The 144,179-nt window shown below is 41.9% G+C and overlaps 1 protein-coding gene and 1 long non-coding RNA gene across 2 annotated transcripts; both read left to right on the forward strand.

Moving 5' to 3' along the window:
* Positions 1-37,622: 37,622 nt before the first annotated feature.
* RH36 (RNA helicase 36) lies at positions 37,623-105,951 on the forward strand. The gene is made up of 6 exons (XM_087693847.1): positions 37,623-38,345; positions 38,930-39,252; positions 39,451-39,654; positions 105,187-105,268; positions 105,522-105,620; positions 105,723-105,951. The coding sequence occupies exons 1-6, from the start codon at positions 37,755-37,757 to the stop codon at positions 105,876-105,878; spliced, it is 1,455 nt and encodes a 484-aa protein (XP_087549973.1). The 5' UTR covers positions 37,623-37,754; the 3' UTR covers positions 105,879-105,951.
* Positions 105,952-132,872: 26,921 nt separating this feature from the next.
* LOC148024243 (uncharacterized) lies at positions 132,873-133,617 on the forward strand. Its single transcript, XR_015693240.1, has 3 exons — positions 132,873-133,009; positions 133,263-133,361; positions 133,464-133,617. It is a non-coding gene; the product is annotated as an uncharacterized LOC148024243 (long non-coding RNA).
* The last annotated feature ends 10,562 nt before the right edge of the window (positions 133,618-144,179 follow it).

The following is a 144,179-nucleotide window of genomic DNA, read 5'->3' on the forward strand; positions in this document are numbered from 1 at the left end:
CACCCTTATCTCTTGGGTGATTTTGGGTATGGGGCATGTGCACACCTCATCGATCCCTTCGGGGAGGGGCACCCTCAACACAAATAGGTTGCACAACAGGTGTGCTTATTTCCACCCTAAGGTGTGTCCTCTATCTACTCATGTTGATCACTTGATGTGGATGGATGACAAGGAGCCAGGAGTTCTGCCATCTTAAGCTGCATCTCCAACCTTTTCTCCTCCAATTCAATGCGTCGAAACTCGGCTCGCTCTAAAGCCAATGCCAAAGCACCAATAGAACACTCCATGGACATTCCCAAACCATCCAATGCTAGTGCCGTCTTTCGCTTCTTTGTCTTTTGGCCCCTTAGATTGTGTCACTGTAATGAACAAGTTGATATTTAAAGAATTATTTGGTGCATATCTATACATGAGTATTTAGAAAGGGGTTTCATGTTACACTTGACTTTTATATGTCATTTGATTATATCTATATTTATATATTTACAATGTCAAAGAAAATTGAATTTTGCATTAATTACACTATCGAAATGAGTATTTATATTTATTTGGAAAGCTTAGTGGTGAAGTGAATTTTGATGATACTCTCAAATAATGATATAATTGGAATTTAATGAAGTATCTCTATCACATATCGAAAAGATATTCATAGTGAATGCTTACTTGTTATTTCTCATTGACACAACAAAGTCAAACAATAGATGTGATTAGTGCGCACATTAGTGGGCATGTTTGCTTATGTAATAGAAATTGGATCTTACATCCATTGTAAAGTATCTCATGCACAATTAGGCACACCTCCAAACACATTGAAAAGTTTCATTGTTAATACACATTCAACCACAATTGTAGATGCATGCATTTCGTAGGTGTTTATATTCACATTAAATACCGTGTCTACAATTATATCTATAAGTGTGTTTATGAGAGCTGCCATAAGTGGTGCTATAAGTGCATTTGTAAATGTGTTTATAAGCATGGTTTTGTTTAAAATTATATTATGGGGATGTTTATATTCAAGTTTCATGGTGCTTATAAAAGTGTATTTGGTGATACGACATTCAAAATCTTGAACTCCTTATGGGTGAAAACTAGTTCAAGGAGGAAAGAGAGGGAAGAGTACCTATATGGCAAATATGCAAGCACAAGAGAGAACATCGATAACGATGGTTATGGTTAGGTCTTAAACTAATGCTTAGCACATTAGTTTGTATTAATAGGTTTGAAAATCATCAAGATTCAGATTTACAAACAACAAATGACAAAAGAGGAGGCATTATTTTATATATCTAAGTATTGAAGCACTACATGCATCAAGAAGAAAGTGGGGGAGATTCTTTAACAAAAAAAGAAAAGTTGTTAATCTATTTTTCTCTTATTTTTACTTTTCAAATCTCCAGTTATTGTTTCTTAAGTTTCTTGAAGAATATAAATGCCATTATATTGTTTCCCTATGTTCTTTCATAGTTTGGTAGTTTTGCTCGCTATTGTGTTTTGTTTTATTGTGTGCTACATAAGCTAGTACATAGACTTCATAAATATAGAAGTTAGTCTAAAGCTTGGGTTGCGTTAAACTATAGTAAGCTACAGAAAACCTCTCATTCCATAATACTCTGTAGTTTGATTTATATTTATATTTTAAGTCTGACGTATGATATGAATGTAATAGCTATGTAATCAACATTCCATAATATAGGGTGGCAAACCATGGCTTTTGTCATGGAGGAGGTTAGACCCTATCATGTGTTTTTTCTTATTCTTTCTAAATTTATTACCTTATCCCATTGTTTTATGTTTGATGCCATTGTCTATATTTATTCCATTCTTTAATGTTTGATGACTTTGTTTGTATTTAATATTTAGGATGCTAGACTCGCCACGTGCACAATAGAAGTTACTTGTCATTTTGAGTGTTTTTTCTGGGACATAAGGTTAAGAATGTGATATATGTTAGATACTATAGAAAATACTATAATAATAAGATGATTTTAGATTTATTGATTTATAGATTTTCATTGTCCATTTGTTGTATAATTGTGACTTGTTACACGTAATCGTTGTGTATGACACTGGTTGCATTATGCTTGGTAGATAGATGGTAGGGGACTAATATAGTTGGTGTTATGGTGAGTAAATTATTAGATGGAATTTTTAAAAATAATATATTAAAAAATATTTAGTATAAATAATCGCTAGGTAAATCTACATGGTAAGCATAATGTATAAGAATATGTATTTAAATAATAATAATAATAGTTCATTTTTTAACTACATGTTTAAGCTTTTTTTGTGGTAATTTTTACTAAATTGTTGATATTTTAATCTTACTAATTTTTTAATTTATTTTTTAGTATAATAATATTAAAGTAGTAGATGTAAGATATGCTTTTATCAAAATAAGCTTTCTTTATGAAATTCTTTTCTATTTACTTTATATGTTTCACAGGTTTCTAATTTTCTTTACAAAGGTAGCATGACCACATGCAAAATAGGAGAATAGGGTAAAGACTGAGTTTTCTTATTTCTCCCTCAATTGGAGTTAAATTTTAGAGCTTTCAAAGTCATTTTGGGGGTTATGCCACATTCCACAGGTGATGGTGATGTCAAAACATCATGTTTTGGTACACAATTTTTTTTTACATAAACTACGACACTCTATAAGATTGTAGACTTGCCACGTGGTCAGCTTCCTAACAAAAACAATGTCCAAACTACCATCATTCATGTGCCTCCCATGGCCAAACCCATATTGATTCCCATGAATCAATCTACTAGTGATATGTTATGTATGTAGGTTAAAGGCTGAAGGACCTTTGGAGGTTCTATCTACTCATATAGGCCTATATGTGATTATTAGAAAAACAGAGTCTCTCCATGATATCAAGCAATGAAATTAGCCAAAAAATAGTACTTAATGTCCAAAGGGGCCCAAGAAGCTTCATTAGAAAAGTAAAACTTGTCAAGTCAGGTGCCTCTCCAAGAATCGTAAGTATGTCTTTTGTGCTAGGTAATGCTTTCTCATGCATCATGGAGGCTACATTATTCAACTTCAAAGTATTAGTAAGGACATTCCATGCATATCTATCATGCACTCAATCATATTTTTAAAACCGTGAGAGGGATCTTTGGGATCTAGAGTCATATTCCAAATGGTGTCTTCATATAACACTTATGACCTTAGCTAATGGTATATATGAGTCCACAATATGTATGACATACTCAAAGCACAAATGGTGAATCATCCAATATATTAACCACTCATAATAAAAAATTTCATAGAATTTCATTTACATAGATTAATTTGGATAAGATTTTTATAAGTGATGATTGCTTTCTCTCCCCCATCCACTTACACATACTCTCTTACTTCCTCTTTGCATTTTCCCTTTTCTATTATCTTTATAGTGGGGTTTGATGCTAGTTCTAACTTTTGGATCAATTGTTGTTGCAATACTTAACACAAGAGGTAGAACAAAGAATATGGAGCTCTAGGTTCTAATCAACAACAATTCAATATTATCTTCAAGAGATAAGCTTATATGTAAATTTATCTAGTTTTGTATTACTTTTATTCATGCAACTGTCTAGATATTTTTTATTAAAAGGGATTCATAAATTGAATAATCTAGTCATAGTTTTCTTACGGCTATGATTTCAATAGGTTTTGATGATCTATAAGTTTCAAATCTATTATTTTACTACAATCAACCTAATAATGTAGATATTCGATCTTATAGATAAATTCTCTCTTTTACATTGCAAGAACTCATGAATGCTTAGTTATTTTGGTTGTTATTGGAGTGCTATGTTTCTGTGACATGTAGATATTGTACAAGGTTTAGGTAAAGCACAAAACTCCTCCTATCAAGGGTTGTGAAGTACAGGAAAATAATGAGGAGTTGGATGATAGGGGTTGCAAATTGTTTATTGCTAACAATGTGATGCCTTGAAATTGAATCCTTACTTTGTGTCAAGGTACATACATGTATGCGTTTTGATATCAATGTTTGTGTCTATTTACAAAAGTTTAAACATATTTTAATAACATATTGATTTGTACAATATATTGGTGATTATTGATTGGATCTAAGATGCTTATTGTTTAGGGCTTAACACATACTTCTTTAAATCTATTCCCTAGGTTATAATGCCTGAGAGAAGAATAAGCACTCTCTCGATAGAAGTACAGAGCAAGAAAGATGAAGAAGGAAATTGCATCATGAATACATGTCACTTCTTATCTTGGGTATATATGCATCCAAGTATGAAGGGAGCTTTTAGGGTGAAAGAATCTACAATTGCATATATATCAAAGTACTAGAAGGGTAAAGCTTTAGCTCTCAAACAAAGGGAAATTAATTCTCACCTTGTAATAGAGATGTTGATACAACACGTATTCATGCAAAAGAAAATGCATATTGTACATACGGTAATAATTCAACAAAACATTACAAACAATAATTCTTTATAGCACATTGAGAATAAGTAATTTCATAAAATCTATGTAATCAATTGTCTTGTATTTGCAAAACTATACCCTTTGGATTACTGTGAATGGCAAAATATTGAGAGTTTCACAAGTTATTCTAAGTGTTATCACCTTGAAATTGGTAGTAGATGATGGAGGCCTCCAAAGTTGGTGGTTTGCAGTATCTTGTTGTACCTGAAAGGAGAAAGTGCTTTACCTAAGGGGAGTGTCTACCTCACTGTGCAATGCTCTGTGCTAGTGGAATGGGGAGCTGGATCTAACCACAGCCTGGGTGATGTCCCACACTTGAGAACCCTGTTCATGCGAAGGGAGATGTGGTGTGTGTAGCTTAGGGTGACAGGTCTAACCATAGGCGAGTATTACCTCCCTAGGTATGTCCTGCCCTTGAGGTGCCATAAGTGTGAAGTGGGGAGTCAAAAAGGGCTAGGAGGTTATGAACGGAGCCGGTCAACCGAGGCCACCGGATGTGCCTAACTTGAGGACCCCTAGGTGCAGTGACTGTGAGCTATGTGCTGTGAATTGTGTTTGGGTGTGTCATGTGCTCGTTTCATTGTTGTTTGTTTGTTGTCATTGTGTTTGGCCTTCTCTTTTCTTTTCTTTGCTTTTCTCTTCTTCCTTTTTTGCTTGTTGAGTTACATGATTCTATCATCATTAGAATGTGGTGGGGAAGGGGATTTAATGGAGTGACTCAAAAATTCCCAGCTCTACATGTAACCCTTAAGGTTCAAGCAGACATGGAGAGAGGTGATGGAAAGGAATGGGTGGTTATAGTGGGTGAATTGGCCGTCACTCATATCCTTGAGAATAGCTAGGCAAAAGGAAGGTAGAAGGCTAGTTTCCATCATTAGACATGTCATTGCACAGCTATCTATGGCATTAGAATTAAAAAAGAGTGGGGGGAGACCACGTTCTGCCGGGGTGGGATCCTGCTTAAGTAAGATTTTTAATAGCCTAAGGTAGTTTCATGTAGTAATGAAGGCGGGATTGGGACAAGAGGAGAAGTCAACAATGAAGCAAGTCATGGTAGCATCTAGGCTGTCTGAGGTGAAAGTGAGGGCTTGTGCTAAGGTAGTAGTACAGGGTTTATATATGATGGAGAAGTCGTAGAGTGACCATGGGTGTTTGTATCAAAATCTACTCCTACCCTACGAGGATATGCCATGAAGGTGGGGTTGTTTCTCTCAGAGGGGAGGGTATTACAAAAAGCCATCCAGGAGAACACATTGTCGTTGCAAATGTGTCTCCACCACAGTGCCTGGCACTCCTATCCCGGCACAGACCGGGGAACTTCAAAAACCTTATTTTGCCAATACTCCGCATTTTCAGTGCCCTAGAGTGTGGGATTCTTCTCTCTTTCTTCTAGCCATTGTTGGCCTAGCCGACTTCCAATGCCGATCACCTCTTCTACTACTTTAAGGGGAAGGACTCTACGCATGCCATTGGAAAGGAGGAAGCTAAAGTTAAAAGGCTATTTCTCTTTTTCTTGTCTCTCCCAGACTACAAGTTCTGCATGGAAGCTGGTCGTCACGGCAGGTCACCTGGGCATGGTGAAAGAGGTGCGGATGGCTATGCCATAGGTTTGGCCCTCAATCTCTGTCTGGCTTTTTCCACCATTTTCTTTCTCTTTTTCCTCAGGGCAGTTTTTCTTTCCACGGATGTGTCTGTTGACTGTTGTTATTCTTCAAAGTGGGGTGAAGGGGGTTGTGGAATCACTTCTTCTTCAAATCTGCCCCTGTCAAATTGCAGTTCAGCTTCACCCCTTTGGTGATCTTCTTGTTGTACCTCCTCTACAAACCTCAGTGCATCAGTCTCCTTGGGGGTTAGGGTGGCCAATAACAAGTACTTGCATTGTTCATCAAGGCTCAACCCAACTGCAACGGGTTGTAGTGGCATGTGTAGCCATGCCTGTAGAGCTCTACATGCTATGCTCAGCTTCTTCTTTACCACCTCAAGGAACTCCCCTCCTCCGTGTGAGTGGCATCCATCAGAGTATTCAGGAAAGCTTGTTGTTGAGTATTGAAGCCCACTTGGGTTGCCTCTGCTTTGCTTTCTGCTAAGAATTCCTCTTTTTCCACGAGAGCCAGGCAACGTGCCAAGGTCTTGACTCTTCGTTCATTTTGGCCTACCCACTCTTCGACTCTCTTTTTCATATCCTCCATACTTTCTCTGTGTCTTTGTACCGAGGCCATGAGTCTCTGCTCCTAGTCTTTCAATTCCCTGCTCATTCTCCTCCCTGCTCTTTTCTTTCAAGGATCAACTTTTCGGTCATGGTTTCCATCTCTTTGTGTGGTGTTGCTCCTCTTCTTACTTCCTTTCTTCTTCCCTTGCGGTGAACTCTTCCATGCCTCGTTCAATCCGATCTATTTTTGCTACCAAATCCTCATATTGCATGATTAAAAGTTTATATCCTCTCTGTATTTTCACTAGCTCTTGATTTTCATCTTCAAGCCGTTGCCGCCAGCTTTCATCCTTGTCATCTTTGGCCTTTAGTTCCTGTTTTAGATCAAAGATCTCCTTTTGTTGCATAGCTATTTGCCTCATCTTTTCAAGCTGGAAGGTTGCCACCGACTCCTTTTCCGATTCCAACTCATCCACTGATATCTTTCTTTCCTCCTTTGCCTTCTCTAGCTGAGAGAGCAGTTCAGCAACATATTCATCATAATTTGATGGTGGCATCATAGTAGTAGGGATTGAAGTGGTCGAAGCTTCTACCTTTTGGCGTTTCGAATCCTGCATAGACTCGGCATCTATGGCCGGTCTTTTCTGCCCAATGGGCCATAGTCTCCACACTCTTTCCTTGGGCCAGTTCCTTATTAATGAAGTACTACATCTAGGCCACAAAATTGTTTACATCGGCGCTGGCCGAGATGCTTGGAGTGAGAGTGGGTGCTTCGCTGGTGAGCACCAAGAGGGGCGGGATGGGATGAATGGGAGTCTTGCCCTTACCTTCGATGACCACAGGCGGTATGACTTCGGGTACATGAGTGCTTGAGCCAAGTCCCTCATCCCTGGGCAGACTTAAAGCCCCTAGGTCATCGAGTCGCGGCTTTGATGTTCTATGGGGGCCAGTGAGTTGCTTCGACCATGTCTTCCTCCTCCTTTCTCCTCAACTTCGCCTCCTTTTCTATAGCTCTTCTCTCTCTCTTCCTCTGTTTTCCTTGATTCTTCTGTCAGCTTTTCAGCTTCTTCCTTCTCTTTCTTCTTGCTCTCTTCGGCTTTGATGTTCTATAGGGGCCGGTGAGTTGTCTTCCTCCTCCTTTCTCCTCAACTTTGCCTCCTTTTTTATAGCTCTTCTCTCTCTCTCTTCCTCTGTTTTCCTTGATTTTTCTGTCAGCTTTTCAACTTCTTCCTTCTCTTTCTTCTTCCTCTCTTCGGCCTCTTTTTCCGAATCCTTCTTGACTTTTCTGGCTTCCTCTTTCAACTCCTCTGCCTCTTGCTTTTTCTTCTTCTCCCTCTCTTCAGCCTCTCTTAGGGATTCCCTTTTGGCTCTCTCTAGATCTTCTTTTTTCTTCTTCCTGCCCTCATCATGTTTTTTCTTTTGAGCTGTCTTTTTAGTGGGCTTCTTTGCTTTTTTCCTTTTGGATTGAACCTCCTAATCCCCCTTCTCTGTCTCAATTTTTTTCCTGCTCCTCGATGGCTCTTTCTCCTGATGGATTGATGACCTATCTGGAGTCTCATCCTCTCTTTCTTCTCCTTGCTGAGCTTCTTTTATAGCCTCCTGGATGATGGCTATCAGCACACTTCCATGTCCAAGGAAAGAGGCTTTCGAGGAAGGTTCCTTTCTCTCGGTACTTTTAGAGACTGGGGACTCTCCGCTTGTCGGGTCTGTTGCCCAAGGCTAGTGCTTTGGCTACTTGATCTATAGGCTTATGCACGTAGTCATTCCAATATACCTCATCCAAGGTGTGGGCTGCCACATTCTCCAACACAGGCACACTGATTCAGTGCATGAGGGAGTTATAGCATTGGCTGGAGAAGAGTGAGTGCACCAATTTTGCCTGCATGTGGACCTCAACATCAGGGATATCCTGTATGCTGATGCCATTGTTTGTCAAAACATCCTCCCTCTTCATCTTTAGCATACCATACACATCTCTCTTATGTTTCTTCTCCACCTTAGGTTCCAACCCCAGTGCCTTCTCCACCAAGGCCTGGTTCAATGGCACCTGCACCTATTTAGCATTCTCCCCTCTTTCCACAATCACCATTCCACGTTCTTGATTGGGGTTGTAGGTTCTCATAAATTCCACACACTTTGTATGGTCAGGCTCCTGCACAAACTTCTCTAGGTACTTCGAGAGGTTACACTGTTCCACCACTCTCCTTGCAGCCTCCTCCTTGGCTACCACCTCCTCGAGGTTGTGGATACTACAGAATTTCAGCTGATTATAAGCATGGTTTTCTAAGTTGATGCTGTACTGCATCCTCTACTCCTCCGTGAAAGGGAGTTAGTGAGCATGATCTTGCTGCGACACCTTTTGTTCATGTCATCAACCATAATTCCCATTAGTGCTTTCAAAACAATTATTTGCTGAAAAGAAAGACTTCATGTTTGTTGAATGAAAATATTTAAGCTCCAAAATAAACTTTCCTTATAGACTTTTCACCCTTTAGTTCAAATTTTTTGTGACATTTTTCTTCAATCACAAGTTAACATTTCTCTTTCCTTTCTGCATTTAAGTATAGACTAAGGTTTTAACGACGGTGTGTTTTTTCTTATGTGTTTATGCATTTGCTTGATTTTGATTGGTTCTGATTTGACTCACCTTACCCCCTCCCCTTCCAAATTTGAGAAGAATCCTTCCTAGGATTGAAGGTTAGCGGGCCAAGGGAATTCAGTGTATGGGTGGAGTGTTTACCTTCGCATGAGCCAAGCATAAAAATCTGGCAGCTGAGCTTCGTGGTCCAGATCGAAGGGTCCGCTGCCTACATGTGTGATGTAAGTAAGGACTTCCGTTAGGAAGTCGACGGAATCGACACGACTAGCAATATGTAGCTCTTCCTCGGTCAGGAGGTGATCAAGGTAAGGGTGTCCTTTGATGTGCTCTTCCATGGGTTAGCCACAAATAGTTGTTAATACCCTATACGAGGTTGGAGCAACATAAGTTGGGTCATACTCCCATGTCTTGATTACACGTCGCTACTCAACATTGGTCATTATTTGGCATCCTTCAAGTTCCCATTGCAATCGAAGAGCGTACCAGTTCCGTAAGAATGGGGATTTGGTTTTAGCAAGCTATTTCAACTCCTCGATTTCTTGGTCAGTGATAGCAGGACTAGCTCACTTATCATATGACGTAACGAGACATTGTTTGATGGCTTGCTCTAGATAACTTAGTACTGAGAAACTCTGCAAAGCTGAGTGGGGTGCTTTGACAAATGCGAATTCAAATGTGTCCCATGAACAAGGCATTGTAAGAACTTCAGTTTTACTAAGGGCTCTTGCAATAGGTCCAAGTCTAAGCGGTCTTAGCTTAGAGCCAGTGACATGAATGTGGCATCTAAGCATCTAAGGCAAGCAATCACATCATCCCCTGTGTCTTTGGCTAGATCTGCAACAACCAGTGTCAAGAATGATTTCTACTCATAGGAGGGTCTAAGGCCTACAGGTGGTTGGGGTTTGACAGAACTAGAGAGTTTGGCAGTAGATGGTTGCAATTTCGATTGTTCTTGAGATTGCAATTGGGTCCCTTATACAATAGGCTGGGGGACTGGACTACTAATGGGGCACTTTTACTTGCGGATGCAGCTTCCTAAGTCATGATAGAGTTACATGGTACTGGTTTGGAAGTAGCAGGCTGAGATTTAGGCTGATAGACTTGGTCTATCTTCATGGGCATAATCAGTTGTGAGTCTATGGGCTTGGTGTCTCGAGACTTATGCGAATTTAGGCCTTGACACGTTGTATGGCTAGGTATGGTTAAGCATGAGTGCCGCATTTGACCAATGCCTTAGGCTATTTTAGCCTTAGGGATCCATATCCATGCGTTACCCTCATAATAGCCTTGCACTTGCAATAGGGTCTTAGGAACCCATCACGGCTTGACCGTACGTCGTTGTTTGTAGCTTTGTCTTGGCCTCTTAGGTTTTGAGGTTGTGTTCTTAGCCTTGCAAAGGCATGGCCAATTGCTCCTCGATGTGGCAGGCTCTGATGTTTAGGTACCCATATGAACTGGGGTTCATGGGCATTGGCTTTGACCTTAGCGGGTTGCTAGCGTAGAGGCTTGGCAGGTTGTAACAAGTCACAACCCCTCCTTAGACTTGGCTGCAGGTGTTTCTACCGGTGGCTTTGCAAATATCATAGGAGTCATGTAGCCCTTGTTGAAAGCTGCTATTATGTGGACATTGCCAATGCCTAGGTGGATACGCTGCGACTCATAATCGACATTGTAGTGATCTTTCTTTTTAAAGGTTTGACCTAGCAGCGACTCCATGCCTATATCTTTAGTGTTTGGCAACACATAAAAGTATGCTCTCAGACTCGATAGAAACTGCGGCCTGGCACTTCCCTAGGAGTGCGTATGATCGGCCCCCATATGGGCTTAGTTTGGTGATAATAGGCTGTAATTGTGGTTTGCTAATGTGGGTCCAATAATCGTGGGTTAAGACATTGAAGTTCGCTCCCTCATCGATCAAGGCATTGAAAATGCATGTCTGCTTGGCAATGACCGTTATGCAGAGGTAAGCAGGTTCTATGGCTTCCTCATTTTCATCATCAATCTCCGTGATTGTGGCTACTCGTACCTTGACAAGGGGTTCTAACATTGGTGGTTTATGCAGAGGATGCGTGGGAGGGTAGTACTTCTTGATTCAACTACCATTGAAGAAGCCTATGCCCTTGCCTTTCAGAGTCTTGAGCTCAACATTACTAGTTCGACTAATGGCACAAACCTTGAAAGGCCCTAGATCTTTAAACTTCGTTTTTTGTTTATCCCCCTTAACAGAGTACAAGAGCACTAAGTCTCCCTGTTCAAAGTTGCACTGCTTTTGACATGCTTTTCAAACCAACTTTTGTGCCATGCTTTCTCACATATGAGCACATGGGTAGCTAGAGGTCGAGTTTCCGAGAGGCGTTCGAGTTCAATTAGATATTCCGTCCATGTCTCCTTCCCTTCCCATCGTTCATGAGGTGCGATCCTCAAGCTAGGAATGAAGAACTCTACAGGCGGAATTGCTTCAATTCCATAGGTCAACCTAAAAGGCGTCTGGCCTACAGTCGTTTTATAAGCTGTGTGATAAACCCACAAGGCTGCCATCAACTTGTTATCCCAATCACTGCGCAAAGTAGAGACTACCTTGGTTAGGGCGTTTACTAGAATTTTATTTGTGGATTCCACCTGGCCATTTGCCTGAGGGTAGTATGGCGAGGATTTTCGATGGATAATTAGAAAGATGGATAGAAGATGCACAATCACTTCATTAATGAAGTGTGTGCCCTTGTCGCTAACCAATTCGATGGGGTACCCGAATCGCGACATTATCTGCTCCCATCAGAACTTGGTAGTTGTACTAGCGTCATTCTTTCTCCTACCTCTTGCTTTTGCCCATTTTGTTAGATAGTCGATGGCTACAATGATGTACTTGGCTTGCGAGTATTGTGCCGTAGGACTAATGGATCCTATGAAGTCAATTTTCCATTTTTCGAAGGGTTTTCGTGCAATTATCAGGTTTAGCTCCATCTAATCCTTACGAATCGAGACCTTTGTCCGCTAACACTCGTCACAGTACTTAACAAATCGTGCTACATCACGAAAAAGTGTAGGCCACCACAGTTTGAGACTGCAGCACCTTGCGGGTTGTCGTATCTCCGCTAAAGTGTCCTCCATCAATTCCATTGTGAGCCTCTAAGAGCGCATCGTGCATCTCATGCTTGCATATGCATCTACGCAACAATCTGTCTTGCCCTAGCCTATATAGCTGGCCTACTATCAACTAATAGGGTTGGATCTTGAGGATAAGTCGCCTAAGTCGAGCTTTCTCCATCGGTCATTCAGATAGTCCATGCTCAAGCACTTGGAATATGTCGTCTACCCAATATGGCATGAAGTTGGCTCGAAATAAATATCTCTCGCTGGATAGGCTAAAGAAGTGCGCGTTTGGAAACTCATTGATGATGCCTTCTCCTACGACCTCTCCCGTGGGGATGCATGACATGTGATCGGCCAAGTAGTGCTGCTTTCCCTAACCATGAAGAAGTCGAACTCTAAAAGCAGAAGGAGCCATCAAGCTATGCGTCCTGTAGCACAAGGTTTGTTTACTAAATATAGCAAGGCTTGATGGTCCACAAAGAACGTGAAAGGCATGGCTAATCTTTACGCGGTAAATACTATGGCTAGACCTTCTCTTTTTATCATTGAGTAGTTCATCTCGGTCTCAGTGAGCTGTCTGGTAGCAAAGCTCACTGGATAGTCAAGATTGTGTTCACCAAGTTGGCACAATACTGCCCCCCACAGCGAATTTCAAAGCATCAATATGCCCATGGAAGTTAATGGTCCAATCTAGGGCTCATAGAATCAGTGTTGTGGTCAGAGCCTTTTTCAATTCCCCATATGCATGTTGGCATTCTTTAGTCCATTCGAATATAATAAATAGTTTGTACAGAGGTCTAGCCATCAATGCATAATTCAACACAAACCACCGATAATACCCAGTATGACCTAAGAATCATTGAACTCCCTTATAATTGGTTGGGGGTGGAAGATCAACAATGACCCTAACTTTCAAAAAGTCAGTGGTGGCAATGCCGTTCTTCGACACCACCTGCCCTAGGATACATATGTGCTTTACCCAGAACTAGCACTTTAAGGGATTTAGAGAGAGATGATATAGGTGACACCGTTCAAAGACTGCTCGGAGTTTGTCTAAGTGTTCTCTCCAGGTGGAGTGAACACACAAGTCATTACAAAGACTTCTAACTCTTTCTTGAGCATGTCTTTAAATATAGTGCACATAAGGCATTGAAAGGTGGTTAGAGTGTTAGTCAACCCGACGGACATGACTATGTAGGCAAAGACACCCCACTTACTGGCGAGTGTAGTCTTATGCCTATCGTCAGGATACACCTACACTTAATTGTATCCAACGAAGCCATCTAGAAAACTATAGGCCTCTTTGCCTGCCACTCTCTCGAGCATGTGCTTGGTGTATAGCAAGGTGTACAACAATGGGTAGTTTTCCCTCTTAGTGGTAGCGTTCACCTTCTTATAATTGATACATACTCTAATCTTTCTGTTTTTCTTCATTATAATGACTATGGGTTACACCCAGTCTGTGTGCTCAATTTCTAGATGAATCCCGCTCTCATCAGCTTGTCAATCTCTTTGTTGACCGCATGAGCGTATTTTGGATTCATAGTGTATTTTGGATTCATAGGATCTACCCCCTTAAGCTCTTCTAAGGACCAAGTAAATACATCTATATACTCTGGCAAGAGAGCAACGAGACTTGTCTCCTCTTCCTCCATCAAGTCATTGGCAATAAAGACAGGCCGGGGTGTCTCTCCTTCCTAGGCTAGGTTCACCTCCTTAACTTGGGCATGTCCCTTGATGGGTTCACTTGCCTGCCCTTGACGTTTGGCACCTAGTAGGATCACTACACTATCACTCTTTTTGAACTTCATAAATCTCTTAGGGAGGTCCTGTGGTTTTCATTGTTCGTCTACTCGTGTGTCCTTAGGCTATTTTTCCCTTTCTTCCTTTAACTATCTACACCTCAGATGGATGGGTAGGTCCCCCTTGGTACATCTAGTCTTGGAAGGCCTAGGTATTTCTGGGTCACTCTCTGAACTCACTTCCGACTCAGAATCGACTAGTCTTAGAAGGCCTAGGTACATCTAGTCTTAGAAGGCCTAGGTATTTCTGGGTCACTCTCTCTGAACTCACTTACGACTCAGAATTGAACTCCTCGTCTTTGCTAGAAGAGGTAGTCTCTCCCGTGGGGGTCGCAGCTCAAAGGGTGACTCTGTTCTAAGCACTGGCGTGGCACCTGGTTAGGTTAGGCCTGCCTGTTCAAAATCTATGGCTTCTATATGTTCCAACCAAGTGCGATCACAATCCACGCGCATGACCCCTCACTCTATCTTGAAGGTGTTCTTTCTCTATGGCTTGGAGTCTACTCATATCTATTCTATCTCTCATCCTTCAGTGTCGTATTCCATAGTATCTATCTCACCCTCACTCTCGTCACTAAAGGAGTGGCAGTCTTCGTATTCGTCATCGGAAGCATCTTGGTCTGACTTCTCGTCGTCTCCTAGGTCTTGGTATGTCTCATGTCTTTGATCGGGGACTAGGGCCCAATTGTACATGAGGTTTAGGTCATGGACCCTGGTCCATTGCCACCTTGGTTCATCTAAGAGATCTTGGAGTGGCTTGAAATTTACTGTTGGATTGCCAGCTATCTTACCGATCAAGTACTCTAAAATCTCATGGAGTTCCCTCTTGTTGTTTGGCACTTGGAAAGTGACAAGGTTGGGTCTTCTACAAAGATTTCCTGCCATCATGCACACCGGTACCGAGGGTGTATCCTTGGGCTTGCCAATCATTTTAATGGCATATTCGTACTCCTCATTGTTCAAGAACGGTAGGTCGATGGTAGCAATTACATGCATCCAATCTCGCTCGTCTTCAGGACATGGGATATACTTAGTCATGGGTCTGTAGGATTTCTTGATCTGAGCATCACCCTTAAGCATCGTGGAAATGGCATCAAGGTTGACTGGTGTTGTCTTCTAGGAGTCCATTTCTACCCTTACGGCTTCTATTCTATTTCCTAGAAAGATGAGACTATTCCCCCAATCTTCGATCACTCTAGCATTGCGCATCTAGGGTCAGCCCAATAGGATATCGTAGTCCACTCCCTTCATGACTATAAAGTCAATTGAGAATTGGACTCTTGCAATTTTTACTGGTCAGTTTTTTAGCACCCCAAATGGCTTCACTTTCATTCCATTAGCTAACATGACATTGAACCTGGCAGTCTCGACAGGTGGGTTCCCCCAAGTCTGGAGCACTGCATGGCTTAGTGCACTAATTGCTGCCTATTGAGATGGATAGCTCAACACATGCAGACATTGATGATGGACCACTTGGCTAGATGGGTCCGCACGTACACACTTAGCACATTGGTGGTCATTATGATACTCACATGGCCAGTGACTTATCACTTATTATATTTAGTTTGTTACACCTACCTACAACTGGCAAAGATATAGCGTCAGTTGATTAGTGTGGTATATTATGTACTATTTGACTTAATGTGCCACTTTCCTTTATGTTATATCTTATCTATACTTTGTGTACATTGTATAGCGCGTGAAAGAAGAAGAAGAAATTAGCAAGAAAACGTTTTGGCCTCCATCTCTCTTGTGTTCTTGAATGAGCTTCCTCTTATGCATACAGTGTGTGTTTGGCACAACAACTCAAGCAAATCCCCCAATCATATGATTCTTGACATGGTATCAGAACCGCACTACTAAGAAAGGCTCATTTTGAAGGCTGAAGTGAAGGAAAAGAAGCAAGGTTCGAGCAAGCAAGCAACTGGTAAGAAGCTCTCTCATTCTTCCACTCTTTCTCTTGGATAGTGCCTATGGAGGCACCGAAAGCAAGGTAGAGTGAAAATCTCAGATCGCTATGAGATTAGGTGTGCGAGCAGAGCATTGTATATTTTGCAAATAAGCCCTTTCAGGCTTGTGCCGCAATTTTTTTGGGCATCAGAGGCCATTTCAGGCCCTGTTTTAGAGCTGCAAGGTTGTGAACACCAGTTTCAAGGTACACTGTGATTTTAGCTTTATTGATCGAAAGTGGGGGCACAAGTTATAGATTTTGAATTTGTAATTTTTGAGGTGTTTGCCAGGAAGAAAATATAAGGTTTATCTACAAACAGGGTGCAGATTGCATGTACTATTGAGCAATCAGTGAAAAAGGTTGCTTAGTGTATTGTTGTGCACTTGTTCTAAAAGGTTGCCAAATACTAGCTTGATGTGTTGTATCCTTTTTTGTGATAATGGCAAAGAACAATGGAAATCCCATCATTGAGAAGCTTGACAAGAACAACTATCCTTCATGGAAGTTCCATGTGATGAACTTTCTCATTGGAAAGGGCCTTTGTGAGTTTGTTTCAAGTGAAGAAAAGGAGCTAGAGTTGGGTATCCCTCCAATAGAAAGAATGGAATGCAAAAGACAAAAATGTGATGTATTGGTTATGTGCAGTCATTGTTGATAATACGATGTTGGGACATATCAGGAATGCAGAAACTTCACATGCAGCTTAGACAATTTTTAAAAACATATTTTCACTAAATACAAAGGCATGAAAGATTCAACTCAAGCAAGAGTTGAATACCTTGAAGAAAGGGAAAATGTTTATCAATGAGTATGTTTTGAAGGTGAGAAGCATTGCAGATGCTTTAGCAACAATTGATGCAATGCCTAATGATGATGATTTGGTTTCATCCACTTTGAGTGGCCTTAATAATGAGAAGGCATGGAAATCATTTTTTACTTCAGTATGCGTACAGAAGCCATTTCTAGATTTTGATGAGCTGATCTCTCTCATGATTACCGAAGAGATCAATATGCAGGGTGACTCATATGAAAGAAATGGTGAACATGTCCAAGCATTTTACTCAAGTTCAGGAAGGGGACATGGTAGATCCTCTTCAAGAGGTCGTGGTATGGGACGTGCTGGCGATAACTAACAAAATGGTGAAATGCAAGTTTCACGAGGATGAGGAAACTTTAGAGGCATGGGGAGCTCTAGAGGAAGAGTTGGATGGCATAATAAAGCTTCTAGAAATTCTACTATTGTTTGCCCTTTTTGTGGCAAGACAGGTCATATTGCAGCCCATTGTTATGCTAAGAAGGATAATATTCATAGTGGTAAATTGCAGCAAGGAAACTATGAATCGTCTTCATGATAGAATGAAGAAAAAATTGAGCGTCTATTTTTTATGCAGCATATGATGAATGCAGTTACAAGAAAGGGGACACATGATGATGTATGGTATGTCAATTCAGGTGCATTTAATCATATGACCAGTCATGTATGCCTTTGATATCTTGATTGTTGAAGGAGTTGACTGCAATGTATTGACTCATGCTCATTGGACCCTCATTGGTCAGCTGCCACAGTTACAACCCACCAATGCTAAACTTAGCCCATTTGAGGGCAAGTCATACGCACTCCTAGTGCAAGATCGCAATCTCTATTGAGTCTAAAAGTCTATCACTCATCTTCTATGTATTGCCACATACAAAGGATGCAAGTCAAGGATCGTTGTTAGGACGCACTTTTACAACACAAGCACAGTGCAGAGTAGATTATGATCTACCGTGCATTCACCTTGCCATTGGCAACATTTGAATCGTGACAACTTTGAGCAAGGGCAGTGAGGCTCCACCCAAGGCTACCATGCCACCAATAGAGCTACCTAGGACCAAGCCTAGGGAGGGGGGTCGTGAGTCATCACAACCCCCCTAGACTACAAAACCAATGCCAACTAAGACCATCCCCAACGCTATAGAGCCCACGCTTAAATGGGTGCCAAAGCACCAAAAATGACTTGCTTGTAGCCAACAAACACATCCTCGCAAGGCTAACAACTATCATTCAAAACCTAAGCGACCAAACTAATGTTATCAACATAAGCGCAAAACCAAGCTGCAATGGGTCCCCAAATATCTGTTGTGCGCCCAAGGATTCTATGAAGGCAACACCTGGATATGGGTGCCCAAGAAAAAATTTCCAAGGAGCATAGTCCAACCACGACCATCCCTTGCCACCCCATCTCCAGGGAGCCACACTCCTGCTAGGGTAGTGAACACCCAGAAAACCCAAACGGCCAAGAATACAGAACCCGTGATAGTTGTAGTCAAAGAACCCCAACCAATCAATCAACCCAAATAGCCACGTGATATCCCAAAATCATCTAAGTCTGGAGAGCTTGGCACCCCAGTGGTGGCTGCGCAAGAAGAAAGCCATGCACCATCTGTGCCACTGAAGCCACCATCAGTGTCCCAAAGCAGCACTGGACACACAGATCAGACTATGGATCTGCCCTTAGAAAAACCACTTCCAAGTGCGCCACCTCTCAAACCATTAACATCTAGCTCAATGGAGCTGCCCTTAGAAAAACCACTTCCAAGTGGGCCACCTCTCGAACCATTAACATCTAGCTCAATTCCACCCCAACCACCAGCAGGTCTTAGGCCTTCCTACGAGCGACTTTCATTTCTATCAGTTCATCAAGGACCTTGCTCGGAATATGGGAGATGACCTGGTGACTTGCATCAAGCTCTTGGATAACATCTTTACCACATTCACTAGGAGCTACAAACGGCTTGACCTCGGGTTGCTGACAAAAACCCCTTGCCACTAAGGTTTGTTCCTTATCCTGCACATGGAAAGAATACGAGTTTATAACCGTAACATCCCCCAAAGTCTCAAAGGATTTGATTGATAATGGTGAAATCTCAAAAGAGCACGTGTTCATCAGATGCCTAATAACATCATACTGCAAGCCCCAAAGGCCTGTGTCAACCATTGAGCTTTAACAACTCACTCGCCCTGCCAACTCTAACTCCCCCTTCTACAAAAATGGTGTACCCTATGTCTCCAATGGGAGAAACAGGGTTTCCAAATAATGACTAATTTGGAACAACGTCGTTCCATCAAAACAACCGAGTCTGACCTGACTTACATAGCACCAACCTCTTTCAGGGTCTTGGCTATCTCTCGAAACAAACACCTAGATGACCTAGGTCTTGGCTCATCCTTATGAAAGAGGAGCTACATGTGGCTAGCCGCATCAACTCAGGTGATTTTTTGAATGATGTCCTAACTTACATTACCCAAGTATGCATTAGTCCTCGTAATCTTGATCATCATGCCCACTTGGAATACAACCCTGATTTCTACAATTGGCTTCTACCGAAGTAGATAGCACCATATTGTACTCAAATGTCTAATCCTAGGAAGGATTCTCCTCGTCCCCAAGGGGGGAGAAGGTAAGGTGAAGTAAAGTGAAATCAAGGAAAAGTGTCATAAAATCCTAGAAATGAATAAAACTACTCAAAGAAAAAAATTTATGCTTAAAGCATGTTTTTCTCTCCATAAAAGCATGTTCAATCCTTGTTTACCTTCCAGCAAGAAAATGCTTTAAGAATACTAATGGTGAACCATGATATATGACAAGAACCTAAAATGGTAGGGCAAGATAAAGGTAGCAAGCTTCCATTCACGGAGGAAGAGCAAGCTAAGTATGGCTTGGCTGTAGAAACAAGGGGCTACAACCAATTCACATTCAAGCATGCCATTAACCTAGAAGATGCCATCATGGAAGAGTCACCCATAAAACAACTCGTGGACTAGTGCAGCCTACAAAAATACGCAGGGAAGGTCAGGCAGGCAGTCAACTACGAAAAGTGCGCAGATTTTTGGAGGAGCTTCAATGCCGAAAGGAACTATGGCATGGTGACAATCAAGAAAGGGGAACAAGTCCACCAAGTGAAGGTGGAATTGAGCCATGTGGTGGTGGAGAAGGCCCTAGGGTTGACTAGCAAAATGGAGCAACACCCAAAGAGGGACATGTATAACATGCTAGGGATGAATAAGGCTGTTGTACACATAGTGGATGGGATAAGCTTAGCGGATATCCCAAATCCTGAGATCAAGCTGCAAGCAAAGATGGTCCATGCTCTCTTTTCCAGTCAAAGGTACAATGCCCTTATGAATAGAATTGGGGTGCCGTTGTTGGAGAGCATCGCAATAGGATCCCCAAATGAAATAGATCGGAACACCTTCATGCGAAAAACTATTGAAAGCTTAGCAAAATCTCTTACCACTGGTAGAGCAGTGGCAAGAGGGGAATCCCCAACCTCCACAGTAAGATCAACTCAAAAGAACTCCTCCTCCAAGGCATCCACAATCAGGTTCGGGGAAATCCTAATGGCCATCATCTAGGAGGCCTTGAAGGACATAGAGAAAGGTGGAGAGGAAGTAGGGGAAACCCCTAACCGATTGCCTCACCACGAACAGATGCAATCAAGTGAAAGGACTATAAGTGATAAGGAAGAGTAGGAGACGCAATCCGCCGGCCAAGGAGAGCCAAAGGTGCAGATGAAGAGAACCCCAACAAAGCTATAGAAGGAGACAAAAGAAACAATAATAAGGGAGGAATGGGCCGAGTTGAGGAAGGCCCAAAAAGAATCCGAGACGGTCGAAGTTGAGAGAAAGAGAAGAGCCAAGAAAGAGGTAGAAGAGCTGAGGAAAAAAGAGGATGAAGACATGGTAGAGGCCATACACAGGTCTATACAGGAGACCTGCGGCACTAGAGAATGGCCACCTTTAGCCCGCAATACGAAGACGAACCAAGCGGCAGCACTAAAGTGGCCCCAGTTGTTGCGGGGAAGGGCAAGGCTCCATTGCATCTCCTCCCTTCAACTTTCACACCTCAGACCGCCGTCACCACCTCCACACGCATGAGCTAGCATCTACCATGGACACCATCTAGCTCATGTCCATGATGCAATTCCTAGTCATGAAAGTACAAGAAATGGCACCAAGGGCAAAAGCCAAGACGTTGGCTACAGCGGACACCGAGTCCAAACAAGACCCAAAGCAACAAAGGTTGGAAGCATCCACCACCACAACACCACCAACGATACCCCCGGTTGCGGACTACGATGCATGTGTGGCTAAACTCCTAGCCCAGCTAGAAAAGGCTAAGCAAGAGAAGAGGGCCGCAGCTGCAGAACTAGAGACTAAAAGAAAAGCTGCTGCGGCCCTACAGTTCGAGATGACATGGCAAGCTACTGAGCATCAGAAAGAAATTCAAAACCTGAAAGAGCAACTCAGTGCCAAGGAAAAGGAGGCTCAAGAGAATGAAGATCGCCTAAGGCAAAGACTAGAGGATGAAGCCCAAGACGACCTGGTGGTGGGTGGCAGAGCAGCAGGACCATAAGTTGTCATCCAACAACATGCTAAGCTCCAGCAACGAATGGCACGGGTGGAAGCTATGCATGCAGCACTATAAGAGAGCCCACAAGAAGGAGACCAGGCATCAGGAAAACGACCCTAAGAACAAGAGGATGCCCTGGTATTCCAGCTGTGGTCAGCAATGGAAGAGCAAGGAAGACTAGAGAGGAAAATAGGAGCCATTTCGAAAATGAAGGAAGAGGCCATAGACAAAGCCACACAAAGCCTACAAGATGACCTAGAGAATTCTCGGGAGGAGGTGGAGGCACTAATGGCCATGGCCATGACCAAAAGAAAGCTGCACTGGGCAGAGCTCGAAAGTTGAGCGCAAACTACTGAAGATATATCAAAAAGGATCACAGAAGCCTACCAGTAGTGCTCCATTGGTTGAGCAAGGAAGGAGGATAGCAAAAGAGCAACTGAGCCGCTGGGATAAAGAGAAGACCCAAATGATGGAAGTGTGGAATGAGCAATAATAAGTCGTAATGATGTTGTCTTAGGAGATGGAGAGGGGTAAGGAAATTCTGGAAGAAAAGGCACAGTACTGGGAGAGGCACAACTTTGGAAGAACATGAGGACTGACAGAGCACCTGGCAATATCGAAGTGTGAGAGGGTGCTCAAAGAATCCAGAGCTAAGGTCGTTGAAGTGTGCTCCAACACGCAGAGGCAAGGCTTTTTAAGCATTGTGTTTCATGTCACACAAGTTGAAGGCAAGGATTCGGTGGAGAGAATGAAGAGAAAGTTAGAATTGACAACCAGAGCTTTAAGGCTTGGCCTACAAGAGCGCACACTCCCAACCAACACGGGCATAACTAAGGAGTAGCAACATAGCTATTTGCAACAAGATGCCCTCTCCACCGATGAGCTCAAGGAACTTGGATTCGAGAAACAAGAGCAGCCCCTTCCACCCCAAATCCAACTCACTATGGAACAAGATACCGAGGCAAGGCTGGACTTCGAGCATGCATTCGAAGAAGAACTGCAAATCAGAGAGCCCAGTCCGCCCTTACATGATCTATTCCCAGAAGAGCTAGAGGGTGCCCAAGTTCTCAAGTGTATTATTACTACAAGAGGAAGAAGACGGGAACTTGTTGAGCAAGCCCAATAGATGGTGCAAGCACGGCCATAGCAACTTCCCATGAGCCCATGCCACTACACGAGGACCACCATCCCATCAACTAGTTACAGGAGCTGACTATCTGGTAATAACAAGAGCTCCAATCCCGACCCTTCGAGTTCTCCTTCCTCTACCCACAGGCCTTGGACCGAGTCTTTCTCCTGGAGGTAGTGGAAAGAATCATTCATTTGAGCCATACTCTAGAGAACCGATGGGTCAAGGAGCAGAGCATTATAATCACACAATGGAGGTGGGATCCCATGGACTATTGGCAAGACAAGGTCCATTAGGTCCCCAAAATCGTCCAAGGCTACGAGGCACAGTCGAAGTGGCTGAGGAGGATTTGTGACACAAATTTTAATGCATGGATGGCTTTTTGTGGCACACTACAGGAAGAACGGAATGATCCCATCTACATGCCCTACCCTCGCAAACATAGAGTGGATTACAATAGGGGGTGCATGGCAGGTACAACTTTCAAAAGATCTATAATGTTAATGCAACAACTCCTGAGGAATGCATGACCTTAAGAGCTCCTTTAGAGCAAGAGACTTGCACCCTTCCATTAACTGCTTTCTCAAAAATTTCTCTTCATGTCCAAACATGTCCTTCATAACCACTTGTAATTACCTTAGGGTCATTAGGTTTTTGCTTAAACAAAAGCCAACAACAACTGAGGAAGCCCACCTCCCTCCACTCTTATTTGACATTAACCGAGGAATAGATAGTTGCGCTATGGCTAGGCATGATGAGGGCAGCCCTGCTTCCCTCATTTTTTATGAGGATCCTTGAAGACATGAATGATAGCCACTTTAGGAGGTGCAATCATCCTTTCTTGTCAACCACACCTCTCAATGTGAAGGCTAACATCAAGGGATACATGTAGAGCCACACTTTTTTGACCAAATCCCTAAGACCACCTCGCGACTTGTCCGAGAAAGATCAAGGTGGAGCCAAAGAGCACCCCTTGCATCCAAATGTTGGCTATAATCATTTATACACCCGCTCTCTTTTTTTAAGAGAGAAAAAATAAAAAAAGAAAACAAAATAAGAAAAAGGGGTGGCAACACCGAGCCCCCATAGAAGCACCTTGCACGCCACAATCACTGCACCTAGGATTTCCATACCTAGCCCTGTCCCCCACCAGACGTGCTTAGGGCACAGTAAGGGCAGGACACACCTAGGGAGGTAACACTCACCTATGGTTAGACCTGTCACCCTAAGCTCCATGCACCGCACCTCCCTTATGCACCAACTGGTTCCTCAAGTGTTAGATACCACTGAGGGCTTGCCCAAGGTAGACCCATCTCCTAATTCCACAAGCATCGGTACCATGCACTCCACGGTCAAGCAGATACACCCCAGGTAGTGCACCTTTTTTCCTTTTATTTTCAGGTACAAACAAACATCCCAACCACCAACTCCAAAGACCCCATCTTATGCAATGTACTCCCCATCTCATGCGGCATGTCACCATGCCAGCACAATAGCCCCAGTCAAAAAGTGAATGAAGAAGCTCATTTAGAACAGCACTGGAGGCCCAGCAACACTGTTCGACTCACCACCAAACCAGTGCCATGGAACTGACACTCAGCTCTACGAGAAGGGTAATGTTAAACCCTCAGACGAACATGGTGGAAAATCCAAAAAATCTAAAGCAGAGGATGAAGGCACGCCAAGCAAAATATGGAAACACAAGAAGTGTAGAAAAATCCTAAATCAAGGAGAAAGGCACACAAGAAAAAGCGCAAGACAATACTTTTGTAATAGAGCGCAAGTTGCACCGTGATGATTTTAAGAGCGCCAGGGCTCTCACTCGCCATGCAAACTGTAAAAGTAGATGGGCGGTAAGAAGGAAGCTAACAAGATAGGAGGACAATGGGAAAAAGGGCCTAGGCCACTGCCAGCTATGTAAAAAAGGGGATAAGGGGATGATCGCCCAAAAGGGATTTAGGGCTTTGTATAACAAGTTCAAAAATTAAATGAGAGCTCATTCTTTGGTGTGTGGAAAAGTGGACTCTTCTTTTTCTCTCCTTCTCTTCTCTTTGCTTGCTTGTGTATGCTTGAGGAAGGGAGTGTGAGAGTGTGAGGGAGTGAGTGTGTGAGGGTGAGGGATTAAGGAGGTGAAGCTCTCCACCATCTCCTCTCTTCTTCTTCTCTCCTCTCCTCTTCTCCTCTTGTCTCGCATGCGGCTATGGAGGATGGAGCTTGGAGATGGAGATTTGAGGATGCTTGAGCTTGTATCAAGAATTATGGAGCTATTGGAGTTCTTGAGAGAGGAAGCAACTCAATCGAGCATCAAGGTAAGCTCACTGCACTCATAGAGAGGGATGGCACGTCAGCTATGTGTGAGAGGTAGCCAATAGTGCTCACTTGAAACACTTGAACAATAAGCGGTCCGTGGGTCTTGGAGATAGAGCTTATGCTCGCCTCTATATGGTAATAGTAGACATGCTAACAAAGGTTGCTTGTCTTATTCCAATAAAAACCAATTACAAAGATTCAAATATTGTAAGAATTTTTGTAAAATAGATTTTTAGGTTACATGGGTTACCTAAAAGGATCATCGATGATCGTGATTCTCTTTTCACATCACATTTCTAGAAGAGTTTATTTGAAGCCATTGGAACCCAACTTTGTTTTAGCATTGCTTATCATCCACAAATTGATGGGCAGACAAAACGAGTTAATTAAGTGATCGAGGATATTCTGCACGCATATTGCAGCAAGGAACCTAAAAGGTGGATTCGATATCTACCCTCACTGGAATTTTCTTATAATGTATCCTATCATTGAAGTATTCAGATGACTCCATTTCAGGCACTACATGGTCAAGATTGCCGTATGCCACTTAATTTTTCCAATCCTACTCTGAGGGTAGAAGCTTGGAGAAAAATGTTAGAAGAAATGGATGATCTAATCAAGATTATCAGACAATACATTCAAGATGCCAAGGACCAACAAAAGGCGTGATCACCCGATTCACATCTTTGGTCAATTAAGAGCAAGTGTCGGGCGGTTAGGGTTGTAGCCATAAGGTGAAAGGCAGATTAATATCCAAACCATGTAGGCTCATCCAAATAGTCATCTATGAAAACCAATAGTTCTTCTCACCTCTTGCTGCTAGTTATTTAGATGAAACTAGTACCACTTTGGAGAATCTATGGTGTGGAAGGTCCCATAATCTATGCCAAAAGGTCATTTCCCTAAAGACTGCCTCTTTAACTATAGGTGTTGCCTATGGCTTTGCTCTGACAATGGGATGTGAGGTGGAGGGCTTACTCCTAATCATGTGTGCTATCATGATGAATAATTGCATTTCCATGCTATAATCTCTTTCTGCTCTAGTATGATCAGTGAGTGGGCTAAGATGCCTATGGTACAAGTTGCCACCCCATATCTGTGCTCCATATAGTAGTGTAGGTGTGACTAGGGTGTCAAACAACCATAGCTTTGTGCTAGGATCTTGAATTGTATGTGAACACATTGACTCTTGAGTGCCCCTAGTGTTGCATAGCCTCATGTTAGACATGTCTCTAATGCCCTTCTCAATGAAAATCATGGGCCAGAGAAGGTGACTCCCAGATAGACATATTCCCCCACATGCTCCATTATGTCTCCCCTAGAGAGAGGGTGATTGTTTTTATTTTGAGATTGTGTGCAAAATTGGATTTTGGAAAATAAGATCATAGTTCTCTCTCAAAGTTCTTGGAGAGTGTGCCATATAATATTTTGTTAAGTTTGATAATAGGTTTGAAACTGGTGCGCAGATCGGTCGCAGTATGCTCACGTAGTGAATCCTGGAAGGTCCCCAAGAACAATGAACTCTACCTTTTTGCACAAAAAGCAATGTAAAAGCATGAACGACAAGAAGCAAGAGACCAATTGGGTTCAATCTCCCCCCATGCCTTGTGTGAGCGCTTCACAAAGCATGTATTTTATGTATATTTCCATCTTCATGCTCAATAATAGCCCAATTTACAAAAATATGACAAGCTTTTAGCTTTTGAGTTTGCTTTCTACAAAAAATAGGAAATAAAGCTAATGGACGGTGCCCATGGAATCTGGCACGCCCAATCTCAATGTCCAAAATAGAAATAACATATCCGTGCGCATAGGCGCATACAAAGTAATAATCAATAATCGATGTCTCAATAGACATAACAAAATATAGGCGTGGCGCCTATCAAAATATAAACCAAAGGTCGAATACTCGCTAGACTCCAATGCTTTCCTCCGCCACTGCTGCTATCTCTACACATCAACTGAAGCATTCACAATCGTTAGTAAAATAATACAATTAAACCGACAAAAGTGAATACCTAGCAGTCTTCAGCTACATAAATAAATCAACTGGTTAGAAATAAATCCTAACCTTAATTTATTACGAGTGCGCACTCTAAACTCATAAACGTTTATTAATTTAATATGCATTTTGCGGAATCACCCGCTATGGAATCACCCATGTACACACTAAATTAATGAAACGCCCGAAAAGGACAGGCGTCCCCATCAACTTCTCGCACAAAGAATCCTCTTTGTGTATGAGCCCCGGTCATCTAAGTTTATGGAATCCACCGTAAAACTTCACGAAATCCACCGTGGAATATGCCTCCTGGCATCATACCCCCAGGGTGGGATAGCAATTGACCTCAATTGCTATTAGCTCAATGTGGAGCTAACAGAGTGGGGAAAGCATTTAAGTCTCTAGCGTGCATCCATTGTGCTTCCTCTACAGGATGGTTCTTAAATTTTACTAAATATCTAGAATATCTTCGGCCAGTTCTAGTTGTCATGTAGTCAGTGTCTATGATGGCTTCTGGTTCAAGTATTTCAGTCTCTTCCTCTAATAAAGGTGGGTTTTCATAAACAGGGTGGATAGGTAATTGGCCTCTAAATGGTCTCAATAAACTAATGTGAAATGTATTGTGAATTTTCCAATGAGATGGTAATTCTAACTTGAATGCATTATCATTAATCTTATGAATGATTCTAAATGGTCCATAGAATCTAGGAGCTAATTTGACAACTGGATGTCTATCTACACTTTGCAGTCTACGCTTTTCTATTCTCAGCCAAACATAATCATCAACTTTGAAATTCATGGCTTGTCTTTTCTTGTTAGCTTGTTTGGTATATGATTGTTGGGCTTTAGCAATCATATCCTTAACCTCATCAAAAATACTATTATGCATAGTAGCAATATCATCAGCACTCTGAATTCTATTAGACAAAGATGCAACAGGTGTAGATAATCTATATCCATAAATGACTTCAAAAGGTGCTTTCTTTGTTGATGTGTGCGGTGTATTGTTATAACTGTAATAAATGCAAGTGAGTGTCCCATGTCTGAGGTTTGGAGATAGTATATGCACGTAAGAGATCTAAAATGGTCCTGTTTGTGGCTTCTGTTTGTCCATTTGTTTCTGGATGAAATGCAGATGAGAAATCAATCTTTGTGCCCAGATTTGCAAACAGTGTAATCCAAAAATTGTTACAAAATCTAGAATCACGATCTGAAATGATCACTTTTGGTAATCCATGGTTAGTAAAAACAGTTTTCAAAAATAACTGTGCTGCTTGTGATGCTGTTAAAGTTTTCTTACATGGAATGAAATATGCTTGCTTACTAAATCTATCTACAACTGTCCAAATCATATCATGGTTAGATTTAGTATTTGGTAAACCAGTAATGAAATCCATAGAAATATGTTCCCAAGGTTTAGATGGAATAGACAAAGGCATTAATAATCCATACTGTTTACCATGATGTCTCTTTATTCTTTGACAAATCAAACATTCAGAAACGAAATTAGATACATCTGCATCCATATGCGGCCAATAAAAATCTTCAGTTAACATGCGTAATGTAGATATGATACCTCTATGACCTTGATATGGGGGACAATGAATTTCATTCAAAACAAAAGATCGGAATGGAATAGTAACACACAGTCTCTTTTCAAAAAACATAAATCCATCAATATATGACAATGAATCAACAGGAATGAAATTATTTTGAACTAATTTATGCCAATCAGAATGAAAAGTAATATCCTGGTGATATGTATCTTTCATAGCAATCAAAGAATCAAAAGATATGATAGAAATATTATGAATTGCAGGTCTTCTACTCAATGCATCAGCAACTACATTTTCTTTTCCAGGTTGGTATTGAATGATAGGATGAAAACTTTGAATGAAGGAAGCCCATTTGATATGACGGTCAGAAATTTGGGGTTGACTAAGTAAATGTCTAATGCTTTGATGGTCGGTCTTTATCATGAATTCTGAACCCATTAAGTAGTGTTTCCACTGTTTTAATGCTTGTACAACTGCTAATAGTTCTTTGTCATAAGTGGAATATTTCAGCTCAGAGGGTTTCAGCTTAGAACTAGAATATGCTATTGGATGATTGTCTTGCATTAGTACAGCTCCTATTCCTGATCCGCTAGCATCGGTCACAACTAGAAAGAATGGTCTATTAAAGTCAGGCAATTGTAGAACAGGGGCATTGGTTAATGCACGTTTTAGTAAGTCAAAGGATTTCTGCTGAGTTTCAGTCCATTGATAAACAATTCCTTTCTTAAGAAGTTTGGTTAATGGTAAAGCAAGTAATGAAAAATTACGTACAAACTTCCTATAGAAACTAGCAAGACCAAGGAATGAGCGTAATTCATGCACGTTTTTAGGAACAGGCCAATGCAATATTGCATCAATTTTCTTAGGATCAACTTTAATTCCTTCTTTTGATACAATATGACCTAAATACTCAATTTCTGTCTTAAAGAATTCACTCTTTTCAGGATTTGCAAACAATTGATTTTCTTTCAGTAATTGAAAAACTAATGATAAATGCTCATAATGCTCTTTTTCACTTTGACTAAACACCAAAATATCATCAAAGAAAACAATCACACAATATTGATATTTCAGAAAGATACGGTTCATCATTCTACTGAAAGTGGCAGGTGCATTAGTCAATCCGAATGGCATGACTAAGAATTCGTAATGGCCAAACTGTGTTCTGAATGCAGTCTTAAATATGTCAGATCTATCTAGCCTCACCTAATGATATCCAGACTTAAGGTCAATTTTACTAAATATAGAAGATCCTTGCAGTTTGTCCATAAGGTCATCAACTCTAGGTATAGGATACCTATTCTTTACAGTGATCTTATTTAAAGCTCGGTAGTCAATACACATACGATAGGTATTATTCTTTTTCTTAACTAAGAGTACAGGTGCACCGAATGGAGAACTGCTAGGTCGAATTAAGCCTCTATTTAGTAATTCTTCAACTTGGTTCTGGATTTCTTTTTGCTCTATTTGATTGTGCCTATATGGTGCTTTGCAAGGTGGTTGTGTGCCAGGGATTAAATCAATCTTATGGTCTTCTGGTCGTGAAGGTGGTAAACCTGGTGGTAGGTCTTCTGCAAAACAGTCCTTAAAATATGCAAGAAATTCCTTATGCCTAGGGTTCATATGATTTTCCTTTGCTTGCAATTCATTCACCCAAATGAGATATGATTTAGTACTCTTGCGTAATGCACGTTTTGCTTGAGTATGCGAAAGCAGTGGAAAAATATTAGATGCATGCATACCATATAATGTAATAGATTTTCCTTGAAAATTAATGTTCATTGTGTGTGTGGAATAATCTATATTTGGGTTATGCTGGTGTCTCCAAGGCATTCCTAAAATAATGTCGCTTGACTGTAATGGAACAACTAAGAAATTTCTTATTTCAATGTATGAACCAATTTGAATCTCTAAATCTTGTACTTCTTGTGTGCCATTGTACCTAGTGCCTAAAAATGCAGCTTTTATGCGATAATGCGTAGGTACAGTCTGTAATTTCAATTCCTTTACCAATTTTGCTGAAATAAAGTCATGAGTACTACCGACATCATGCAAGATAGTTCTTTCATTTCCATGCACCAAACATTTCATAGTCAATAATGAATGTGGAGTAGGCATACCTGGTAAAGTGTCGGAAGTAGTAGTAGTATCATCCTCATCTTCAGTGAAATCAGGCATATCCTCATGCTCGTCTTCGTCCATGGCTCCAAGATAGTTGACATGTGCTGGTGGCTTCTTTGAATGACAATTTACTGCGAGATGCCCAGGCTGGTGACACTTATAGCATACTATTGGCTTGGCTTTGGTTACATTATTTGCAATGGCTGGAAGTCTGGGTACATTTGGATTTGCTTGTGGAATAGGCTTAGGATTTGGATTGACATTGGATGGTAATGCAGGTGGTTTAGCCCAATTCTTGAGGAAAGATGGTGATGAGAAACGACCTGGATTAAACCTTCTAAAATTGGAATTGAATTGTTTAGATCCATAATTACCATTGGCTTGGAATTGCTGTGGTCGTCTGTCTCTTCCGCGTAACTTATCTTCAGTGTCATGAGCTAGTGAGATGGCGTCTTCAAGGGTAGCAGGCTTGAACATGTTCACTTCAGCGTAGTAATGTCCAAGGAGTCCAGACATATACTTCCGCTTATGTGTCGTCTCTGGTACGTCTTCAAGCATGCGTAGCTGTAGGAGTGCATTCCAAAAACGCTCTGTATACTGTGGAATAGGCTCACGATCCCATTGTTGAAGTAAATCCCATTGCTTGATAGCCTTCTCATGAAATTGCGGTGGAAGGAAATTCTGCATGAACTTCTTCTTGAAATCTTCCTAAGTAGCAGGACATTCTATGCTCTTGCGTACTACAGTCCACCAAAGTGATGCTCTGTCTACCAAATGATTAGTAACACACTTGATTTTATCTTTTTCTGGATAGGTTTCCTCATGGAAATAGTCATCAAACTGGCTAATGAAAGATAAAACAGTCTTTCCTTCTCGTATGCCATTGAAAGTGCGAAATTTGAAACTTCGTTTACTTATCTTTGATTCCTTGCAAATGGTTTGTGCTTCAAGAGTGGCGTCGATGGTATGTCGAATCAAATCTTCAGCTTGAGGTTCTTCTTTGTCGGTAGATGCTCTTTGTAATTTTGTCAATTGCACTTGCAATGCTTGCCTAGCCCTTCGTTCTTCTTCCAATTGCAGCATGATTAGATCCAGCTTTTGTTCCATGGTAGGCTCAGGTAGGTCGTCTTCAGCCATAGGGTCATCCATATGTGGGGTCGTCATCCTGTAAAACTCAATAAACCTTTCTCACTCAAAATCAGGTTAGCGGGATGAGCGTAGCTCAAATTCGGGGTTACAAGGCTATGTATTTTTGGGTATTTCTTTCTCAATTTTCAGAAAATCTGCAATATTTCCTTCTTCATTTGCTGAAAATACTTCAGCGGACCTGTGGATAGGTAGAACACTTTGTCATGAACAACTTTCCAGTTCAGAGTTTTTGCGTAGGAACAAGCCTTCTAGGAGTTTTGAGCACTAGTCAGTTCTGACTCCAGTTGACTAGTCTGACTTGCAAAGTTGCAAACTTAGCCGACTTGCAGACTTGCAGAACTTAGGCCGACTTGATGAACTTGCAGGACTTGATTCCAGTCGACTTGCAGAACTTGACTTTTGGTGCGCAGGACCCGGAGTTTGGTGACTTTGATTATCCTGTGTGACTTGCAGAAGCTTAGAGTCTTAAGCTTAAGGGACTTATGGCTTACCAAGCCAAATTTGATTTTCGTGTATCGGAGTATGTTGGCGATGGATTCGATCGTGGTGAGTTTATACTGACGCCGCCGAAACGATTTTTTTGTGGTTAAGCTTTATTAAAGCTTAACTAAGCTTTAAGACTTTTGATTGTTTAAAGCTTTTAAGCTTGTAATTGAAACTTGGCTCTGGTTTTTGACGACTTAATGAAGGAGATGGATGCGTGGTCCTCCGCCTGCACAGCCTGATCCTTCGCGATCTGAGAGTATAAACAGGTGTTCTTGATCGCCAGAAGTCTGCCTGTATCGACGGTTCGCGATGAGATTGACTGTAGAGCCCGATCGCTCCTGGAGCTCCGCCTTCGCTCGAAATGAGTAGCGATTGGAAGCTCTTGATCTCAGCTCCGCTCTGATACCACTGGTGCGCAGATCGGTCACAGTATGCTCACGTAGTGAATCCCGGAAGGTCCCCAAGAACAACGAACTCTACCTTTTTGCACAAAAAACAATGTAAAAGCATGAACGACAAGAAGCAAGAGACCAATTGGGTTCAATCTCCCTCCATGCCTTGTGTGAGCGCTTCACAAAGCATGTATTTTATGTATATTTCCATCTTCATGCTCAATAATAGCCCAATTTACAAAAATATGACAAGCTTTTAGCTTTTGAGTTTGCTTTCTACAAAAAATAGGAAATAAAGCTAATGGACGGTGCCCATGGAATCTGGCACGCCCAATCTCAATGTCCAAAATAGAAATAACATATCCGTGCGCATAGGCGCATACAAAGTAATAATCAATAATCGATGTCTCAATAGACATAACAAAATATAGGCGTGGCGCCTATCAAAATATAAACCAAAGGTTGAATACTCGCTAGACTCCAATGCTTTCCTCCGCCACTGCTGCTATCTCTACACATCAACTGAAGCATTCACAATCGTTAGTAAAATAATACAATTAAACCGACAAAAGTGAATACCTAGCAGTCTTCAGCTACATAAATAAATCAACTGGTTAGAAATAAATCCTAACCTTAATTTATTACGAGTGCGCACTCTAAACTCATAAACGTTTATTAATTTAATATGCATTTTGCGGAATCACCCGCTATGGAATCACCCATGTACACACTAAATTAATGAAACGCCCGAAAAGGACAGGCGTCCCCATCAACTTCTCGCACAAAGAATCCTCTTTGTGTATGAGCCCCGGTCATCTAAGTTTACGGAATCCACCGTAAAACCTCACGGAATCCACCGTGGAATATGCCTCTTGGCATCAGAAAGAATGTAAAATAAGAGATAGTATAGGTAGTCTGCTTGTATATTCATTTCTCTATATTTGTCCATAACTTCAAACCAATAGTCTTGAATGTTAGTAGACATCCAGTAACTCGTCCCCTTTGCCCTCCTTTATGGAGAAATTTTCTCCATTGTCCAAATAACTGTTTTAGGGATTCATTGGCACGAGGTACATAAATTTCTTCATATGACATTTCTCCCCAATTGTTGATTGAGATCACAATCCCTATCTCTGTAGTTCACATTCATATACATTTTTGTCAATATGTCAAGTTGCCAGCAAGGGCATTGGAATGAAAGTGATCATTTATTTTTAGAAGCTTTGCTTACATGCCCTGCCATGCCAGGCATGGCTCCATTTTGAGCTCTGATCATAAGCATAGCCACTCCTTTGTTGTTGAATTCCATGGCCTTGCTTGGCTAGCAGCGAAAGCCATTCAAGACAATGAAAGTTTGGTGTACAAATAGATCCTCACTACCATCATTGAGGGTGATGCATTTGAAGCCCTTGGTATTGAATCATTGACCTTGTCAATCTTCTTTGGGATGCCACCTTGCGGGAATTGGCCATGGTGAGGGATGCAAGAGTTGGTGCTATGGGTAGGAGGGGGAGAGGGCATAGGAGGCTCAATGCGAAAATGCATGTGTGTGTGCAAAACTCAATGTTAGCGGGAGTTTGGAGAGAGAGAGAGAGAGAGAGAGAGAGAGGGAGAGAGGGAGGGAGGGCTAATTGTTTGTACTAGCGTTTCGCAGCAGCTCCGCTACCTCGAAGCGGCAAGCGAAGTTGCGTGCGATACTTCGCTCAACAATCCATTTCTCATCTTTCTCTCTTCTCTTTTTCCTCTCTCTCTCTCTCTCTCCCCCAAATTCCCTATGTCTAATTTTTTTTTCTCACTCTCACTCTCTTTCTTTGCCTTCTATTTTAGTTTATTTTTTATTTTCTCCTGGTTCTCTCTCTCTCTCTTTTTTCTCACCCTGCTTTTCTTCTTTCTCTCTCTCTCCTTTTATTCTCCCCCCTCTCTCCTTTTATTCTCCTTTTTTTTCTCACTCACTCTCACTCTCTTTCTTTGCCTTCTATTTTAGTTTATTTTTTATTTTCTCTTGGTTCTCTCTCTCTCTCTCTCTCTCTCTCTTTTCTCACCCCGCTTTTCTTCTTTCTCTCTCTCCTTTTATTCTCCCCCTCTCTCCTCTCTTTTCCTTCTCTCCCTCTCTTTTTTTTTCTCTCTCTCCTCTCTTTTCCTTCTCTTTCTACTTTATTTTTTATTCTCTTTCCCTTTTTAAATTTTATCTTTTCTCTCTCTACATATTCTCTCTCTCTTCTTCTTCTTTCACTTTCTTTCCCCTCCCTTCCCCCTTAGTCTCTCTTAGAGTATGTAAATTTTATCTTTTTCCTATATATAATTCTCTCTTTATGTTTATATTCTCTCTCCTCTTCTCCTCTCTCTCCACCCCCTTTTCTTCTTCTCCCCTTTTTCCTAATTTTTCTTTTTTTCTTCTCTCCCTCTCTCCCTTTTAAAATTTATCTTTTTCTTCTTTCGTTCTCTCTCTATTAATTTTATCTTCCCCTCTCTCCTTCTCTCTCCCTTCCTCTCTCTCTCAAAAAATATTTAAATTTTAAAAAGAATTTTCTCTTTTCTCTTTTTTCCCATCTCTCTTCCTCTTTTCTCTTTCTTCTTATTCTTATTCTTCTCTCTCTCTCTCTCTCCCCTCCCTCTCCTTTCCTTCTCTCTCCCCTTTTTTCCTTTTTTTCTTCTCTCTTTAAATTTTTTTATTTTCTCTTTCTTTTAAAATTTATCTTTGCTCTCTCTATAATTCTCTTTATGTTCAAATTCTCTCTCTTCTTCTTATTTTCTCTCTCATTTTCTTCTCTCTGTCTCTGTCCCCCTCTCCCCTCTCTTTTCATTTTTTCTTTTTCTCTTTTTCTCTCTCTCTCTTAAATTGTATATTTCCTCTCTTTATAATTCTCTCTCTCTGTTCCCCCTCTCTCTCCCTCCCTCCCTTCTTCTTTCTTTTTTGCTATTTGTATATTTCTCTCTCTCTCTCTCTCTCTCTCTCTCCTTATTTCAAGTAAAAAGAAAATTTCTCTTTTTTTCTCTTTCTTTTAAATTTTATATTTCCTTTCTCTATAATTCTCTCTCTCTATGTTCAAATTCTTTCCCTATAATTCTTCTTCTTATATTCTCTCTCATTTGCTTCTCTCTGTCTCTTTCTCTTTCTCCCTCTCTCTCCTCTCTTTTTCTTTTTTCTTTTCTTCTCTCTCTCTCTCTTAAATTTTATATTTCCTCTCTCTATAATTCTCTTTCTTTCTTTTAAATTTTATCTTTACTCTCTCTAGTATAATTCTCTCACTTTGTTCAAATTCTTTCTCTTCTTCTTCTTTTTCTTATTTTCTCTCTCTCATTTTCTTTTCTTTGTCTCTCCTCCCCTCTCCCCTCTCTTTTCCTTTTTTCTTTTCCTCTCTTTCTCTCTCTCTTAAATTTTATAATTTTTCTCTCTATAATCCTCTTTTTCTATTCTCCCCCCCCTCTCTCTCTCTCCCTCCCTCTCCTTTTTTTGCTCTCTCTCTCTCTCTCCTTATTTTAATTAAACAAAACTTTTACATTAAAAATTTTAATTTAAGAGAGAGAGAGAGAGAGAGAGAGAGAGAGAGAGAGAGAGAGCCTAGGCCCTACGCATGAGAGAGAGGGGGGAGGGGGAGAAGAAAAATGTTTAATTATAAAAGACTATTCTCTTTCCTCTTTCTCTCTCAGTCTTCTTCTTTTTATCATTCTTCTTCTTCTTCTTCTTCTCTCTCTCTCTCTCTCTCTTTCTCTTTTATTCTGTCTCATTCTCAAAGTGTGTGAAAAACTATGTTCGAAAATCTTTAAATTAAAAAAGTTTAATTTAAAAAAAATTTAATTAGAGAGAAAGAGAGAGAGAGAGAGAGAGAGAGAGAGAGAGAGAGAAAGAGAACCTAGGCCCTACACATGAGAGGGGGGGGGGGGGGGGGGGGGGAGGGAAGAATCTATACTATTAGTTAAGGAGAGGTGGGGGGCGGATGCCACGTGGCAACGCCCACCTCCCCCATTAAAAAGAAAGAGAACGCGGGGGCGGGTGCCACGCGTCCAGCACTCGCCCCCGACAAAAATCGCGCCCGCCCCGACGCGAGTCTAGGCGCGGAGCGCCTAGTTTAATTAAAAAGGGCATGGGAAAAAAAAGAGAGAGATTATAAGTGAGAGAGAGGGGAAGGGGTTTTAATTTAAAAAAGGGAGATTTGGGGAGGGGGGGAGGGGGAAGGCTTTAATGAAAAAAGGGAAGGGGAAGAGAAAATGAGATATTGCAAAGAGAGAGAGAGGAAGGGAGGGGGTTTTGATTGAAAAAGGGAGGTTTGGAAAAGAGGATAAGTTTAGGAAGCCCTCTAAGGTTCGAGGCTTTTCGAACCTATAGCTAAACTAATATAGCAATAATATTTAATTAAAAAGGGGATGGGGAAAAGAAAGAGAGAGATTATAAGTGAGAGAGAGAGGAATGTGTTTTAATTTAAAAAAGGGAGGTGGAGGGGGGAAAGGCTTTAATCAAAAAAAAAGAAGGGGAAGAGAAAATAAGATATTGCAAAGAGAAAGAGAGGAGGGAGGGAGGGGGTTTTGATTGAAAAAGGGAGGTTTGGAAAAGGGGGTAGGTTTGGGAAACCCTCCGAAAGGCTTTTCGAACCTAAAGCTAAAACTAGGCGCTCCGCGCCTAGACTTGCCCTTCGTGCCGGGGCGAGCACGATTTCTGCGGGCGGGGACGGGTGCTAGACGCGTGGCACCCGCCCCCGCATTCTCTTTTTTTTCTTGTGGGGAAGGTGGGGGCTACCACGTGGTACCTGCCCCCCACCTCTCCTTAACTAATAGTATAGATAATATAGTAATAAGAAGTAAGATTTTAAAATTGTGTACAAATTTAGATTTTAAAAAATAAAATTGTAGTTCTTTCTTAAAGTTTTAAGAGATGTGCCACATCAGACTTTGTGAGGTTCGATATTTGGTTTGAAAGTGTAAAATTGGTACACAATAAGAGGTAGAATAGATATAGATATCGAAAGACAGAGTATAGATAAGATATAGTGTAGGAGTATATAGATGTGCCCAAGGGTTTAGTACAAAACTTTCTAACTTCTTTTCCTGCATCTATCGCGGTAATACAAAAAATCATTGTTTTGCGTTCTCTCTCTCTCTCTCTCTCTCCTTCCCTCCGAGTCTGTCTGTCTGTGTCTGTGTCTATGGGGTGACTTTGTAAGCAAGGAGATGGAGGAGAACGGAGAAGAAGAGGAGCCAGCTCTTTTCTCGAAGCGGGCTAAGCTCCAGCACCCGACCCTCACCACTGCTTCCAAGTCAAAGCGACAGGCCTTGAGGTCCGATAAGGCCTCCGAGCCCGATCATTCCCCTTCCGCCCTACGCTTCAACGACCTCGGCCTCCCCGAATGGCTCGTCAAGACCTGCCTCGAGCTCGGCCTCAAGAAGCCTACCCCTGTCCAGCAGAACTGCATCCCTAACATTCTCAAGGGCATGGATGTCCTCGGCCTCGCACAGACTGGCAGTGGCAAGACCGCTGCCTTTGCCTTGCCCATCCTCCAGCGGCTCGCCGAAAGTCTTTACGGTGTTTTTGCCATTGTCCTTACGCCCACACGAGAGTTGGCTTTCCAGCTTTGTGACCAGTTCAAGGCCCTCGGCTCTGGTCTTCACCTGCGTTGCTCTGTCATTGTCGGTGGGCTTGACATGATCGAACAGGCAAAGTCTCTCATGCAGAGGCCTCATGTAGTGATTGCGACACCCGGGAGGATAGCAGGCCTTCTCAAGAATGACCCTGACATTGCATCAGTCTTCAAAAGCATCAAGGTGGGGGATTGGTTCCTTGTTGTTGCTGCTCTGCATTCACTTCATTAGCACAAGTATACTATTGTACATTCTCAGGCACATGCAAATTGCATGGCACTGCACATTCTTGCACGATCAAATAGCCTTAACTTTCACTGCTTCTTGAGGTTAGACAAATTATTGGCACAACTCCAAATACTGGATACTGTGCCAGCTAAACAAACACTGTAGATAAACTAGAGACATGCAAATGCACAGGACTTTACATTCTCAGGATTGCAGTGATGTTACTTTTTGAACATGATATTCTGCAATGTATCCAGTCTTACCTGTCCACTGCCTCTTGAAGTTAAGACAGATTACTGGCACAACTCTAATGTCAACTGTGAGAACAAAAATGTGCCAAGTAGTTAGCACACGATTTAGGACAACACCTGAACGCAGAAAGCGGACAAAAACTAGTTCCAATTTTCTTGTGAAGTTTCCTTTGCTGACATATCAGTTCAGTACCTTTTGGCATGCTAGAAGTTTCTTTTGCTGTCATATCAGTTCGGTAGCTGTTTGCATGCTATGTTTCGCCAAATTTTTACTAATAGACTTTGCAGTTCCTTGTTCTTGATGAAGCAGATCGCATTTTAGATGTTGGATTTGAAGAGGAATTGCGGACTATTTTGGTAACACTGCCAGCGCAGCGGCAGACACTCTTATTTTCAGCTACCATGACCCCAGAGCTCAAGGCCTTACATGAGTTATCAGGAGAAAAGGCCTATTATTTTGAGGCATACCAAGGACTTAAGACTGTTGAACAACTGCAACAGGAATATATTTTTACACCACTAGATGTCAAAGATGTATATCTTGCACATGTCTTGTCCAGCCTGGAGGAAAAAAATATTCGTTCTGTAATCATCTTTGCTTCTACTTGCAGGCAGGTTCATCTTTTCTTTCATGCCTGAACAACCTTTTTGTTTTTCCTTGGTCAAAGAAGGGAAATTCGATTGGCGTATTAAATTTTGTGAGCAGTGTGGTATACCAAACAGAAGGGCTCTTTTGAAAACAGAAGAACACCTTTTACACTATGTCTCTACTGTGATGTTGCTTGCTTCTGTGTTTGTGTATTCTGCAGGACATGTCATCTTTTAAGTCTGATGCTGTCTGAGCTTGGGATCAAGACAGTTGCATTGCATTCTATGAAGTCACAGCCTCAGAGGTTGGCTTCCTTGAATAGCTTCAAATCTGGGAAGGTTATGGTGTTAATCGCCACTGATGTTGCAAGTCGTGGCTTGGATATTCCGACAGTTGATTTAGTGATCAATTATGACATTCCCAGGTTTGAATCAGTTGTCCATGCTGTTTCTCATTTTAACCTGTTGTAAGGTGTTAGTTGTTTTTTGTTCCCCAATAAACATTAAGAGACAGTGGTCTAATATTAGAAAAACAGTATGAGCTACAAGTGTGTGCCAGACCATTCCTCTCTTCTTGTTCCCAGTCTGTTTCCAGGAGTATTATCTTTTTCTGTATGAAATTGAAAGCGTTTGTGCAACACACAAGATACCAGGCTTCTGTTCTAAAGGATGATAATTGATTATTGCATGCCTACTGACATGACAGCTGAGTGGGTAACTGTCTATCACATCTGTGACTTGAATAAGTTGGTATTGACAGATAAATTGTGACTGTTTTAAGAAAAACACATGTGAATCCAGATGTCAAGCACAATGCAAGCTGTTTGAGTGGTGTACCTATAAGCACCATTTTGCAGTGAGCTTTGTGAACACACAAAGCTAAAAACTGCTTTGTTCACTGGGTTGTAAGATTGTCAGGGTTTGTATTGTGAATACAGATTTATTATTATTTACAAGGGAAATGGATTATTTAAGGATGTACAACGGACAAAGTTTTGCGAATCCACGAGTTACTGTCTTGTGTTTGTACTCTCCTCTCCATTCTCTTCTTTCTTTAGTTTTTCTCCTTTTTACCCTCTCTTCTCTAGACCCCTTATATTCTCTCTATTCTCTATTCTCTCCTCTCTCTACTATCTCTACTCTCTTTCTTCTCTCTACTCGCTCTCTCTCTACTCTTGCATCTCCCTAATCTCTTCTCTGTCTACTTTACTCTCCTCTCTTTCATCTCTACAAAGGAGAGCGGGGCAGATGCACACAAAGCTAAAAACTGCTTTGTTCATTGGGTTGTAAGGTGGCTAGGGTTTGTATTGCAAATACAATTTTATTATTATTTACAAGGGAAATGGATTATTTAAGGATGTACAACGGTCGAAGGTTTGCGAATCCATGAGTTACTTTCTTCTCTCTAGTATCTTCTCTCTTTAGTCTCTTCTCTAGATCCGTTGTATACTCTACTCTCTCTTCTCTCTACTATCTCTACTCTCTCTCTCTCCTCTTACTTCTCTCGCTCTCTCTCTACTCTCTCTTTTATCCCCCTATCTGTTCTCAGTCTACCTTACTTTCTTCTTTTTTCCCTCGACAAAGGAGAGAGAGGTGGGTGCATCACAATGATGATGGGACACTAGGTTTGATTCATAGAAGTCATTATACTTGAAATCATCGGGCTTGAGCAATGACAGAGATAGTTGTGAAGATTGGAAAGCTTGAGATTCCATGTATTACACTTAGTGTATCATGCTGATTTTAGAAGTGGATGTAGCAATGGAAGCATAAACCGATGCTATAATAAACTGTTGAACATAAGGACAAAAGAGAAAAACACTAAAGAACATTGCAAAGAAGAGAACTTAGAAGAATGCTTGGGGAATGGAATTCGTATACCAAGCACGAGAATGACGCGTACAACAATGAGTCATTGACTCATAGGCAAAAACACCGGCTCTCTCTCTCCACACTACCTATAGGTGGTGATGTGTCTAAATGAGGAGGGAGCGTGATATACAAAGGAGAAAACAATGTGTAAAGAGGAGCAGGTTGGCCAACATAAAATACTCTAGATAGGTATCATAAATGCTATAGTAAAATGCCTAATATGCCCACTCGTAGTCATCATAACTCAGGCTCATACATGAGCTATCTAGACTGACTAATCTGCTAATACCCTCTCTTAAATCATGGGTAATCTGATACAATACAATATATAATGATAATGTCGCATCATAGTACATACAACAATGTCCATCATAGAACCATGGATACCCAAGTAGTTGGTTCGTAAGCCACCACCAAGGAGCCTCGGATAGAATCTGATGTCGATGTCGATCGTATCAGCTCCTGAAGATAAAGAAGATTATAGCAGCTTTCAATGTCTGTCAACGATGCCTCTGTTGTAGCATACGTGACCAGCTGGTTACTAATGCAACAGTGCATAAATGACCATGGATTCCCCTTCTTTGGTCATACTTCCAAAGTGTCCCCTCATGTGAGCTCCGAATGAAAGCTACTCGCTCTCACTCGCTCTGTGTCATGTAACCAGCCCATCATGAACTTGGATATCAAGCCCAACGCCAGGATTTGTACGTGCTAGACTTTGGTCGATGCGTCAAGGACGTTCCTCTTTGGGTCCCATGCATCTGTATAGAATTGCCCCATCTCACCACTCTCTCACACTCCCTCTCTGGTATTGGAGAGTTGTGAGGAATGACCTCATCACCACCACTAGAAAGCAGCTGAGGAAGGGGCCACCAAGCTCTTTCCACGATCCAAAGAAGAGGATCCCTTCTGCGCCTTGGACTTTGCCTTGGCCAGAGGATCTGAGTTGGAATCTAAGGCAGATGATGACTCGTCGGAGGAGTCCGCATCCCGTGTCGTCTTCTGATCATTTTTCTTCCTAGAAGCTGCTAACTCTTTGCAGTCCTTTTGTAAACGACCCTTCTTGCCATAGTGGTAACACTGGGCCTTCGACTTCTTTGTCTTCAAACCCCTCTCTGAAGCAGCAAGAGTCTCACCTGAACCTCCATAATGTGACGGAAGCCTCCCTTGTAGTCGCAAAGTAGCCTTATGCTCAAGTAGCGTCGAGGACATATGAAGAAATCTGATAGGAGTCATAGATGTCTGCGCTTGTAAAGCATTCGCCACTCCATCAAACTCTTGAGGAAGCTTGTAGAGTATTGTACCAACAAGATGTGCCTTTGATAGGGCAGATTGCATAGTGCGAAGCTGGTTCTGGAGTTGGGTAACACGAAGTAGGAATGATTGAATTGTTCTTTGGGTTCAAACTTCAGTTGCTGGAGCTGGCCATAGAGAGTAACGGCCCTCATGGTGGAAGGAACCTCGTACATCAACTGCAACTTTGACCAGACATCGGAAGCTGTTCTACAAGAGGTGACCGTCTGGAGGACTTCTTTGGAAATACACCGAAGTAATGCCGAATAAGCATGGGTATCATCCGAATCCCATGTAAGCACTGCCTCCTCATGGTTGCCTTCATCAAAATCAGATGGAACAGGAAAAGGTTGTTGAGGATGTGCCATAGCTCTGCCAATCATGTACCATAACCGCTTCTGGATAAACCAGGCCTTCATTATTGCACTCCATGTGTAATATCAAGGCCATGGAGCTTGTCATCAGTGGATGTGCAGGGAGGAGCCATTTGTAGAGGATTTAGAAAAGTAGAGAAAAGAAGAGATTTAGAGAGGGAACATAGCCAAATCATGAGCATAGACTGCAAAAAACAAGAGTTCACATATGGTATAACCCAAAATCTAACCAAAATAAGACAAAGCTGCTGTAAAATATCGAAAAAATCAGTCAAAAACTGTCAGAAACAGCAAAAACGGCTTGATAATGCAAGCGCCCAGCCAGGAGGAGATGTTGAGACACCAAAATGCAGGCTGAAACAGATGCACAGGCTGTATGGATGCTGAGGTCAGTAAAAAACGCAGGTAAAACATGTTGCCTGGTAGAAGCAACAGCCACTTGATTAGCAAGGGTGAAAACAGTCCTGAAATCAGCAAGAAAACACAGCAGAATCACAAATCCTGAAATTTGATATCATGTCAAAAGTGGTGCAGCAATGGAAGCGTAAACACAAGCTGTAATAAACTACTGAAACACAAGACGAAAGAGAAAAGGGAAAGAAAGAACACAATATAGATGAGAACTCAAATGTATGCTCGGGAAATGGAATCCATATACCAAGACATGAGACAATACAGAAGCAATGTGAGTCACCGGTTGTGGAAGCACGAGGAAATTATAGGGTGTCAAAGGCAAAAGTTGCTATAAGTTATGTCGCAGAGGTACTTGATGGTATTTGGTGCCAGTTGTTGGCCTAGGTCATTCATTTGGCCATAAGTGTTAGTTGGTGACACTAGACAAGTGGTGTTTAATGGTATCTAAACACCAATTTGATGGTCAAGATCGTGCAGAGGCACTTGGGATGGAAATTGCCTAGCCAATTCAATTATTGGTCAATTAGATTATTTTTTTGGGCACCAAAATAATTATTAGATTAAATTTATAGTATTTAAAGATTGAAAATTAATTAATATTTAATTATGGATAATGTTGAAAAAACCATTTGGGAAGGCAGCTTGTTAAAAATGCCCATACAAGATTGAAAAGCATCGTTAGAGGTTGGAGAGAGGTATTTTTAGTATATTTAGCTTGCAAGAGAGAGCGAGGAGATATTATTAGTTTGATTTGCAGCCATTGGAGGATCTTTTGAGATAGCCAAAGTTAAGAGAAGAACAATCAACAGCAGGTGACAGCATCTACAAGCTGTTGAGATAGGCTAGCACCTGTAAATGATTGATTTTTTTCAGTTTTTCACGTAGAAAGTTGAATTTTCTCTCTCCTCAGCATTCTCTCTCATCTCCGAGTCTTGTTTGGAAGATTACAGCATTAAGATCACGAGAGGCGGAGAAACTTTTGATTTCTCTTCTATAAACCCTAATCTGCAGCAGAAATTATTGTTTAGTAGCAGCCTTGAGAAGGATGCAAGAAATTGGAAAATCCAAGACTTGGATTTAACAGGGTTGAAGTTGTTTTCAATCAAATTCAAGTGGAGGGACTAGCAAATTAATGAAGTTGGGGCATTTTTCCATCTCTATCAAAGTGGGTGAAGGCCAATTGATTGCTTGAATCAAGGGGTAAATCAGATTGAAGAGTTGTTGGTCATTTTGGATAATAAGGGGAGTTGGAAGATCGAAAAGGATTGGGAAAATTCCATTGTACATCAACTTCTTCAATTAAGTTAAAGAAATATCGAAAAGGAGCGCTAGTTTTGGAGCCAACAGGGTGTCTATTGGCCAAGATTGTGAGTTATTTTGCATTTCTATGTTTTGTAATAAATATTGCTATTGTAACTAAGTTGCCCCAATGTTGTTACCATATGCATCACACTGAACCGCAAATGACTTTCTTAGATCAGACAACATAAGCACATGATCTATAGGTTGTTGGGAATAAAGGGCCATCGTGCCTTTTATATGTGCACGGGTGTGAACACACCCTTAGCACATTGTACTTTCATACATATATCTACCTAAAAACCTAAAGTGATACACTCGTCATTGTACCGAAAAACGTGTTTACTCTCTACTATGCTCTCTCGTACTCTCTTTGTCTCTCTCATTGCGTGTAACGACTGTCTGTCTCGATCTCCGTGCCTAATCGATTCCTACAAATTGGTATCAGAGTGTAAGGTGCTGCAGACGATCGTCAAGTTGAGGTAGAAGACCAGAGCTGGCAAGAGATGGCTCAAAGGCGAGCAGGAGAGTCGTAGGCAGGCCTATGTGTTGGAGAGACAGTCGACTGGTGCAGCAGTTAACGACTGTAGGTGACGATTGACCAGCATGGTCTAGTGGACGACTGGCAGGAGAGGGGCTCACGAAGAAGACCAGCGGGCAGCGACCAGAACATGGAGCAGGCGCGGTAACGACTGTGGTTGCTGACGATGACGACGATTGCAGCGCTGACGAGCTGCGACCAGGCCGTGACGGACAGACGACGCGCGTCAGATGGCAACCGGCGGGGTTCCAGGCTCACGGCGACGCTTGGCGGGTCAACGGACCCGTTAGAACTTTTCAAAAAAATTCATTTTTTTTTGAAATTGCTTATACCCATTGACGGGGTTTTGCGCGTGTAAGCACAAAATTCAAATTTGTGCAATTTTGGCCTAGAAAATTGGGGCTTTGCCAGATTGAGCACTGTTTGTGAAAAATTGAGGCATTTGCGTTGGAATTGCAAACATTGTGCGCATTTGAATTGGGGATTTCGCCAAAATTGTTGAAATTTTTCTCATTTGAGTGAAATTTCTCAACATTTGGCCCAGAACTTTGGGCTTTTCCCAGATTTGGGAAATTTGATGCTGGACAAGCAAATTTGTCTTAGAAATTGCAGGAATTTGTGACATTTTGTCCCCGACATTTGGGGCTTTTCATGTACATGCACAAATTGGGCTGAAATTAACCCAATTTCTCGACATTGAGGCACATTGGACCCCGTGCAATTTGGGGATTTTGCGATTTGGGCAAAATTTGTGCAGCATTTGGTCACTTTATGTACATGCAGGTTGAATTCCGCGCAATCTGGACATCAACACTTGGTAAAATTTGGGGGTTTTACTGAAATTGCTTTATTTTGGCAAAATTGGACAGTCCTATGCATGTCAGAGGAAATGCAGATGTGTGTTTGACGCTTTTGAGCACAAAATTTTGGGGCTTTTGACCGTTCGTGTCAAATTTAATGCTCGTAGGTACATGTACAACAGAAATTGCAGCTGAAATTTTGGGATTTCTCATGTAATGTGATGCACATGCCCATGCCCTTGGAACAGCTGTAATCTGTTGGATAATGCTGTAGCACTTGGTTTTGCGCTTCTGAAAATTTAATTACAGATCTGAAATCTGTACTTCTGCGTGGTCATTTATTGCTGATTGGTACTTGTTTGTACCTTGGTCACTTGGGTGACAGTTTGGGCCTACATTTGCTGGTTTTTTGGTCACATTTGGATTGAAAATCATGTCTGGCAGCAATGACAGTAGTAATCTGATGCACATAAAGAAGCTTTAAGGCGCACACAATTTTGCAGTTTGGCAAAAGCAGTGCTACAATATCCTGTTACAAAAGAAGCAAGCAAAGCCGATCAAAACTAAAGGGGCAAAGCCCGTAGACATGGATCAGGATGATTGGGATGAGTTGAATGAGCTTGCATGCTCAACCATAGAGCTATCGATTTCTAATGCCTTGCTGTTTAACATTGAAGGTTTGGATTTTGCATATGCTATATGGACTAGACTAGAAGAATTGTATGCACAGAAGAGTGCTGCAAGCAAAGTGTATTGGTTGAAAAAGCTTATGGATTTGCGTATGAAAGAAGGTACAGCAATGTCTACTCACTTGAGTGAGTTTAACTCCATTTTCAGCCAGTTGGTTGCCTTGAAGTTCATGATTGATGAGGAATTTAAGACTACTTTCTTGCTTTGCACTCTACTAGAGAGTTGGGATACATTCAGGACTGCTATGAGCAATTCTAATGTGATCCTTTTGTATGCTGATGTAGAGAGTGCTCTACTTATGGAAGAGATGAATCGGCAGAACAATGCATCCAATAAGTCTTCTAGTGCTTTGCATACTAGGGGCAGATCATAGCAAAAGGGCAAATATGATGGCAAGGGACGTAGTAAATCACGTGGCAAAGATGTTGAATGCCATCATTGTGGCAAGAAGGGTCACTTTAAACGTGACTGCTACAAATGGAAGAAAGAGAAAGGAAAAGGCAAGAAGATAGATGATTGCAAGGAAGAAAAGGACACTAGCCTAAGAAGAGCAATGTAAAAATTAAAGAGGTGAATGTACTCACTCATGACAGTGACAGTGGGAGTGTTGTACTCTGTCTCTTCACATTTTGGTGCACATGCTTTACTTGCAGATACAGATGATGACATGCATACCTGGATTCTTGATTCAAGTGCTTTCTTTCATGTCACCCCTCATCGTGAGTGGTTTTCCGCCTATACAAGGGGTCGACATGGTGTTGTCCATCTTGGGGATAACTATGCATGTGAGATTGTAGGTATTGGCAGTGTGCAGTTACGGTTTCAGCATGGCTCTGTCTTTACACTTTAACATGTACGGCATGTACCTCAGCTCAAGAAGAGCTTGATTAGCACAGGGCAGCTAGATGATGATGGTTTTCATACCACCTTTGGTGATGGAAAATGGAAGATCTGTAAGGGATCTAGGGTTATTGCCAGAGGTTGCAAGAGTGATACTTTCTATCTACTTCATGTATCTAGTGTGCGTGACCATGTTGTTGCCGTGACCGAGCAGCCAAGCGTTTCTTTGTGGCATGGCCGGTTGGGACACATGAGTTAAATAGGAATGAAAGTGCTTTCTCGTTTGGGTTACTTGCTTTGTCTTTGTTATGTTGATTTTGAGCATTGTGATCATTGCATTTATGGCAAACATGCATAGACGTCACATAAAAAGTCTCTTTCTTTGAAATCTTCTTCTCTAGAGTTAGTGCATTTGGATATATGTCAAATGCCAGGATTATGTTTAGGGGGAAATAAATATTTTGTCACCTTTGTCGATGATGCTACACGGGAGGTATGGGTTTATCCTATTCGTAGAGCAAGGATGAAATGCTTGACAAGTTTAGAAAATTCTTAGCATTGGTTGAAAATCAGATTGATAAGACACTTAAGTGTCTTTGCTCTGACAATGGTGGGGAATATGTGTCGAAGGCCTTTCAGGCATTTTGTGATAGCAAAGGGATAAAGAGGGAGCTCACTGCCCCTCATAATCCACCCCAAAATGGAGTTGCAGAGCATATGAATCGGACCATATGATGCTGTCTCATGCTGCATTACCCCATGGTTTTTGGGCAGAGGCTGTTATGACAGCTGTTCACTTGATTGATCGGTCACCAAACAGGTCCCCAAGAAGCGTGGTTGGGCAAGCCACCTTTATAGGCTCACTTGAAAGTGTTTGGTTGCGAGGCTTTTGTGCATATTTGTAAAGAAAAATGCAGCAAACTTGAGCCAAAGTCTTGTAAATGCATTTTCCTAGGATATGGTGACGAGGGTGAAATGGGGTATAAATTGTGGGATCCCAAGAAAAGGAAAGTAGTACGCAGCAATGACGTTATTTTCCGGGAAGATCACATGTACAAACAACCTGAAAAGACTGAGGAGGTCTGTAGGGTTGTATTCCGGGAAGAAATACATTTTGGACAGCAAAATGTGCCCAATGTACAGCAGCAAATACCTGCTGTAAATGAACCTGTGAATGCAGGAAATGATGTTGGAAATGATTAGCCAGCTATTGCCCATGAAAATGAGCCATTCCATGTGCAAGAACAGCCAAGATAGCAAGCTGTTAATACTGATTTGCAGGCTGAAATGCCAGGACAGCACGCTGAAAATGGAAATTTGTAGGAACAGCCAGCAAACATTGACCATTGGGTTAGGAGATCGTCTAGGGCTACTAGACAACCCGACAGGTTTGTTCTTGGTGCAATTAATGTGGCTGAGTATGTCATGTTGACAGACTGTGGTGAACCGTCTTGCTTCAAAGAAGCAATGGACAGACAGGACAGCAAGAAATGGTATAAAGCCATGCTGTCAAAAATGGAATCTCTTGAAAAAAATGGCACTTGGGACTCCGTGCATTTGCCTAAAGGGTAGAAAACCCTTCCATGCAAATGGGTTTACAAGATGAAGGTCACTTTTGGTTCCTCACCAAAGTACAAAGTAAGATTGGTTGCAAAAGGGTACAAGCAGGAGCATGGAATTGACTTTGATGAGATTTTCTCTGCTGTAGTCAAGATGACTACATTGAGAACCATTTTGGGCTTGGTTGTAGTTGAAGATATGGAACTCGTACAAATGGATGTAAAGACTGCGTTTTTACATGGTGATCTGCATGAAAACATATATATGTAGCAGCCTGAAGGGTTTGTTGAACAAGGGAAAGAAAAAATGGTATCTAAACTCGAAAAGAGTTTGTATGGGCTGAAACAAGCACCAAGAGAATGATATCATAAGTTTGATACATTCATGCAGTCCCAAGGCTTTCATAGAAGAGTCCCAAGGCTTTCATAGAAGTCAAGTGGATCATTGCTTGTACACCAAGAAGGCAGCAGATGGCAGTCTGATTATCTTGGTTTTGTATGTTAATGACATGCTGATTGCTGGCAGGGATACTCATGCCTTGGATTCATTGAAGCAAAGTCTTCATGGCAGCTTTGACATGAAGGATCTGGGTGATGTAAATCACATTTTTGGCATGCGAATACTTAGAGATAGATCGAAAGGCTCACTCTATCTATCTCAGTAGGAGTATATCTCCAAAGTTTTGCAGCATTTCAGGGAGAGGGGGGGAACAATTGGGGTCCCATTGCCTCCATATGTGAAACTCAGTGCAGAGAACAACCCTACATTTGATGATGAGAAGGCTGAAATGGCCAAGATACCATATGCTTCAGCTGTTGGCAGTTTGATGTATGCTATGGTTGCTACACATCTTGACATTGCCTTTATATTGGGAGTGGTTAGCAGATACATGGCAACCCCTGGCAAGAAGCATTGGGATGCATTGAAAGGTATTATGAGATACCTCAAAGGCACAAAGGAGTTGTGCCTTTGCTTTGGAAAGCAGAAGGCATCTGTTGTTGGCTTTACGGATGTAGACTATGCTGGTCATGCGGACTACAGGAAGTCCACTTCTGAGTATGTGTTTACTTTTACAGCAGGAGCAGTCTCTTGGATCTCCAGGCTACAAAAGTGTGTTGCATTTTCTACTACAAACGCAGAGTATGTGGCTGCCACTAAGGCATGCAAGGAGGCTTTATGGCTTTCATGTCTGGTGGCAGAACTTGGGATCTCAGAGTTACCTGTTCTCCATTGTAATAGTCAGAGTGCTATCATGCTAGCACTGAATCTTGACTTTCATGCAAAGACAAAGCACATACAGGTGAAGTATCACTTCATTAGAGATGTACGTGACAGTATGGAATCTTGTAGACCTTCTTACGAAGGGTCTTTCAGCAAAGCGGTTTGCCCATTGCCGACAAATGATGGGAGTTGGATAGATATATGTATTTCAGCTTTGTACATACCTAGACTTAGCTGATTCTTTTCTCCTCTTAAGGCACATTGTCTTTAGGTGGGAGGTTGTTGGGGATAAAGGGCCATCGTGCCTTTTATATGTGCACGGGTATGAATACACCCTTAGCACATTGTACTTTCATACATATATCTATCTAAAAACCTAAAGTGGTACACTTGTCATTGTACCGAAAAACGTGTTCACTCTCTACTCTACTCTCTCGCACTCTCTGTCTCTCACTGCGCGTAATGACTGTCTGCCTCGATCTCCGTGCCTAATCGATTCCTACATAGACATCCATCCTTCCACTCAGAGAATCATATCATCAAAGAAAGGATCCATAAATCCGCTCTGTGGCTAGAAGATATGATCTATCGTCCGATTGAAAGTGGTAGGAGCATTTGTAAGTCCCTATCCTTCGGTCTAATGCATATTTGTTCATACCCACTTTTCAAATCTATATAGCTGAATATAGTTGACTCTTGCAATCTATCTATAATATTATTGATTTGAGGAATCGAAAATCCATTTTTTATCATAACCTTGTTCAAAGTACGATAATCAATATATATATGCCATGAACCATTCTTTTTCAACACCAAAAGCACTAGAGAAGAAAAGAGAGATGAACTAGGATGAATCAGCCCTTTTTTCTAACAACTCATTCATCTGACTTATAATCTCCTTCTGTTGGGCTGCATTGACTCTTTACAATGGCTTATTAGGTGGGCTATTTCCAAGGATAAGGTCTATGCCATGATCTTAGGTCATTTAGGCGGTAGCTACCTGAAAGTAGCAGAGAGAAGCAATCAACATACATTTTTAGAAATGACATGTGATCCTTCTTTAACTTAGATACGTTCCCAATATTCACACTATCATCTTTATCTTTACTAAAGACCAAGTATGCTAAAATGTAACATGTCCACCTGTTCTCTTTTTGAACACGTCTTAGCAGTCCATCGGGAAGAGAGTTTAGAAAGCTCCGCTTGGCACTTCCATGGAATGTTACGGGGTTTGCAATCTAGGACTTCCCGCGTCTGCCACGTAGCGGAAGTATTCCGGCCGTTCCCACTTAGGATCGACCTGAATCACGGTTTTCCCTAATGGTCACTTTCTTAAACGGCAGCTAGCATCGACTCTAATCGAACTACTTTACGTGGAAACGCCAGGGACGAAGCGGATTTATGCTGCACTTGGTTCAAGGAGAATGGGAAACAAGAGGGATGCAAGGCTCAACCTCTCTGTCCATAAGGCATAGTCCCATTCCGTTCCCCTAAAACAACATAAATCGGGATTTTAGTAACCTAAACTCTAGGTCAGTGTCCTTGCTGTTCATTTCCTTCGAGAAGAGCTCCTTGCTGTCCATTACGATTGAGAAAAAATCCCGGTCAACCGGGACCACCCATCCGTAGGACGGACCCATGGCCACATCCACCGCACTTTCCTCAGGGTTGCTTTAGTTGTCTAATTACCTATCACATTTAGTTAGATACGCATCAAACAACTTCATTAATTAGTCAGTTCATACTGATGAATTCCCATTTCATTTGGGGAATGTCAAGTGGTTGCAACTTTCCTGGCATTTTGACATGTTTGGCTTTGATACGTTGATAAGACAAACACTCAGTGAAATATTTGAGAATGTCACCTTTAAGCCTCTTCCAATAGTAGCTCTTTCTAACTGCATTGAGGGTCTTGGCATAGCCAGGATGTCCTGAGAAAGGGGAATCATGAGCTTCCCAAAGTATCTTCTGCTTGAGCGACTGGCTTGCCGGTATACATAATCTCGTTCTATAGTAGATAAGTCCACTATTGATAGAGAATTCATGATACTTAGCTTGTAGCTTTTGGTCCTGATCCTTGATAGGGATCTCCCTTAGCATCTTTTGATAGGTTGGATGATGGCATGCTTCTTCTTTAGCTAGCTCAAGTATTGGGTTGTTTGGCATGGATACTTTTGTGGCTAGAGATCTAGCTGTTGATGGATTTTGCAAGATTAGAGAATTAAGGAATGCCTTGCGACTAAGTGCATTGGCAACTACATTCTCCTTTCCAGGTCGGTATTTGATTTTAAAATCATATTCCAGCACTTCAATCCACTGACATTGCCTCATGTTGAGCTCGTTCAGGGTAAAGATCCACTTGAGACTTTTATGATCCGTCACTAGAGTAAACTTGTTACCCAATAGGTAGTGTCTCCAAAGCTTTAGAGCATGGATGACAGCTAACAGTTCTAGATCATGGGTAGCATAATTCTTCTCATGGCTCTTCAATTTCCTTGAAGAGTATGCTACAGGATGACCTTCTTGCATGAGCACACATCCTAAGGCAAGCGTGCTAGCATCAATTACTACTTCGTACTCCTTACTGAGGTCCGGAAGTTTCAGGATAGGTGCTGATATCAAACTTTGCTTTAATCTATCAAAGCTAGATTATTCGGCAGTTGACCATGTAATCGATGTTTGCTTCTTTAGTACATCCGTCAGAGATGCTGCAATCAAAGCATAGTTTTTGATGAAGACCCTATATCCTGTCAATCCAAGAAAACTGCGTAATTCTTTGACAGTTGTTGGTATTGGCCATTCTAGAACATCTCTGACTTTGATTGGATCCACTGAGATTCCTTCCGCTGATACGATGAATCCCAGATATTCAATCTGACGTTTGAAGAATGCACACTTCTTCATCTTAGCATAAAGCTTGTGTGCTCTCATTGTCTCAAGGACAATCCGAAGATGGGATTCATGGTTTTCTTCCTGTTTAGAATAGACTAGGGTATCGTCGAAGAAGACGAGTACGAAGTCATCAAGATATGATCTAAAGATATCTTGCATTAATCTGTTGAAGGTGGCAGGTGCATTCGTAGCCCGAATGACATGACTAGGAACTCAAAGTGTCCATATTTTGTGTTGAAGGCCGTCTTTGGAATATCTTCTTCCTTGATCCTTATCTGATAGTATCCAGACCTGAGATCAATCTGGGAGAAGATCTTCGCACTTTGAAGACGATCAATAAGTTCGTCTATTTTAGGAATAGGGTACTTGTTCTTAACAGTTGATTGATTCAACCCTTTGTAATCAATTCACAGTCGAAGCATTCAATATTTCTTCTTCTGGAACAACACTGGAGCTCCCCATGATGAACTGCTGGGACGGATGTAGCCCTGATCTAACAGTTGCTTGAGTTGCTCCTTCAGCTCAATTGCTTCTGGAATGGACATTCTATAAGGCCTCTTTGCAATTGGTGCAGCTCCTGGCACTAGCTTGATCTCATGATCCACTTTCCTTTGAGGCGGGAGTTCTGTCAGCTCTTCAGGAAATATGTCCGCGTACTCCTTTAGCCACGAAGATTCTTCACTAGACTCCTGCTTCTGATCTAGCTTATTAAGCTTAATCAAGTAGACATGTAGTCTCTTTCTAACTCCCTTTATAATTCGAGATGCTTTGGCCAATTGAATTTTCGGCTTTCCAGTCTCTTTTTGAGTTGTGACCAATTCCCCTTTAGAGTTTCGAAAGGAAACTTGGTCCTTTCCACAATGAATGTGGGCATCATTAGGTTTAAGCCAATCCATTCCGAGCAAACACTCATGGATACCTAGGTTCATGACCCTGAAATTGATCGAAGTCGACTTTCCTCCCAGAAAGAATTCTACCTTAGCAATTTTCTTGGTACAAGTGACCTCACGACCATTTGCTAATTTCGCAAGCAAGGTAGGTGGTTCTACTGTGGTTATTCCTAATCTTCTTGCATGAGCTGGTGAGATAAAGGAATGTGTACTGCCATAATCAATCAAGGTTTTGAAACCTTTACCTCAATAGTCCAATGGTGTTTGAATCACCGAAAACTGGCGATTCGGGCCTTTCTTGTGAAGGGCGGCATGGACTGTTGCCCTCTCAAACTCTGCTTCGATGGTCGGGTCTTCTTCTTCGTACATTTCCCTGTTGGCAACACAGGCAATTCTTCCTGTACCTTGGGTGGCGGCTCCTTGGCCACGGGCGGTTCCTTGGAAAGGTCCTTGACGTTGTCCTCCACCAAGTTTGGGACCTTGCCTTTTGAAATGACCGGGCTCGTTGTAGTGGAAACAACGGAGATTGCGGCCATTACTTTGGGTAGAGACAAAGTTATTGACATTATTGGTCCTTGCTTTCTTTCTTTGTCTCGGATTTTGACCTTGAACTCTCTTCGCTTGCGGCCTATATGCTCTGTTCTGATCATTATAAGACCAAGTCTTGTTACTTCTTGGCCTAGCATGCACCTCCTGAATTATGGGCGTAGCTCGAATGAGTGCGTCTTATAGATCTGTTGGGCATATAGATTCGAGGCGGATATTCACTTATGGGTTTAAACCGGCACAAAATTTCGACACTTGCTGTGTCATATCCATTTGTGGTGCATACTTCAGAAGTGAGACAAACTTTGAGTAGTATGCGTCAAGAGTCAGACCCAGTTGTTTTAGCTCATAGAACTCATTCATTTTTTGTGTGCGATACGCAGGTGGTAAGTATCTCCCTTGCATAGCTTTCTTTATCTTTTCCCAGGTAACGTATCCTTCGGAGATCCCTTGATCTCTGCACCATTGCTTTCACCGAAGCTTAGCTTCGTCGGTGAGTTTGAGCTTGGCGAGCATTGCCTGGTTGGCGGGTGCAGTACCGGCCGCTTCAAAGTAATCTTCCATGGACTCTATCCAAATCTCAGCATCAGCTTGGATAGTCCTTCCTTTCCCGTCAAATTCTGGCGGCTTGATTTGCTTGAGAAGAAACTTCTTCTCCTAGATCACGACCGTACTTGATGTAGGGGACGGACTGGGAATCTGTACCTGGGGTTGTGCCTGGATAGAGGATTCTTAACGTTACAACTCGCTAATTGTTATGATTATATTTCATACCCAATTTAGCTTTTAACAAGAAACCTAGCCACTTAACTTTTTATCAATTCTCATAGACAAGACAAACATTGATAAAAAGAAGTCTTATTTCATTTATATGGGCATAGCCCTTTCGAAGTACACAATATTTCTTATGATGGTAGAGCAACTGGTACATTAGTTCGGGGAGAATAATGTTGTTTTACATTTAGCTACGGGAACTTGATAATAGTATGGTTTCGGGTTATGGATCTTCAGGAATCGATAAGTCATCGGAAGATTAGGGCATCCTTTCCTTTGGTACCCATTCTTCTCGTAGCGTCCCAACACCTTGATCCTGTCGGCGGGGATTATGCGGGTCACTTCCTCGTATACATATGAGTTCAACTCGACCCTCCGACCTTCGATATGTAAAGTTGTGTTTACGTGAGCCTTAACAAAAATGAACAGCTTCAGGATCTTCAAGTTCTCCAACCACTTGATTCTCTTTAGGTTGGTTCGAAGGTACGCAAACCGGTGGGCAGCTATGTAGTAGATTCCTGAGTCACCCGTCCATCTCCGTTCCACGTACAAAGGCGATGGATTATTAATACGGTCTAGGATGTTCATCATATCGATCCTTCATCGATAATCCGAGGAATGCATTGCGGTCATAAACATGACTTGGAACACTAAGAATCTGTTCCATGCTTTATAATTCTGCAAGACAGCATCGAAAGGAAGGAAATGTTTTTAACAGCAACATTTGCTTTTCTTCTTATTATTAAGATTTCTTATAAAAACAGATCCTTCGTTGGTTCGCTGTGATACCAACTGTAACATGTCCACCTGTTCTCTTTCCAGATATGTCTTAGCAGTCCATCGGGAAGAGAGCCTAGAAAGCTCCGTCCGGCACTCCTATGGAATGTTACGGGGTTTGCAATCTAGGACTTCCCGCGTCTGCCACGTAGCAGAAGTATTCTGGCCGTTCCCACTTGGGACTGACTTGAATCAGGGTTTCCCCTAATGGTCACTTTCCTAAACAGCAGCTAGCGTTGACCCCATGCGAACTACTTTACGCAGAATTGCCAGGAACGAAGCGGATTCATGTTGCACTTGGTTCAAGGAGAATGGGAAACGAGAGGGATGCAAGGCTCAATCTCTCTGCCCATAAGGCATAGTCTCATTCCGTTCCCCTAAAACAACATAAATCGGGATTTTAGTAACCTAAACTCTAGGTCAGCGCCCTTGCTATTCATTTCCTTTGAGAAGAGCTCCTTGCTGTCCATTACGATTGAGAAAAGTTTTCAGCCAACCGGGACCACCCATCCATAGGACGGACCCATGGCTACATCCACTGCACTTTCCTCAGGGTTGCTTTAGTTGTCTAATTACCTACCACATTTAGTTGGACACGCATCAAACAACTTCATTAATTAGTCAGTTAGACAGTGGTTCCTCCACGTAATCTTAGCACTTGACATAGAAAAGCAGTGTCAAACAAGTTCCTTTACAGTAGGTTATCTTATTTATCTTTGAAATACATCCATAAAATCCAGCCCGCAGGCTAATCGATAATCCGCCCGAAGGCTATCCAGCAATCCACAGGGATTACTAATCCAAGATTCTGCCCGTAGACTAGTATGTGGGCCTCGAGATCCAATGCCGAGTCACGTTGGCCTCTTGTGCAGGGCCCGGAAGGCAAGGGATTTACGGCCAGAGCCTCCCCCTGGCACCCAAGTGTCCTCCTGCTCCAAGTAGCGCTCAACGGAGAGACCTCACGCGGCGGGTTTGGTCCACGTTCCCAACGCGGCTAACAACCCCCTTGGTTAGGGTCAGGAAGACAGTCGAGGGTAACTGAAGCTGCCTCTCCCTTCAGGCCTTCAACTTGAAGCATTAAATAACTTTCCATCCTTTAGTTCCTTGAGGAAACAATGCAAACAGTGCTCCTAAACTATTACAAGCACAATCAATTCCAGTGGTCGTTTATTTGGCCAACTGCTAAGGAGTGAATCCTTCTCTCCGAATGCGTCCAACATTCGATCCGGGATCAATTGCCACATGGCAAGATTGCCAAGGGTTGGTTTGTTTACCCTTTTGTCCTTGGGTTAGGGCCGTACCCTATTAACCCAACTTAACCAATACCTTAGGTTTTTTTAACCGTAAATCCTGGCGACCATGTCGCTCCCAAATTATTGATTGATCCTTTGCTTCCAAGCAAATACCTAATTTCCCTTAACTTGGCAATTTTTCCCAAGAAAGGTGATATACTAGGATGACTACTCATCCTCTTGCAAGTTAAACTTGCGCAAGAACCTGCCAACCTCATTCCAAGGAACGACAACTTTCTTGTGATCAAACCACAAGGCCATGCGACGTTGCAACTTGTTGCACAAGTGCCGCATCTATTTTAAGGGATCGTTTCTCCCATTGAACGACGTTTTTTGGTCAAGGAATTATGATTAGACAAGAAGCATGGTTTATGGTGTCTTCTTACCCAACCCTTTCCTAATTGCACTAGGCCGAACAACGATCGGTCCTAGGGATTCCAACTCAATCCGAGTTTTAGCATTTGAACGAATGATCCTTAGGGTAGAAACCCTAGATCGTTTCTTGCATGCGTGTCCAATTGTCCCTACATTCCGTGAATGTGGGTAGGACCTTTGGGTATGAGGGTTTTGACTTGGCAACAAGTGCGAAACTAGGTCGAGTCCTTAACGTGCTAAACCCTAGTTAGCACTTGGGGTATTTATCGTATTGATTGAACCATCCTATGCGAAATCCTTTGCGGGTTAGGTGAGTTAGATAATTCGTTCTACTTATCTTGCGACAAGGACGAACCAATCCTAGAGATGCTAACTTCATCTAAAGGAGAAAGCTAGTTGTAACATCTCACAATTCATGTAAACATGCGATTCATTGTTTCTACGTATCGCTAAAATTTGCTATAACCCTAACTTTTCTTGTAAAAATCAAATCGCATGATAAATTGCAGAATAACTTCCATTGAACCTACTAGGACTTACATTCAAGCATCATGCCCACAATTCTTTTTCTAAGCTTTTAAGATTTCATGCTTTTAATGAGCCATGCAACCTTTCCCTAAATACACTCTTGATGAATGAATTTTTTCGTACGACGAATGTGCTACATGCAATCTTTTCCTAACTACCACGTAGTTAAATGAAATTCACGCCAATTAAAGCTAGAGTTAACCTATTCCAATTTACAATCACATGCCACACGCAAGCTCATAGAATCATTTCCGCGCTCTTCTATTTCCTACGGGGTTAATGACTTTCCCTAATGAATCATTACAATGAGGATTTGCCTAAAATGCGACATGTGATTAATCTTTCCATGCCTAGTCAAAGGTGCACTTTAATAATTTCAACCTTATAATGATAGGCAATAGGTGTTCTAGGCCGTCACTTTGACATGCACAACAAGGCAACATACGATTAAGGACGTTAAATAAATAGACAATTTCTTTATATGGAAAATACCAATGACCCAATTTCATGTCACGAACTATTTCTAATCATTGATCAAATAGTCGATTTATTTCCAGTTGCATTTAACTTGACTAGGTGAATTTGAGCATGCATGGGTGCTTCCTAATCCATGAAGTTATCGTGATTAATGCAATACTTTTGCGTGGAACCAAAATTAGTAAGAACCTGGACTTGTGGGCTCGGGGAGATATCCACGTGAATACTAGGAGATGAACCTCCTGCAGGCGCGTCTTGTGACTTTTTAGGGGCCATCGTAGGCATGATTTCGGCTTCTGGTTTGCCTTCGCAGTCTACGAATTTACTCGCCTTGGTATGCAGCCTCAAGATCTTGTCCTTCTCCCTCGTACGCAGAAGATACCTTCATGGAACTTCGGATCTTTTAAAGGCCGGGCCTGTGAGACTTGGGCCTATGGGATTTGGGTGTATGGGATTTGGAGCTTTGCGAGGGGGTTTGTGGAAAGGCTCTTACGAATGGTGCTTGCGGAAAAAGAAGCTTTATGAGCTTCTTTAGGAAAAACTGGGGTGGCTAGGAATGGGCTTACGGATGGCTTGTGGGATTTAAAGCCTATTTGCGGAAAAGGGCTCTTGCAAACGAAGATGCGGGAAATAAGCCTATTGAAAATGGGCTTTAAGGGAAGGCTTGTGTGAAAGGGGCTTATAGAAGCCCCCTTAGAAGCTTCTGTTTGGGACAGATCTGTCGTGGAAGAGGGATGATGGCGTGAGGGATGACGTTTATGGCGGCGGCTGTCAATGCTACAGCCGACGGTGTCCCCCAGTCCGGTGGCTAATGGCTTCCACGGCAATGGCTTCTCCAACACGGCGACGACTGCAGCTTCCTTCCTCACTCTCTACGCAGCACGGCAGCTCACTACTTCCTCCTTTTTACCTCCCCACAAGGCTAAGGGGGGGTTTATATAGTCCAAGGGGGGGAGAGGGGAGCTCCACACGTGGGCCCCCGGCGCCCCCCCCCCCCCCCCCCCCCCTTATGCAGCTACCACTCCACTAAGACCTTTCCCCCACACTCCCTCTCCTCCAATCGTGCATCAGCTGGGGGAAAGGGATAATCATAAAAAAATTTGCTTTAATAATATCCTTTTTGCCCCTCCCAAGAGGGTGTTTACCCGCGGTTTGCGGATTTGAACCCCCGGGCTCGCTTTGCCAATGCGGAGGTCTCGATTTCTCGCGTGCGGGTTACAGATTACACTGTCGGCAATTCCAATACGGAAGATAACCTTTGCATGAGATTCACGCGGTGTGCGGGAAGCCAAGTTGGGTAACATTTTTCGAACGGGAATATTACGTAAATGATGATTTTTCATTACTTTAGAAATAGCAGCTGCAAATACAATAGAGACAAATTTCCCTTTCAACTATGCATCAAGTACGAGTGCCTTTTCCTTATGTTGAATAGTGACATCTTTTGTATGTGAATCAATTGTTGCATGCATATGGTGACACCATGGCATACCAAGCAACATATCACAACCCTCATGTGGAGGAATGAAAAACTCTTTCCTGTCCACGTATCCTTGTATATGCAACCAAAGCTTTCCAATGAGCAGTTTGATAGGCTCTGCATGGCTTTTACTTGCCATTCCAACGTCCCCCATGGGTCCCATCTCATTCTATGTGATGCCTAGATGGGCTGCCATGTCTACAGAGATGAAGTTGGCTCATGTACCATTATAAAAAAATATTCTGTCCCATGCTTTGCACAACTCAGTAGCATCATCATCGGGCTGATCATTAACAACATCGGCACCAATCCCACTAATGTTTTGGACTTCTTTCTCTTAGAATTTCCTTGAATTTTTGATTTTCCAGCTTGCTGTCTATTAGAACAATCCCTCGCAATGTGACCCTCTTATTCACAAAGGAAACATTTGGTTGTAGTCATCAATTTCCTATGTTGTGCCGATGTTTTTGATCCCTTTGCTTGTTGTTTTGGCCTCTTGTCAAACTAATTTTAAAATTTGCCCCTTTTCTCAGCCTTAAACAACGTTTTATTCGGGTTCTCCCCACTCTCTAGGAAGCCCAAATCCTTTCGATGCAACAAAGTATTTGCTGTAGTAGCAAGCTCAATGAGCTAAGACATGTTAGAGATACTGGATATAATGCAGAAATCCTTGATTCCTTTAGGTAGCCCACAAACACATTTTCCATGTGTTCATGAAGGGCTACGGGGAGATTGTTAGAGAGTCATTTCTTGGACAGTAGTGTGCCGAGCAGTACGACCAGAGTGCCATGTCAGCAGCGCAAGATGCCATGTCAGCAGGCAGTACGGACAGACGAGTTGGACATGTGCCATGTCAGCACAGTCGGTTAGGACAGCAGAAATCGGAGTGTTTTATGTAGTCGACCTGTTTTTTAGTCATTTTTGTGGCATTTTTCCATTGCTATTTATAGTAGTTTCAGGCCAGCACTTTGATCATCTTGGATCTTGAGATCTGGCAGAGACAACTTGTTGTGACTGACGGCACGTGGGTTGACGGAGATCAAGGTCCTCAAGGTGGAGACACACGTAGATATTTTCTCTACACCCGTGTATATTTCTGCACTCCTATACAACATATTACATTGCAGATTTTCTGCCTTTCATTGTCTCCTCTCTCTCTCCTCTCTGTGTTCACTGTCTCTCAGTCTTGGTCCTACGTTTCTGTATCGCTGCACTTTGACATGGTATCAGAGCGGTGAAATCGGATTGATTGATTGAAGAACCTACTTGAAGAGGAGATTTTAGTGCGACACAAGGCTGCGTTTTCAGTATTTGAGGGCAAGTCGGAGGGCTACATATCGGAACAAGGCAGAAGCGAGTGTGGGCGTAGGAAAGGAGTCGAGCTAGTGAATTTGCCGCAAGTTATTGCTGTTTGAAGGGAAGGAAGGCTGTGTTTTAGGCCTTCCATTGCAGATTTTACCTTTTCATGGCCTCCGGCAGCTGAAGAAGGTTTGGAAAGCGGTGGAAAGAGCCCTAATAGGCTGTGTTAACATAGTCAGAGGGGGCTGATTTTGCGTTTGTGCAGGCATTATAGCTGAACATGTCTATAGAGGTGCCTATCCTACCAGCTCTTCCATTAGATCAGAAGCTTGATGGTGATAATTACTGCATCTGGTGGGTGATGATGTTGGCCATTCTGGAGTCTTATGATTTGGCAGAGCTTGTGATGGAAGAGATCAACATGTCCTCGATAAGAGATGAGTCCAAACTCTCTTCCAGTGCTCGTGCGGAGTTGACCAAGGCCCAGCCTCATCGGGACAAACTGAATGCTAGGATTCGTTTTTTTCTTTTTGTGTCTTATACTACAGCCGTGATAACTCACATCGAGCACTTGACGGTGGCTTGAGAGATGTGGTTGGAGCTTGACTAGATGTATAACTGGATGATCCTGATGAAGAGGGTTTCTTTGGAGGTGCAGATGCGGACCTTGTCGTGAATAAGTCTTCTTTGCTTTGGGAACACATCAACAAGCTTCGGCAGCTTTAGACACAGGTTCAAAATGTGGGAAAGCATATTTCCTTCGAAGATATGGCGATCACTTTATTGTCCCAATTATCGCCACAATTTGGTATCTTTTATTCCGCTCTTATTGCATCGGAGTTGACTCTTCGGTGGGAAGAGCTGGTTCTTATGGTCTTGGACCAAGAGAAACAGTTGAAGGGATAGAATGCTTCCAAATCGGAGACTTTGGTTGGTTAAGCCTCTCAAAAGAAGGGGAAGGACCAAAGGAAAAAGAAGGAGAACAACAAATCCAAGAAGGACAAGGAGAAGGAATTGACATGCTATATTTGTGGTAAGACCGGTCATTGGAAGAAGAATTTCCCTGACAAGGATAAGAAGGATACCAAGAAGAAGGACCCGAAGGATTCTGGAGCGGTGGCTGCACCCTCATCAACTGCTTTTCTACACTTGCGGTCATTGAGAACTCTACATCGAAGACTTCTGATGCTGCGACGAGAGCTCCCCAGGCTCGAGAGTGTATCATGGACAGTGGTGCCTCCTGGCACATGACGACTCCTCCTGTTGGTGTTGCCCATTTGTGACCTTCACGTGGGTAGATTCTCATTGGAGACAACTCTTCTATGTCTATTGCTGGGTGGGGTGAGATGCAGCTGATTCTAGATGGACGTGGTGGTACTTCCACTTCCGAGGTATTGCATGTGCCAAGCTTGGGGTATCATTTGCTTTCAGTCCATAAGATTTGTTCTCGTGGCCTCTTGGTGGAGTTTAACAGTGATGCTGTTGGAGTCCTTGATTGTGGATAGAGGAAGGTTCTCTCTACAGGGTATGAGGAGAATGATATCTACAAATTGAAGTCTTCTACAGCTCTTACCTCTCTTCTTTTTACCTCTCAGACACAGTCCGAGCTATGGCATGCTCGGTTTGGCCACCTAAACCATGAGTACATTGGGAAGGCGTTGTGAGGATTGTTTGTCCGAGGTTTGCTGGACATAGTGGTGAGCCAACAGCCATGTGTCTCTTGCATTCGTGGGAAACTGTATCAGGATACGATCCCCAATAAAGCTTCGCGATGGTCTACTTCACATAGGTGAGCTTGTATCTATGGATCTTTGTGGCCCAATAAGGACCGAGTCCCTGAAGGGGAGCTTGTACTTCATATTGATCACAGATGACTACAGTAGAATGACATGGGCCTATTTCTTGACGTTGAAGTCGGAGGCTTTCTCCCACTTCAAGGATTGGCTTGTCTTTGAGGAGAACCAATCTGGCCGGCGTCTGAAGATCTTGCGCTTAGACAAGGGTGGTGAATTTGTGTCTAATGAGTTTGCTTGTTTTTGTGCAGATAGGGGCATTCACCAGGAGTTTGCTAACACCGACACTCCTCAAGAGAATGGCATTTTGGAGCGGAAGAACCGAAGTATGATCGAGATGGCGTGAATCATGATGGAGCACCGATAGACACCTCAGTTTCTGTGGGCCGAGGCAGTGGCTACCGCAATACACATCCTCAATCGATCTACCACTTCGACCGTTGACAGGATGACACCTTTTGAGGCTTACTTTGAGACTAAGCCTGATGTCTCTTATCTCGGGATCTTTGGGTGTGATGCCTATCTGCACATTTTGAAGAGGTATTGGGATAAGTTCGAGACGGCTTCTCGACGACAGGCTTTTGTTGGCTATAGTTTCCAATCCCAAGGTTATCGTTTGTTTGATCGTGTGAAGTGGGATGCCTACACGACCTGAGATGTGGTTCGTGCAAATTTCGACTACATGTTGGGTGAGGAGCACCCTGTCCTTGGAGATCCAAGGGAGAGTTGGGCTCCCAAGACAGCTCCTTTGGAGCCAGAGCTTCTTGATGGAGATTCTTCTTTGAGTCTTCCTTTCCACCGACCATCTAGTGGAGCTTTCGCCGGTGGATGTACCCGAGTCTTCAGCAGATGGAGAGCGACAGGGAGAGGTTTGGCCTCCTCGTTGGGCCCGTGACACACTTCGAGATTCAGGGATCGAGGGGGTCCTTGAGGAGTGGGAACCGCAAGATGGACCATGGAGGTCACAGAGGAATCAGACACATTCTATGGAGCTTGTTTGCTCTAACTACTGTTTGATGACTTGTGTGATGTAGGATCAAGAGCCTACTTCAGTGAAGGAGGATTTGCAGTTTGACCATTGGCCGAAGGCTATGGGAGTCGAGTTGGAGGCTATTGAGAGGAATAGCACTTGGTCCCTTGTGCCTCGTTTCTCTCGGAAGAAGGTGATTGACGTCAAGTAGGTCTTTGAGACCAAGTACCTTAGCGATGGTTCTTTAGACAAGCACAAGGCTCGCCTTGTTGCTAAAGGTTTTACTCAGCGCCCAAGCATTGACTTCCATGATACTTTTGCCCCCACTACTCGTATGGCGACTATTCAAGCTGTTCTTGCCTTGGTTGGCCATAGGAGATGGCTTGTCTCTCAGTTAGATGTAAAGTTAGCTTTTCTTAATGGTGACTTACAGGAGGATATCTATGTAGAGTAGCCTCTTGGCTTTGGATTCCGGATGGGGAAGTTTACAAGTTGAAGGAGATCTATGTAGAGCAGCCTCTTGGCTTTGGATTCCGAATGGGAAAGTTTACAAGTTGGAGAAGGCCTTGTATGGCCTCAAGCAGGCTCTGCGTGCATGGAACGAGAAGATTAACTCGTTTCTTCAGTCCAAGTTGGAATATTGACGCTCCAAGGCCGATCCACAGCTTTATGTGCACACTTCCAAGGCTGGTCGTGTGTTGTTTGTGTTGTATGTTGATGATTTGATTCTGATAGGGAATCATGCACAAAAGGTCCAAGAGACCAAGACAGCTTTACGTTAGACGTTCGAGATAACGGATTTGGGGCTTCTTCATTTCTTATTGGGTCACGAGATTTATCAGTCTCAGAGGGGGATTTTCATCTCTCAGCAGTGATACATCTTGGTGTCTTTTGAGATGGAGACTTGTTGGACCGTTTCTACTCCTATGGATCTGAATTGGAAGGCTATTTTACACATAGATTCTCCCTTGACGGATGCTTCTTGCTGCCGTCAGTTGATTGGATCCTTGATTTGGCTACTCAACACTCGTGCTGATCTTCGTTTTGCTGTGGGTCTTTTGGCAGGGTTCACGAGTGAAGCCAAACAGGTGCATTGGTAAGCTGCCTTGAGGATTCTTCGGTATTTGAGGGGGACCTCTGACTTAGGGATTTCTTATCTAGCTAGTACATATGCTTCTTGTTCTTGCAGGTTGGAGTGATTTGGATTGGGCTAGTGATGTGGACCACCAGCGGTCTACTACAGGCTATTGTTTTACCTTGGGTACAGGTGTTATCTCTTGGAGTAGCAAGAAGCAGCCCACATTAGCCCTTTCTTCTACTGAGGCGGAGTATCGGGCCGTGCCTTCCACCACATGTGATGTTGTGTGGCTTTGGAGATTGTTGGAAGAGCTTGGTTGGTCCCAAACTCGTCCTACTCTTCAGTGGTGCGACAATGAGAGTTGCATTGCCTTGGTACGGAATCTTGTATTCCATGCCCGGATGAAGCACATTGAGATCCAATATCACTTCATTCGGGAGAAGCTTTTGGATGGGACCATTGATGTGGAGTACTGCAAGATGGAGGATAATCTTGCAAATTTGTTCATGAAGGCCCTTCCCCAAGCTCTTCTTCAGCGAGATGCCAGATCCCTCAATCTTTTGCCTTGTCTAGGATCTGAGAAGGGGTGTTAGAGAGTCTTTTCCTGGACAGCAGTGGCGGAGTAGTACAGCTAGAGTGCCATGTCAACAGGCAGTACGGGACATGCCAATTAGATAGGTGCCACGTTAGCATAGTCGGTCAGGGACAACAGCAGTTGGACTGTTTTATGCAGTCGACCTGTTTTTTGGTCATTTTTGTGGAATTTTTCCATTGCTATTTATAGCAGTTCCAGTCCAACACTTTGATAATTTTGGATCTTGAGATCTGATAGGGACAGCTTGCTGTGACTGATGGCTCGTGGGCTGATGGAGATCAAGGTCCTCAAGGTGGAGACACGCAGATATTTTCTCTTCACCCATGTATATTTCTTGACTCCTATACAACATATTACACTGTAGGTTTTTTGTGTTTCACTATCTCCTCTCTCTCTCTCTCTCTGTTCTATCTGTGACCACTCTCTCTTAGTCTTGGTCCTATGCTTCCGCATCGTTGCACTCCGACAGAGATAAGAAGTGATGGTGGGCAGCAATGTATCCCAAAATTTCTTGTTGTATTGCTCCAAATTTTTGCATTCCTTAGCATCTAGTTTGATCTAGGTTGTTATGATGTTCATCTCAAAGGTACTTGTCAACCAATTCGATGGAAACATTTGCTTGAATTATATCCAGGTCGATGGTGCTCTTCCTTGCATTAAGACCGTGGACCACCAATGCAATGCATTTCTTTGTAAGAAAGTGGTTGCCTTACGAATCTTTGAGGATTCGGTGAAGTTTCTTCCTAAATAGGCTGCATCAATCTGCTGAATGAAAGTCTAAGCTTTTTGCCTATCTTGTGCACTGCTGAAGGACTTAAACTTTATTACCTCTCTACCCTCATCATAGTCTTTTGCTGCCCGTTTGGGTGTCAAGTTTGTTGGGAATAAAGGGCCCTCGTGCCTTTTAAATGTGCTCAGGTGTGAACACACCCTTAGCACTTGTACTCTCATAAATATATCTATCTAAAAACCTAAAAAGGTACACTCTTGATTGTATCCACAAGTCGTGCTTACTCTCTATCTCAACTCTGCTCGCTCTCTCTTTCAGTCTCTTTGCTAGTAGCAAGCAATGTGTGTCTCGATCCTTGGGCCACCTCTGAGCTCAACAAATTGGTATCAGAGCTCGTAGGTCGTGCATGCTTTCCGGAGCTGGCATTAGTCGTCAGCATTTGGCAGGTGCAAGAGAGGTGTCGCTGGTGAGGAGGAAGTGTTGCAGGGATGCAAGCGGGCAGGTGCAAGCAGGGGTCGCTGGCGGGCAGCAGTTGGCATATTCGACGGGCTGTAGACGACCAGTCGACAAGTAGGCGTGTCTAATGGGTGACAGCACACAGGCGGCATGCGGCAGGCGATGTGTAGTTGCGTGACCGGGGGGGGGGGCGACAGGAGTAGATGGCGGGCGATAGGAATTAGACGACACATTGATGGCAGGACCAGCTAGCGATGGCCAGCAGAGCAGCTGATGACAAATGCGTCAGCTGACAGGATCCGCGTGGTGTGAATAGGCGTTGTCAGCCCTGACGGGTCAACAGACCCGTCATCCAACATTTTTTTTTTCCTTCAAATTTTTTTGAAACTCCTCCCTCTAACCGGGATTCGCATGCATAACACAGTGCAAATTTGTGCAATCCTGGCTCGAAAATTTGGGGCTTTTTCCAGATTTGGGGATTGTGATGCAGGACAAGACAATTTGTCTCAGAAATTGCAGGAATCTGTGATATTTTTCCTTCGACATTTGGGGTTTTTTATGTACATGCAAAATTAGGCTGAAATTTATCCAATGTCTCGACATTGATGCACATTGAACCCTGTGCAATTTCGGGCTTTTGCTGTTTGGGCAAAATTTGTACGCCATTTAGTCATTTTATGTACATGCGGGTTTAATTCCATGCAATTTGGACACCGAGCACTTGGAAAATTTGGGTTTTTTGCTGAAATTGCTCTATTTTGGCAAAAATTGGCCTGTTCTATGCATGTTAGAGACAATGCAGATGTATGGTTGATGCTTTTGAGCAATTCTAATGCGATTCTTTTGTATGTTGATATAGAGAGTGCTCTACTCATGGAAGAAATGAATCGGCAGAACAATGCATCGAGTAAGTCTTCCAGTGCTTTGCATGCTAGAGGTAGATCACAACAGAATGGCAAGCCGCAAATTTGATAGCAAGGGATGTAGTAAATCACGTGGCAAAGATGTTGAATGCGATCATTGTGGCAAGAAGGGTCACTTTAAAACGTGACTGCTACAAATGGAAGAAAGAGAAAGGAAAGGGCAAGAAGATAGATGATAGCAAGGAAGAGAAGAAAGAGAGTCAGCCTAAGAAGAACAGTGTCAAAATTGAAGAGGTGAATGTTGTCACTGATGACAGTGACAGTGGAAATGACCTACTCTTTGTCTCTTCACACTTTGGTGCACATGCTTTACTTGTAGATACAGATGATGACATGCATACTTGGATTCTCGATTCAGGTGCTTCCTTTCATGTCACCCCTCATCGTGAGTGGTTCTCTGTCTATATAGGGGCTCGACATGGTGTTGTTCATCTTGGGGACAACTACGCATGTGACATTGTAGGTATTGGCAATGTGCAGTTGCAGTTTCAGCATGGTTTTGTCTTCACACTTCAGCATGTACGGCATGTACCTTAGCTCAAGAAGAACTTGATTAGCACAGGGCAACTAGATGACGATGGATTTTAGACCACCTTTGGTGATGAGAAATGGAAGATCTGTAAGGGATCTAGAGTGATTGCCAGAGGTTGTAAATGTGATACCTTGTATCCTCTCCATGTATCTAGTGCGAGTAATGATGTTGTTGTTGTGATTGAACAGCCACGTGTTTCTTTGTGGCATGGTCGGTTGGGACACATGAGTCAAATTGAAATGAAAGTGCTCTTTGGTTTGGGTTACTTGCCTTGTCTTCGTTATGTTGATTTTGAGCATTGTGATCATTGTGTTTATGGTAAACATGCATAGACGTCTCATAAAAAGTCTCTTTCGTTGAAATCTTCTCCTCTAGAGTTAGTACATTTCGATGTATGTCAGATGCCAGGATTATCTTTAGGGAAAAATAAATATTTTGTCACCTTTGTCGATGATGCTACACGGGAGGTATGGTTTTATCCTATTCGTAGAGCAAGGATGAAATGCTTGACAAGTTTAGAAAATTCTTGGCATTGGTTGAAAATTAGATTGATAAGACATTTAAGTGTCTTCGCTCTGACAATGGTGGGGAATATGTGTCCAAGGCCTTTCAGGCATTTTGTGACAGCAAAGGGATAAAGAGAGAGCTCACTGTTCCTCATAATCCAACCCAAAATGGCCTTGCAGAGCGTATGGATCGGACTATACAGGATAAGATCCGTACAATGCTGTCTCATATTGCATTACCCCATGGTTTTTGGGCAGAGGTTGTTATGATTGCCGTACACTTCACTAATTGGTCACCGAACAGGTCTTTGGGGGGGAGGGGAGTTTCCCAAGAAGCGTGGTTGGGCAAGCCACCTTCATAGGCTCACTTGAAAGTGTTTGGTTGCGCGGCTTTTATGCATATTTGTAAAGAAAAATGCAGCAAACTTGAGCCAAAGTCTTATTAATGCATTTTCCTAGGATATGGTGACAAGGGTGAAATGGGGTATAAATTATGGGATCTCGAAAAAAGGAAAGTAGTACGCAGCAATGACGTTATCTTTTGGGAAGATCGCATGCATAAACAGCTCGAAAAGACCGAGGAGATCCGTAGGGTTGTATTCCGGAAAGAAATACCTTGTGGACAGAAAAATGTGCCCGTTGTACAGCAGCAAATACTTGCTGTAAATGAACCTGTAAATGCAGAAAATAATGCTGGAAATGATCAGCCAGCTATTGCCTATGATAATGAGCCACTATATGTCCAGGAACAGCCAAGACAACAAGCTGTTAATGCTGATTTGCAGGCTGAAATGCCAGGACAACAAGCTGAAAATGCTCAATAGCAAACAAAGAATGATCGTTGGGTTAGGAGATCGTCTAGGGCTACCAGACAACTCGTTAGATTCATTCCTAGTGCAAACAATGTGGCTGATTATGTCATGTTGACAAACTGTGGTGAACCGTCTTGCTTCAAGGAAGCAATGGACAAATAGGACAGCAAGAAATAGTATAGAGCCATGTTGTCAAAAATGGAATCTCTTGAGAAAAATGACACTTGGGACTTGGCGCAGTTGCCTATAGGGCAGAAAACACTTCCATGCAAATGGGTTTATAAGATGGTCACTTCTGGTCCCTCACCAAAGTACAAAGCAAGATTGGTTGCGAAGGGGTACAAGCACGAACATAGAATTGACTTTGATGAGATCTTCTTTCCTGTAGTCAAAATGACTACATTGATAACCATTTTGAGCTTGGTTGTAGCTGAAGATATGGAGCTCATATAGATGGATGTAAAGAGTGCATTCTTACATGGTGATTTGCATGAAGACATATATATGCAGTAACTTGAAGGGTTTGTGGAAAAAGGGAAAGAGAAGATAGTATCTAAACTCAAAAGGAGTTTGTATGGGTTGAAACAAGCACCAAGAGAATGGTATCATAAGTTTGATACATTTATGCAATCTCAAGGTTTCCATAGAAGTCAAGTGGATCACCACTTGTACACCAAGAAGTCAGCAAGTTGGCAACTTGATTATCTTGGTTCTGCATGTTGATGACATGCTGATTGTTTGCAGGGATACTCATGCCTTGGACTCATTGAAGCAAAGTCTTCATGGTAGCTTTGACATGAAGGATCTTGGTGATGCAAATCACATTCCTCTGATGATGAGATGGTTGAAATGGCTAAGATATCATATGACGATGAGACGGCTGAAATGGTCAAGATACCATATGCTTTAGTTGTTGGCAGTTTGATGTATGCTATGGTGGCTATATGTCCTGACATTGCCTTTGCAGTGGGAGTGGTTAGCAGATACATGGCAAACCCTAAAAAAAACATTGGAAAGCAATGAAAGGAATTATGAGATATTTCAAAGGCACAAAGGAGTTGTGCATTTGCTTTGGAAAGCAGAAGGCATCTCTTGTTGGCTTTACGGATGCAGACTATGCTGGTCATGCAGAATGCAGAAAGTCCACTTCTGGGTATGTGTTTACCTTCACAAGAGGAGTAGTCTCTTGGATCTCCAGGCTACAAAAGTGTGTTGCATTGTCTACTACAGAGGCAGAGTATGTGGTTGCCATTGAGGCATGCAAGAAGGCTTTATGGCTTTCACGTCTAGTGGGAGAGCTTGGCATTATAGAGTTACTTGTTCTCCATTGTGATAGTCAGAGTGCTATCATGCTAGCACGGAATTCTGTCTTTCATTCAAAGACGAAGCATATACAGGTGAAGTACCACTTCATTAGAGATCTACTTGACAGCAAAAGCATTGAGCTTGTCAAAGTGCATACATATGATAATCTTGCAGACCTTCTCACGAAGGGTCTTCGGATAGAGTAGTTTGCTCATTGCCGATAGCTGATGGGAGTTGGATAGATATATGTATTTCAGCTTTGTACATACCTAGACTTAGCTGATTTTTTTCTCCTCTCAAGGCACATTGCCTTTAGGTGGGAGGTTGTTGAAAGTAAATGGCCATTGTGCCTTTTAAATGTGCTCAGGTGTAAACACATCCTTAACACCTGTACTTTCATAAATATGTCTATCTAAGAACCTAAAGAGATACACTCTCGATTGTACCCACAAGTCGTGCTCACTCTCTATCTCAACTTTGTACTCTCTCTTTGTCTCTCTACTAGTAGCAAGCATTGTGTGTCTTGATCCTCGCGCCACCTCTGAGCTCAACAAAGTTGTTATATATTGCTATTGCAAAAAGAGTGCATTTGCTGAATTTACATCAAAGCCAACACCAAGCGGAGCATTTGTACGATATGTAACTTCGTGCTTGAGGCATCGAGAAAATGTTGCGATATATAGAGTTCTATACATTTTCAGCCATACGTGAATACATTGGGTCTTGCAGACCATGCATTGGCTGCTGCATGCATATCATATGGATTTGTGCCATACATTCTTATATGCAGTCCTTGTCCAATCATAGCATGAAAATCGTGCTACAACCAAAGTGTTGTGGCTGTCCCGTCATAGCATGCATGCTTGATTGTCCAAAATCCATTGGATTGGCGCTTTCATGATGGCCTTGCATTTGCACTCCTTACCTCGTAGGTACCAAAAAACTGTTTTGCTTCATTAGCATCTTTGGGAGCTCTAAGTGAAGACTTTGGCATTACCTTCAGTGCACCTTGCTGTTGTGAGAGTGCATAACGGAGAAAGGGACACGAATACAGAGAGAGAAAGAGAGGAAGCAAAAAATGAAGAAAGAAATATTGCACTGGCTAAAGATGTTAGAAGTGACGCAACAATGGAATCATAGACAAGCGCTGAAGTAAGCTGTTGAACGCAAGACAGAATAGAAAAAAAAACAAAAGAATATTGCAAAGGAAAAGAACTCAGAGATGTGCTTGGAAAATGTAATCCATTAACTAAACATGAGAATGATGCGTTGTCGGAGCGTTTGGGGTCGAAAGTCTACCATGGGGGTAAGAGATAGTAGGGTGAAAGAAGATTCAGGGAGAGGAGTAGACGGAAGAGAAGGGTTTTAAAGAAATAGAAGATGTAGAAGAATACTCACAGAGGTGAAGCCTATCAATTTATTTCTGCATTTTGAGAATACAATTCTCTTGTAGACAAAAACGTGGATAAACAATAACTTCCTCTTTGTTGCTCAAACTACCAATGTGATGCTTTCGTTGGTTTCGAAAGGGGGGTAAAATACTAGGTCACCTGGGTAGAATTTTCCCAGATCACTCCTCCCTATTCAGAGTGTTGTTCATTGGCTTAAAATTGCGATCACGCATTGCGCGATTTCGCCAATCCTTCTTTTTGCATAAAATTCCTCAAAAATGGCTTAAAGCCACTTGCTTTTTTTACATGTCATCTTGTTCCAAAAGTTGTTTACATTTTTTGGATATTTACAATAGATAATATTGAAAATATCAAAAATTGGCTAAACTTGTCCAAAATCTAGTATTTTTGAACCATCCACACTACGGACACTGACATTACAATAAGAAAGCTGAATGACGATGCAGTCTAGAGTTTTTCACACTGTGTGCGCGTAGCGGCACGACATCGAACAACAATCAGTTATCTGGCTACATGGGCCCATACTCACACATGAGCTGTCTAGATTGCTAGCACCCTTTCTCAGATCATGTGTTATCTGATATAATGATAATCATATACAATAAAGAACCACTAGAGTAGAACCATGGATACCCAAATAGCGGATGATCAAGCCACCACCAAGGTGCCTCGGAGAGAACTTGAGGTCAATGTCGATTGTAGTAGCTCTTGAAAATAAAGAAGAGTCATAACAAATCTCAGTTTCTCTCAACAATGTCTTGCAGTAGCATACAAGACCATCCTCTCAAAAATGCCTTTGAATATAGGTGACCATGGATTCCCCGCCTTTGGCCAAGACCGCCAAAGTGTTTCCTCATGTGAGCTCAAGACTAGAAGCCAATCTTGCTCTGTCAAATAAATAGCCCATCATGAACTTGGATGTCAATCCCAGCCTTGGGAATTGATCTGCGAGACTTTGGTCAATGTGTCAGGAACGTCTGTCTCTGGAACCTGTGCACCCGTATACTTGCATAGATGAGGCGTGGCTGCCCTATCTCACTACCCTCTTACACTCTCTCTCTAACATCGAAGAGTTGTGAGGGATGACATCATCACTTGGACTAGAAAGCAACTGAGGAAGGGGCAATCAAGCCCTTTCCATGGTCTGAAGAAGTGGATCCCTTCTGCGCCGTGGACTTCTCCTTGGTTGAAGAATTGGGATTGAAGTTTGAGAAAGAGGATGACACATCAAAGGAGTCGGCATTCTGCTTCTTCTTCTTCTTCTTTCGTGAGGCGGCTAACTCATTGCAATCTTTCCACAAGTGGCCCTTCTTGCCCTAACAATAACATTGGGCTATTGACTTCTTCCTGTCATCCCTCTTTGAAGCTATAAAGCCCTCATTTGAACCTCCATAATGAGATGAGAGCCTCCCCTATAAATGCAAAGATGTCTCATGCTCAAGCAACATCAAGTTCACAGGTGTAGAGGATGTTTATGCCCTCAAAGCATTTGCTACTCCATCAAACTTTGGGGGGAGCTTGTAGAGTACCATGCCTACTAGATGTTCCTCTGGAAGGGTAGATTGCATTTGTCGAAGTTGGTCCTATACTTGTGTAACACGGAGCAAAAATGACTGAATGGTGTCCTTGGACTTAAACTTCATTTGTTGAAGTTGTCCATAAAGAGTGGTCATAGCATGCATGGGAAAAGGTGCCTCGTACAACATCTGAAGCTTCGACCATATTTTTGGTGACCTCCTACAGGAGGTAACTGTCAATAGAATTTTAGAAATATATTGAAGCAATGCAGAATACGCATGGGCATTGTCTAGATTGCATGTAAGCACAACTTTCTTATGGTTGTTCTTATCAAAATCGTTGGGAAGAGAAAAAGGATGCTAAGACCAAGGAATAGCTCCACATACAATGTACCAAAGCCGCTTTTGTTGGAGCGCGCGGGTAGCGGAAGCGTGAAGATTTGTAGCAAAGGAAGTGAATAGGTGAGTGAGAGTGAGAGTAAGAGTGACGAATAGATTTGGGTGTACCAACAATGTGTTGGTACACAAAGAATAAAATGTATTTAAACTTAGGGCCCGTAAGGGTGCATTCACATGTACAACATAACAATACACGTGTAAAATACATGGAGGTGAATAAAGGACCTTTACATTCCAACAACCTCCCACTTAAAGGTCCGGAGTGAACCTTTAACCAACTCCCACTAGTCGTATGCAATGCTCATGCTGAGCCTTGCCTAGACTTTTAGTGAGAACATCTGCAAGGTTGTCCTGTGTTTTGATCTTGGTCAATGTGATTAGACCATCCTCCAGAATCTGTCTGATAAAGTGATATCGCACATCAATATGCTTTGTGCGTGAATGATACATGGCATTTTTAGCCAGATACACAGCACTCTGGCTATCACATCCCAACACTGGAGTACTCATAGACATGCGGAGATCCTCTGTGAGTCTGCTCAACCATATAGCTTCCTTAGAAGCTTCAGTAGCTGATATGTATTCAGCTTCAGCAATACTCAGTGCGACGATGTTCTGCAACCTGGAGCACCAAGAGACAGCCCCTCCAGCAACTGTAAAGACATACCCGCTAGTGGACCTGCGAGTGTCTAAGTCACCTGCCATGTCTGCATCACAATAACCCTGCAAATTAAGTGCACCCTGCCCATAGCAAATACACTTTCTTTGTGTACCCTTCAGGTATCTAAGAATACTCTTGACAGCCTCACAATGTGGTTTGCCAGGATTTGACATAAACCTGCTAACAACTCCCACTGCATGAGCAATGTTTGGACGAGTAGCTACCATAGCATACATAAGAGAGCCACAAGCTGATGCATAAGGGATTCCCTTCATAGCATTGGCTTCCATGTCATCTTTTGGGCTGTTGGCTTTACTAAGCTTAAGGTATGGAGGTAAGGGTACTCCGAGAGGCTTAGCTTCAGCCATGTTAAATTTGTCCAGTACCTTTTCAATGTACTTTTCTTGAGATAAGAACAGCAATTTCTGCGTTCTATCCCTACGAATCTTCATGCCCAATATATGCTTTGCATTCCCCAAATCTTTCATGGAAAAAGCTGATTTCAGCTGATCTTTGAGAGCATCCAAGCTAGTCTTTCTCTTCCCAGCTAACAACATATCATCCACATACAAAACAAGTATGATAGGGCTGCATCTGTATCCTTTTTCATATACAAACAATGATCTGCATGGCTGCGCGTAAACCCATGAGAGAGCATAAAAGTGTCAAACTTTTTGTACCACTGCCGTGGTGCTTGTTTCAGCCCATATAAGCTGCGTTTTAGTTTACACACCAACTGCTCTTTTCCAGGAACTACAAAACCCTCGGGTTGTTTCATGTAGATCTCCTCATCAATGTCACCATGCAGAAAAGCTGTTTTCACATCCATTTGGTACAGCTCTAAATCCAATACAGCAGTAAGAGCAAAAAGCACACGTAGTGTGGTCATCTTCACGACAGGTGAGAAGACCTCCTGGAAGTCAATCCCTTCCTTCTGTGCATACCCTTTGGCAACCAATCTTGCCTTGTACTTGGGTTTCCCATCAACTGTCTTTACTTTGTAAACCCATTTGTTTGGAAGAGGCTTTCTTCCTTTAGGCAACGACACAAGATCCCAAGTATCATTAGCATACATAGATTTAATCTCTTCCTGCATAGCTAGCTCCCACTTATTGCTGAATTTGCATGACTTAGCCTCTTTATATGTCAGAGGCTCACCCTCATCAGTAAGCATCACATAATGCAAAGAGGGGTCATACCTATGTGGCTGCCTTCTTAGGCATGTAGACCTGCGTACCCAATGATCTACATTCTCAGGAATCGGATCTACATCTGGAGGCATGTTATTTTCAGCATTTATTGGCTGCTGTATGCCATTTTCAGCATGCTGTTCATGCTGTACAGCACCTTCATTTTCATCTCCAGCACCTGCATTTTCATAATCAGGAAGTCTATCTTGCTGTCCATGACCTCCCTGTGCTTCTATTTGCTGTCCATCATCATCTGGCTCAAAGATAACCGGCTGATCATCAGTTTCAGCCTGTGGTACAGCACCATGAGGCTCATCATTTGAAGTAATAGGTGGCTGCAAATTCTGAAATTTGATCTTTTTCATGTCTTCATCAGAGGCTAAAGTACCTTTCAGCAACTTTGCCTCATTAAACACAACATTACGGCTGCGAACAATTTTCTTGGACTGAGGTAGCCACACTCTATAGCCAAATTCACCCTCATCACCATAGCCCATGAAAATGCCTTTGGTTGATTTCAGGTCAAGTTTATTCCTCAGTTCACTTCTAACATGCACAAAAGCATCACAACCAAATATTCGTAAATGGTCATATGAGGCCGGTTTGCCAGACCAAACCTCCTCAGGAATGCCATTATTTAGGGACCTGTTTGGAGAGCGGTTGCAAATGTGAACCGCGGTTTTAAGTGCCTCTCCCCAAAATTCATGAGGGAGATTAGCAGTGGACAGCATGCACCGCACTCTCTCACATAGAGTCCTACTGTATCTTTCAGCCACACCATTTGAAGAAGGGCTGTAAGGGGTTGTAAGCTCCCTCTTGATCCCATGCAAGTCACAAAAGGACTTAAATTCATTAGACGTGAACTCACCCCCATTATCAGTTCTCAAGCATTTCAACTTTCTACCTGTCTGAGTGGTCACGAATGCATGAAATGTTTTAAAAACAGCAAACACTTCACTTTTCTTTTTCAACAAATAAACCCAAATCTTCTTGGAACAATCATCAATAAAAGAGGCAAAGTATGCAGTACCACCCAATGATTTCAAAGGCATGCTACATACATCAGAATGCACCAAGTCCAATACATTTGACTTACGGGAGACACCAGAGTAAAAGGAATTTTTCATTTGCTTTCCAAACTGATAGTCATTACAAAAATCAAGTTTAGAGCCTTTTCCATCAACCCTCTTCAAAGAGGTAAGAACATCAAGTCCTTTCTGGCTCATATGGCCTAATCTCTTGTGCCATAACTCCAAATGACAGCCAATTTCAGCAACTGCAAGAAACTTGCCATTCAAAGCTTTATAGTGCAGACAATACAATGTGCCCTTCTTGGTTCCTTTAGCAATCAGCATGGAACCCCTTTTTAATTTCCATAAACCACCACCAAACAGTGTGGTGTAACCATGCAAGTCAAGCTGTCCAACAGATAGTAAACTCTTCTTGATGCCAGGCATATATCTGACATCTTTAAACTCAAGTTCTTGCCCATTATCCAAAGACAAGTGTATGGTGCCAATCCCATCAATGCTGCAAGCATGATTATTTCCAAGGTAAACCTTGCCATAACAGCCTGCATCAAAAGTAGCAAAACACTCCAAGCATGGAGTCACATGGAAAGAGGCACAAGAGTCTACAATCCAAGTCTGAGTGATACAATCATCAATTGACAAAAGTGCATCAATCACATCATCCTTGGTGATCTGCATATCCTGCATGTGACACAGAAGGGCATCATAATCCATTGCACATAATACATCAGCCTCTGCATCTGAGAGCTCCTCTATGACAACACTAGAGGCCACATTGGCCTTTTCCTTGCCTTTACCTGCCTCAGATGCATCTGTCTTTTCCTCTTTCTTCTTTTTGTCTCCTGCATTCTTCTTTTTCTCTTGTTCCTTCTTGTAATACTTGCAATCAGGCTTCTTGTGGTCCTTCCGACCGCACTGATAGCATGTAACATCACTCTTTTCTTTTCCTTTGCTCTTGCTCCTGCTTCTCTGTCCAGCATTTGCATTTTTCTTTTCAGCCCTGCCTCTAACATTATAAGTTGAGTTGCTGCCTTCTCCACTAGATTTACGTCTAATTTCTTCATTCAAGATGGAACCCCTCACACCATCCTATGTGAGATTGGGGTTATTGCTGAGAGAAACAACCAAAGTCTCCCAAGAGTCAAGCAATGTCATGATCAAAAAGATCGCCCTCAACTTATCATCAAAATCTAAACTTGCATCCTTGAGCTGATTTAAAATGCCAGTAAATGCACTCAAGTGCTCAGCTGTAGGCTTGGACTCATCCAGCCGCATATTCACCAACTTGCGCATTAAATGCACCTGATTAACAGGTGTGGTGATCTCATAGGTAGTCTTCAACTTCTCCCATATTGCATGCCACAACCCTTTTATTGACTTTGGCCCAATCCGCCTCAGACATTTGTACGGGTTTATCCATTTGCAAGGCATCCTCACAATCCTTTAAGAACAGTATGCCCTGCATACGATCTTTCCAAAGATGAAAGACCTGACCATCAAATCGCTTGATTTCCATCAAACTTTTAATGTCAGAACTGGAAGAAGTTGCAGCCATTTTTCACAAGTACAAGTGTAAAAAACACTGAACTGCAAGAGCACAAGCTAAATCAGTAAATACACTGCTGTTCTTGCATAACCAACAATAATCCTCTGCTGTTTTGACATAAACCAGCCACTGCACGGGCAAATAATGCAGAAATTTATCAAATTTTCCTCCGGATCTCCTGTCGGTGTGGCTGTGGGGTCCGAAACCCACGGATCCTCGTGCGGCGTCGGGTACGCTGGTCCTCAGCCTACTGTAGTGTGAGCCCGGAGGTCTGGCTGGAGGCTGGTACAGTAGCTCTCACTATGTCTGTCTGAAAGAACTGTGTAATAGTCGTCTGGGTGGGCCCCTCTCTGATTGGGACCCGCTGTGTGCTCTGCTCTCTGATGTGCCATGCCTCTCCCAGAAAACGGCCAAATGATCTTTGATCCATATCAGTCATACATCCCTGAAGCGAGCTGCTCAATGTGTATCTAGATCTCAACTCTGAGTATGCCGGGCATCTAAGAACAATGCCAAGAAATTTTACTTGGATGAGCAAAATTCCAACAAATTTTGAAAAATCCCCAAATTAATTGAGGTCAATGCGCACAATGTCTGCAATTTCTGACACAGATGTCACTGTCAAGCATAAACAACATCAAATTTGGGAAAAGCCCCAAATTTTCAGGTTTAAATTTGACCAAATCTGAGAATTGTGCTTGCGCGCGCGAACTCCCGTCAGTGGCAAAAGGGTTGCTTGCAGTAAACCTTCGAGAAATTTAAAAAATTTCTAGAAGAAAAAATGTGTTGAATCACCCCGTCACCAGCCGTTGACTGTCACGCTGCCCGTCAGATGCCACGCACCCTGCGTGAGCTGTCGCCTGCAGTCGTTGACCTGCGCCTGATGCCACGTAGCCTGTCCAGCCTGCGCCTGATGAAAAAACGACCTGTCCTGGCTGCTCGTGACCTGTTTGACTGTCGCCTGATCAAAAAACGACCTGTCCTGGCTGCTCGCGACCTGTTTGATTGTCGCCTGATCAAAAAACGACCTGTCCTGGCTGCTCGTGACCTGTTTGACTGTCGCCTGATCAAAAAACGATCTGTCCTGCCTGCCAGGTCAAAAACGACCTGTCCCTGCCTGCTAGGTCAAAAACGACCTGTCCTGTCTGCCAGGTCAAAAACGGCCTGTCGCCTGTCTATTAGGCTGTCGCTTGCACAAAACGTGACCTGCAACATTGTCGCCTGACTGTCCAGCACATACACGTGCCTGGAAACAGTGACGACCTGACCTGTATGAGTGACGACTTACTGATTTCTCGCAAGCGAAGAGCTGGTGTTGTCTCACACGGACTTCGAGGAGCGCGAGCACCTTAACCTCAGCTCTGATACCAGTTGTTGGAGCGCGCGGGTAGCGGAAGCGTGAAGATTTGCAGCAGAGGAAGTGAACATGTGAGTGAGAGTGAGAGTAAGAGTGACGAACAGATTTGGGTGTACCAACAATGTGTTGGTACACAAAGAATAAAATGTATTTATACTTAGGGCCCGTAAGGGTGCATTCACATGTACAACATAACAATACACGTGTAAAATACACGGAGATGAATAAAGGACCTTTACATCCCAACAGCTTTTGCACAAACCAAGCTTTCATCATAACACTCCATGTAAGATAGTCAGGTCCGTGTAACTTATTGTCTGTAGAAGTGCATGGAGGAGCCATTTGGCAAGGAGAAGAAGAGAAGATAGAAGATAGAGGGTATACGGAGAGGAAATGTAGATATACAAACAACAAAGACTTCACAAAATGAGAGTTCACATGCAATGTAACCAATTCGATAAAAAACAAAGCCTAATTGCTGCAAAATGAAGAAAAACTAGTAAAAACTGCCAAAAACAGCAAAAATAGCTTGAACAAGCAATCTTCTACCCATGGTTAGGGGCAGAAAGCCAAAAACGCAAGCTGGTAGAGCATTAAATGTAGCAAACTGATGATTGCAGGCTTAAATCCAGGTGTAGGCTGAAAACATAGGTTGCTGGTCTGAAAAACGCAGGCCTGATTAGTGGGGGGAAGAAAAACCTGTAATCAACGGAAAAATTGAAGTAGGAACTGAGATCTTGCAATTTGATACCATGTCAGAAGTGGAGCAGCAATTGGAAGCATAGACAAGTGCTGAAGTAAATTGCTGAACACAAGACAGAAGAGAAAGAAAACAAAAGAACACTACAAAGAAAGAGAACTCAGAGATGTGCTTGAGAAATGGAATCCATGTACCAACACAAGAATGACACATACAACAGTGAGTCACTGGCTGCATGGATACTAGCATTGGGTCCTCTCTGCAATAGGAAGACCACTTGAAGAATGATGATAATCGAATGAGAGGAGGAGGAGCCATTGAATAAATAGGTCCAATGTATTCCAAATATAACAGCTAGTTGGCCAGTAATATTTGCCTAAATAATCACTAATATGACCATTATAGAACGCCTAAAATACCTAGTAATATCAAGCATAGCCCAGACTCACACATGAGTTGCCTAGGTTGCTAATAGATGAATGTTGAATACAATGATGTGGACTATAAGTTCCTGCACGTAGCCATGTGTTAGTGAGGGCACCAAATTAAGATGAGATGATGGTAGCACCAAGTCTGAGAGTGTTTGGGAGCCAAAGTGTGTTGAAATCTGCAAGAAGTGATCAACCAAGTGTGGGTTGTGACTATATATAGCCAAACTCCTCTAAAATTGGTTGATTGCTTAAAAGACTTCTAAATTTGATAGACGTGCTGAAATAGGTGATATGACAGCAATAAATGCTGTCCAATTTCACATAAAAAATGGGAAAGTAATGAAAAAATATCCAAGACAATCGTGGAGCATGTGGACATTGTCAAGGGGTGGAATCCTATTGACAGACATAGGAGATGCACTAGAAATGTGTTTGAAATGGAGGAAATGCATAGAAATGCACATTAAACTGTTAGAACTTCAATGTCTTTGCTAGAGTTTGACAAGAGCTTACAACCAAGAGATGACAGACTAACATGGCTAAATAGGGCAGGCTAACAACTATCTCGAAGGTTTGGAAGATGACTTTTTCTTCTTGTCCTTGTCACCAGGTGGTGATACTTTTTACAGTTGCTTTTCGTATTTACTTATATAAATATTTTATTTTTCTTTTCTTTTGTTGCTGTTGCTTCTTACCCCCAGAGTTCTCTTGGAATAAGCCGAGATCTTTGCATGGCCAGAAGAGGCAGCCATTGAGATAAATTGGACTAATAGTTTGCTTGAGCCTGAGGACCAGTTCCATATTGAATGGGCATTGAAGAATAGAATGCCAGTGGTTTGGGATTGTGTGCTTAGCCATTGGAGATGGTGCAAGAGAATGAGCTTGGCCAAGACAGAAGATGCACATGTGAGAATGCTCACGGAATAAAAGTCACCGTAACTGAGCCACATTACACTTTTTGATGTGGTCACAATGATAAAAGTTGCTCAGAACAACTTGAGGAATGCAAGGGTCACCATCCCTAAAATTTAGGGAGTTACTATTTTCGGACCCCAGAATTTGTTGGTGTCATTATCTTCGTTTTTGCACGAGGATTAATTCTCTGGTCTGTGTCGAGGTCAAATTTTGTACCGATTATGGAGAATTTTAGATCAGAAGGTTTAAATGGGAAAATTGTTACATGTATGCCATGTGGCACAAATTCCCAAAAAAGAGAGAGAGCATTAAAAAAAAACGTAATAGACATAAGGGGCAGATGGGAGAATGAAGTTTTGAGGAGCTGAGGGTAGATTGTTGCAAGAAAATCAGCCACGGAGAGTACTTCTATGTCTCTGACACAAGTACAGAGGTAGAGCTTGCTCCCTCTGATAAACTCTCTCTCTATTCTTAGAGGAAGTGCTTCGCATGATGGGCTGATTCGATCGAAGGTACAATTCTATGTTTTCTCTGAAATTTTGCACATGAATCATTGAGTATTGGTTACAGAAAATGTAGGACATGCCGAACAGTAAGAATAGTGAATTTAGAGATTTACAGATTGTAATTCTGCACAGTGAATTTAGAGATCTGCAGATTGTAATTATGCACACGAATCATTGAGTTTTGGTTACATGCTAAACAATAAGAACAGTGAATTCTACACATGCTAGATAGTAAGAACAGTGAATTCAAGACATGTTGGACAGTAAGAACAATGAATTCAGAGATCTGCAGATTGGAATTCTGCACAGGAATCATTGAGTTTTGGTCACAGAAAATGCTTTTCCAAAAGGGATGTTGATTTGGACATGCTGTACTATTCTTATGCAGTTGGGATTTACTTAGAAGAGATGAAAACCAACTGTTCATAGGTTATGTATTTTGAAACATTATCATTTTTGTAATTTTTCATCTTTTAATTGATAAAGAAATATCGAGAGGGGTGCCAGTCTTCAGGGCCAATCTGGTGTTGAGCGAGGGAGTGAGGTCTCTGCTTATGTGTGTGTAAAGACCAGGTGTTAATTGAAGGAACTACCGCTTTATGTGAGTCATAGACCGGTTTCATGGTTGCATCCTCGGGATTTGAATTCTTTTTTATAAGAATTTATGCTAGGACAGTTTTGGGTGAAAAGGCCATACACACTTTACAGAGATTACAAGACTAGAGAGATGGCAGACATGGATAAAGGCAAAAGAAAACTCCCTCATGAAGAAGAGAGTTCTTCTTCTGCCCGTAGACACCGAAGAGAGAGTATTGGTCTACATGTGTCAACACCTTGTAGAACCGACATTGAACCACAGGATGAGGAGGAAGAATAGGAGGACTTGTTTATGGCACAGCTCCTTAGTATGGTTGGCTCTTTCGAACAGCTTGTAAAGAATCCTTGGATGCAAAAATTTTTGAAGTCACATAATGAGGATTCTCAGGCTGAGTCATCACATTATACCATGGAGCGCTAAAAAAGGCAAACTTCTAATGTGCGTGAGCATGTGGAAAAGACACCAAACATGGAGACAGGTCCAGTGCAACAAGAAGCACGAGCACAGGACCAGGGAGTGAATGGTCAAGGCAGTAATGCACAAGTTGCACAACAGACTATTCCTCCTCAGTTTGCTATCTATCTTGGTTACTTTGGTGGTGGGTCAGTTTTTCAAGCAATGGATGGATTACCCACTGGTTATCAGGGATACTTGCCTAGAGGGCCACCAGGAATGATGCCTATTGAGGTAGTGAATCCACTTTATGCTAATATTGGTCTATAGTCCGGTTATCAGACTTTGCAGAGTCCTTATTTGATGCATGGAGTACAAAATGCAGCCGCTGGTTTTTCTTAGCCTAGTGGACATATGGCAGCTAAGACAGGTGAAATGAATGCTGATAATGCGTGTAAGGGACTCCCCTTTTTACAGCCAGCTGTCTATGACAACCTGACTTTGCAGAGTCCTTATTTGATGCCTGGAGTACAAAATGCAGCCGCTCGTTTTTTTCAGCCTGGTGGACATATGGCATCTAAGACAGGTGAAATGAATGCTGATAATACGCGTAAGGGACTTCTCTTTTTAGAGTCACCTGTCTATGACAACCTGACATCAAAAAGTGCAAAGCTTAAAGACTATAAAGAGGGTGGTCAGACAATAAAGTTTGAAACCTTCAGTGGTATGCAAGATAAGCTGAAAGCTTTGACATTTATACAGTAGTTTGATGCAGCTTACACAGGAGGGAATTTTACTGAGACTTCTAAGTTGCGGAAGGCTGCAACTTTTTTGAAAGGTAATGCTTTGCAGTGGTGGAACATATTGTTGATGCAAGGATATGCACCTGCCACTTGGGTCTATTTTTAACAGTTGTTTGCAGCCTCATGGTTAACTAACACGTTTGAAGTAGATGTCATGACTGCATGGCATAAATTGGACGCGGCAAATTGTACGGATTTAGAAGAGTATAATAAGAAATTTTGGGAAGCACTTTTGCCCGTGAGTTCTTATAGGACAGTGCCCTTGTCTGAACAAATTGAAAAGTACTATTGGGGCTTGCCCGAAGCCATCAGGGGTTATTGTACCAAGACTAGGGTTACAATTTAAGAATTCTCAGTTTAAGCAGGATCCTGGAAAGAATAAGAAACAATTTCTAGAAAAGACCAGCTTTACAAAGAAGTTTTTTTGGAAGAAAACATTTTAGCAGCAACCTCAGGCTTCTTTTAAACAGGGTAAAGGATAGAAGAGGCCACTTTTTGGCAAATCATTTGAAGAAAGAAAGGCTTTAATGATGGCTGGTAAGTGCTTTATATGTGAACAGAAAGGCCATATTGCTTCTAAGTTGCCACAGCAATCTTCTAAAGATGCGGAGGATAAAGATGCGCAAGGTAAAAGGAAGCCCAGCATTGGCTTAGTGCCTGATATGGTGGGAAATCAATCAACTGATGATGCTACAAAATTGTGTAGAGCTTGGGGAAAGATCAGAGATTCCACAATGCTTATTTTCTTTGATCTTGGAGCTCGTGGAAACTTTATCTTACTGGCATTAGCAGCTAAGTTGGGTATATGTCCCGAGGAAATGGGACCAATTGGACAGGCTAATTTGGCATGCTCAAGAGATATTGAACCTGTCACCCCCATTCTTGGCAAACTTCATATGCAGATTTAGAGCTATGTGGACATAGAGGAGTTCCATATTATGCCTTTAAAGCGTTGTGATGTTCTATTTGGTATCCCATGGTGCCACAGAAAGCACACTATCTTGGATACTTACAATAGAATGAATACTCTTGTACATAGGGGCAAGACTCATGTGTTAGATGTGAAGCTTAAAGGAGAGTTTGTCCCAATTGTTTCTGCTTATGTAATGAAAAATCATATTTCTGCGTACTTGGTTTTTGCAAAGCAAGTTAATGAAGTTGACAGTAATGTGTCTGTACTAGATGAAAGTAGAAGGGCTTTCTTGGATAAATTCAGTGACTATTTCTCAGATTCGTTACCGAGAGAGTTACCCCTTGAGAGGCCTGAAGATCATACCATAGATCTTATTCCAGGGACTAGTCCGCCCAATAGGCCACTGTACAGGGTCAATGCGGTGCAGCAGAAAGAGATTATGACACGGGTTAATGAGCTTTTAGAGAAGGGACTAATTCAACCCAGTAGTTCTCTGTTTTGTTCACTTGTGTTATTAGTTTAGAAAAGGACGGCTCTTTGCGAATGTGTATTGACTACAAAGTCTTGAATAAGAACACAATTAAGAATAGGTTTCTGATTCCGAGGATAGATGATATTCTTGATCGACTATGGGGTGCAATAATGTTTAGCAGCATAGATTTGAAAAGTGGGTACTATCAAATCAGAATCAAGCCAGAGGATATCCATAAGACTGCTTTTAGAATGACATTTGGTCTCTATGAATTTTTAGTCATGCCATTTGGATTGACCAATGCTCTGTTATGTTTACTAGGATGATGGATAGAATTTTCCGCCCTTATCAAAGTTTCGTTGGCACATTCTTTGATGATATGATTATCTTTTGAAAGAATGAAGAGGAGCATAGAAAACACCTAGTTGCAGCCTTTAATGAGCTTAAGTGTAACAGATTGCTCATTAATAGTAAGAAGAGTGAATTCTTCTCGGAAGAGATTCACTTCCTTGGGCACATAGTTTCTAAAGACGGTGTGAAGATGGATGTTGCAAAGATAGAAGCAATTGTCTCTTGGCCAGACTTGAAAACTGTTCATGATGTGCGCAATTTTCTTGGCCTATGCTCTTACTAAAGAAGATTTGTAAGACACTTTGCAGAGATTGCTTCTCCTTTACATGCGCTTGAAAAGAAGGATGTCAAATGATAATGGACTGACAAAGAGAAATCAACATTTAGATGTTGGAAGGGAAAAATGACTACAGATCCAATACTTATTTTGCCAGATTTGTCTAAGCCATTCGCAGTGCAGTGTGATGCATGTGGAAACAACATTGGTGCTGTATTAATGTGGAATGGTCGAGTTGTGGCATACGAGAGTAGAGTACTTTCTGTCATTGAAAGGACTTACCAAATTTATGAGAAAGAATTATTGATTGTGATCCATGCACTCTCTAGTTGGAAGCACTATTTGCTTGGTGCTGATTTTATAGTGCAAACGGATCATCAAACACTTAGATACTTTTTCACACAGGCTAAATTGTCAGAGAAATACATGCATTGGGCAAATTTTCTATCTATGTTTCATTTTCAAATAGTGCATGTGGAAGGCAAGAAGAATGTAGTTGCAAATGCTTTATCTCGCAAACCACAGGTGTGAGCTGTTTCAATTCCTTATCACCATGAGTTGGATAATATGAAAGAGTAGTATGCTGATGATGAAGATTTCTTTGAAATCTATGATTAGTTGATCAATGCCCAATATCATGATCATTATGTGTTCAAAGAAGGCTTTATCATGATGCATGGAAGACTATGTGTTACAAAACAGTTAAGGCTAAAAGTTTTATTGGAAAATCATGCTCCAACGTATGCAGGACATCATGGTATTGTTGCTACAGTCAAAGCGGTAGAGACTTTGTTCTATTAGCCAGCCTTGAGATCTAATGTTGATGCATATGTCAGATCTTGCCTTGTATGCCGAAATGTCAAATTTGATAGACAGAAGACACTAGGGTTATTGCAACTACTGTCTATTCCTGAAAGGCCATGGGAAAGTATTGCCATGGATTTCATTTTTGATCTTCCAAGAACTTCTTCAGGGAATGATGGAATTTGGACTATCATTTGCAGATTTAGCAAACATGCACATTTCCTTCCTGTAAGGAAAAAGATCAAGTCAGACACATGGTAAAGATATTTATGCAAAATATCTTCGAGTACCATGGAATGCCACGGTCAATTGTGAGTGATAGAGACCCAAGAATGACTAGCTTGTTTTGGAAAGCATTGTTTGAAAACATGGACACTATGTTGAAATTTTCATTTTCTTTTCATCCACAAACTGATGGATAGTCTGAAGAAGCAAAGTCGACTGTTTTAGATCTACCGAAGTGTTATGTTTCAGATCATAAGACTTCTTGGGAACGCTACTTGCCATTGCTCGAGTATGCATACAATAATACAATGCATCATCAACTGGCAAAGCACCTTTTGAGATTGTGGAATGTGGAAAGAAATTGCCTCCCATTTTGCAGACAAAAGATAACATCTTTGAAGTAGATCGTTATGTAAAAGATTAGGAAGAAGCATATGAAAAGGTCAAGTATGCCCTAGAAAAGTCACAAGCTAAATAGAAAAGAGATGTTGATAGTCATCGTCGGGAGCTCCTTTCAAAAAGGATGAGTGGGTCTTATTGCGTTTTGAAAAGGCACGTTTGAGAAAACAGAATGGCAAGGAACGTTTGTTTCCAAAGCTGAGTATGCGTTACTATGGCTCTTCTCAAGTCTTAGAGAAGATCAATGACGTAGCATATAGTTTCAAATTGCCAGAGAATTGGAAAATTCATAATGCATTTCATGTGAGTCTATTGAGGCCTTTTATTGGTGAAGTGTTAGAAGATATGGTTCAAGGGGAATAGCTTGAAGTAAAGGAATTATATGAGATTCTAGTTCGAGCAGAACTTGGCACATAAGGATACGAAAGTGAAAGGTAGAGTTATAAAAAGATTTTTGGTGAAGTTCAAGAACTATTCATCAATGGATGCCAAATGGATGGAAGAGGTTGAATTGGCAGATTCGCCTTAGTTATTGCAACTTTACCGAGAAGCTTTCTTACTAGAATCTACAGTGACTTAGAATACTTTCTGAAGCAATGTACATTCTCTATTGTACAGTTGAATACTGTATCTCATTGAATAATGCACAATGTATGGTTTACATTTAGCATTTACATGTGTATCATTGAATGAATCTCAGTGCTTTGAAGTTGTATTTGTTACACTTCAATTGAATGAATATGCATATTGTGACATTAATAGTTCGTGCATACGTGCTATCGCCTTGTGTTGCATCTGGAAACATGTATATTAGAAAGGCTCCTAGTAATCATAGTTGGATACAGGATGTAATCCTCCATCTATGTGAGACTTGAACTTGCAATGACACAAATGGTAGTGGGGAAACTCATACCATTGCCCTGTGTCATCTGTTAGCAAGTGATACATGCGATGGCACTAATAACATGGAGAATCTTGTTATGGCCCTGTGTCATCCATTAGCATGTGTGGCATGCAATCGATGTGGCTTGCTTCTTTCAAGAGGAGAGTATGCCACCAGGTGGTGATACTCTTTACAGTTGCTTTTGTTATTTACTTATATAAATATTTTATTTTTCTTTTCTTTTATTGATGTTGCTTCTTACCCTGAGAGTTCTCTTGGAATAAGCCAGGATCTTTGCATGGCTAGAAGAGGCAGCCATTGGGACAAATTGGAGTAATGGTTTGTGTGAGCCTTAGGACCGGTTTCATATTGAATGGGCACTGAAGAATAGAATGCTAGTGGTTTGGGACGTTGTGCTTAGCCACTGGAGATGGTGCATGACAATTAGCTTGGTCACTATCCCTAAAATTTAGGGAGTTACTATTTTTGGACCCCATAATCTGTTCACGTCATTATCTTCGTTTTTGCACGAGGATTAATTCTCTGGTCTGTGCTGAGGCCAAATTTTGCACCGATTATGGAGAATTTTAGATCAGAAGGTGTAAATGGGAAAATTGTTACATGCATGCCATGTGGCATAAATTCCCAAAAGAGAGAGAGAGAGAGAGAGAGAGAGAGAGAGAGAGAGCATTAAAAAAAAACGTAATAGGCATAAGGGGCAGATGAGAGAATGAAGTTTTGAGGAGTTGAGGGCAGATTGCTTTTGCGCCATAAGATGTTCACGTCATTATCTTCGTTTTTGCACGAGTATTAATTCTCTGGTCTGTGCCGAGGCCAAATTTTGCACCGATTATGGAGAATTTTAGATCAGAAGGTGTAAACGGAAAAATTGTTACATGCATGCCATGTGGCATAAATTCCCGAGAGAGAGAGAGAGAGAGAGAGAGAGAGAGAGAGAGAGAGAGAGAGAGCATTAAAAAAAAACGTAATAGGCATAAGGGGCAGATGGGAGAATGAAGTTTCGAGGAGCTGAGGGCAGATTACTGCAAGAAAATCAGCCATGGAGAGTACTTCCACGTCTTTGACTCAAGTACGGAGGTAGAGCTTGCTCCCTCTGATCAACTCTCTCTCTATTCTTAGAGGAAATGCTTCTTATGATGGGCTGATTCCATCGAAGGTGCAATTCTATGTTTTCTTTGAAATTTTGTACATGAATCATTTAGTATTGGTCACAGAAAATGTAGGACATGCTGGATAGGAAGAACAGTGAATTCAGAGATCTGCAGACTGTAATTGTGCACACAAATCATTGAGTTTTGGTCACATGTTGAACAATAAGAACAGTGAATTCTGCACATGCTGGATAATAAGAACAATGAATTCAGGACATGCTGGACAATAAGAACAATGTGCTGGACAGTAAGAACAGTGAATTTAGGACATGCTGGATAGGAAGAACAGTGAATTCAGAGATCTGTAGACTGCAATTCTGCACAGGAATCGGAACATGCTAGACAGGAAGAACAGTGAATTCAGAGATCTGCAGATTGCAATTCCGCATAGGAATCATTGAGTTTTGGTCACAGAAAATGCTTTTCTAAAAGGGATGTCGATCTGGACATGCTGTACTGTTCTTATGCAGCTGGGATTTACTCAAAAGAGATGAAAACCAATTGTTCACAAGTTATATATTTTGGAACATTATCATTTTTGTAAATTTCCATCTTTTAATTGATAAAGAAATATCGAGAGGGGTGTCGGTCTCTGGGGCCAATTTGGTGTTGAGCGAGGGAGTAAGGTCTCTGCTTGTGTGTGTGTGTGTGTAAAGACCAAGTGTTAATTGAAGGAACTACCGCTTTATGTGAGTCATAGACCGGTTTCAGCCCTTGTTGTCCTTCCTTCTTTGAAGTATTCAAAAATCGGGTGAATAGAGTATCCTTTGCCAATTTAACAAAGAGATTTGGTGCTGTATTCATTTGATTCTTGAACTGGTCATCAAATTCCTTCACTTATGTTGTCAGTCCCATTATGCCTTGAAGGCCTTGCATCTTGCCCTACAACAACATTTTCAGATTGCTGTCCATGGTTCGAGCCTTGATCAAGATCAAACATTGCATTTCCTTTTTTCCCATGTGAGTGTCCATACTGAGAGGCATTATCATTGCTTGATTCCATCTTACTATATGAAGACATATTGCTGTAATTTCTTAGTTGAGACAAAAAATCAGCACTGACACAAAGATTTGGCTTGTAATGGAGTGCCCTAGGTCCACCACATCAAGGGATTGAGTAGTATCTTGGCAATGGAACCTTGAAACTAGCCTTCCTTTTCAGATAGGGTGGTAATTCCTTGATCAAGCACTTAATTACAACAATAAGCAAATTAACATAAATAAAAAATACACACTTTACCTTAATAATCTTGGACAATAGACATTGAAACCAGCCTTCATCTTCGGATAGTGGTAAAAGCTAATCAAGCACTTAATTACAACAATTAATAACTGAGCATAAAGTGAAATGTACACACTATCTTAACAATCTGGGACAATAGACAACCGGTTGGTCCCAAAATTGGCACCCCTTTCGGTATTTGTTTAACTTTGATCGGTAATGGACAATGTACATTGACATTCCACAATCTACTTTGCTAATCCAAAAGCTCTTTATTGTACATATAATCTGCAAGCAAATCGGGTCAATTGGCCCTTGATTTTCATCCAAGACTTGTACAAATGGAACCACCAATTGGCCAAACGCTACCCCGGTTTACAATGGATGGGTTGACATGTGAAATCCCTTTTAATTTCACGAATTGTAGGCGCTGATTTCAATGTATGATGCTTTCTCCTGTTGGTACGAGTCCTAAGGTAATTGTTAATTTTTATAGAAATTTAGGGTTTATAACAAAAATTCTCTTGCTGTCCACCAAACCTGGCTAAGATTTGTTGAGAATGGTTGAGAAGTGTTGAGATCTTTTGAGAAATTATTGAAGAAGGTGAGAGAAAGCCAAGATGAGAGAGAAATCTAAATTTCTTTGCTAGAAAACCCCAAAATCTACCTATTGCATGCTCTAGCTTGCATTTAATGTAGTCACCTACTACTACCACACACCTTCTAAATGCTGTCACTTGATCAACAATGCTGTTGCCAGCCCTTAGAAGGTATCTCCTTGTTGTTCCTTGCTTTTTGAGGCCCCCAGATGACCGTCTTTTGCAGCAAATTGGTGTTCTCTGATTAGAAAACAAACCAACAGCTGTCTCTATCTCTGTCTTTGTCTTTGTCTCTGTCTCTGTCTCTTTCGTTCCCCCTCCTCCTCGAGGCTATAAACTAATTGAATGGTTAAGACCTAGCTCCCAAAAACGTTCAGTTTGCATGGGCATTTTTGCCAAGTGGCAGCTTTCGAAATTCATTTTTCAACATTATCCAGGAGTCGTCTAATGCCGTTGGTTCGGTTAATTTTTAGGATTAAGTAACCTTCAAAATTAATTTCAGTTCTTTTGACATTTTCCAAAATTGAATTTGTCCATCCATAACTAAATCGACTGGGCCATTTGCAACCTGGAGTGGTTCTCAACCTCTGTTGACTCTCAGATTGCATTAATTAATTAATTAATACTAGTTCCTAGTGTCACCATTGACACTTATTGGCTAAACAATTGTCCTAGGGTCAAAATTGATACCAATCGACTCTCAAAGCGCAGTTGGCATAACTTATCACAACTTTTGCCTTTGACACCCATTGCATCCTCGGGGTCCTTGACCTATTACCTTGAAATGGTAATTGGCATGTGTGTTACATATGCTAAACCACCTTTTGCACATTTGATTAATAACTTAATCAAATGTTATCGACAAGATTAAAGCATATCAAAATTTCAGGTCTTCGTGACATAGTAGACACCTTATTGGCCCCCAAAAACTAGCTCCCCTTTCATTCAATTCTTTAACTTTAATTACCAATGGATTGATTATGAGCCGAGATTTCACCATCTCCTTGGCTGATCCAAAAGCGCCTCATTGGTCCAACAATCAGTAAACAAATTGGGCAATTTGCCCCTTCAATTTCACCAAGGACTTTGCTCTAATTGGACTTCAAGTAGGCAAATGTTGCCTCAAATTTACAATGGATAGTTGGGCATCTAAAACCAATATCGCAAATTGTAGGTGTTGGTCTCAATGTACAATGCCTTCTACTCATGGCATGAGTCTCTAGGTGGTTGCTAAACCCTAATTTTTGTAGAAATTTAGGGTTTAGAGCAGAATTTTCTCTGCTATTTTCCAAATGTGGTTAAGATTTGCTCCAATTGGTTGAGATAAGTTGAGTTCTCTTGAGAATGGATTGGAGAAGGTGAGTGTAACCAGCCTTCCTCCTCGGATAGGGTAGTAAATATTTGATTACAACATAATTACAGCAGTAAACAATTAATGTAAATCTGAAAATACAAATTTACCTACTGATCTTGGGCAATGCACACCCGATTGGCGCCCCTTTCGGTATTTCTTTAGCTTTATTGAAGAAAAATTCATTTACAATGGGATTCTCCCAATCCCCTTTCCAATCCAAACTCCCCTGGCTGTCCAAAGTGACCCGCAAGTCTTCAATCAGATTTGCCCCTTGATTCGGGCACTTAATTGGCCTTCACCCACTTTAGAGACGATGGAAATGCCCCAAAGTCATTGGCTGGCTAGTCCTCTACTTGAATTTAGCTGAAATTCACCTTGAGCCTTGTTGAATCCAAGTCTTGGAGCTTTCAATTTTTGGCATGCTTCCCACGGTTGTTTCTAAACGGTAATTTTTGTTGTAAATTAGGGTTTATAACAGAGAAATTTGCAATTTCTCAGTCTTCAACAAATGTTGAGATCTTCGGAGTAAGGTTGTGAAATGCCTGGGAGACGAGAGAGAAAGTTATAGAGAGAGAATTCAGAGTTTTGTCATGAAGAATGATTGAAAATCAGTGAAATGCAGCCATCGCTGCCATGCCACAATAGCTTGTAGATGCAAAGAACTGAAGAAAATCAGTCATTTACTGTTGCTGCCATGCCTCAATAGCTTGTAGATGCTGTCACCTACTGTTGATTGGTCTTCTCTTGCCCTTGGTTGCCTTAGAAGGTCCCCCAATGGCTGCAAATCAGACCAACAGCATTTCCTCCCTCTCTCTTGCCCGCTGAATACACTAAAAATGCCTCTCTCTAGCCTCTAGAGACGTTTTTCAGTCTTGCATGGGCATTTTTGACAAGTAGTAGCCTTTGCAAATGGTTTTTCCAGCATTAGCCATAATTAAATATTAATTTTCAGTGTTCAAATAGTAAAAATTAATCTAATAAATATTTTAGTGCCCTAAAAAATGATTTGATTGGCCAATAATGGAATTGGGTAGGAAACTTCCATTCTCGAGTGTCTTTGCGCCATCTTTGACTATGAGATTGGTGTTAGGTACCATTAAACGCGACTTCTCTAATTTCACCAACTGACTCTTATGGCCAAATGAATGACCTAGGCCAACAATTGGCACCGGATACCGCCAATTACCTATGCAACATAACTTATAGCAACTTTTTCCTTGACGTTTCATGATTTCCTCGAGTCCCAGGCTCGTAAATTTACTCTGACCCCAATTGCACCTCATATGTGCAACATTTACTTAATCATGTGATTAAAAGTTAATCCATATGTTAAGTGAGGTTTCAAAAGTACATGTCCTCATGACAATGAGAGATAGCCAAGATGAGAGAAAAATTTGATTTTCTTTGAGAGAAAACCCTAGAATATTTTTGTTTCTTGCTCCAGTATTGCATTCGATGCAATCACCTATTTGTTGTTTCCATGCTTAAAAAATGATTAGTAGCCTCTAGAGACGTTTTTTAGTCTTGCATGGGCATTTTTGACAAGTGGTAGCCTTCCCAAATGGTTTTTCCAGCATTAGCCATAATTAAATATTAATTTTCATTCTTTAAATAGTGAAAATTAATCTAATAAATATTTCGGTTTGAAAAATGATCTGATTGGCCAATAATTGAACTGGCTAGGCAACTTCCATTCCCGAGTGTCTTTGCGCCACCTTTGACTATCAGATTGGCGTTAGGTACCATTAAACGCTACTTCTCTAGTGTCACCAACTGACTCTTATGGCCGAATGAATGACCTAGGCCAACAACTGGCACCGGATATCACTAAGTACCTATGCAACATAACTTATAGCAACTTTTGCCTTGCCGTCTTGTGATTTTCTGGAGTCCCAGGCTCTTAAATTTACTCTGACCCCTATTGCACCTCATATGTGCAACATTTACTTAATCATGTGATTAAAAGTTAATCCACATGTTAAGTGAGGTTTCAAAAGTACATGTCCTCATGACAATGAGAGATAGCCAAGATGAGAGGAAAATCTGATTTTCTTTGAGAGAAAACCCTAGAATATGTTTGTTTCTTGCTCTAGCATTGCATTCGATGCAATCACCTATTTGTTGTTTCCATGCTTAAAAAATGATTAGTAGCCTTCTCTCTCTCTCTCTCTCTCTCTCTCTCTCTCTCTCTCTCTCTTTCCTCCACCAATTGAAAACTATACGAATCGCTAAGACCCAGACCCCAGAAACGTCTCTCAGTTTGCATGGGCATTTTTGCCAATTGGTAGCCTTCTAAATCAAATTTGAAGTCATTAAATTAATTTTCAGAAATAAATAATTTTAAAAATTGATTACAATCCTTTTGACCTTGCCAAAAATTAAATGTACCAACCTATAATTAAACCAAGCCATTTGCAACCTAGAGTGGTTCCCAATCTCTATTGACCCATAGACTGTTAGTAATAACTTACTTAATATTAGTCCCTAGTATCACCACTGACACTTTTTGACCAAACAATTGTCCTAGGGTTAAAATTGACACCGTGATCATCAAAACCCAATTGGCATAACTTATCACAACTTTTACATTTGACACCCATTGCATCCTTGGGATTCTTGGCATGTTCCCATGAAATAATTGATGTGTGCATCACATGTTGTAAACAACCTTGTACATTTGATTAGTAACTTAATCAAATATTCTTGGCAAGGTTAAAGCATCTCAAAATTTCACATCTGCGCGACAAATGATAGATTGACATGACTAAATAGGCAGGCTAACATGCCTCTTAGATCTTGGGAGTGTCACATCTATCATACTTACCATGTGAGTGCGCTGCGAAAGAGGAAATACGAACACGGAGGGAGAGAGAGAGAGAAAGCAGAAAATAGGGAAGAGAAATCTGCACTGACTGAAATGAATGCTGAATACACTGAAATGGACTGATCAGTCCTTGCACGCAGCCCACAGCGTCAGTGAGGGCACCAGATCAGGTTGATGATGATGGCAGCACCACCACGGGGGAGAAGGAGTGTCGGAGTATGCAAGAAGACAAGTGATCAAGTGGGGAGGGGGGCTGCCCATAAATAGGAGTTTTGCAGATTGGAAGATGTCTTCTCATCAGTTTACAGGCTTTGATGACTCAGATGACGAGCTTTTGTCTCGACACTCATCTCAACGGAGGCGTGATTTTTATCACGAGGACCGTCGTCCGGAGTCTATTCCTCTTTCCCGTCCCCCTTCTATTCATGTATCTCGGCGATCCCCTTTCAGTGAGCCGAAGATGCAGCCTTTGGTATCCCCTGTACAGGTACCCGTACTTCCGCAGCTGCCGAAAGAGGACCGGTTGGATGGTTCCAACTTTTCTCTATGGTCCTGCAAGGTGGAGTGTATCTTGGACTCCTTCGATCTTTGGGAGCTTGTTTCTGTTCCTATTCCCCGGCCTAAGGTGGATCCCGCAGATGGGACATCGATGGATCGTGCAGCCTTATGGGATCGGCTCAATTCTAGAGCCTGATCTTTCCTCTTTCTGAGTTTGCAGGATTCTGTCCTTGTTCATGTTCACAGGTTGAAGACTGCAGCAGACGTGTGGAGAAAGCTCGCGTCTCTCTATCAACAAAAGACGTTTGCCCACCGCATATCTCTCGAAAAGAAGTTGCGGATGCTCGCTATTGATGATAGTCCTTCCATGAAGGACCACATCAACAGATTACAGGATGTGAGGGATGAGCTTGCATCCCTCGGTCGGACGATATCTTCTGAAGACATGGCTATGATTCTCTTGACTCAGCTGCCATCGCCTCGGTTTGATGTCTTTTACACCAGCCTTCTTACATCGAGGACCCGTGAGAAGCTTCTATGGGAGGAGCTATCCCCGCTTGTTTTGGAGCATGACGAGCGACTCAGAGAGGTCAGTGCTAGTGGATCCGACTCCACTAGAGCCGTTGTTGCAGGTTCGGGAGGACAAAAGAAGAAGAAGAAGAAGTCAAAGGCTAAGAAGAAGGACCTTAGGCCGGGGAATAGGAACAGAAACAAGCTCCCAAAGATCGAAGGAGTCCAAGATACACTCCACCTTGCAGGACCATAGAGAAAAGTTGGAGCCATCCAACCGGTCCTCTTTGGGTAGCTGAGGAAGTACGGGTACCTGTATAGGGGATACCAAAGGCTGCATCTTCGGCTCACTGAAAGGGGATCGCCGAGATACATGAATAGAAGGGGGACGGGAAAGAGGAATAGACTCCGGACGACGGTCCTCGTGATAAAAATCACGCCTCCGTTGAGATGAGTGTCGAGACAAAAGCTCGTCATCTGAGTCATCAAAGCCTGTAAACTGATGAGAAGACATCTTCCAATCTGCAAAACTCCTATTTATAGGCAGCCCCCCTCCCCACTTGATCACTTGTCTTCTTGCAGATTCGGACACTCCTTCTCCCCCGTGGTGGTGCTGCCATCATCATCAGCCTGATCTGGTGCCCTCACTGACGCTGTGGGCTACGTGCAGGGACTGATCAGTCCATTTCAGTGTATTCAGCATTCATTTCAGTCAGTGCAGATTTCTCTTCCTTATTTTTTCTGCTTTCTCTCTCTCTTCCTCCGTGTTCGTATTCCCTCTTCCGCAGCGCGCACTCACATGGTATCAGCGCCGAAGGAGAATACACGGAGCTGAGATTTACGCGGGAAAACACCCACAAATTTGTGTTTGCTGGTCAAGACGTCTCCAACAGCTGAGGCGTCACCTTCTGCACCATCTTCTTAATCAAGGCGGCCTGTTTTGGTGTCACATCTTTGCGTTTGCTGCTGGCGTCATCCCCAACAGCCAAGGCGGCCCTTCCAAGAGCTCCCAAATATTTGCATTTGCTGCTGGCGCCTTCTCCAGTGGCTGCCACGTCATCAACAACCTCTTCCTGCTTGCGTTTTCAGCCAGGTGGCCTCCCCAACAGCTGGGCGACATCTTCCTTCTTGGCGTTTTGAGGCAGGAGGCTGTTTTTCTGTGGTGATTGCATCGTTAGCACTTGCGTTTGACATCATCCTTGCGTTCTGTGCAAGGCGGCCAGCTCAGGAGCTTCTGGTGTTTGTGTTTCGGCACCGGCAACCTTCTTTTGTTGTGTTTTGGTGTTTGCAGATATCGAAGATGTCTTCTCATAAGTTTACGGGCGTTGATGACTCAGATGACGAGCTTTTGTCTCGACACTCATCTAAACGGAGGCGTGATTTTTATCACGAGGACCGTCGTCTGGAGTCTATTCCTCTTTCCCGTGCCCCTTCTATTCATGTATCTCGGTGAGCCCCTTCCAGTGGGCCGACGATGCAGCCTTTGGTACCCCCTGTACAGGTACCCGTACTTCCTCAGCTGCCCAAAGAGGACCGGTTGGATGGCTCTAACTTTTCTCTATGGTCCTGCAAGCTGGAGTGTATCTTGGACTCCTTCGATCTTTGGGAGCTTGTTTCTGTTCCTATTCCCCGGCCTAAGGTGGATCCCGCAGATGGGACATCGATGGATCGTGCAGCCTTATGGGATCGGCTCAATTCTAGAGCCTGATCTTTCCTCTTTCTGAGTTTGCAGGATTCTGTCCTTGTTCATGTTCACAGGTTGAAGACTGCAGCGGATGTGTGGAGAAAGCTCGCGTCTCTCTATCAACAGAAGACGTTTGCCCACCGGATATCTCTCGAAAAGAAGTTGCGGATGCTCGCTATTGATGATAGTCCTTCCATGAAGGACCACATCAACAGATTACAGGATGTGAGGGATGAGTTTGCATCCCTCGGTCGGACGATATCTTCTGAAGACATGGCTATGATTCTCTTGACTCAGCTGCCATCGCCTCGGTTTGATGTCTTCTACACCAACCTTCTTACATCGAGGACTCGTGAGAAGCTTCTATGGGAGGAGCTCTCCCTGCTTGTCTTGGAGCATGACGAGCGAATCAGAGAGGTCAGTGCTAGTGGATCCGACTCCACTAGAGCCTTTGTTGCAGGTTCGGGAGGACAGAAAGAAGAAGTCAAAGGCTAAGAAGAAGGACAATTCTTCAGGCTCTGACACAGATTCAAAGAGCCCGAAGTGCCCACACTGTGGGAAAGGGACACATCCAGAGGAGAAATGTTGGAAGCAGTACCCTCACCTTCGTCCGGGAGCGAAGGGTGGATCTACATCGGAGCCTTCTTCTACCTCTACACTAGCTGTTATCCATGAGTCAGTGTTCCTTCATATCCATGCTTTGGAGGAGCATCCTTCTTCCGTGGCTGCAGTGTCTTCTGCGCAGCCTTGGTTAGTGGACAGTGGTGCTTCGAGTCATATGACTCACCGAGGTGATTTGTTACAGGTTCTCCGTCCATCAGAGGGTTGAGTCACTGTTGGTGACATTTTATCGGTGCCTATTAGTGGTGTTGGCACATTGCCTTTGTTTACCGACTGAACTTCGAGCTCCTTTTCACAGGCCCTACATGTTCCGGATTTGGGCCTTCCCCTGCTCTCAGTTTATGGCCTTACGAGGCTTGGCACACGAGTGATCTTCACCGAGCATGCCGTTGTTATTGAGGATTCTTTTACAGGAGCTGTCTTATCTACAGGTTTAGCAGGAGAGGGGGCTTTACAGGCTCCATTCCCTTTCTTTGATGCAGGGTCCTCCGCGGCAGTCTATTGCTACACCCGTTCTCGCTTGTGCACCTTCTATTCCACAGGTTCCTTCCCATCCCCCACATTCTCCTCCGGTGGTTCCCTCGTACCCCCCATCCCTTTTAGTGGGGGACGATCTCGGTGATGCGGCTGTGGATTTCTTGGCCCCTAGTGTTTTAGAGGGGGATTCCCAGGATCGTGAGGAGCTCCTTCAGCTCAGTCTACATCGACGGACTTCATCGACATTGGCATTCCTCTTGCCACCCCAGGATCTATTTCCTCTTCAGCTTTCAGCCACATCGAGGATCTGAGAGGGGGTGTTAGCAATCATGTTTGTCATGCCTTGTCATCTCCTGCCTGTGAGCCTCAGTCTGAGTCAGACGAGGACATTAGGAGCTCTGACATGTTTGTCATGCGTTATCATGGGGGAGGCTAGTCACTCTTGATTGGCTGTCTTAGGATGTGTATTTCTTTTTGGCCTCTTTTAGTGGGCAGCCACTGGCTGCCCGGCCACTTTTTGGTCACTGTATTGGGGCGGCTATTTTAGGGCATTTTTAGGGTGTGCGCCCATTTTAGGGTTAGGGTTAGGGTTTGTCCTTTGCCTATTTATAGGCAGCCCCCCTCCCCACTTGATCACTTGTCTTCTTGCATACTCCGACACTCCTTCTCCCCCGTGGTGGTGCTGCCATCATCATCAGCCTGATCTGGTGCCCTCACTGACGCTGTGGGCTGCGTGCAAGGACTGATCAGTCCATTTCAGTGTATTCAGCATTCATTTCAGTCAGTGCAGATTTCTCTTCCTTATTTTCTGCTTTCTCTCTCTCTCTCCCTCCGTGTTCGTAATCCCTCTTCCGCAGCGCACTCGGGCCATCTCCACCATGGTCCGATTCGCACGCTCCACCACACCATTCTCAGATGGTGTGTTCGGATGGGAATACTCCACCCAAATACCATGATCATTGCAAAACTGAGAGAAAAGGTGAGAAGTGAACTTGCCACCGTGATCAGCTCGAACGCCACGAACCTTGGAAGTTGTTTGGGTCTCCACAAACACCTGCCACTCACAGAAACAGGAGTACGCCTCGCTCTTGTACTCCAAGAAATAAGGCCACACATAACGACTAAAGTCGTCCACAATCAGCATCAAATACATGGGCTTCCCAAGGGAGGCCGTGCCCATAGGTCCGCAAAGGTCGGTGTGAACCAACTCAAGCGGAGAAGTAGCCCTCCTAGAAGCAACCAGAGGGCGAGGCTGTCTATGTTGCTTGCCCCTCATGCAGCTAGGGCACAAAGTGTGAAGAGGAGGGAAATCTGGAAGTCCCTCCACCATCTTCCTCTTAGAAGCCCGCCGAAGAGAATCGAGGTTCAAATGATCATACCGAGCATGCCAAAGCAGCCCAAGCTCATGGGAAGTCCTTGCAGCCAAGGCTGTGAGCGTATAAAGCCCACCCTCCTGTGTACCTGTCCAAAGAGCATCACATGTAGAAGCATCCTCCACTGTGATTGCATCCTGTGTAAAAATGACTCGGGTACCGAGCTGAGTAAGGCCATGCACAGATAATAGGTTAAAACCCAAATCAGGAACATAGAGAACTTTTGCGGAGGAAGACCGCCTGTCAGAAAACATAGGTAAAGTCCCCACGCCTCGAACAAGGACTATAGAATTGTCATCAATGGTGACTGTACCCCCTCTGGAAGGAAGATCCTGAAGCCAATCCTAGCGGAAGGTCATATGTGAAGATGCTTCTTTGTCGATGAGCCAAGGCTTCTCCAGTGTGGTAGAAGCTAGGGCTGTATCCTCCTCAACAAAGACATACACAAACGCAGATTCTGTTGTGGTTGGGGCCGCCTTCGAGTCCTTCTCCTTAGGCTTCAAATGGGGATACTTCTGCCAACACTTCTCCTCGGGATGAGTGCCCTTCCCACAATGGGGACATTTGGGCGTCTTCTCCTTCGCATCCTTCTTGTCCTCCTCCTTGTCCTTGGCCTTCTCCTTCTTTTGTTTCTTCTTCTTGCCGCCACCTGTGCCGGCCGTAAATGCCTTGGTGGAGCCACTGGCTCCCACCTCTTTGAGTCGCTCGTCATGCTCCAAGACAAGTGGGGAAAGCTCCTCCCATAGGAGTGTCTCACGGGTCCTCGAGGTGATGAGGCTGGTATAGAAGACATCATAACGGGGTGATGGCAGTTGAGTCAACAGAATCATCGCCATATCCTCAGACGATATCATACGACCAAGAGAGGCTAACTCGCCTCGCATATCCTCCATCTTCGTGATGTGCTCCTTCATGGAAGGAGAAGCATCAAGACTGAGCAACTTCTTCTCCAGGGAAATCTTGTGGGCAAACGTCTTGTGTTGGTACAAAGATGCAAGCTTCTTCCATACTTCCGCCGCGGTTTGTAACGTGTGAACATGTAGAAGAACGGAATCATGTAGACTCATAAAAAGAAAGAAACGGGCTCGAGAGTTGAGCCTATCCCATAAGGCTGCACCGTCCATAGAGGTGCCATCGGACGAATCCACGGGGGGACGGTCGATGGGTGAAGAAACAAGCTCCCAAAGGTCAAATGTATCTAGGATGCAAGCCACCCTGCACGACCAGAGGGAGTAGTTGGAACCATCCAACTTATCTTCCTTCGGAAAGGAAGGGAGAATCGACACCTGAATAGAGGGAATCAAGGAAGGCATCCGCACATCCGAAGCAGTCTTCACCGAAGATACCTTCGCGGTAGATGGAACCCTCTGAGATGCATGGACTGAAGAAGGACGTGTGCAAGGAGGTTCTTCCCGACGTCGAACCTCGTGATAATCCCGCCTCCGCTCAGAGGAATGATGAGAAAGAAGTTCATCCTCTGAGTCATCAAAGCCTGAAAACTGGTAAGACATCTTCCAATCTGCAAAATACCAAAGAAAGTTGTGCCGATGTCGAAATATGACCAGCAGTGTGGTCACCAACCACCAAGACGCAGGCTGAGAATGCCTACAAACACCTAGATCTGCAAAACGCAAAGATAACTGATGACGATCACCAGAAAAGTGACCACCAGCACCAGGAAACAGCCAGGAAAGGAGTTGCCAGCAGGAAATGTGCCGCCTGGAGTGGAAGCGACCAGCAGAACAGCAAAACGCAGGCTGTAGATGAGTCGCCCAGCAGGAGGGACAGTCTGGTGGAAAACGCAGGGTTGCTGGGTCGCTGGATGACGTGGCAGCCTCTGTAGACAGCGTGTACAGAAAACGCAGGCTAAAAAGCCTCCAGAAGAAGCCGCCTGGGCAGTTGCTGATCAGATGACAGCAGCAGTAAGGTATCTCTCTCCAGAGGGTCTGTCCTCCGTGCTCTCAATCAGGCGATGATACCATGTGAGAGTGCGCAACGGAAGAACACGAACACAGAGGAGAGGAGAGAGAAAGCAGGGAATGAAGGAAGAAAGTCTGCACTGACTGAGTTGAATGCTGAATACACTGAAATGGACAGAGCAGTCCCTGCACGCAGCCCGGAGTGTCAGTGAGGGCACCAGAACAGACTGGAAGCAATGGCAGCAAAGCAATGCTGGAGCGGGAGACGACAGAGGCAGTGCTGAACCTGCAGAATACAATGCTGGGAATGATTGGGGGGGCTGGTATATATAGCCCCAGGCCAGTAAACTGGCCGACCTGGCCAGATTTGGCCGACCAGCCAGATCTGGCCGACTTTGGCCAGATCTGGCCACCTGCCCAGAAAACTGGGCCGACTGCACAAAAACAGCCCAGTATGGGCTGTGTGTCTCCCGCAGGCTGAAGACGGATAAAAACATCCACTAAAGGACTGACAGAGCTCCTCTGTCTCCTGTCAAAGACTCTGACAGGATCTCACAACCAGGAGATGACAGACTGAGAATGATAAAAGAGCAGGCTAACAGCTTGTCATCTTTTGTCTGCGAGCCTTAGTTTGAGTCAAAGGAGGACATTAGGAGCTCTGACATATCTGTCACGTGTTTTGATAGAGGAGGCAGCTCTATTTGAGCATTTATGCATTTCCTTTAGTTGTCAGCTTCTTGTGTGCATTTCTAGGTTAGTTTTTGCATTTTCTGGTCTACCTCCACTTGCCGGTCCATACCAGTGGGGATTTTCTTGTGGCCATCACCTCTACGGGAGGAAGTATCACGGCTTGTCTTGCAGCATGACAATTGACTCGAAGAGGTCAGTATTAGTGGATCCGACTCCACTAAAGCCTTTGTTGTAGGTTTGGGAGGCGGGAACAGGAAGATGAAGTCAAAGGCAAAGAAGCAAGAAAGTTCTTCGGGCTCTTACTTAGATTCAGAGAAATGCTAGAAGAAGTACCCTCACCTTTGTTCGGGAGGGAAGGGTGGATCTCCATTGGAGTCTTCTACTACCTCTACCCTTGCTGTTACACGAGTCAGTGTTCCTTCATATCCATGCTTTGGAGGAGGAGCCTTCTTTAGTGGCTGCTGGCAGGCTTGGGAACCAAGCAAGGCTGATACTGAATCAGGTGCTGGCTTGCTCCTCCATGTGGTCCTTGTGTGCCACTACTTATGGCATTTGACCTTAACAAGTTAAAGAAAGGTTTTTACATAATCCTGGTTTCAGATAATAGTGTGTTAATGCAAGTGCTAAATCCTTGTAACTAAAGCTAGTAGTTTAACATTCTGCGTGTGCACGACTTACGGTCACGTGAGCTTCACAGGTGAAAGAAAGTTGAGAGGATTCACCAATAAATACTTGCTTAGAGAAACCACTGTTATAGAGGTGCAATGTCCTTTTAATAGTATGAGTTATCTTCACAATACTTCATAATTTCATTTATGCTGTCTACACGAGCCCACTACAGCAGCCTTTGTCTTTATTCTTCTTTGTAGCAGATATTAATGTATATAGTATATGTGCATTTTCTGTACTCTATTTATGCTTTTTCCTTTGAATAAATTAATTTGATGATTGAAGTTAAGATGCATGGTTGTTGAAAGGATCAAGAACCTCAGCTACCTATAGATAGTTCTTAAAACAAAATTTAGTTGGAGCAGGTTGGAAATATGATATTGGAAAATTATCCTCAAATCATTCTGTGCCTTGTGGATAATAAATCTGTTCATAATTGCTTTCCTTAGGTTCTGTTGTGTAGGTGTTCGTGCTATGCTTGTCTTTCAAGGAAATTCTTGTAGTCTGCTTAGTTGTGTCTATATTCACTCTATCTGGATGCTGGAGGACTGTTTAATTTCGTTTTCATATTCAAGTGTTGCAACCATTCAACTTTTCCAAATTTGAAGTTTAATGTATTCCTAAACAGGTTTGCTCGTGATTATGTTCATCGCGTGGGACGTACAGCACGTGCTGGCAGAGGCGGACTTGGAATCACACTAGTTACGCAGGTACTGTTGATGCCCATACATTTGATGTTGCAGAATGACACTAGTTTGTTATTTAGCGGAGGGTGCTTAATCTTGTCTGACTCTTCTCTGCCCTCTTTATGATATCTATTCTTGCTTGTGGCATGATAATTGTACTGTTAGTGGTGTTTACGCTAAAACAGCAATTGAGGATTGTAGTCAAAACCTGTGATAGGCTGTATATAGAGAAGGGTGTGTAATGGGCGAATCTAACATGTTTTTTTGCCTTCTACAGTATGATGTGGACCTTGTACATGAGATTGAATCGCTGATTGGAAAACAGCTGGTTGAGTATGAAGTAGAGGAGGACGAAGTGTTGAAGGGAATTACCAAGGTGAGAATGTGCTATGCAATGTTTCATCTTGTTCAGTCTTATTGGACTTCACTGTTTTTCCTTTAACAATGTACAAGCTACTCATGTCGAATTTGCTTGCAGGTTTTCAAGGCTAAACGAATTGCTTCTCAAAAGATGCAAGAGAGCGGTTTCGAAGATCTGATTAAGGACCGGAAAAGATTGAAACTAGAAGTTGCAAGGCGAAAGCGGCTTCTTAAAAAGAAAAAGAAGAAAAAACTGAGTCAAGCTGCAGTATAGTTAGATGCTGTGGGCAGCTCTCTTGAATTTTGTGTTATCTTGAAAATTTCAAATATAGAAGCTGCTTTGTAGATGTTATTGTTCGTGTTATCTTGAAAATTTCAAATATAGAAGCTGCTTTGTAGATGTTATTGTTCTGAGCATAAAAGTAATGTGCCAATAGTTTGTCTAATGCCTTTAGTTTTGCATTCCAGGAACTTTTAATGATTTAAGTGATGATTAATATTTTACAAATGATGAGTCCAAACTCTTCTAACTTTGTAGGATTCGAGGGCTCTTTCTGAATTTGTTGATCAGAATGGGTCTTTTCATTTCACTCCATCAAGATGGGGTCGGATGTATTAAAAACGCTCTTACAGATGTCGGGAAATTTCATAATATTCCTCAATTTCTCTAATTTGATAATAAATGTCACAGACAACTTTGAATTCTTTGTCATCTGGTTAACATAACGAATTACATGAAGCATGTATGCAAAAAAGCAAGGGGCCACAGGAGTTGGGATCTGGTTAAAGATATAGAGTTGGCGGACATTTTTCTTGTTTTTGTGGTATTACTTTCATTTCAACTTCTGTTAGTGGTGCTCTCTGAGCAACTGCTCTAATGTCTACCTTGGTGTGGTTCCCCTAAGATTCAGTTCTTGTAAAAGCACGTTTTCCACATGATATATGAATATTTTTTTGATGTCTTGCCCTAGGAGCTTATTGAGGCATAGAATACTTCGGTGCCACACATGCATTGTAGGAGGCCTCTTCATGACATCCATTGAAGACGCTACCTAAATGTGCATTTTGTTGGAAGTGATAAATTGTAAAAGAAGCCAAGGTGGTGTACAAGACTAAACCGTGCTCGTATGGGGGTATAATGGGAGGATGAGATAGTATATGTCTAGTTGTGTGGGTGAATGATACTCTTATATCTAGTTCCATCCAATTAGGATCGGTGGGTAATGTTACACATCCTAGATAAAATAGTGTGAGGGTAGCATTTGGGTCGGTGGGTCCTCAACTTTGTGGACTGTTGCTCATGTCATTGTTGGATCTCCCTCATTGCTCTTTGATGTAGTATTTGTATTTGTATTTGGAACCCTTGTATCTGTGGGTGACATGTTGCTCTAATCGATTGATTCCCCCCTTTGTATGTTGTGCCAACCCGTAATAATGATGTGTAGACCTTTCGAATCTCAACTAGGCATTGGCTAGAGTGGTGTTGGTGTGGGGACTCCATAACTAGTTTGAGCAAGGTGTTTCCAAATGTTGTGGGTATCTAGGTTAGATCGTGCTATGGGCTTTACATGTGCAGGCTTAGCACTCCTTGTGCTCTAACTCCTTTTGGCATAGTCTACAGATTTGCTCAACTCTAGGGCATGTCAGTTGCTCTCTCGTTCTTGATCTTGAGGTGGTGAGAGGATACCTTGAGTTGGCCAATGGCTACTCGTCTCTCATGTGGCATGTATACATCTATGTATCTAGATCTCTCAATGAAGCCATCAATGATAGTCTTCATGAAGTGTTCTCTATAGTAAGACATCTTTGGGTGGAGGGGTTAATTGGTGGATAGCCATGTATGGTGTATGTACAATTGTTAGAGATCTTGTAGCATGACCAAGTTTCTCTCTGCATGGGAGAGGTGTATAAAGGGGGAGTCGGGATCATATTGAAAGGGTGTTGTACTAGAAGAGGGGGAGGTGGTCTATGCCAATAGTAGAACCTTTAAACCACTATTTGACTTGTGCATACCATGAGGGCTAAGATCTTGTTTGAGCTAGTTGTCGAGAAACCTCAAATGCTCTCGCAGGTAGTCAACTTAGATGTACTGCTTGTACTTTGTAGAGAAAGTTGGTCTTGAAGAGAGCCTCTATCATGGGGGAAACTCTGCTTTGATCATGTGAACTTGTGGTCTCTCAATTTGTGTCCTTAAGTAAGTAGCCAAGACAAGGCTTCAATTTGGTGCACCATCCATCATGCTTGGTGTGACTAGTGTATCAAATAGCCATCTGTGTGTGAGGCTCTGAGAAAATGCTTGGTGGCATTGTTGCTCTATCTGAGCTAAAGTAGTGTATCTTCATGTGTGTTGATTGTTGGTCACTTGTGCCATGGTGAATCTCTTGGTCGATGTAGGAAAGGTGACTCCCAAGTAAACGTACAAGTCTACTATCTCCATTTTATGCATATGTATATGCCTACAAAAGGCTAAATCGGCCTATGAGACCAAAATGCTACAGTTGAAAAATTGAGGAATTTTTCCAACCCAAGATATGTCATCCAATGATATGACTAAGTGGAAAATTAAGATATCTCTTATGGTTCAATCTAGCATAGAGAAATTGAAGTGGTGATGTATGGTCCTCAGATGATAGTTTAGTATACTTTGTATTTGTAGATGATGCCTAGGACTATATGTTGGGGATGAGAAATAAGGGCCTTAATAGATAGTCCATCGTGCTCACTTCTAGTCTCCTTATAGATCCTCTAGACGGGCCTCCTCTTATTACTATCTAGGTGCATGCTTATGTGGAAAGCATGTGAGAGTGTTCGATCCAGGACATCTATCCTACTGTAAAGGATGGCTAGTCCATGTGTGCCTCTCAAGGCTAGGTGGTCACCATAAATTGTGTAGTTGGTCGTGTCATGTGATGTCCAACTAAGCCCCATCTTCTCTAGTGCTCTCTCTCTGTACGTGTGGTCCTTTGTCTTGAAGAAGAGAACCTCTATGTTGTGCAAGCATTGAAGTCTCGAGCCAACATGCAATCTCCAATGCTAGAATAATGCATAATATCCTGATATATTGTGGAGTGAAGGAGCACATTGCCATGTATATATTGTAGGGCAATTTGTATGTATTCGGATCCACATGAAACATGCCTCATCTCTTAGCATGACTTGCATCATATGCTGTACCTTCATGTATAGTAAAACTACCCCTCTAGACCCTTTGGTCCCCCCCTCATGATCGGGATTTATGGCGGCATGCTAGTTCCCATTTGTAGCCTCTCACCTCTAGCAAGTGCGCGCCTAGACTTTAATGTATCTTTGTATAGAAGATGATGTCCTTGCTGGTGAAGGTCTCTTGGAATAGCCTTGTATCAGTTCTCGTGGCTCCATTAAAGTTGCACATTCCAAACTTCAAGTGTCTTATAGGCCGTGGTCCGGTCATTGGCACCTATATGTGATAATGATGTGTCCATCTCTATATACTGCCTATTTGCTCACTTTGCGGCACTCCGTAATATGTGGCATATATTCCCTATGGTGAGCTATTTGTGTAGGTGTGAGAGCATACTCAAGATAGATTTTTTCTCATTTAACAATGATCCTTTTGGAGAGGAAGGCTCCTTGTGACTCAAGTTAGAGAATTTGAGGATAAGGGTCATGCCCTTTTGTAGATCCTTCCCTACGTGCCATGAGAGAGAGAGAGAGAGAGAGAGACAGAGAGAGAGAGAGAAGATTCACATCAAGGCTTTAGTTACAATGCACTTTGAGGTGCATTGGTACAAAAAGGGACTCACATTAGGTGTTAGCACCAAAAAAGACCACATGTTACTAAAAACTTTGGGTCATTTCACTTGGTTGTGCTGGTGTAAGTTTATATGTGGCCCATACTTTGGATTCCTTGCAATATTTTGATTGATTTAATATTTGGATGTTATTTTCAATGCTTCCAAACTCTGAAGTTGCTTGATTCTTTTCTTACTTCATGATTTTCCATGGCATCGTCCACTTGAACCCTTTTCTTCTAATAATTCGCCTTAGTTTGCTCTCTAGCATATATGTCTATGATATCCTTGGCACTCTTTATTAGCTAGTTCCTCTTGTGTTTCTTCATGCCATCCCTGATGAAGACCTCCTAAACATACATGAAATACAATCTAGCTTCATGTGTATGAAATGCAATCTAGCTTCATTAACCTAGAAAAGATAGTATTTGTCATACCTTGTTGATCTACCTCTTTATTTGGATTTCCTTCTATAGTTCCTCTTGTGTTTTGGTTGCTATGCTCTTGATTTGGTTGGTGTCAACTTCTGTTGACTTGGCTCTCGATTTGGTTTGGGCAATGATGCCAAGGCCATTGAGAAAGCCTTTGGGTACATCTTACGGTTAGGGCAAGAGATAAAGTCAGATCCTAGGTGTTGCCCTTGCACCATAAGGGGAGGTGGTTAGGAAGAATAGAAGTCATCTTGAGTATTTTGGTGAGAAATTTTAGGGCATCAATTTTTCTTATTGGAAAGAGCAAATCTATAATGTATTTGTTTAAAAGAAGCATGTAAATCGAATGAAATGTAGGGGGTGTTAAGCTTGAGTGCATGGATGCAGTTGTATGGGAAGAAATGATGGGTTGTGACATTCCAGTATCATGTTTATACGCTCATTGTATTTTAATGTAAAAGACCTGGAAGGTGGTGTATTTGGTGTATGGGAAAAACTTGATAACTTGTATGAAAAAGAAAGGGCGACTTCGCAGGTTTACTGGTTGAAAAAACTCATTGATCTCTACAAGGAGAAGGGGCTTCCATGTCTAACCATCTCAATGATTTCAATATTGTTTTTAACTAGTTGACATCTCAAAAGGTCAACTTCCATGATTTGGTTAAGGTTATGTTTTTATTTGTCAACTTGCTTGAGAGTTCGGACACTTTCAAAACAACCATTAGTAACTTCACACTTGCATGTAATCTTACAAGTGCTAATGCTAAGAGCAAGTTGCTCATTAAGGAGGTGAATAGAAAGAGCAACGCAGGGTCAAAGAGCTCTACACTCATCGTGAGAGGAAGGTCAAATGCCAAGGGAACCTCTCGTGAGAGAGGCAAGTCAAGGAGTAAGTCTCATAACAAGAGGCAAGTCAAGGTCAAATGCCAATGGAAACTCTTGTGAGAGAGGCAAGTCAAGGATTAAGTCTCATAAACAAGAAGGATGTGGTGACAACCCTCAAGTACTAGTAAAAAATTGCAAGAATTTTCAACAAGTTTGTATCCATTTGACACACTACCACCATATTTTCAACTTAATTTCATACAAATGCATCATGGTTGATGTCGCGGAAGAGCTCATCATCACAATTCAACAAAAGGAAATTCTAGTACAAGGGAGCTTTAGTACAATAGAAGGGTAGAGAGAGATATTAAATTTGATAGATTTTCTTAGTAAATCTTAGCCATGGCCATTTAGGAAATTTCTATAGAGATCATGATCATCTGAAGAAGGGAAGACCCTGTTCAAAATCAACTGATCTATGACTTAGAGGTGTTGTGATGTTTATGAGGTTTGGCAACGCCTTGAAGGGTTGAGAGAAGAAGGTTAGGAGTGGGATTTAAAGTCTAAGGTCTAATTTTTTTTTCGAGGGGGGGGGGGGGGATAAAATGGAAAACAAAAAAACTAAAAAGAAAAGAACCTACGGGACAAGGCCATTGAAAAAATGTGGGGTTAGGAGGGGCACCTTCTTGGGATGTGATGGGAGACTTAAGAGGCAAGAAGGCTTGCACCTGGTAGAGAGCACGAAGAGGAGAGGGAGAGCATCTTCATCCATTACACCATCGTTGTCATCTGTAGTAGTGTGCTCATCCTCTTGGATGATATCCTTCACAATGTCTCTCATAATTGCCATTCTTGCCTAGGCATCAATTTTGGGATCATTTTCTTGATCCTCTCCAATCATCATTTTTGAATTGTCTTTGATCAAGGTGAGTATCTTTGCAAGCAAGGTGTCAACAATATCACACCCATCATCAACATGGTGACCATTTTGATCATCTCAATGAAGAGTAGACTATTAACTAAATGCCTCTTTTGAATATTTATTGTCAAATGTTAATTAAAACCAATCTTAGAGCCTAGTTCATATGCTTATAAAATCGATAGCTTGAGTGTGGAATGCGAATGGCCATGGATGGGAAAGAAGCAATACAATTTTTGAGTCAAAGCATAGGTAGGTTGGAATTCCATTGTTGGATTTTGAGACGAACTATTCCGAAGACACAAACTACAACCGTAGACATTCCAATGGATGGGAAAGAAGCAAGGTAATTTTTGAGTCAAAGCATAGGCAGAGTGGAATTCCATTGTTGGACCGTGAGACAAACTATTCCGAAGACACAAACTACAACCGTAGACATTCCAAGTAAGTACTCGAACTTGTTTATCAAATATAGATGGTGCATTTTTTATATTTTCTAACTTTACAAATTTTTCACAATGCACAAAAGCCTAAGTTTCCACTCAATTGGTCGGTGGTGTTCATTGATTTTTAAAAATATAAAAATCTAGACAAAACTTAAAAATCACTTAAAAACGACATTAGAATTTTTCAATAAAGAGACTCAATGAATATTTACTATTGAAAAGTTTGTAGATTTTTTTTGGAGATTTTTCAAAGACGGTTAAATAGATTTAAAAAATCAAAGATATAATATTTTAGTTAAAAATAGCAGATTTTATTAATGATATTATGTATCCATATCAAAAAATTATGATAATTCATAGAGATACAAAAGATCATTTTTGAATTTTATATATTTTTTATTTTTAAAAGATAAAAAACTATTAAAAACAAAATTTTAAGAGAATTATTGGTTGAAATCTTAATGTTTGATATGTTTTGCAAAATGAAGATATATCCATTATTTCAATATGTGACACACAAGGTATAGGGTTGTATGAAAATCTTTCCTTGATGTTTGGATTGTCATAACCTTTTTTTTTGATATAAAGAAACAATTAAAAAGGATTTATACTTTTTAAATTTAACATGATATTTTAAAAACAAAACATGATATTTACATTTGGCCCTGATAAAGTGGCATGGAGGTAAGCCTTAGTAGTAATGGTGAAAATTTATAAATTAATTCATTTATCTAATAATCATTTTGTTGTTTGGATAAGATGAGAAAGAGAGGAGGGACATAAGACTAAATTATTAATTTAGGGGAAAGAATCTGGGTTTTAAAAATGAACCTTGAGTGTATATGTGTGAGAGCAAGAAAGGAAAATTTTTGCTTTTCTTGTAGAGCTTAGAGTAAGGTAGGCTATGAGCGCTTCCACTAACCTTGAAGACACACAAACAAAGGACCCACACATAACATATCTGATTTGACGTTCCATCCTCACCCTCCTTCTTAAGATAGACATGAAAGCACAAGGGAAGATAGCAAAAAGGGAGAGAAGGGCAAGGTAAAGATAGAGGAGATTAATGCATGTGGCGATGATGATGGAGATGTCTTGTATATGTCCTCTACTTGGTGATATATTTTTGATTTCCATGGAAAATGACATGCCATAAAATTCACTTTTGGATTTTGGAGCATCATTTTATGTCACTCTACATAGAGAGTGGTTCACTACTTAATGATATTGGGAATGATTATACATTTGTATTGGTAATACCTATACATGCAACATTGTTGGTATTAGGGATTAGATTTATCATTACTTAATGGAACTTTCTTTGTCTTGCAAAATGTAGGGCATATTGCAAACCTAACTAAGAGTTTGATTCGTACATGAAAACTTGATGATTATAGTTATAGGGCGATCTTTGGAGATCACATATGCAAAATTTGCAAAGGTTCTCTTGTTGTTAACAAAGGGCCTAAATCTAGTACTTTCTATTGTTTGCATGTGTTTGGATCTATGCTCATAGTCTGATTGGGCAGAGCTTCTATTTTTTTTTTTGTTTTTATAGATATGCCATAAGAAATGTTTGGGCTTATCCTCTTTGTTAGAAGAGTGATGTGCTAGATGCATTTCAAAAGTCTTGACATTTGTAGAGAGTGGTGAATATACATCGCAAGAGAGTTGATAACTCTTGAAAATCCCAGTTAAAATGGTGTGACTGGGAAGATGAATAGGACCATTCACAAAAGAGTCCACAATATGCTATCTAATATTGATTTCACTAATGAGTTTTGGATTGAAGCCGCAAAGACAAAAATATACTTGATCAACACATCTACTTGTAAGCCATTGGATGAAAGGTGAGAAGGATCGAAGCTTGCACGTGAGCTATGGCGGGAGAGCATGAGCAAGAAAGAGAGAGACAAGAAATGGGAATTCCAACAGTCACAATGTGTGACCGGGCCTTCCTTTATTTACTAGTCACTAAAATTAATGTAAAGAATAAAATGAGGTGACAGGCGCCCGCCACCTGCAGTGTGCAGTGGCGGGTACTGTCAGTGTAGTAATACACAGGGCGGCACGACGGAGGCGCCTTTACCCCAACAACCTCCCACTTAAAGGCGAATCTGTCCCAGTGAGAGAGAAAAGAAAAGAAAAAAGACAGTACAACTGTACATAGGTACAAGGGATGAGGAAAGGCAACATCTCATCCAACGCCCATCAATCTCCTGAGGAAGGCAAAGCGCTCAGTAGTGAGGCTTTTCGTAAGCAGATCTGCAGGATTCTCGTTAGTGGAGATCTTGACAAGGTCAACAGACTTGTCCTCCATGACACCACATATGAAGTGATACACCTCGATGTGTTTCGTCTTCGCATGGAAGACCGGATTCTTAGCCAACTGAATGGCACTCATAGAATCCGAATGTAGTGTAGGTATAGCATCAATCCCAAGGTCAGCAACTAGACGGCCTAGCCATATGGCCTCCTTGCAAGCCTCAGTGGCTGCAACATACTCGGCCTCAGTGGTAGACAAAGCCGTACACTTCTGAACCCTGGACATCCAAGAGACAGCACCTCCAGCATAGGTGAATACATAACCAGAAGTGGACTTCCTACTATCTGCATGTCTTGCATAATCGGAGTCAGTGTACCCCACGACCCCTGTATCCTAGCTGCCATAGCAAATACACATATCTGTTGTGCCCTTCAGGTACCTCATGATACCCTTCACGGCATCCCAATGTTTCCTGCCAGGTGTAGCCATATAGGATGCCACAACACCAGCTGCAAAGGCAATATCTGGACGAGTAGCTATCATGGAATATATCAAACTGCCCACCGCTGAAGCATAAGGGATCTGGGCCATCTCGGTCCTCTACTCATCTGTCTACGGACAATCAACCTGTGATACCTTCACATAAGAAGGCAATGGACAGCCAATAGGCTTTACGTCCTGCATGCGGAAGCGCTCAAGGACTTTATGAATATACTCCCTTTGTGAGACAAGTAGAGGAGTCCCTGATGCTGCCTGTCGCGTCTAATGCGCATACCAAGTATGTGAGAGGCTTGTCCCAAATCCTTCATCTCAAAGCTCTTCTTCAGCTGAGATTTAAGAGCATCTAGCTCATCATGAGCTTTCCCTGCTATCAGCATATCATCGACATAGAGTACCAAAATAAGCAATGAACCATCACGGGCTTTCTTCGTGTAAAGACACGGATCCATAGCACTCCTGCTGTAGCCCTGTGACTGCATAAAGGCATCAAACTTATGATACCATTCCCTAGGTTCATGCTTCAAGCCATGAAGACTTTTCTTCAACTTGCACACTAGGTGCTCCCTGCTAGGTTCTGCAAAGCCCTTAGGCTGCTCCATATAGATCTCATCATGCAAGTCCCCATGTAAGAAAGCTGTCTTGACATCCATCTGATATAGATCTAAGTCAAGCTGAGCAACCAAAGCCAAGACCAAGCGCAGGGTGGTCATCTTAACCACAGGAGAAAATACCTCATCAAAGTCTACACCATGCTTGTGCTTAAAACCCTTTGCTACCAATCTAGCCTTGTATGCCGAGTTGGGGTGTCCAGGGGTACTTTTCAGCTTGTACACCCACTTGCATGGCAAAGCCTTCTTGCCCTTAGGCAAGGCAACCAAATCCCAAGTCTCATTCTTATGCAAGGAGTCGATCTCAGACTGCATAGCCCTCTCCCAGGAGTGACTGTCACCCTTGCGCATAGCCTCATCATAAGTGAAAGGCTCTCTTGCATCTATAACCAAAACATAATGCATAGAGGGCTGAAATCTATCAGGTGGACGTCTGTCTCTAGCAGATCGTCTCACTGTAGGCTCTGCTGCCTGCCCAGCTGCCTGTCCAACACCCTGACCATGAGCATCTGCTGCAGCTGTAGGCTGTCCAACTGGCTATGCAGGAGCTCTAGGCTCCTCCTAAAAGATCACTCTGTGGATCTCAACCACCTTCTCAGGCTGCCTATGCATCTTGTCTTCATGGAAGACTACATCATGCCTGCGTACTATTTTTCGCACCTGCAGATCTCATAGGTGATAGCCCATCTCTCCTGAATCACCATAACCAAGAAAGATGCATTTAATGCTCTTTGGATCCAACTTACTCCTCTTGTCCTTGGGCACATGGCAGAATGCCTCACATCCAAAGACATGGAGATGCGCATAAGAGGGTGGCTTACCAGCCCAAACTTCCTCTGCAACCTGGAAATCCAATCCACTAGAAGGCGATCGGTTTATGATATGCACTGCCGTACTAACTGCCTCAGCCCAAAAGCTCGGTGGTAGGCCTGCATGGCTAAGCATAGAGCGGACACGCTCCTGAATAGTCCTGTTCATGCGCTTAGTCCAACCATTCTGGGGTGGGGTGTAAGGGGCGGTCAATTGACGCTTAATACCCCTGTCGTCACAAAACTGCTCAAAAGCACGTGAGACATATTCTCCCCCATTGTCAGTCGTAAGGCATTTCAGCCTATATCGAGTCTGGTTCTCAACAAGAGCAAGCCAACGCTGAAAGACTGCCTTGACATTGGACTTTTGCTTTATGGGATAAGCCCACACTTTCCTAGAAAAATCATCAATGAAGGTAACAAAGTACTTCGCGCCACCCATAGACATACCCGGCATGGGCCCACAAACATCTGAATGCACCAAAGCCAAGGGCTCACTCATGCATGGCCTACCCGATTTCTTATGCGTAGACCTATTCTTCTTAACATAGAGACAATGATCACACGAGTCAAAACACGCATAGTCCAAAGGCGGAAGATACTGCAAACCAGATATATGCCCCAAACGAGCATGTCAAAGTGATACATGTGGGATAGAACCCACTGCCAAAACATGGTCTACAGAAGACCCAGATACAGCAAGAGGATAGAGGCTGCCAGCCTTGGCGCCTCTAGCAAGCACAAGTCTGCCTTTGGTAATCTTCCAAGCAGAATCCCCAAAACAGACATGAAACCCTGCATCATCCAACTGTCCGGCAAACATAAGACTGCGCGTAAGCGCAGGTACATGACGTACATCCCTGAGCAAAAAGGAACTGCTAGTGGAAAACTGCAATTGAATATCTCCACAGCCCACAATATCAAGAGACCTGTCATCTCCAAGTCTGACTGATCCAGATACAGTACGGTAAGAGTGAAACCACTCACGGTAAGGCGTCACATGGAAGGACGCACCTGAATCCAATAACCAGCACTGTGCATACATACTAGGTGTCTCAGTCAAGTGTGAGGCATCAGAAGAACTAGCTGCAAGTATGAACTCATCACCACCATCAGAATCCTCGGTTTGCGTGACATTAATTTCCTCAATCTTGACGCTGGACTTCGCAGGTACTATGCTGCGATCAGAGGACTTCTCCTGCACTTTCTCTTTTCCCTTATCCTTGCGCTTCTCATTGCGCAACTCATGACACTGTGGTCTGATATGGCCCTTTTTCCCACAATGATGACAAGTGACATTAGCGTTGCGCCCACGCGACTTACTACGCGACTTTCCATGAGATTTAGACCGACCCTTCTGTGAGTCACGGCCATGGCCATGACCACGATCATTCCTGTCATTCCTACCTCTAACTGTCAAAGCATGTGAAACACGAGAGACATCCAAGTTTTTGCAATTAACCTCTTCCTACAGAAGAGCACTCTCAACATCATTCAATTTCAGAGTAGCGGCACATAGGGCAGTGCGGAATACATCCCATGACTCATTCAGAGTCCCAAGTAAGAAAATAGGAGTTACTTCCTTTCCAAAGGTGATATCCTGCGAAGTCAGGTTCTTCAGTATAGCATGGAACTGGCTCAAGTGAGCAGACATAGTCGCATTATCCTTCATGCGCAGATCCATAAGCTGCTTCAACCAGTACATCTGACTCGCCGTACTTTTCTTATCATAAAGATTCTTGATCTTATTCCATAGATCCCATGCACTCTGTGCTTCCTCAAATACATTATAATGTACCTGTTCAGTGAGAGACAGTAGAATCGTGGACTTGCATAGCTCATCAAGTTCAAGCCAGTCGTCATCATTGTTCATAGTTGCAGGCTGCTACCCGCTCAACCGAAGTGGCTTAATCCGAGATTTCTGCACCAAGACCTGCCAAATTTGACTCTTCCAATAAGAGTAGTTGGTACCATTCAACTTTATGATGTTAAATATGGCATTATCAGACGAAGAGGATGCCATAATGCAGGCTGGAAATGCACAGACAGTCTAAAACTGCTTGCTGTTTTACTGCAGAAAATGCCCAAAATCCACTGAAATGAGCTCCAAATGGCGAGAAAAGTGTGCCAAAAGATGCTGCCCACTTAGGACTAGGTACGATACACCAAATCAGAATATTTCAGCATAAAAAATACTGCTCAGTCCACCAATAAATGCTTGTTGTAATAAATTTCAGAACTGCAATAATGAGAGCAAACTGTCCCAAAACTGGATCTAATGTCAACTAAACAATGCTAGGTCCAAAGTCGGCATAAAGAGGACAAAGCAAAGCCAAATGACAGTGAAAATACATGAGCATAACACCGAGAGATGTCAAATAGCATTTTCCAGTAAGAGGCACACCCCCAGACAATCTAGGCAAAATGTAACTGCAACTGCCAAAACCTGACACAAATAGGTGTCTGCTCAAAAGAAAGCGGATCCAAAACTGAGACTCAACTCATAAGCATCCTGTGAACCAAGACATATACTCAATGCAACATCCAATTGCCAGAGTATAATCCCAAAGTCTCAATACATCAGTAACTGCTCAATGACATAGACTGCTCCAATACATGTAACTGCTCCAATAGCATGTAATCCCTGCTTAAGGTCAAGTAAGCATGCAAGATGCTCCCACTGGCACAAAAGGCATACAAATGAGCTCAAGAGCTCAAGCAACCCAAGACAAAGTACCAGTGACAAGTGACCAAGTCAATGCGTCATACGCATCCCAAGAGCATGACATACATGAAGCAACTGATGGAAGCAACCAACGAGCAATACATAATCCCAAAATAAGATCTTTGTCAACTCAATGACATCCGATAGCAACCAAGTAAATGATCAAACTGAGTCGGAAATGCTCAAATACATCCAAGGCAAAGCTCCCAATGTCGGTAAAGCATAAACGAACCAAGCGGCATATATCACGAACCAAAGCATGTAATGTATGAAGCCTAACTGTCAAGCATAGACATGAGGCATAAGCGGTCCAAGAGCATGCCAAGTCGGTCCAAATGCCAGTGAATGCCAACCAAGACGGAGCTTATGCATAGCTCAAATACATTCCATAGATTCAAACATGAGCTCAAAGTCGTCCCCAAATGTCAGATACATGATGGCAAATCCCAAAGCATACATCCGCTACCAATAGGTAAGTGACAAAGCATCACAGCCAAGTTTGACTGTCAAAACTGAAAAATTTCAGCCAATATTTCAGGCCAAAATCATGGCATAATCATGTGCATACATTCCCAAGGCACTAGGCATCATGTAGGCCGCATACGGGCATCAAACAAGGTAACCGGAGTAGAGTATAAGCAGCAAATGCCAATGCCAAGTGTGGCTGCCTTGTTTCCAGCACTGTATAACAGTAAATGACAGTCCCAAATCAGAGAATGTCAGCCCCAAAGCTTCAATGCCAAGCACAAGGCCTAAAGAGGCTTTCAAAGTAGCTCAAATGCCTTCTAGAAACCATTGTTTAAGTGCTCATTTAGGAGCCAAGGCATATAGGCTGAAAACATGATGAGTAGGCAGGCAAAAATCTGGCGCAAATTTAGCGCAGGCTGTCCTGGGAAGTGGCTACTCCATGTGGCAATGTTGGTGTGGATGGGAGGCTCAAAGAGGCCCCAAAGAGGGCATACACAAAGCCATGAATGCCCAAAGCAAAGGGCAAGGGAGATATGGAGCTTTGAAGCTTCAAATGATGGCTGCCCCTTTTCTTCCACATGTTATAAACTGAGAACTAAAGTAAAACCCTTCAAACTCTGATGCAATACCTCAAGGGCAAGGCCCTGAAGAAGCCCAACAATGCTGGGGGGAGCTTGGGAAGCCGGGGAGTGTCGAAAGCTCGAGAGATCGGCTATGGCTGCCGGGATGGAGACCCAATGCGTGAAGGGAGTCGATGCGAAGGTAGAGAAGCACCAAGTCGAGCTCGAGCAAGAGGAAGCCAAGCTCTGATACCAGTTGAAAGGTGAGAAGGATCGAAGCTTGCACGCGAGCTATGGCGGGAGAGCAAGAGCAAGAAAGAGAGAGACAAGAAATGGGAACTCCAACAGTCACAATGTGTGACTGGGCCTTCCTTTATTTACGAGTCACTAAAATGAATGTAAAGAATAAAGTGACGTGACGGGTGCGCGCCACCTGCAGTGTGCAGTGGCGGGTACTGTCAGTGTAGTAATACACGGGGCGGCATGGCGGAGGCGACTTTACCCCAACATTGGATAGTAGAATTTCAAAGGAGTTATGGTTTAGAAAGAGGCCTAGTTACAATTACTTGTGTGTCTTTGGCTACGAGGCATTTATGCATGTACTTATGAACAAGTGGGACAAGCTTGTTCTATGTCTAAGAAATGTATTTTTCTTGGATATGGGGAGTTAGGGTAAATGGGCTATCACTTATGGGATCTTGAGTCTAAAACGATGTAGTCATGATGTCATTTTTGTGATCCAATATGGTAGTGTTTGATGAGGATGGACAATTGTCACATTAACTATATGTATGACTTGTTTCACATGATGATGTAGGTCTTGGACAATGAACTAATGTTAAAATGGGATGCCACAGATAGATAGACAACCTCATGTTTTACAATGAAGACGTGCGGGATAGCCAAAGGCTCCTGTTGTGGGGTCTTCCAGGGTTTCTAGACCACCACATAGATACACTTTCTCTCTAGAATATGCCATGCTTATAGACTATGATGATCCTTCTTGTTATATTGATCCTACGACTAGGAATGGCCATTATAAGTGAAAGAGAACTATGCAGTCAAAGATGGTCTCTTTGGCGAAAAATAATACTAGGAAGTTAGTTTCTTTGCCTAGGGGCAATGCCTAGGGGCAAACATGCATGGGCATGTAAATAAGTCTACAAGTTGATGGTATCTCAATCTAATGCATTGTCTAAGTATAAGGAAATATTGGTGGCCAAGGGATTTAAGCAAGATAAGGGGATTTTGTAGGGAGTCTAGACTTGAAGAGGTCTAATACATGTTTTGTCTTTACTTTCATAGGTGGTGCAATCTCTTGGGTCTCTTGATTGCAATCATGTAGACTTTATCTACAATTGAGACTGAATATGTTACAACCATTGAGGCTTGCCAAGAAGCTATATGGCTTACTCGTCTAATGGCATTACTAGAGAGATACCAATATTACACTACGATAGAGTGCCATTCAATTGGCATGAAAACTTGTGTCTTTCATACAAAGACAAAGTACATTGAGATGAAGTATAACTTTATTAGGGAGCACAAGCACGTTGAGCTTGTCAATGTTCATACAGATGATAATCTTGTAGATCTCCTCATGAAGAGTTTAGCTTTTGAGTGCTTTGCCCATTGTAGAGTGCCTATGGCATTGGATAGTATCTTGACTTTCTTCTTATATTTCTTTGTATACTACCATAAAGACACCTTTTCCTTGAAGTGGGAGATTGTTGAGGTAAAGGCCAATGGCCAATAGCTAGTCGAGCACCCCTTATATAATTACACATTTGTATAGTTATATAGAAGTGAAGGTAACAAAGAATAAGGGTACCATTCATTGTACCCACTAAACTCTCTTTTATGATTCTCTATCTCAACCTTCTTGCACTCCATAGCTTCTATCTCTCATCCCATTATTGCTTCCCTCTCACAGAGCATCATGAATGGTAATTACACAAAAATTGGGAGCAAAAATCCATATCAAAATCAATACCCTTCTCTTGAGCAAAGCAAAAAGCCACATGAACCCTACTTGTGTTTCAACTCCTAAACCTACTTAATGATTTTCTTTTTCGACCAAGTGACAACCGATTGAGTATCATGTGCTATGTTTGATTACATCATACTTTGATTGCATTGTTTAGCTATCCAAGTTTTTTGTATGAAGTAAGCTCTTTTTGGATAGGCGTACTAGATGCAATAAGCGCATCATATGGGGCACCAACACAATGATGACTAGCAATAGTGCCTCTAATATCCCTCTTTCCAAGGATGCAAGATGATGCAATACAAAACTAAGGTATAATTCAACCATATATACAATTAGCAAGATGACACATGCATTAGAGGACATTTGGACTCAAGTTTCCGCCTTTTAGTTTTAGAGAGAGAAAGCCTCTCAACAAATAGGAGGAGAGATGCTGTTATGGTAAAATAGGGTTTTTCCAATTTTAAAGTAATTTATCTCATTTTTATAGATTTTTGAAAAGAAGCATTTTTAGGTATTTTTGGAGCATAAATTCGTGGAGGCACAAGAAACCAGAGGTACTGACATAATTAAAGACATTAGATGGAGATATCTCTTGTCAGTCTCACACAACCTTATAGTATCTCGGTTATTTTCTTGAAATTATTGAATAATACACCAAAATGTTTTCCGTCCAATGTAATATCCCTCCCTTTTTTCCAAAAAGCTCAAATAGTTCAACAAAGTGCATGTTATCCCTTCATTTTTGCACAAAATTTTCAATTCTATTCTCTCTTTTCACTGAACGTCTTCTTTTTTTGCTTCATCTTCTATGTCAATGGAAGCCTCACATCCTTAGCATCCCTCCTCTTCTATCGAGCAATTACAATCTATAACAATTTTGATCTTGACAAAAATATGTGGATTCTACTACCATCTCTATTGGTAGTTGGGTTATGTTGCAAACAAGGAAGAGAAGACGATGTGGAAATGAATTCATTGTCACCTACAAGGGGCAAGTCAAGGATTTCAAGGTCAAAGGATTGGGGAAAAAAATCAAGGAGGTGCTTATACAACATGTGTATATGCAACTATGTTTGTAGAATTGCCCTATTGGCCTGCTATGCCATAGACCAAACTGCAAGTTCAAAAAATTTCAATAAGCTTGAAACGAGTTTTTATGTTTTAGGAATTTATTGAATTCTGTTTAGGGTTGTAGATATATATCCATCAAACCTTGAAGATTGGCAACCTATCGAAAGCATACTTGGAATCTTTGATGCCATTCACGGCTTTATTGACGAGCAGTTGTACAAAGTGACTTCTAACAAGTCATTGGCCAATGATGGGGGTTTTTTTTCAATGACAAATTTTACAATGTACCATTAAGCATAAAAGGTTTTGGATCTTTGAACCTTGTTCCACTCCTAGCGTTAGATAGTGTAGATGGTGGCCAATCCCAAAAGCACAAACATGTGAATCTTATAGATTAAAGATTTATGTAGAGATTCAAAGATATCTATGGCTAATGTAGCTAGCAGTCAAGTGAAGATCACAATCTTCATGCCATTACATATTTTTTGTGGATTTTTTAAATGATGAGGAAGTTTGAAAAACAAAATCAATGTTTATATGCAAATCGGAGAAATGTATGGACTTCATAGGTTAGAGCTAGGATATAAAAGAAGTGTGTGGAAATATGTCCAAAGTGGAACGGAAATCTATTGTTTGCAAATACATGATTGCATCAAAAAAATTTATTTTGACTTTATATTACATGAGATTGCATTATGTGAATGGAAAGATTGTGACAATTGATCAATACTTACAAGATGACGTTGATAATCTTGTGATGATGCTGGAGGTTTGGTTGGAGGATGATCTCTTAACAATGCTTAACATAAGGGCAAACTCTCGTTACATCAAGTGTGAATGGACCTAACGAATGAGGACCTAAATATCCATGATGCTTATTTGATCAAATGCAATGATTACAAGCTAAATAGAATATGTAATCCAAAAGTGTAGTACATTGTCTAAGATACATTTTCCATGTTTACAAATAACTTGAATCATGTGTAGATGCCCCAAAGACTCAGAGAGAAATACTTTATGTAAGGACATTCACACTACACAAGTTTCCTCTTGTCTTAATAGTACAAATGGAAATATAGATGCAAAATTATAAGAAGGACAAAAAGTGATACAAAAACTATTTGAATTCCATTTCCAATGATGGCAATTTGATTACAAAAGCTCTAGATTATGTACAAGAGAGCAATTTCTAATTCAAATATTATAATTTTGGCATACACAAGTGGTGTTTAGAGTTTTTGATGAGAAGCATAGTTGATTAGATTTTCAACAATCTTTGCTCTAGATAGAAGAAGGTTATCATTTATATAAGTCGCTAAGTGCTCACCTTGCATAAAATTGTAGAAATGAGACTTAGTATAAAATTGTTAAGGCTATGTGGGGTTAAATTAACAAAAAGTAAACTTGCATCACCCATTTGTTGCCCAAGTAGATGTTCTAGGAGCAATTTTGCATTGTAGCAAACTCTCCATCTGCAACTATGGCTGTCACCCTGCTCCGGCACTTTGCAAAGAATAATTCTTGTGTGGTGCAACATTTAATGGTCTTGAACCATTGTCTCAAAGCCCTTTACTAGATTTTCCAGAGAACTATTTTGGTAAAGGAAAACACAGCTTGTGCTTTTTTTTCTCCCCCTGTCCCTCTCCCTCTCTCATGGAACTTACCGCTTCACATTGTCATGGTATCCTTGCATATAGTTGGCTAGAAAGCATCTCTGTGTGGGAATATCATAAACAATCAGGCTCCAATGAGATCTACAAGGCAAGGAGGACAATAAAGTTTGGCAATAAAAGAAAGATTTGAGATAACTTAAAAGAAACATACCAAAAAGGCCTTACCTTTCATAGTATGCCATAATCAAATGTTGTACAAGATCCAAATTGCAATCTCGGTACCACAGGCACACGTCTAGATATAGGATGTTCTCTTTGGGGTCAAAACAATCGATAGGAGAGAATCTATGACTAAAAGCTTATCTTGAACATTAGAGGGAAGATTTACTAGAATTAAGCTGCAAAAGCAAATAAATAGTAAGATTTAGGCCATACATGCATATGAGGAAAACATGCAAAATTTTCAGAGTTTCACGATACCTTAAGACTACATTAATTACATGATTGTTGACCTCCTTTTGAAGGTCTGGAGAGAGGACTCGAATATCCTTCTTGCTAAAGTGGATGGCACTGAGATGTTGCTAGTGTGGTCTTCTTAGAGAAGGTAGTACAACATCAAAAAATGGACCCAGCATCTCAAGCGCCTCATGATTGTCCTCATGCATGCTAACATGCCTCTCTCTTTTTTGCATGGTCTCTCTCTCAGCCTCTATCTCCCTAGCCTCCATCTCACAAGTCTCCCTTTCTCCTTGGGCAACCTTCTGGGCATTTAGCCTCATGTTGCGGGAATGCGAGGGTGTGACATTAGTCACCCTCACCTCCTTGCTCTTTTTGAGGGAAGGGATCTCTAAAATTCCCTTCATCTTCTTGTTTGTAATGCCTTGTGGGACAAGAAACTTGTCATATTGAACTTGAGTAACGTGAGGGATGTGAAGTCCCTAGGCATCATTGTCACCATATGGGCATGAGCTGCCAAAATGCAAGAGTCCTGAAAAAAATTCTACCATGAAGTCCTCAACAGCTTCATGTAAGCAATCTAGTGCTGAGGCATGCCAATGGAAGTCCAAGTTGTTTGTTTTGCATATATAATTAATAATAATGGTAAATGGCATCTTCGCAATTGCAAGCTCGTGGGCGTTCATGATCCTCCTCAGCTCTTTAAGCACTTAGGCATGTTGTTGGTATTGCTTATGACGAGCTCTGGTCTACAAGGGTGTCATCCTCTTCCCGAAACTGGATCCTTGCTACTCTGAGCTTGGGCCAGGGGCCGATGCATCATCTTGCACATTTTTCTTGGAGGAGGATGCTCCCTATTGTGCAATGTGTGGGATTCTAGGCGATACTACTCTCGCTGTCTGCTTTTTTCTAGCCATGTCTATGAAAGAGTACAAACATAGTATTAATAGTCCTAAAGAGGAAAGGGCTAAAAATTAGATAAATGGAATAAAAGAGATCAAATCCTCACAATGCAAGAGAGCGGGGTAGCAAAATTAGGAGTCACCCCCTCTCATTGTGCGGGGCGGGGGGAATTGTAGAATGTGAGGAGCGGGGGGGGGGGGGGGGCAAAATTAGGAGGCCCGAACTGCAAAATGCGAGGGGGGGTGTTCCCAATATTAGCAGCCCCCCCCCCCCCCCCCCACGTGATCACGTTGGGGGGGGGGGGAACCGCACAACACGAGGGCAGGGTCACAACATAGGAGGCCTCCCCCTTGCGTTATGCAGCTCTTGACAAGTTGGGGGAGGACTACACAAAGTGAGGGTGGGGTGTTGCAAGATTGGGAGTGCCCCCCTCACATTGTGTGGATGACACAACAACAGGAGGGGGACATGTGAAGATTTTTCCACACCCCCCTCATGTTGTGTAGGAGTTGGCTGACACAACGTGAGGGGAGGGTGCTCTTGCAGGTTGTTATGGCCATATCATGTTGTGCAAGCTTCACAAGAGGGGGAGAGACTCATCATTGTAGATGAGTGTTGAGAGATATGGAGGTTCAAGAAGTTCTAGAGGCTTGCAACATGCAGGAGTTGGCTGGCACAACATGAGGGGAGGGTGCTCTTGCGGGTCATTATGGCCATATCATCACAAATCTCACAACTAGAAGAGGGGATTCCCTTAGCACCAAGTATGCCCTATGGACCATGCAATGGCTCTTGAGGTAGTGGACGTCTAGTGCTTAGAGTCATTTGCCTTCTCTTGGGATGAAGCTATAGCTAACTGAGCAATAAGAGTAGTGAGCTGCTCTAAGGTTTGTTGAGTCCTCAAGTTTGAGAGGGCCATTTTCTCAATGTTAACCTCAATTCGAGATGGCAGAAATATGAAGCAAAGAGCAAAAAAAGGACATAAAAAGAGCAAAGGCGGCCCCTAAAGATAAGCTCAGGCCAAAAGTGCAATTTTAAATGGAAGGCACCTCAAAAAAATCTAAAAACTATTGTAAAAGAGCGCCAGGCCTCCTCTTGTGTCATTTGTAAAAGAAGAGACGGGTGTAGGCTTAAGGCATGAGGTAAGAAGAGGGAAATAGGAAAAAAGACCTTGCCACAACGGTCGGTCATGTAAAAAGGGATGGGTGCCCATGGGATTTTAGGGCTTGTATATAAAGTTCAAAAAGTGAATGGAAGCTCATTCTTTGGTGTATGGCTAACAAGAGTCCTCTCTTCTTCTCTTCTTCTCTTTACCTTGCTTGTGTGTGTGCTCTTGAGAGAGGGAGTGTGAGAATGTGAGGGAGTGAGTGTGTAGGAGCGAGGGATCAAGAGGGTGAAGCCCTTCACTATCTTCTCTTCTCTTCTTCTTTTCTCTTCTATTTTCTTTTCTCACGCGCGCGTGCCTATGGTGGATGGAGCTCGAGGGAGGAGGCTCGAGGATGCTTGAGCTAGCATCTAGAATCGTGCAACTACTAGTGTGTGCGAGGGAGGAGGCAACTAATTTCTACATCGAGGTAAGCTCACTACACTTGTAGGTTCGAAGGCGCATCGGTTAGATGAAAGATAGCCATTAGAGATCGCTTGAAGCGCTTGAAACGATAAGGAGTCCGTGGGTCTTGTGGTTGATTGTGAGCTCCCTCCACATTTTGGTTCCATTTCTGGGACAAACGGATTCAAGCTTGAGCACTTGCGCACCTCATATCGAGCATCGAAGTAAGGGATTCATCCCCAAAACAAAGCTTGAGATAGGTAGGAAGTTTGGGTTGACATGTGAAATCCGTATCAATTTTACAAATTTTAGGTGCTGATTTCAATGTATGATGCTTTCTCCTGTTGGTACGAGTCCTACGATAATTGTCAAACCCTAATTTTTGTAGAAATTTAGGGTTGACAACAAAAATTCTCTTGCTGTCCACCAAACTTGGCTAAGATTTGTTGAGGATGGTTGAGAAGTGTTGAGATCTTTTGAGAAATTATCGGAGAAGGTGAGAGAAAGCCAAGATGAGAGAGAAATCTAAATTTCTTTGCTAGAAAACGCCAAACTCTATCTATTGCATGCTTTAGCTTGCATTTAATGTAGTCACCTACTACTACCACACACCTTCTAAATGCTGTCACTTGATCAACAATGCTGTTGCTAGCCCTTAGAAGGTATCTCCTTGTTGTTCCTTGCTTTTTGAGGCCCCCAGATGGCTGCCTTTTGCAGCAAATTGGTGTTCTTTGATTAGAAAATAAACCAACAGCTATCTCTATCTCTGTCTTTGTCTATCTCTGTCTCTTTCGTTCCCCCTTCTCCTCGAGGCTATAAACTAATTGAATGGTTAAGACCTAGCTGCCAAAAACGTTCAGTTTGCATGGGCATTTTTGCCAAGTGGTAGCTTTCGAAATTCATTTTTCAACATTATCCAGGAGTCGTCTAATGTCATTGGTTCGGTTAATTTTTAGGATTAAATAATCTTAAAAATTAATTTCAGTTCTTTTGACATTTCCCAAAATTAAATTTGCCCATCCATAATTAAATTGACTGGGCCATTTGCAACCTGGAGTGGTCCCCAATCTCTGTTGACCCTCAGATTACATTAATTAATTAATTAATACTAGTTCCTAGTGTCACCATTGACACTTATTGGCCAAACAATTGTCCTAGGGTCAAAATTAACACCAATCGTCTCTCAAAGCGCATTTGGCATAACTTATCACAACTTTTGCCTTTGACACCCATTGCATCCTCGGGGTCCTTGACCTGTTACCTTGAAATGGTAATTGGCATGTGTGTTACATATGTAAACCACCTTTTGCACATTTGATTAATAACTTAATCAAATGTTATCGACAAGATTAAAACATATTAAAATTTCACGTCTTCGTGACATAGTAGACACTTTATTGGCTCCCAAAAACTAGCTTCCCTTTCATTAATTCTTTAACTTTAATTACCAATGGATTGATTATGAGCCGAGATTTCACCATCTTCTTGGCTGATTCAAAAGCGTCTCATTGGTCCAACAATTAGTAAACAAATTGGGCAATTTGCCCCTTGAATTTCACCTAGGACTTGCTCTAATTGGACTCCAACTAGGCAAATGTTGCCTCAAATTTACAATGGATAGTTGGGCATCTAAAACCAATATCGCAAATTGTAGGTGTTGGTCTCAATGTACAATGCCTTCTACTCATGGCATGAGTCTCTAGGTGGTTGCTAAACCCTAATTTTTGTAGAAATTTAGGGTTTAGAGAAGAATTTCCTCTGCTATTTTCCAAATGTGGTTAAGATTTGCTCCAATTGGTTGAGATAAGTTGAGATCTCTTGAGAATGGATTGGAGAAGGTGAGTGTAACCAGCCTTCCTCCTCGGATAGGGTAGTAAATCTTTGATTACAACATAATTACAGTAGTAAACAATTAATGTAAATCTGAAAATATAAATTTACCTACTGATCTTGGACAATGCACACCCGATTGGTCCCAAAATTGGCACCTCTTTCGGTATTTCTTTAGCTTTATTGAAGAAAAATTCATTTACAATGGGATTCTCCCTATCCCCTTCGCAATCCAAACTCCCCTTGCTGTCCAAAGTGACCCGCAAGTCTTCAATCAGATTTGCCCCTTGATTCGGGCACTTAATTGGCCTTCACCCACTTCATAGAGGATGGAAATGCCCCAAAGTCATTGGCTGGCTAGTCCTCCACTTGAATTTAGCTGAAATTCACCTTGAGCCTTGTTGAATCCAAGTCTTGGAGCTTTCAATTTTTGGCATGCTTCCCACGGTTGTTTCTAAACCGTAATTTTTGTTGTAAATTAGGGTTTACAACAGAGAAATTTGCAATTTCTCAGTCTCCAACAAATGTTGAGATCTTCGGAGTAAGGTTGCGAAATGCCTGGGAGACGAGAGAGAAAGTTATAGAGAGAGAATTCAGAGTTTTGTCATGAAGAATGATTGAAAATTAGTGAAATGCAGCCGCCGCTGCCGTGCCACAATAGTTTGTAGATGCAAAGAACTGAAGAAAATCAGTCATTTACTGTTGCTGCCCTGCCTCAATAGCTTGTGCTGTTGATTGGTCTTCTCTTGCCCTTGGTTGCCTTAGAAGGTCCCCCAATGGCTGCAAATCAGACCAACAGCATTTCCTCCCTCTCTCTTGCCCACTGAATACACTAAAAATGCCTCTCTCTAGCCTCTAGAGACGTTTTTCAGTCTTGCATGGGCATTTTTGACAAGTGGTAGCCTTTCCAAATGGTTTTTCCAGCATTAGCCATAATTAAATATTAATTTTCAGTGTTTAAATAGTGAAAATTAATCTAATAAATATTTTAGTGCCCTAAAAAATGATTTGATTGGCCAATAATGGAATTGGCTAGGAAACTTCCATTCTCAAGTGTCTTTGCGCCATCTTTGACTATCAGATTGGTGTTAGGTACCATTAAACGCCACTTCTCTAATGTCACCACAATTGACTCTTATGGCCAAATGAATGACCTAGGCCAACAATTGGCACCGGATACCACCAATTACCTATGCAACATAACTTATAGCAACTTTTTCCTTGACGTTTCATGATTTCCTCGAGTCCCAGGCTCGTAAATTTACTCTGACCCCAATTGCACCTCATATGTGCAACATTTACTTAATCATGTGATTAAAAGTTAATCCATATGTTAAGTGAGGTTTCAAAAGTACATGTCCTCATGACAATGAGAGATAGCCAAGATGAGAGAAAAATCTGATTTTCTTTGAGAGAAAACCCTAGAATATTTTTGTTTCTTGCTCCAGTATTGCATTCGATGCAATCACCTATTTGTTGTTTCCATGCTTAAAAAATGATTAGTAGCCTTCTCTCTCTCTCTCTCTCTCTCTCTCTCTCTCCTCCACCAACTGAAAACTATACGAATGGCTAAGACCCAGCCCCCAAAAACGTCTCTCAGTTTGCATGGGCATTTTTGCCAATTGGGAGCTAAACCAAATTTTAATTCATTAAATTAATTTTCAAAATTAAATAATTTTAAAAATTTATTACAATTCTTTTGACCTTGCCAAAAATTAAATGTACCAATCTATAATTAAACCAAGCCATTTGTAACCTAGAGTGGTTCCCAATCTCTATTGACCCTTAGACTGTCAGTAATTACTTACTTAATACTAGTCCCTAGTATCACCACTGACACTTATTGACCAAACAATTGTCCTAGGGTTAAAATTGACACCGTGATCACCAAAACCCAATTGGCATAACTTATCACAACTTTTACATTTGACACCCATTGCATCCTTGGGATTCTTGGCCTGTTACCATGAAATAATTGATGTGTGCATCACATGTTGTAAACAATCTTGTACATTTGATTAGTAACTTAATCAAATATTATTGGCAAGGTTAAAGCATCTCAAAATCTCACATCTGTGCGACAAATGATAGATTGACATGACTAAATAGGCAGGCTAACATGCCTCTTAGATCTTGGGAGTGTCACATTTATCATGCTTTGTCATCTTTTGTCTATGAGCCTTTGAGTCAAAGGAGGACATTACAAGCTCTAACATATCTGTCACGTGTTTTGATGGAGGAGGCAGCTCTATTTGAGCATGTATGCATTTCCTTTAGTTGTCCGCTTCTTGTGTACATTTCTAGGTTAGTTTTTGCATTTTCTAGTCTACCTCCATCTGCCGGTCCATACCAGTCGGGATTTTTTTGTGGCCATCACTTCTATGGGAGGAAGTATCACCGCTTCTCTTGCAGCATGACAATCGACTCAAAGAAGTCAGTATTAGTGGATCCGACTCCACTAAAGCCTTTGTTGTAGGTTTGGGAGGCGGGAACAGAAATATGAAGTCAAAGGCAAAGAAGCAGGAAAGTTCTTCGGGCTCTTACTTAGATTCAAAGAAGCTGAAGTGCCCACATTGTGGGAAGGGGACACATCCCGAGGAGAAATGCTGGAAGAAGTACCCTCACCTTTGTTCGGGAGGGAAGGGTGGATCTCCATTGGAGTCTTCTACTACCTCTACCCTTGCTGTTACACGAGTCAGTGTTCCTTCATATCCATGCTTTGGAGGAGGAGCCTTCTTTAGTGGCTGCTGGCAGGCTTGGGAACCAAGCAAGGCTGATACTGAATCAGGTGCTGGCTTGCTCCTCCATGTGGTCCTTGTGTGCCACTACTTATGGCATTTGACCTTAACAAGTTAAAGAAAGGTTTTTACATAATCCTGGTTTCAGATAATAGTGTGTTAATGCAAGTGCTAAATCCTTGTAACTAAAGCTAGTAGTTTAACATTCTGCGTGTGCACGACTTACGGTCACGTGAGCTTCACAGGTGAAAGAAAGTTGAGAGGATTCACCAATAAATACTTGCTTAGAGAAACCACTGTTATAGAGGTGCAATGTCCTTTTAATAGTATGAGTTATCTTCACAATACTTCATAATTTCATTTATGCTGTCTACACGAGCCCACTACAGCAGCCTTTGTCTTTATTCTTCTTTGTAGCAGATATTAATGTATATAGTATATGTGCATTTTCTGTACTCTATTTATGCTTTTTCCTTTGAATAAATTAATTTGATGATTGAAGTTAAGATGCATGGTTGTTGAAAGGATCAAGAACCTCAGCTACCTATAGATAGTTCTTAAAACAAAATTTAGTTGGAGCAGGTTGGAAATATGATATTGGAAAATTATCCTCAAATCATTCTGTGCCTTGTGGATAATAAATCTGTTCATAATTGCTTTCCTTAGGTTCTGTTGTGTAGGTGTTCGTGCTATGCTTGTCTTTCAAGGAAATTCTTGTAGTCTGCTTAGTTGTGTCTATATTCACTCTATCTGGATGCTGGAGGACTGTTTAATTTCGTTTTCATATTCAAGTGTTGCAACCATTCAACTTTTCCAAATTTGAAGTTTAATGTATTCCTAAACAGGTTTGCTCGTGATTATGTTCATCGCGTGGGACGTACAGCACGTGCTGGCAGAGGCGGACTTGGAATCACACTAGTTACGCAGGTACTGTTGATGCCCATACATTTGATGTTGCAGAATGACACTAGTTTGTTATTTAGCGGAGGGTGCTTAATCTTGTCTGACTCTTCTCTGCCCTCTTTATGATATCTATTCTTGCTTGTGGCATGATAATTGTACTGTTAGTGGTGTTTACGCTAAAACAGCAATTGAGGATTGTAGTCAAAACCTGTGATAGGCTGTATATAGAGAAGGGTGTGTAATGGGCGAATCTAACATGTTTTTTTGCCTTCTACAGTATGATGTGGACCTTGTACATGAGATTGAATCGCTGATTGGAAAACAGCTGGTTGAGTATGAAGTAGAGGAGGACGAAGTGTTGAAGGGAATTACCAAGGTGAGAATGTGCTATGCAATGTTTCATCTTGTTCAGTCTTATTGGACTTCACTGTTTTTCCTTTAACAATGTACAAGCTACTCATGTCGAATTTGCTTGCAGGTTTTCAAGGCTAAACGAATTGCTTCTCAAAAGATGCAAGAGAGCGGTTTCGAAGATCTGATTAAGGACCGGAAAAGATTGAAACTAGAAGTTGCAAGGCGAAAGCGGCTTCTTAAAAAGAAAAAGAAGAAAAAATTGAGTCAAGCTGCAGTATAGTTAGATGCTGTGGGCAGCTCTCTTGAATTTTGTGTTATCTTGAAAATTTCAAATATAGAAGCTGCTTTGTAGATGTTATTGTTCGTGTTATCTTGAAAATTTCAAATATAGAAGCTGCTTTGTAGATGTTATTGTTCTGAGCATAAAAGTAATGTGCCAATAGTTTGTCTAATGCCTTTAGTTTTGCATTCCAGGAACTTTTAATGATTTAAGTGATGATTAATATTTTACAAATGATGAGTCCAAACTCTTCTAACTTTGTAGGATTCGAGGGCTCTTTCTGAATTTGTTGATCAGAATGGGTCTTTTCATTTCACTCCATCAAGATGGGGACGGATGTATTAAAAACGCTCTTACAGATGTCGGGAAATTTCATAATATTCCTCAATTTCTCTAATTTGATAATAAATGTCACAGACAACTTTGAATTCTTTGTCATTTGGTTAACATAACGAATTACATGAAGCATGTATGCAAAAAAGCAAGGGGCCACAGGAGTTGGGATCTGGTTAAAGATATAGAGTTGGCGGACATTTTTCTTGTTTTTGTGTTATTACTTTCATTTCAACTTTTGCTAGTGGTGTTCTCTAAGCAACTGCTCTAATGTCTACCTTGGTGTGGTTCCCCTAAGATTCAGTTCTTGTAAAAGCACGTTTTCCACTTGATATATGAATATTTTTTTGATGTCTTGCCCTAGGAGCTTATTGAGGCATAGAATACTTTGGTGCCACACATGCATTGTAGGAGGCCTCTTCATGACATCCATTGAAGACGCTACCTAAATGTGCATTTTGTTGGAAGTGATAAATTGTAAAAGAAGCCACAGTGGTGTACAAGACTAAACAGTGCTCGTATGGGGGTATAATGGGAGGATGAGATAGTATATGTCTAGTTGTGTGGGTGAATGATACTCTTATATCTAGTTCCATCCAATTAGGATCGGTGGGTAATGTCACACATCCTAGATAAAATAGTGTGAGGGTAGCATTTGGGTTGGTGGGTCCTCAACTCTGTGGACTGTTGCTCATGTCATTGTTGGATCTCCCTCATTGCTCTTTGATGTACTATTTGTATTTGTATTTGTATTTGTATTTGTATTTGTATTTGTATTTGTATTTGTATTGGGAACCCTTGTATCTGTGGGTGACATGCTCTCTAATCGATTGATGCCCCCCTTTGTATGTAGTGCCAGTTTGTAATAATAATGTGTAGAGCCTTTGAATCTCAACTAGGCATTCGCTAGAGTGGTGTTGGTGTGGGGACTCCATAACCAGTTTGAGCGAGGTGTTTCCAAATGGTGTGGGGTATCTAGGTTAGATTGTGCTATGGGCTTTATATCTGTAGGCTTAGCACTCGTGCTCTAACTCCTTTTGGCATAGTCTATAGATTTGCTCAACTCTAGGGCATGTCAGTTGCTCTCTCGGTCTTGATCTTGAGGTGGTGAGAGGATACCTTGAGCTGGCCAATGGCTACTCATCTCTCATGTGGCATGTATACATCTATGTATCTAGATCTCTCAATGAAGCCATCAATGATAGTCTTCATGAAGTGGTCTCTATAGTAAGACATCTTTGGGGGGGAGGGGTTACTTGGGTGATAGCCATGTATGGTGTATGTACAATTGCTAGAGATCTTGTAGCATGACCAAGTTTCTCTCTGTGTGGGAGAGGTGCATAAAGGGGGAGTCAGGATCATATTGAAAGGGCGTTGTACTAGAAGAGGGGGAGGTGGTCTATGCTAATAGTATAACCTTTAAGCCACTATTTGACTTGTGCATACCATGAGGTCTAAGATCTTGTTTGAGCTAGCAAGAAACCTAAAATGCTCTTGCAGGTAGTCGACTTAAATGTACTGCTTGTATTTTGTAGAGAAAGTGGGTCTTGCAGAGAGCCTCTATCATGGGGGAAACTCTGCTTTGATCATGTGAACTTGTGGTCTCTCAATTTGTGTCCTTAAGTAAGTAGCCAAGACAAGGCTCCAATTTGGTGCACCATACATCATGATTGGTGTGACTAGTGTATCAAATAGCCATCTGTGTGTGAGGCTCTAATAAAATTCTTGGTGGCATTGTTGCTCTATCTTAGCTAAAGTAGTGTATCTTCATGTGAATTGATCATTGGTCACTTGTGCCATGGTGAATCTCTTGGTCGATGTAGGAAAGGTGACTCCCAAGTAAACGTACAAGTCTACTACCTCCATTTTATGTGTATGTATATGCCTACAAAAGGCTAAATCGGCCTATGAGACCAAAATGCTACATTTGAAAAGTCGAGGAATTTTTCAAACCCAAGATATGTCATCCAATGATATGACTAAGTGGAAAATAAACAATAAACAACACATGGTTGATAAATACGAAATGATGTCTAAGCTAGATACAATGTGGAATTGTTCAAAAGGCACTCTTATCTCAAGATCTCTCTCATGGTTCTATCTAGCATAGAGAAATTGAAGCGGTGATGTATGGTCCTCAGATGATAGTTTAGTATACTTTGTATTTGTAGATGATGCCTAGGACTATATGTTGGGGATGAGATATAAGGGCCTTAATAGATAGTCCATCGTGCTCACTTCTAGTCTCTTTATAGATCCTCTAGATGGGCCTCCTCTTATTACTATCTGGGTGCATGCTTATGTGGAAATCATGTGAGAGCGTTCGATCCAGGACATCTATCCTACTGTTAAGGATGGCTAGTCCATGTGTGCCTCCCAAGGCTAGGTGGTCACCATAATTTATGTAGTTGGTTGTGTCTCGTGATGTCCAACTAAGCCCCATCTTCTCTAGTGCTATCTCTCTGTACGTGTGGTCCTCTGTCTTGAAGAAGAGAACCTCTATGTTGTGCAAGCATTGAAGTCTCGAGCCAACATGCAATCTCCAATGCTAGAATAATGCATAATATCTTGATATATTGTGGAGCGAAGGAGCACTTTGCCCTGCATATATTGCAGGGCAATTTGTATGTATTCGGATCCACATGAAACATGCCTCATCTCTTAGCATGACTTGCATCATATGTTGTAGCTTCATGTATAGTAAAACTACCCCTCTAGACCCTTTGGTCCCCTCCTCATGATCGGGCTTTATGGCGGCATGCTGTTTCCCATCCGTAGCCTCTCACCTCTAGCAAGTGCGCGCCTAGACTTTGATGAATCTCTGTATAGAAGATGATGTCCTTGCTAGTGAAGGTCTCTTGGAATAGCCTTGCATAAGTTCTCGTGGCTCCATTAAAGTTGCACATTGCAAACTTCAAGTGTCTTATAGGTCGTGGTCCGGTCATTGGCACCTATATGTGATAATGATGTGTCCATCTCTATATACTGCCTATTTGCTCACTTTGCGGCACTCTGTAATATGTGGCATAGATTCCCTATGGCGAGCTACTTGTGTAGGTGTGAGAGCATACTCAAGAAAGATTTTTTCTCCTTTAACAATGTTCCTTTTGGAGAGGAAGGCTCCTTGTGACTCAAGTTAGAGAATTTGAGGATAAGGGACTAGCCCTTTTGTAGACCTTCCCTCCGTGCCATGAATGAGAGAGAGAGAGAGAGAGAGAGAGAGAGAGGGAGAGAGAGGGAGAGAGAGAGAGAGAGAGAGAGAGAGAGAGAGAGAGAGAGAGAGAGAGAGAGAGAGAGAGAGAGAGAGAGAGAGAGAGAGAGAGAGAGAGAGAGAGAGAGAGAGAGAGAGAGAGAGAGAGAGAGAGAGAGAGAGAGAGAGAGAGAGAGAGAGAGAGAGAGAGAGAGAGAGAGAGAGAGAAGATTCACATCAAGGCTTTAGTTACAATGCACTTTGAGTTGCATTGGTACAAAAATGGACTCACATTAGGTGTTAGCACCAAAAAAGACCACAGGTTACTAAAAACTTTGGGTCATTTCACTTGGTTGTGCTGGTGTAAGTTTATATGTGGCTCATACTTTGGATTCCTTGCAACATTTTGATTGATTTAATATTTGGATCCTATTTTCAATGCTTCCAAACTCTGAAGTTGCTTGATTCTTTTCTTACTTCATGATTTTCCATGGCATCGTCCACTCGAACCGTTTTCTTGTAATAATTGGCCTTAGTTCGCTCTCTAGCATATATATCTATGATATCCTTGGCACTCTTTATTAGCTAGTTCCTCTTGTGTTTCTTGATGCCATCCCTCATGAAGACCTCCTAAACATACTGAAATGCAATCTAGCTTCATTAACTTAGAAAAGATAGTATTTGTCATACCTTGTTGATCTACCTCCTTATTTGGATTTCCTTCTATAGTTCCTCTTGTGTTTTGGTTGCTATGATCTTGATTTGGTTGGTGTCAACTTCTGTTGACTTGGCTCTCGATTTGGTTTGGGCAATGATGCCAAGGCCATTGAGAAAGCCTTTGGGTACATCTTACAGTTAGGGCAAGAGATAAAGTCTAATCCTAGGTGTTTCCCTTGCACCATAAGGGGAGGTGGTTAGGAAGAATAGAAGTCATGCAAGTCTTTATATGTGTTTCAATAAAAGATGAGATAAAAAGGAGAGGGAAAACATAAATATAACTTAGAAAACTAAAAAAGCTCAAAGAACATCCATTGTTTGGCTTTGTAGGGTGCTTAACATTGTAATCAATTGGTCTGTTTTGACTTGAGGCTAAACATACCTTGAGTATTTTGGTATACACAACATATTGTAGCCATTATGGCTTCTTTATCCACTTTTGTAAACACATGATCTAATATTCAGAAATTTCAGGGCATCAATTTTTCTTATTGGAAAGAGCAAATCTATAATGTATTGGTTTAAAGGAAGCATGTAGATCCAATGAAATGTAGGGGGTGTTAAGCTTGAGTGCATGGATATAGTTGTATGGGAAGAAATGACGGGTTGACACATTCCAGTATCATGTTTATACTCTCAAAGTTAATGTATTTTAATGTAAAAAACTTGGAAGGTGGTGCATTTGGTATATGGGAAAAACTTGATAACTTGTATGAAAAAGAAAGGGCGACTTCACAGGTTTATTGGTTGAAAAAACTCATTGATCTCTACAAGGAGAAGGGGCTTCCATGTCCAACCATCTCAATGATTTCAATATTGTTTTTAACTAGTTGACATCTCAAAAGGTCAACTTCCATGATTTGGTTAAGGCTATGCTTTTATTTGTCAACTTGCTTGAGAGTTGGGACACTTTCAAAACAACCATTAGTAACTTCACACTTGCACGTAATCTTACAAGTGCTAATGCTAAGAGCAAGTTGCTCATTAAGGAGGTGAATAGAAAGAGCAAAGCAGGGTCAAAGAGCTGAAGTACACTCATCGTGAGAGGAAGGTCAAATGCCAAGGGAAACTCTCGTGAGAGAGGCAAGTCAAGGAGTAAGTCTCATAACAAGAGGCAAGTCAAGGTCAAATGCCAACGGAAACTCTCGTGAGAGAGGCAAGTCAAGGATTTAGTCTCATAAACAAGAAGGATTTGGTGACAACCCTCAAGTACTAGTAAAAAATTGCAAGAATTTTCAACAAATTTGTATCCATTTGACACACTGCCACCATATTTTCAACTTAATTTCATACAGATGCATCACGGTTGATGTCTCGGAAGAGCTCATCATCACAATTCAACAAAAGGAAATTCTAGTACAAGGGAGCTTTAGTACAATAGAAGGGTAGAGAGAGATATAAAATTTGATAGATTTTCTTAGCAAATCTTAGCCATGGCCATTTAGGAATTTTCTGTAGAGATCGTGATCATTTGAAGAAGGGAAGACCCTGTTCAAAATCAACTCATCTATGACTTAGAGGTGTTGTGAGGTTTATGAGGTTTGGCAATGCCTTGAAGGGTTGAGAGAAGAAGGTTAGGAGTGGGATTTAAAGTCTAAGGTCTAATTTTTTTTCGGGGGGGGGGGGGGGGGGTGATAAAATGGAAAAAAAAAACTAAAAAGAAAAGAACCTATGGGACAAGGCCATTGAAAAAATGTGGGGTTAGGAGGGGGCACCTTCTTGGGATGTGATGGGAGACTTAAGAGGCAAGAAGGCTTGCACCTGGTAGAGAGCGCGAAGAGGAGAGGGAGAGCATCTTCATCCATTAGACCATTGTTGTCATCTGTAGTAGTTTGCTCATCCTCTTGGATGATATCCTTCACAATGTCTCTCATAATTGCCATTCTTGCCTAGGCATCAATTTTGGGATCGTTTTCTTGATCCTCTCCAATCATCATTTTTGAATTGTCTTTGATCAAGGTGAGTATCTTTGCAAGCAAGGTGTCAACAATATCACACCCATCATCAACATGGCGACCATTTTGATCATCTCGATGAAGAGTAGACTATTAACTAAATGCCTCTTTTGAATATTTATTGTCAAATGTTAATTAAAACCAATCTTAGATCCTAGTTCATATTCTTATAAAATTGATAGCTTGAGTGTGGAATGCGAATTGCCATGGATGGGAAAGAAGCAATACAATTTTTGAGTCAAAGCATAGGTAGATTGGAATTCCATTGTTGGACTGTGAGACGAACTATTCCGAAGACACAAACTACAACCGTAGACATTCCAATGGATGGGAAAGAAGCAAGGTAATTTTTGAGTCAAAGCATAGGCAGATTGGAATTCCATTGTTGGACCATGAGACAAACTATTCCGAAGACACAAACTACAGCCGTAGACATTCCAAGTAAGCACTCGAACTTGTTTATCAAATATAGATGGTGCATTTTTTATATTTTCTAAGTTTACAAATCTTTCACAATGCACAAAAGCCTAAGTTTCCACTCAATTGGTCGGTGGTGTTTATTGATTTTTAAAAATATAAAAATCTAGACAAAACTTAAAAATCACTTAAAAACGACATTAGATTTTTTAAATAAAGAGACTCAATAAATATTTAGTATGGAAAATTTTCTAGATTTTTTTTGAGATTTTTCAAAAAAGGTTAAATAGATTTAAAAAATCAAAGATATATTATTTTAGTTAAAAATAGTGGATTTTATTAATGATATTATGTATCCATATCAAAAAAGTATGATAATTCATAGAGATATAAAGAAGATCATTTTTGAATTTTATATAGTTTTTTCTTCTTAAAAGATAAACAACTATTAAAAACAAAATTTTAAGAGAATTATTGGTTGAAATCTTAATGTTTTATATGTTTTGCAAAATGAAGATATATCCATTATTCCAATATGTGACACACAAGGTATAGGGTTGTATGAAAATCTTTCCTTGATGTTTGGATTGTCATAACTTTTTTTTTTAATATAAAGAAACAATTAAAAAGGATTTATACTTTTTAAATTTAACATGATATTCTTAAAAAAAACATGATATTTACATTTGGCCCTGATAAAGTGGCATGGAGGAAAGCCTTAGTAGTAACGGTGAAAATTTATAAACTAATTCATTTATCTAATAATTATTTTGTTGTTTGGATAAGATGAGAAAGAGATGAGGGACATAAGACTAAATTATTAATTTAGGGGAAAGAATCTGGGTTTTAAAAATGAACCTTGAGTGTATATATGCGAGAGTAAGAAATGAAAATTTTTGCTTTTCTTGTAGAGCTTAGAGTAAGGTAGGCTATGAGTGCTTCCACTAACCTTGAAAACACACAAACAAAGGACCCACACACAACATATTTGATTTGACGTTCCATCCTCACCCTCCTTCTTAAGATAGACATGAAAGCACAGGGGAAGAGTAAGAATTGCATGGAACAAGAGAGGAAAATAGATATACCAGAAGTAGTAGTTGTGGGCATATTTCTACAAACCACGTCCTCAAACCCTTAATCTTTTTTGTCATATAATAATTTCAAATACAATGTTTTTTTTCTTGTTCCTTAAACTAAGGTTTATAGCCTTCATAATATGTTAGGCCAAGTATGTATGGATAATATAGATCCAATAAAATTTACAATTGTATCACTTTTGAAAATACATAGCATTGTAAAATGACAAAATTGGCACCAAAATAAGGGTCCTGTCAAGATTATGGGAGAGAAGGAAGGAGTCTCACTTGTAGCTTTCTTGCTTGCACAATGGGGGAATACACACAAAGGTGGAGGCTGAAAACAATTTCTCTCTTCTTAGTTGTGTAAGCCAAAAACAACTCAAGTACATAGAAATAGAAGAACCCTATATATGGGTCTCAAACCAAACTCAACTAACTAAGGTGGCATACTAACTGAGCCACGAACTAGAGTAGATAAGGATAGCTGTCATCTAGCTATTATTCATGGGCGGTGTACCAACTGCATGTGCAATTGACAAGTCGGTTACATAAATGCACAACGGTCACTCTGGCATATCACGAGTGGAGCTCGATATATCAACACTCCCCCTCGAGCTCAATCCCAATTCCTGCACACCAAGCAGGTCTCTGAACTTGCGCAGCTTCTCTGCACCCAATGCCTTCGTGAATATGTCAGCTACCTGATCCTCTGTGCTGACATAAACTAGATCAATAAGACCTAGTAAAATCCTCTCCCGCACATAGTGATAATGCACCTCAATGTGCTTTGTTCTAGCCTGATAGACTGGGTTATTTACCAAGTGTATACTACTCATGTTGTCACAATAAATGACAACTGGCCCATCTGTAGGCTGATGCATATCATAAAGTAGCTTATGCAACCAAGCTACCTCACATGCAGCCATTGCTGCGCCCCTATACTCAGCCTCTGTGCTGGACAAGGCAACTGTAGGCTATTTCTTGCTGCTCCAAGTGACTGCAGCACTCCCAAAAGAGAACACGTATCCACTGGTAGATTGTCTATCAGAAATACTACCAGCCCAATCAGCATCAGTGTATCCATACAACTGTATTTGAACCCCAGTCTCATACAGTAGTCCATACTACAATGTGGACTTCACATACCTGAGTATACGTCTAGCCGCATCCAAATGCGGTTTCCTTGGAGCCTACATAAACTGACTTACCAATCCAACAACATAGCTCAAATATGGCCTGGTAATAGTCATATAAATCAAACTTCCTACTATGCGTCTGTACATAGTAGGGTCTTCGAGAAGCTCACCTGCATCTGTGCTCAACTTCACATTCTGCTCCAAAGGAACTGAAATAGGCTTACAGCCTGTCATCCCATATTTGGACAGCATGTCCAATCCATACTGCCTCTGCAAGAGCCGTATCCCACTTGGTGATCTAATCACCTCAATGCCCAAGAAATAACACAGCTTTCCCAAATCCTTCATCTCAAACTTCTGCTTCAATAGCATTTTCACATGAAGGATATCTTCATCACTATCACCTGTCATAATCAAATCATCAACATAAATGACAAGTAGCATAATACCTTTCTCTGTTTTTCTCACATAAAGTGAGAAATCTGCCCTAGAAATCTGAAAGCCAATAGTGACAAGATACTGTCCTATCTTGTCAGACCATGCTCTAGGTGCTTGCTTCAAGCCATACAAGGCTTTCTTCAACCTGCAAACAAACTCAGGATGAACAGCATGCACATAACCTGGTGGCTGCTCCATATATACCTCTTCTTGCAAATCACCATGCAAGAAGGCATTCTTTACATCCATCTGATGTAAAGACCATCCCTTTGATGCAGCCATAGCAATGACTGCTCTTACGGTTGCCATCCTTGCAACCGGACTGAATGTTTCTTCATAGTCAATGCCATATGTTTGTGCATACCCCTTGACTACTAATCTTGCCTTGTATCTGTTCACAGAACCATTTGCATTGTGCTTCACCTTATAAACCCACTTACAACCAATTGCATTCTTACCTTTAGGCAAAGGTACCAATTCCCATGTAACATTTGCTTCCAAGGCATCCATTTCTTCATCCATGGCTTTCTCCCATTTTTCTTTTCCCATGGCTTGCTCAAAAGAAGTGGGTTCTGGTTCCTGTATCACTTTGACTATATATGCATAGTGAATGGCTGTAAATCCATCATATTTCAGCCTATCCACATGATACCTAGCTCTGGTAGACCTGCGCAAAGTAGGTTCACTCCCAGGTGCTCTCAAAACATCCCTGGTCTTCCTTACTCCAGGTGTAACAATAGAAAGAATACCCAACTCATCATCAATGCTCTGTTCTGAGCCACTGGATTCACCATCCACATAAGAGTGACTTGCATTCACATCAAACATGGGCTGATCTACCTTCTCTTTTCCTTTTTGTGATACCTGCATACCACTATCTGCATTGCTTTGAGAAGATTCTCCTGATCTCAATCTGCCTGTCCCTGGCGAAGAATGTGAACCACTGCTAGAGGACGCTCCAGGTCCACTAATATCTTGTGACTGCTGCTGTGAATTCTGTGCAGCATTACCATTTTGTGCATCTACATTATCAATCACATTTATTGGTTTATACCAGCTACTTATCTCATCAAAAACAACATCTTTGCTCACTGTAAACTTACGAGTAGAAGGGTTATAGCATCTATACCCTTTTTGTCTGCATAGAGTAACCAATAAAGATGCACTTCTCAGCTTTTGGATCCAACTTGGATCTCAACTCATCTGGCACATGAACATAGGCAATGCAACCAAAAATTTTCAAATGAGAAATATCTGGTTTCCTACCAGTATACCTCTTCTCTGGAGTCATG

This window comes from Lygodium microphyllum, chromosome 15, assembly GCF_053477565.2.
Source record: "Lygodium microphyllum isolate KBCC chromosome 15, Lygodium_microphyllum_v1.1.10, whole genome shotgun sequence".
Taxonomy (NCBI): domain Eukaryota; kingdom Viridiplantae; phylum Streptophyta; class Polypodiopsida; order Schizaeales; family Lygodiaceae; genus Lygodium; species Lygodium microphyllum.

What these genes read in the sequence shown, in the direction of transcription:
- RH36 (XM_087693847.1), top strand. Translation starts at nt 37,755, where the DNA reads ATGGAGGAGAACGGAGAAGAAGAGGAGCCAGCTCTTTTCTCGAAGCGG. An exon ending in CAGTCTTCAAAAGCATCAAG is followed by an intron (nt 38,346 to 38,929) that starts GTGGGGGATTGG and finishes TAGACTTTGCAG; the next exon opens with TTCCTTGTTCTTGATGAAGC. An exon ending in GAATCACACTAGTTACGCAG is followed by an intron (nt 105,269 to 105,521) that starts GTACTGTTGATG and finishes TGCCTTCTACAG; the next exon opens with TATGATGTGGACCTTGTACA.